Consider the following 144179-nt stretch of genomic DNA (forward strand, 5'->3'; position numbering starts at 1 on the left):
CTAGTCTTAAAAACTATTATATAAGAAAATGTATGTACTTAAAATGTACAATGTTAAGCAAAGCTACAGATCTAAGAAAGAAAACTTTCTTGAGAACTATAGGCTCAGGATCAGGCTAATCTCCTTATATGATAGATTTTATCTAAAAGTTCTTTAAAATATAAAGTTTTGACTTAAAAAGGAAAAAGTTTGAATGAAAAATAACATCATTGTAGAACACATATTCTAGCAAGAAACTTTTGTATAATTTGAACAGAAGACAATAAACTATAACTGAAAAAAATTCCAGCAAGTATTTATGATGCTTGCATCTGGTAAGCTGAGTTTCCAAATATCCTAGGCATACATAATGAGAGATTAAAATAAGAGGAGGAACAAAGTGATATAGAAAAGAGAGAAGGAGAAAAGGAACAAGAGATTGAGGTAGTGGAGACCCTACTTTATTTTTTCAATGTCATTTTATTTGTGAGGGGGTGGTCAAACTCAGGTTGACAATCTTGGTAAAAAGTGGCTTTATCTAGTGAACTACCAACTGCTGTCTCACATTATTTTTATGCAAAGAAAATAACAATCACATACCCATATAAATGCAAGGGCAAAATAATGACCAGAATTCACTATGAATATTTTTAAATATCATGCTATAAAATTAGTTTATTAGTCACATAAAGACACACATGCATATAACATTTGATATGAATAAATATATCAATGCTTATCTAGTACTCAGCAACAAATGAATGATTTTTTTCAAATTGTGACTTTTGTGAGTTAATTTAAACTTCCTTTCATAATAATTTAACAGGATCCAATTAGATAAACAGAGTTGTGAGTCACAATATTTTGATTATTAATTACAAGCATATTATTTATACATTTTAGTCTTCTAGTAACAGACCATAGGTAATTCTCTGAAAGTAAAATTGATGGTAAAATGTGCTAATTTTCATCATATATCTCTATCTTAATTAACTTTTTCAACATTATCGGGAATTTAAATTGTTTTAAAGTCTGTTCCCAATTATTTCTGTGAATCTGATAGGTGAAAATAGTGAAATTCATTCCTTAATATATCTTTTATTTCAGATCTTATTTTTGTATGTAATCTGATCTTTTAGTCATGAAGACGGAAATAGTTGAACATATTTTGACTGTAGCCATTTATAATACTGCATGTATGAGTCCTTCATGTATATACTTTTTCATTTACTCATATGATGCTTTTTTCCTCTTTGATGTTGGAAAACACACTAAGTATATTTTGAAAAATAATTGATGGCAAAATAAGAATTATTTACAAGAGAATTTTAAATTAACAAAGCTAAATTGTTCCTTTCTCTCTAGCATTAGGAACTGTTAGAGCCAGACAACTGAGGAATGAGAAAATTTGGAAAACAAAATATAAGAAGAAATAAATATGAACCATTGGTTGCATACATTATTGACGCTAATGTTAACTTTTTATAGTAATTTTGCTATCACCAAAGTGCTTTAGTCACTGTTCAAAGGACACAGATGAAAACAATGCTGCTAACAAAAAAGATTTATATATAAATGTAAGGAGTTGCAAAATATTAAAAAAGATAATGTCAAATAAATTAGCAACTTAAAAGAGGAAAAGTGCGATAGGTATTCTTCTGAAAGTTAATTTAAAAGCTATACGTATAGACAGACTTTTATCTTTGTGGATTCTTACATAGTGTTAATTTATGTGACACATGTCACAATGATATCAACTGAATCACTCTTAAAAGTGAGACTTGATAAACAAACTAAATGCTATCATAAGTATGTTTTAGTCAAGGTGTTTTCAATTAATTAAAACTATTTCTCTCATTAATGCTCTCATTTTTAGCCTTTTTTTCCTAATACTCATGCATTGATGATCTAATTTGTTTAATATTTTAATTAATAAGAAAATAAAACTACACATTTTAAAAACATGGAATGATATTTTTGTAATAAATTCTCAAAATATGACTGAACAAAACTAACTCCCTGTCAAAGAAGCTCATTTTACCACAACCATGAAGGAAATAAAAAACAGTGACAGAAACTAATTAATGGGTCTTCATTGTACATAATAACTCATTTAATTTTGCTAAAATCTCATATTTTGTTTTACCATCTAAATCTTCTCTTATAACTATCTGTTATTCCAAATACTGAAACAGAGAAATTATTACACTTTACCTTTGGTTTTCCACAAAAGGCATATAAGTTTAGACACATTCCCAAGAAGTCAAGGTTATCCTCAACTACACAGAAATTCACTACCGAAAGGATGAGAAGAAAATCATATGAAGGAATATAATAGGACTATGGAGTTTTTCAAGGCAAAGATGCTAGAAAAATCTTAAATTAGAAGAAAATGTTATGGTGAGGAACAATTATTCAAATAGTCTCAGAATTTAAATTAATATGAATAAAGTTAAAAAAAACAGATTACTTTTAAAGTGCTATGGAAATTACCCATATTCCTGCATTCACCTTTCAATAATGAATTAAAAGGGGAATATTAGAGATAAAAGAGAGAGATTTTCTAGTTCATGCTTTTCTCCCAATATTTGGAGACAGAGGTAGACAGCTCTATGAGTTTAATGTCAACTTTGTACACATGGAGAGTTCCAACCCATCTAGATGTACACAGTGAGTCATAGCCTTTCTCACAGACACAAGACTAAATATAAGTAAACATAATTATACATAAAAACCTAAGAAAAAAGCATGGTGGTACACATTTTCAATCCCAGAACTTGGGAGGGCAAAGCAGGACTTTAAAATTGACTATATAGTGGCAAGGAAAGTATGCATTATGTAAGAGAGAGGTAGAGTGTGTGACAGATAAAAAGGAAGAGTTATATCACCCAAAATACTGTAATATAATCAGTAGAAGTGGCAAGAATACCCTTTCACTTTCATTGTTTCATAATATCCCTAGAAACATTTCACTGAAAATTTCAATAAATATGAAGAAAAACCCAAAATGTCACCTGTTATCATAACCCACTCAAGTCCCTGCAAAAGTTTAGAAGGGTTGGAAAAGATGGAGGTGTAAGCAAATAGTGAATTATACAACAATTCACAAAACAACTTTATAAATAAGAATCCAGGAAAAAAATCATGGCATTTTATGTGTTGTTTGAAACCCTATTAAATGTTAGTAATTATTAAATGACTATAATTACACTATTTTTGCATAATTGCATTTCCATCAAAATGTAAGTCTATCTCTTTTACTGCATTACTCACAGATATTCATTCCTTCTTCCTCATATATATTTAATAAATTATAACCAAAGTATATCTCTCCTTTTAAAAATGTAGTATTATATATAATAGAAGGAAAATAATCCCTGTCAAGTAGGAGCCCATTATATTTATTTGGGGTAAAGGAGACAAAACACTAGACATAAAGGGAATCAAAACTGTATTGAAAAGTATGAAGACACATATTTAAAAGCTTGAAGGATTGAAAAAGAAAAAAAATGATTAAACACATACAGCTATTTTTGTTAAGGCATCTGGTTCTTACCTATATTTCATGACTCAGTGGTTTTCAACAGATCTCACCCAAATATACTAATCCAGTAAAATATCCCCAAACCAGAAATTCTATACTAGATGAGGAAAGAATGTGTGTGATCCCAGGCAATATTATCAATGAAGATAGTCATGAATGAACAAGAATTAGTTTTTTTTTAACTAGTACTATTCAAAATTGCCCTGAAACAATTAAATTTTACAAAGATAATAATGTCAAGAAAATGTTATATTTACTCATAATAGTTAATGAGAAACCAACAGATTCAATTCAAGAAAGTGCATATTACTGTATTAATTTGGTCATATACTACCTATGGAGTATCTTGTTATTTATGGCCCCTAAAATATCTCCCAATGAGGAACATTCCTTCTCATTTAAACAAACAACTTTTCCTGTTTTTCTTTGTCATATGGTGTGGTGGTTTGAATAGGTATTGGCCCATAGGCATATGTGTTTAAATACTTTTCCAATAGGGAGAGGACTATTAATAGATATGGCCTTGTTGGAGTAGGTGTCTCATTGTGGTAATGGGCTTTGGTGTCTCCTATGCTCAAGCTACATCTAGTGTGGCACACAGTCTCCTGGTTCTATCTGTGGGTCAAGCTGTAGAACTCTCAGCTCCTTCTACAGCACCATGTCTGCCTGGACACTGCTATTTTTCTCTGCCATGACATTAATGGATTAAAACTCTGAAAATGTTTTATTTTATAAGAGTTGCCATGGTCATGATATCTCTTCACAGAAATAAAACCCAAACCAAGGCATATGGTTTCTAATTTGCACACTGTGAGAAGAGAGGAGGCTATGATCAGGGTATAAAGTTAATTAATTAATTAAAAAGAAAAAATTTAAAAATTATGATCCATTATGTCAGAAATCTAAAATCTAAAACAATTGAGTGAATTTTTAAAAATTTCCAAACCACCACCAAAGTTAAAGTAAAAAGAGATCAACAACTCAACAAACCAGAAATAAACAAGGATATAGAAATGGTAGCAATAAGCCTTCTAATAAAAAAATCCCGGCCAGTTATATTGATTTATATCACTAAATCCAGCACTGAAGCAAGAGAGGAAGCTTTGTGTAATGCTATGAGTTCAAGACCAGCCTGGTCTGAAAATGAAGTACTAAGACAGCCAAGGTTATATAGTGAGGCCTTATCTCAAAACAGTCATAAAAAAAAAAAAGAAAATAAATGAATAAATTACCTCCCTAAACTACATTTGTTTTTGTGGCTTTTTGTTTCAGTTTGTTTTGTTCAGGCATTTTGTTTTCTTATTTTTGCTTCTTTTTATTTTTGGTTTTGGTTTTGTATACAATAACAAGATGGAAACTGAAGTTCAGTAGAAAGGAAGGACCTGTGAGGATTTAGGAGAGGGGAATATATTATCATAGTAATAAAACAACAAATATAATAAAAGTTCAGGCTCAGATTCATTCATATAAGAGTTCTCCCACACTTTTAGAGAAGAACTATTATAAAGTTTCCTTCAAAAATAAAAACACATAGAATATTTAAATTGATAGCGTTAAAGTTTGGTTATAAAGAGATTAACATAATTTCAACTAGTCTTTCTAGGTAATGTTTATTTAGAAAAAAATTAACTTTAGCATTCAAGAAAGTTGTCACTTCCAATTAAACTAAATGGGCATCAATATTGAGGTTGTAACATTTAAACTTGACATGATTTATGGAAGAAAACACATTTATTCTGAAGGGTTCCTAGGACAAATATGTCATCAATACTTTCATAGGGACAAAATGAATTAGAAAATAAGGATTCTCAAAACTTGAAAGGTGCTGTTTTTCAAGTACACCAATGCTACTAAGGACCAAGGTAGACAAAATGGTTGATTCTGATTAAATAGTATAAAAGAGACATTACTTCAAATACTGATTGATAGAGCAGAAAAGAAAAAGACTAAACCAAGTAGTGAAAAAGAATGCACAATGTATATGGCCTACTTTTAATCTTATGATGATATATCTGATACTCTTAAATTTTATTTTCATTTATGTATTTTTACATAACGTATTCAAATTATGGTTTCTACTACCTCTACTCCTCTCAGTTCGCCTCCACTTTCTTTCTCATATGAAACCAGCCTTTTCTGTATCTCATTAGAAAACAATCTTCTAGGGCATAATTATATAAGTAATATAAAATAATATGACACTATATCAGATTTGGACAAGACATACAGATATTCTTAAAATTTAGTCAGTTTTAAAGGAACATATGCACACTTTTATAAAGTATTTGCAGAAAATTATTGGGCAATTTGAACAGAATATCTTCAATAAATATGTTGTTCAGAAAACAAAGTGACATTCATAAATAGAAATAAAATGAGAAGAAAATGGATGGAAAGAACAAATGGAATGATAAGTGAGAGAATGCAGAAAGTAGTCAGCCTTGAAAAAGAACATATGGTTCTATAATAATATCAAAACAAGGGAGAAAGAAAAAAAACTTATTATGATCATGGATACTCAAAGAATTCATGAAGAAGTGTCAATTTTTGGAACATTTAGTGGTTTCTACATGTAAAAACTATTTAATTTTATAAAATCATGATAATTTAACATTTAAATTAGATTTCTTTTTAAATACTACTTCACCTATGAGATTGGCTATTATTTAAAAGTTCACTGAAATGTAGTACAAATCTATGAAAATTAGCACTGTCATTACCACTGTTTTGGCTTAGCCCAGAAAGCAAATATTCAATAACAATTTCACAATATTGACAGAAACCAAAGGCACATACAGATGAAGATCTAATATTACCATACCTAGGAAACTATTGTGTAAGTAGGAAATCAAATATACCATCATATTTGTAGAACTGTACACATAATCATCATCATCACATGTAGCAGCCAAGCACATATTTATAAACTTTATAAACCCCCATGATACATTAACTAGACAATTTCAAGTCATTAATGCAAATATCATACATCTAAAAACCTCCACATACATTTATATGAACATAAAGAGTTACTACTATATATACCATGAAATCTTATTATCTCTTATCACTGATGTGGAATGGGAATAGACCATGGCTTATGGTCTAGAAACACATAAGTAATATTTAAAATAATCAGTACTTCATATTGACTTCACTTAGTCTAAGCGTAAACAAGTGAAAAAACAACACATTGTTGAATAAAATAAAATCTCTTTGATACAGTGAGTTTTCTTCTAACCAATAAAATGATTATGCCACACATTCAACAAGATAGCATCTGCATGGCTCTACTTATCAATGCAAGGACAACATTTCTCTTACACTCACAACTGAAATAACACAGAAGCCTGAGTATTGGAGAAAAAACAAACCATAGATACTTATAGTCCTGCTCCAGAGAGAAGCCAGTAATGTCAGCATGAACAGCAACCAGAGAATCATCTCTAGAAAACACCAGTGTGCAAGACAATCTTCTTTGAGACCTGTCTAAAATCTTGAGTTTCTTGTTCAAAGGAAGAGCAAACTATCTCATAAATAATAACAACAAAACTCCTATATTGGGAGACTCATTTTGACAGAAATTTTTGATAAAATCTGAAGTATCATGAAAATGTTTATGTACATTAATTATACTACCTACACAGAAAAGCTTCTTCTATTTGCAAATTAAAATATGAATAAAAATATAATTAGCAGCATACAATATGGAAATATAAGATATACTAAAAACAGAAGTACTGAACATTCCAGGCAATTACTTGCCAAAGGCAGGTTACTTCTATTCCATGAAAATCTTCCATACAAGTTGTGAGATAATAAAAGTAAAATGATACCCCAGAAACAGTAAATATAATAACTGTATTTGGGAGATGTTCTAGATGAAAACTCTTCAGAAGTTACATTTTATATGTTTGTCAAGATGACCTCCACCTGGGAGAGAACAGAAAAGTAAATTGTAAGTGAAAAAAAAGCTACCTGCTTTCCTATAGGGAAAAATCATCGTCAGGATTTTATCAGAACTCCATAGTATCAACTTCTAATTCTGAAGGCAATGAAAAACACTCTATAAAATTATTATGTGATGATTTCTTAAAATTATTTATTATCAGAAAGAGTTTATATGCTATCTAATCACTTACTAATATGTGGGCCTAACTTTTCCTATAAAGCTTTTTAGCTAACAACAAAGATTAAAATATGCCCTATATTCAATAATATTTTATTGAAATAAACTCTAATATCAAAATCACATCAAGGAGGTTATAGCAGAAGGATTATATATTGCCCACAACTAAAGATGCACAGTGGAATCCATGTCTCTGAAAAATAAAAACAAAAACAAAACACAAATCTATTGTCTGTGAAATTCTAAAGGCTTCTTGCACAACTTCTGCTGATACTATATGCAGTGGTCTTAGTAAACATGTCTGCCTACCTCCTGCAAGCTTCCTGCCATGATAGTCATGGGCTTACTGTTTAAGACACTAAGACCTAACAATTCATTTTTTATATAGTTTTCTCACCCATGGTGTTTCATCATAGCAATTAAAAAGTCACTAAGACAGAAGTTGGTACCAAGAGTGAAAAGCGCTGTCATAGGCCTAACCACACTGGTTTGGGAAAACTGTAATAATTTGAGACCTTGGACTTGGGAAGCTCTTGAATGCTGTAAGAAGAACTTAGGGGGCCATTTTTGTACAATTTTAGAAGCTACTACTCCTGAAGGCAATATGAACTATGACATCCTATCAACAGTTTTCAAAGGGGAAGCAATATTAGAAACAGGGCTAGAGACCATTTTGTGTTATTTTGGCAAAGAATTTATTTGTTTTTCTCTTTATTCTAAGAATTTTCCTGAGGGTAAATTGAAAATATTAATTTTCTTGGCAGAGTAGATTCCAAGACAGCTTAATATTGGTTCTGTCACTTGGTCACTAGTAATTACTTCAGTGCAGATTTATAATGAGAAATAGAAAACAAGACAAAAAATTAAAATAAAAGTAAATATAAAGTTTGAAGAGAAAAAGAGAATCAGAAAATTTAGTGTTAGTGCTTAGATTTGGGCTAAAAAAGTAAGTAGAGGCCCGAAGGGAATGGAACAGGGCAAAATCATACTAAGGTAATCTTACAGCTTCTGAAATAAAAAGGCCTAAGAAATTTTTTGTTCCTAAGAAGTAAAAAGAAATGAAAATTTACAGAAATATAGTTCAAAGAAGGGGCCATGTTGTCCCTCACACAATCAGCTGAACTAGGGAGTATAAGTCATATAGTTCTTGCTTTAGAGTCATGAAGAATACAAGCTTAAATGAGCCATGTAATTTTTTTTGCCATGGTAAAGGAAAGTAGTTGAGGTCAGGGTCAAGACAGTACAGTGCCTTCATGGAGGTCCTGAGAGACCATTGTAGAAAGCTTTGAAAATGAGACCTTACAATGTTGAAGGTGCCAGAGCCATGGGCTATCTGCCAAGGAGGACTGCAGGCACAGAGTAAATGAACCCAATAGAGAGAACTAGTTTTTAAAGTTTTATTTATTTATTATTTATACAGTGTCCTGCTTGGATATACATCTGCACACCAGAGGAGTGCACTTGCTCTAATTACAGGTGGTTGTGAGACACCATGTGGTTTTTGGGAATTGAACTCCAGACTTTTGGATGAGCAGACAGTGCTCTTAACCTTTGAGTCAGCCCAAAAAGTGTTTCAGTCAATAAAATTGGAAGTAGAAAGCCAAGTAAGCCCATGACATCAGACATGGAGTTATAAGATTTAGAGTTTGTTTTCCTGGGTATTAGTCTTACTCTGATACAGTATTTCTTTGGTATGCCTTCATTCCTATATTCCTGGAAGGATAACATACATTTTGTGTAATTTTTCTGGAAGTGTATAATTTACTTTTTGATTTTTAACTTTGCAGGCTTTATAATTAAGAGTATGCCTTGGGGTCATATGAGACTTTGGGATTTTAAACTGTCAAGGACTATGGGGAGTTCTGAAAATGGACTAAATTTTGAAACATGATATGATCAGAAGCTTAAGTAGGCCAGGGACTGGAATTCAGTGGTTTGAGTGAGAATGGTCACCATGAGCTTGTATATTTGAATTCTTGGTCCCTGCTAAACCCATTGGCAAAAATAAGATATTACCGCAATTTTTAAGCCAAATCTGAAGCAAGCTTTATTAAATACTGGCCAGGTCAACGGACATTGCCCAGGTCCATATTCAGGATTTCAGAATATGATGCATTAGTATGGAGCTTTTAGAGGCAAAACTCAAAAGGCTTTCTCCTTCCTGCCTTTATCCAATTTGAGAAAAGCATACATCTTAATGTACTGTATGCCTCAGTGCCTCCTACCTACATGTGATCAAGCACACTGTGTACAGTTCAGCAAATAATCTTATTTACAGAAGCAAAAACAGGTGACTTGTTATCTTATACAAACAACAGCCCCAGCATTCCAAACAAACAACAACCCCATCATTCCAAACAAACAACAGCCCCAGCATTCAAAACAAACAACAGCCCCAGCATTCCAAACAAACAACAGCCCCAGCATTCCAAGATGTTTTCTGTCCTTGGGCAAGTGGGCCTGGAACAGGTTAGAAACATTTCAGAAATCACTTGAGCAAAGTAATTTAACCTTAAGACATAATTTTAGGCAATACAGCCTCAGTTGTTTAGAACTCTTTTTTTTTTCTTTTTTTTTTTAGAACTCTTTAGAAGCTATTGGGAGGTATGAGCTTGTTGGAGGAGGTATGTCACTAGTGTTGAGTTTCAGTGTCTCAAAAGCCCAGGTAATTCCCAGCTAGCTCTCTGTCTTTTGCTATTATATCAAGCTATCACATCTCAGCTACTACCCCAGTATCATGCCTGCCTGCATGGTTCATGTTCCCTCCCACAATGGTCATTAACAAACACTGAACTATAAATGTTTAGTGAATGATGGCCTTTATATGTTCCCTTGGTCATGGTGTTTGATTCAAAAAGTAACTAAATCCCTAAGAGTAAGCATTTGTATTTCATATACCAAATTCACAAAATTTTTGCCCCATAATAACATTATTTTTATAAAAATACAGTTGATAAATATATAAGCCATAATGTATGTTTCTTAAGAAAATTTAAACAATTAAGGTATTAATATGTTGTTCATTTGGTTAATTTTTAAGACAATTTTTTTAGAACTGGCTGTCCTGGAACACTATAGACTAGGCTATCCTTGAGCTCAGAGATCCTCTTGTCTCTGCCTCATGAGAGCTAGAATTAAAGATATGAGCTATCACTCCCAGCTAAGTAATTACTTATAAGCAATGTGGACAAATAATTATCACAGTATATACCTTTATGATCTTACCTATAGAAGATGTTTATTTGGTGATAGCTTTTAAAAGAGACATGTGAGAAGAGAGCAGATAGTACTTGAAAATATTTAAAAATCTTTATTCATTCACCCATCGAAAGTCTACTTGCACCTCAAGAACTGTGTACTACCCACTATGGTAAGCAACATCTGAAATCATGTAAATGGAATTAAGATTCAACCTTCATCTCCCTTGGGCTACATGTAGCAAATGTAACATCCTAATATCTTTTTGGCACATTTATACCTCTTAGGGAGCTTTCTTTACCTGCGTCCTAGTTTTTCTCTGTCCATCCACCACTGGTATATTCTTAAACATTTATTTATAACTAGAAAATGTAAACTTACTGAGTATGCAGATAAAAGATTATAGGCCCTATGCAGATAATATCACCTTTTTTTATTGTTCCAAGGTGAAATTCTCAGGGTTGTCAAGATGTCCTTAAACTTGTAGCCCTTCTGTATTAAGTCTACTGTGTAGATAGGCATAGAATTGGGCAACACTACTCCATGACTATTCCTATGGAAAAAATAGGCAAATATAATAAATCATCATTTATATAACTCTCATATAGAAACTGAATCAAAATTGAGAAGCAGTATTTTTCTTTCGAAGGCTGACAATCACTTCATAATCTCATATACTGTATGTTTAATGAAATTCAAGCATGATATATTTTATCTTCAAATATTATAAACATATTAGATTTAATATAATATTAGACAAAAATTTACACATAATACAACAGTGGGCCTGATGCCTGTCACCCCCATGAAAAATAAAGTCCATAAAAACTAAACATTCTGATTTAGATTGACATAGATATGACAGGCTATAACTATCTAAAAGTATAACTTACTTTTTAAGATAGGCTTTCTGGAATACCCTAGACTATTCCTGAATTCAAAATAGAACTTCATAATCCTCCCTGTATCTAAATTTATAGGCATGCATCAGTATACTCAACTGAAATTATTTTCTAAATATTTACTTATTTACCATTTATACTTTATTTTGCTTGCATGGGTACCTGGAGATCAGAAGAGGACACCAGGTCTCATTGTAGATGGTTATGAACCATGTGTTTGCTGGGAATTTAACTCAGGATCATTGGTAGAATAGCCAGTGCTCTTGACTTCTGAACAATCTCTCCAGCACAAAATCTTACTTATTACATTGAAAATTGTTTGGTAAAGCTGTTGAATATATGAAAGAAAAGTGGCACATACTATGACCAGAATGTAGCCAGAAAATTGTTTGACTGACATACACAGCATACATGGAAGTACCCAAATTGTCTTGGCTTATGTATTTATTATTTGTTTACTATTGCTATTTTTATACATAGGCTGGTTCTCTATCCTAGCCAGATAGCCTTGGAATTCTCAGTGCCCTTTGCAACTAAGCATATTGAATAAAGGGATTAAGGGTAAATGCCATTATACCATATATATTAAATAGTTTACAATGGCCTTGAACTCTTGTGATCCTCCTACATCAACTTCCTGGTTATGGGGTGTATAGGAATCATCTATGACACTAGGCTCTAAAGTATTAAAATATAACATTTTACCTTTGGCTAGATATATAGTAGTTCAACTGATACAGTAGTTGTACACCCTGCAGGAATATTAGTTTGAGCCTGAGAACCATAGAAACCTGATGTTATAATACATGACTGTAATCCCAGAATCCTCCTAAAGACTGAGCAGAGAAACAAAAAGTTGAATAGTTATCCTATGCTACCTAATACATTAAAGGTAAGATTAGGATATATAAGAATATCATTAGCCTCTGTAACATGCTGGGATGAAGGACATACACAAGCACTATCTGGCTAGCATTCTTTTTTTGAATCATAGGTAAGTAATATATATCTATCAAGGCACACAAAAGCTGACCGTGTAGCAGATTTGTTTATACACATATCCCTACATTTATTTTAAAAATTGAAATTGTGTATATATGTGTATATTTCTCTGTGTGTTTGTATACATGAGTGTAGGGGCCACAAATCCAGAAAAGAATGGATGCATGAACAAAACCCAACATTCTGCTACATTCAAGAAACAAACCTCATCCACAAAGATACACATTACTTCAGGGTAAAAGACTTGGAAAATGTCTTGCAAGAATATGGACACAAGAAGGTAGCTGTAGTCGCTATTCTGCTATCTAATAAAATAGATTTCCAACTAAAATTAATCAAAAGAGATAAAGAAGGACACTTCATGCTCATCAAGGGAAAACTAAACCAAAATGATCTCACAATTCTGAATATCTATTTCCCAAATACAAGGGCACCCACATTTTTAAAAGAAACAGTAATAAAGCTTAAATGACACATCGATTCTCACACAAAAGATAGGTCAATGAAACAGAGGCAAAACTGAGATGTAGTGACACTAACAGATGTCATGAATCCACTGGACATTACAAATATTTACAGAACATTATACCCAAAGACAAAATAATATATCTTCTCAGCAACTCAAGGAACCTTCTCCAAAATTGGCCATATATTAGGTAACGAAGCAAGCCTCCACAAATACAAGAAGATTGAAATAATACCTTTTATCCTATCAGACCAACATGGACTAAAGGTGGACCTCAACAACAACCCAAATAACAAAAAGCCTACATACATATGAAAACTGAACAACTCTCTACTCAATGACAACTGGTTAAGAGAAGAAATAAAGAAATTAGGGACTTCCTAAAATTCAATGAAAATGAAGGTACAACATACTCAAATTCATGGGAAACACAAAAATCAGCGATAAAAGGAAAGTTCACAGCACTAAATGCCTGCATAAGAGATTGGAAACATCTCATACAGGCTACGTAACAACACACCAGGAATTTAAAAAGAAGTAGAAAAATCCAAGAGGAGTAGATGGATGTAAATCATAAAACTCAGTGCTGAAATCAATAAAATAGAAACAAGGAGAATAATTCAAAGAACCAGCTAAACCAAGAGCTGGTTCTTTGAGAGAAATCTATAAGATAGAGAAACCCTCAGCCAAACTAAGAAATAATATCAAAAATCAACAAAATCAGAAATTAAAAAGGAGGCATTACAAAAGAAACTGAAGAGATCCAAAGAATCATTAAGTCTTCTTTCAAAGCCCATGTGGTACAAAATTTGAAAATCTAATTGGAATGGATGGTTTTCCTGATAGATTCCACTTGCCTATGTTGAATCAAGATTAAGAAAACAAATTAAATAGTCCTATTTCTCCTGATGAAATAGAAGCAGTCATACTGCCGCCCCCCCCCCCCCCCCCCCGCCCAAATAAAAGAACAGGGTCAAATAGTTTCGGGGCAGAATTCTACCAGCTTTACAAACAAGAGCTAATATAGATACTATTCAAATTACTCTACAAAATAGAAATGGAGGGAACATTACAAAACTCTTTCTATGCAGCTACAGTCACCTTAATACCTAAGCCTCACAAACACCCAAAAAAGAAATATAATTTCGGACCAATTTCTCTCATGATGATTTACACAAAAATACTCAATAAAATACTCACAGATGGAATCCACAATAACATGAAAAATATCATTCATCATGACCAAGTAGGCTTCATCTCACGCATGCAGGGATGGTTCAATATATAGAAATCCATCAATGTAATCTGCCATACAAACAAACTGAAAGAAAAAGACAGCATGCTCATCTCTTTAGATGCATAAAAAGCATTTGACCAAATCCAACATCTGCTCATGTTTAAAGTCTTGGAGAGATCAAGGATACAAGGCACACACCTAAAAGTAATAAAGGCTATGTACAGCAAGCCAACATAAAACTAAATGGAGATAAATTCAAAGAAATTCCACATAAGTCAGGGACTAGGAGAAGCTGCTGACTCTCTCCATATCTCTTCAATAGAGTACTTGAAGTTCTAGCTGGACCAATAAGACAACAAAATGATATCAAAGGGACCACAATGGAAAGGAAAAAGTCAAAGTATTGCTATATGCAGATGATATGATAATATGCATAACTGACCCCCAAAATTCCACCACATAAATCCTACAACTGATAAACACCTTCCACACAATGGCTGGATATAAGATGAATTTTTAAAAATCAGTAGCCCTCCAGCCTACAAATAACAAACAGGCTAACAAAGAAATTAGGGAAACTACACCCTTCATAATAGGCAGAAATAATATAAAGTATATTGGTATAACTTTAACCAAGCAAATGAAAGACTTGTATGAAAGAAACTTCAAGTGTGAAGCTGGGCATGGTGGCATGTGCATTTAATCCCAGCACTAGGGAGGCAGAGACAGGCATATATCTTTGAGTTTGAGGCCAAGCTGGTCTAAAAAAGCATGTCCAGGACATCCAAGGTTATGCATAGAAACAGTTTCAAAACACCAAAAAAAAAAAACAAAACAAAACAAAAAAACAAAAAACAAAAAACAACAAAACAAAAAAAAACTAACAAAAACAACCATCAAGTCTCTGATAAAAGAAAATAAAGAAGACATCAGAAGATGGAAAGATCTCTTATGCTCATGGATCAGGAGGATCAATATAGTAAAAATCGCTTATCTTATAAAACAAATCTATAGATTCAATGAAATCCTTATCAAAATTCCTATACATTTCTTTACAGACCTAGGAATAGAAAGAGTAATTCTCAACTTCATATGGAAAAAAAAAAAAAAAAAAAAAAACAGAAAAGCTAAAACAATCCTGTACATTAAAAGATCTTCCAGAGCAATGTCCATCCCTGATCTCAAGATGTACTATAGAGCAACAGTTATGAAAACAGCATGCTACTCACTTAGAAATAAATTGCTTAATCAATGTAATCAAACTTAAGCCCAAGAAATAAACCCACACACCTGTGGACACTTGATTTTTGACAAAGAAGCCAAAACTATAAATAGAAATCATCTTTAACAAATGGTGCTGGTCTAACTGGACGTCTACATGTAGAGAAATGCAAATAGATGCATATTTATCACCTGCATAAAACTAAAGTCCAAATGTATTAAAGATTTCAATATAAAACCAAACACACTAAATTTGTTAGAGCAGAAATTGGGGAACGCCTAGAACTCTTGGTACAGGAGACAACTTCCTGAACATGCCACCAATAGTTCCAATTCTAAGATCATCAACTAACAAATAGGATCTCATGAAACCGAAAAGATTTTGTAAGGCAAAGGACACTGTCAACAGAACAAAATAACAGCCTAAAGAATGGGAAAAGATCTTCACCAACTCTACATCTGAGAAAGGGCTAATATGCAAAATATATAAAGAACTCAAGAAAGTAAACACCACCAAACCAAATAATCCAAATTAAAAAATGGCATACTGAACTAAACAGATAATTCTCAACAGAAGAATATTAAATGGCTGAGAAACACCTAAGGAAATACTCTGCATTCCTAGTCATCAGGGAAATGCAAATCAAAATAACTCTGAGATTCCATCTCACATGTGTCAGAATGGCTAATATCAAAAACTCAAGTGACAGCACATGCTGACAAGGATGTGGAAAAAGGAGAATACTACATTGCTGGTGGGATTTCAAAATTTACAACAAATTTGGAAATCAATCAGCCACTTCCTCAGAAAATTGGGAATAGTGGTATGGTAAGACCCAGCTATAGCACTCTTGGGCATATATGTGAAAGATGCTCCACCATAATGGACATTTGGTCAACTGTGCTCATAGTAGTTTTATTCATAATAGCCAGAATCTGGCTATAAAGGAATTGTGGTACATTTACACAATGGAGTAATGATCAGTTATTAAAAACAAGGAAATCATGAAATTTGCAGGCAAATAGATGGAACTGGAAATGACCATCCTGAGTTAAGTAACCCAGACTCAGAAAAACACACATCATATATACTCACTTATAAGTGAATATTAGCCCAACATAAATGTTCTCTGAAAGACTCCACTGAGCAAGGGATTGGGACAGATGCTGGAACTTGCTGCTAGACTCCAGGTGGAGCACTGAGAATGGTATGGAAGAATGGGGGTATGGAAGAACCCAGAGAGTTCAGGAACCCCCTAAGGAAACCCATGGAGGCCTGTACAAACTTGCACCAACCAAGAAAAACATGCAGTAATCCTAGAGCCCCTGTTCAGATCTACCTATAGAAGAAAGCAAATAGAGTTCCCCATCCCTTGGAATCCCTGGAAGTCACCTGGGGAAGACAAGGGGGATCTCTAGGACCTGCTCCCTGCCTGCACTAGGCCACTGAAAAATTATAGAAGTGGTCATCTTTGACCAGCTCCCCAACACCTCCATCTACTGGACCTCTCACCTACATGCATTCTTGGAGGCCATTATGCCATAGGGACCACCAGGTGAGACACTGTGAACCACAATTCCTGGACTTCCTTTTCCTCCCAGCAAACCCAGCAACAGAAAGATATACCGTGTATGTTGCACACCTCATTTTGGGAACAGTGTACCCTCCCTGGCCTGGAGGACCTCAGCAGCCACCTGGGAAAGACAGGTGAGATTTGTATAAGCCCCATGCTTGCACAAAGTTACAGGGCAAACACAGATACTGTGAGCTATGCTAGGCTCCTTGCACCCTCCATCTATTGACCTCATCAGTACCTGCATTGATGGAGGCCAATGGGCCCAAAGGACCACTAGGTGAGACCCTGTGAACCACTATCCCCAGCCTGGAATATCCTCCCAGGAAATATAGTAGTGGAGAGACCTGCCCCATTCTGGCCCATGTGCACCCCATTTCAGGTCCAGGTGGATCAAGGACATTGAGATTAAATGGGAAACAGTAATTTCATTAGAAAAGAAAGTGAGGAACAGCCTTGAACTCATTGTCATAGGAGACAGCTTCCTGGAAAGGATGTGGATAATGAGGGACATTCCTCCTTTGATGTTGGGAGTGAAAACTTGTACAACAACTTTGAAAATCACTCTAGAAATTTCTCAGAAATCTGGGAATAGCTCTACCTCAGGACCATGCTACACCTTCTTGCTATACCCAAGAGATGTTCCATCATACAAAAAGGACACTTGGTCAATTGTATTCATAGCAGCTTTATTCATAATAGCCAGAATCTAGAAACAACCTAGATACCACTCAACTGAAGGATGGATAAAGAAATTGTCCTACATTTACAAAATGGAATACTACTCAGACATTAAAAACAGGGACATCATGAAATTTGCAGCAAATGAATGAAACCAGAAAGTATCATCCTGAGTGAGATAACCCAGACCCAGAAAGACACACATGGTATGTACTCACTTATAAGCGATGTTAGCCATTATAGTACAGGATAACCATACTAGAATTCACAGATCCAAAAAAGCTAAGTAACACAGATGGCCGAGGAGATCATGCATGATTCTCACTGAGAGGAGAAAACAAAATAGACAGGAAAGTGCTTGAAGAGAAGGAATAGGATAGGAGAGAGTTTGCTGAAGGAAATGAGGGTGGGGATCTAATGTGGGGAGAGCAGAGATAGAGGGGTGGGCAGGAGGACAGAGGGCATGCAGGGAGAAGAGAACCCATAGCTTGGGGCATCTCTGAGACTACCTGGAGACCTATGACAGGGTAGGCTTCTGGGAGGATATGGGAGTGACTGTGAGACTGTCAGTAGCACAAGTCATGGAGACTGAAGAAGCCATCCTTTATATAGAACTCCTAGAAGTGGTAGGGGAACATTAACCCACTCACTATAAAATTGACCTTTAATTTACCCTGCCTACAACAGAGAGATGAGAGATTAGGGGAATTTCCGACCAAGGCCTGGCACAAAACCAAGACCCATGCCATGGGCAAGAGCCAACTCCTGACACTATTACTGGCAATATGCATAAAGTCTGCTTATGTTTAACTCAGACCATATCTAATCATAGCTGATGGAAGTGAAGAGATATCACCATTTCCCCATTTAGTTGTTGTTGGGTGACAGGAAATATTTTTCGTTGGTGTGATGTATTGACCAGATTCCAAGGCAACAGGTGTCAAGTCTAGGAGAAGTCATCTAAAACAAAGTTTTTGATATTTTTCTTTTACTATTATTTATTGGGGGAAGAGGCAGGGAGAAGAGAGAGAAGAACAAACATGAATCCGGGTATGTAGGAAGGTTGGAAAGGGGATAAATAAAATATCACTTAAAATATAAGTAGGTCCCACAGTTACTTCCTTGAAACCTGCTGATCACACCAGCTGGGGACCCAAGTGATCTCCTCCTTTCTTCTAATTCCAATCACCAAGCTTTATCCTGAGCCCTATATCAGATCTCATACTGGAGCCTCTCCTCTTCTCTATTCCCATTTTCTTTGGAGATCCTGATGACAAAGCCTGCTTTTCACCCTCCTTTGGACCCTTCTCAATCCCACTGTTCTAGCTCAAGCTAAGCTCTCAAAATACTTAATAACCTCATAAATGTAGGGGACAGAGGTCTATCCCATGCAAGCATTTATGTTAGTGGTTCAGTTTCTATGATCCCCTGCAGGCCTAGGTTATTTGACTCTATTAGTCTTCTTGTGGAGATCTTGTTCCATTCTGGACCACAATTCTTCTTAGAGATTCACAGATCTCCACCTTATGGTTGGTTAAGTCTAACCATCTGTTTGAACTCATTGCTGGGTGGACTTAGCTTGATCAACAACTTCATGTTGGTCCCCTAGCAACTGGAGCAAAAACTGTCCTTGACTTTGACTCTATTGCCTGATGTTGGGTCACTCCTCCCTACCTGAGCATCTTCCTCTGGGCACAGTAGAAGAGGATGACCTTATTCCTGATGCAACATAAAATACAGGGATAGCAAGGGGCAGAGGGCAGCTATCTTCTCTGATAAGAGGAAGGAGGGAATGGAGGGAGGAGAAAAGGTGGGACTGGGAGGAGAGGAAGGAGTGGGCTGCAATGTGGATGTAATATAAATTAAAAAGAAAAATATAAATAATAAAAATACCTAGAAACACAATATTCCTAGAAAATACTGTGGCCACATTTGGCAAGATTTGAGAAATATTCCTATACCAGGCAAACATACTTTCTTAAGAAATAGAAAGAATAACATAAAGAAATGAACAGAACACCCATCCAATAAAGGCAAGGCTGATATTAGCATATAGAATTATGAGTAGCCCAAAAACAGATCCCAAGATTCCATTAAAAAGAACATATTAATAACAGCAAGGAAAATTTGTCTCCACTGTAACTGACAAACCCTCCTATATTAGGCCCTGAAAATATAAGTGAAGAATAAGAAAAGTACGACAAAAAATATATATATATATATATATATATATGATAGGAATAAATTTATTAATGCAATCTATGAAAATATAAGCAGGTAGATGAAATGAAAACAGTCCAAGATATCAATGTCAAAAAAGAATAAGGAAAGATAGCTCAAACAAAGTGAAAACAGGAAGTGAAAAACTTAGTAACTTGAATAAAAATCTCAGAAGAACCTCATCAATAGAGTACGGAGATAAAAGAATCTCAGGCACTGATGAATACAAAGAAGAAATTAATATTTCAAAAAAAATGATAAAACAAAACAAAACAAAATTTCAGGTAAACATCCAGGAAATCTGAGACTATGTCTAAAAACTTAATATGAATAATAGGAACAGAGAAAGGAAAAGAAACTCAGGGGAAAGACAACAATACTTAACAAAATCAGAGAAGAAAATATCCCTAACCTAAAAAAAGAGGTTCTGATCCAGGTACAATAAGCATACAGAATGCCAAATAATGTAGACTAGAAAAGAAATGCCCCATGACACATAATTTTCAAAACACTAAACATACAGGGAAAAATATTAAAGGCTGCAAAAGAAAACCACCAATTAACATATAAAGAAAGACCTATTAAAAGAATACACAACGTTTCAATGGAGACCCAAAAGTTAGAAGAGCCTGGACAGATATTCTACAAATTTTCAAAGATCAGACATGCCAGCACACACTATACTATACCCAGTAGCACTATCAATCACAATAGATGGAGATAGAAATTCCATAATGAAAGCAAATATAATCAGTAGCAATCTACAAATCAAGCACTGTAAAATGAACTGGAAGAAAATTTCAACCTGAAAAGGTTATGAACATCCAAGGAAACTTCAGGATAAGTAATCTTAGACCAAGAAATCAAAGGAGAGAAACAAAAAACCACAACAAAATAACAGTAATCAACAAACACAGCTCATTGGTAACTGTCAATATTGAGGTCTCAATTCCTTAATAAAAAGACAAAGACTAACAAAAATCGACCTGAGGGGGCTGGAGAGATGGCTCAGAGGTTAAAAGCACCATCTGCTTTTCTAGATGTCCTGAGTTCAATTCCCAGCAACGACATGGTGGCTCACGACCATCTGTAGTGAGATCCAGTGCCTTCTTCTGGCAGGATGGTGCACATGCGGGCAGAACACTGTATAAACAATAATAAATCTTTAAAAAACAAAACAAAACAAAAACAAAATCAACTTGAAAACAGGATCTATCTTGTTTCACCACAAACGTACCTTAGCATCAATGACAGACATCACTAAAGGGTAAAAGAATGGATAAAAAAAATAGTAGAATAATGGATCAAATAGTGGACAACCTAGTGAAGACATTTAAATATCTGACAAAATAGAGTTCAAGCCAAAACTAATCAGAAGAGATATGGAAAGATAGAACATTCTCAAAGAAAAAATCCACCAAGAGGTTATTGCAATTCTTTGCACATATACACCAAACACAAGGGGCACCCATGTTCATAAGAGAAGCACATTACAGCAAAAAATCACCTATTTACTCTTAAACAGTAATAGTAGATGACTTCAATACACAGCTCTTGCTGATAGACATGGTATTAATTCAAAAACAATAGAAATGTTGGAACTAACTAATGGCATCATCCAAATGGTTCTCACGGATATTTAGCACCCAAACAAAAAATAATTACCTTTTTCTTAAAGGTCATGGAACTCTCTCCAAAATTAACCACATACTTTGACACAAAGCAAAGTTCAAATTATTCAAGAAAACTCAAATAACACTATGAATCCTATCTGAACACAATGTTGGAAATCAATAACAGAAATCTTACACTCTGGGAACCATTCACTGAAAAAAAAAAAAGTGGATCCAAACCGAAATCAAAGGTAGTACTTAGAGGATAGTTTGGAGAAAGAACTAAGTGGCAATAGAAACATCTCATATTCGTAATTTAATGGCACTCCTGAAAGCTCTAGAACGGTTTGTTCTCAACCTTCTAGTACAGTTCTCTATGTTGCTGTGACCACCAACTATAAAATTATTTTGTTGCTACTTCCTAACAGTAGTACTCCTATGAATCATAGTTATGTAGTCATAACTGTAGTTATAATTCATAATGTAAACATCTGATATGGAGGACATATGAAAACTGACCCCTGTGAAAAGGGTGGTTTGACCATGACAGGTTGAGAAGCTCTTCTCTAGAAAAAAGACAGCATCTCAAAGAGTAAATGGCAATAAGCAACAGCAAAAATACAAAGAACCAATTAAACAAATAGTTGTTTATTTGAAAAAAATCAGTAAGATTTACAAACCCTTATCCAGCTAAAAGGTGTAGAAGGAATATCAAAACTAACAATATCAGAAAGTAATAGGGGGAAAAGGAAATCCAGAGAATAATGACATACTTTTAAAAATTGGACTCTAAAAAAAAAAAATTGGACTCTACCAAATTAAGAAAAAAACTAAAAGAAATGCACATTTTTCATAATATATACTAGCTACCAAAGTTAAATCAAAACCACATAAACAATTTAAATAGTGAATGAAATAGAAGCAAACATTAAAAGTCTCAATTAAAAACAAAACAAAAACAAACAAAACAAGATCAGATGGTTTTAGCATAGAATTCCAGACTTTCAAAACCAAGTTAAACATAAAATTTTTCAATAAAGTTGATGCATAATGAGCTCCTTAGTTCTTTTTATGAGGCTAGTTGCTTGGCAGTAGGAGAAAAAAATACATAAAAATCAGTAGCCTTCCTATTTACAAATTGTTAAGTGAACTGAGAAAGCAACCAGGGAAACAATTCCTTTCATAGTAGCCTCCATAAACATAACTTCTACAAACATCTCTAACCAAACAAGTGAAAAACTTGTAGAAGGATATCAGCAGATGAAAAGGTCTCCAATGTTTATTGATTAGTAGGATTAATTTAAATGACCATTTTACCAAAATCAGTGTAAAGATTCAGTGCAATCCCCATCAAAATTCTAGCACAATTTTTCACAAAACATCCATGAAGGCATTCTTTTTTTTTTTTTTTTTTTTTTTTTTTGGTTTTTCAAGACAGGGTTTCTCTGTGTAGCCTTGGCTGTCCTAGACTCACTTTGCAGACCAGGCTGGCCTCGAACTCACACCGATCCGCCTGCCTCTGCCTCCCAAGTGCTGGGATTAAAGGCGTGCGCCACCACCACTTGGCATATGAAAGCATTCTTAATGAAAACACCAAATTAACAAGAGATCAATAGCCACAACTGAACATCTCTCATCACCAAATGAAGCTCCCTACACTGGGATTGGAAAGGGAAACAGAGTAGGTAGTTATGGATATGTCAATGGATGGCATACAATTAAACTGAAATTGCAAAATAATAAAAACAGAGGCAAAACTAGCGATCTCTTGTCATCAAATAAATCTTGCAGTACTGGGGTCGAGTTACATCTAGTTGAGTTGTTGGACAAAGAGGCCCCATAGGAATCCCCAAGCAACCAAGGCTACTACCAAGACTATATGTTGTTCTTTCCAAAGTAGACAAGGTCCTATTGCTGAAGACATCTACAAAACTCAATGAATGTGGATAAGTGGAGCTGATAACTACCTACATAGAGACTTCACACCAACAATATAGTATCTTCGGTACATGAGGGTACTTTGCATGGTACCAAAAGAGAAAAGCCAACACCAAACCAGCAACACATCCTTACATTGACATTAGTGTTCTCCCTCAAGTTATGCTGGTGCAATAGTTGCAGTTTGTGGAAGTAACAAATCAATATATGATTTGATTTATTGCCTATTCTAAGAAATGGAACCCATATTCAACACTGCTTGGGTGACTAAGAACTGGAGAATGATATCACCTGGATGTAGAAGAAACATAATGCTGTTCATAAAAACAAATAGAATATTAATAAAATGACTCCTAATGACATACTGCTATACTTACATCCTGTGGCCAAGTGTTATGCAGAGTGAGAACGCTTGGAACAAACAGCCCTAAACATGATGTCCTCCATCAAATCCCTCTCCTCAGAGCTAAAGAAATCCTGATAGAGCATTTAAAGGACACAAAGGATCCAAGGCCTTTTAAACACAGCACAACCAATGCACATATCAAAATTCAGAGACTGTAGCATCATGCACAGGACATGCATTAGTCCACAAATCAGATGACATCCACAACAAAAGCTACCTCCAATTGATAATTGCTTGAAATGAAAACTCACTTTTCTCCATTGGAGTCTCACTGATAATAAACCACTCTTAGGAGGTCACATGCACATCAGAAGATGGCCACCACATAACAAACTTGCTGGCATCTTTGGAGGTACTTTGTCTCATGATTTGTCAGTTTTCTTCTGTGTTATCTTACAAGTTTTCAACATATATGACTTCCAGTTTTGTGTCTTTAAAGGAAAACGTCCACACATCAAAAGAACTTATTCATCAAGTTGATATGTAGCTTACAGAATTGGGGAATATTTTTACCATGTAGATTACTGTGTAGAACATAGAGGTAAAACAAAACTAAGTATTAAGGAAATGCCCATATCACAAGTTTGATATTAGGCTGTGGTAGTTCTTTAAAGGTGATTAATAGACACAAAATTCACAAAAATGAAAATGAAACTACTTTGAATTTCTAACTTAACACAATGAAAATAGTTATGAAGACAATTTATTGGAAGGCTATAGAAGTTGAACATTGTCTGGTTAAGACACTAAGGAAATCAGTATGGAACTTTTGAAAAAAGTATTATATTTTAAAAGCAGCATATTACCAGATGACCCAATATGTCAGTTACTGGGAATCTACACAAAAGACTATTTCAGGTATAATTGTACAATGCTTTTTGTCTACTAACAATAGCTAGGAAACAGACTCCTCCTAAGAGTACGTATGATGAATAGGATAATAAAAACAAGTACTAACTCTTAAATTATTGAATATACCTGGTTAATTGCAGAAAATGTCTAGTGAGGTAAAACCAAGGTCCAGGAAGACAAATTTCTCATTTTCTCTGTACTATTTATATCTAGACTTAAATTTTTAAATTTTGTTTCACTGAAAATCCTTAAAGTTAGAATGGGTCAATCACTGGAGGACAAAATATGTCATTGAAAAGGTGAATGGTAATTTTTCAGTTCGTAGGTATACTGCATGGTGATGGCAGAAGCCATATATTGAATTAAAGTACTTCTGAGTACAGTATTGTCAAGGAGACCCCAAAATAGCAAACAGGCTCTTGCCATTGCCACTTGTTGCCAGCCACAATGAGTTCATGCCATACTGCGCATTGTTCCGTATACCTTGGGCCTAGGACTTATATACACAGCAGTAGGAACCCAAGCTGAACTTTATTGACTAGCTCTCTTCATGTTGGAAAGTCTTAAGTCATAAAAATCCATCCATGGTTTTAGAAAGCTGCAAAAACTGCAAGCAACAAACCAGATTTCCAGGTACAATCAGCGAAATGGTATAACTATAGACTCTTAAGTTTAACTATTACTTCCTAGCTTTTCATATGGAAGAATCATCTCTTTGTAGCATCAACGCAGCAGTCAACCATAGATTATTTGATTACTACTTTATAGCTGTAATTTTGCTACACTAAGAACTGTAATATAAATATTTCACATGCAACCCCTGTGAAATGGTCATTTGACCCCAATGGGGTTGTGACCTACATGATTGGATAGATATATCTATCACTGACATAGACCACTGATCTAGATAGATATATCTGCATATCCATGTTTCATAGGACTTTAAAAGCATGTAGGAAATTAAGTCAGCACAGATGTCTCAACTGATAGTAAAAACATTATACATATCTGGAATTATGTACTCATTTAAAACAATAAATTATGCAATTGCTCTAAAATGTTATTTATTAAATATTTTCCATATTTCCTTTTGGATTTTAATATTAAAAAATGTAATTAAATGAATTCTTTTACTTTAATGTCTCTTCATATTAATTGGCATTTGTAAAATTATGTAACTATCCTGAAACACTAGCAGGATGACCTCCTTATCTACTTATTTTCTCCTCTCTTTCCTCTCTGGGGTGCAGTACTGATTATGCTCCTCAATATTTTGATGAACTCATATACTCCTTAAGTATATATGACATGTTATCATTTAATGAATAATTCCATTCATATATTATAGCAAATTTTTAAGTTAATATGGGCATAAACTGAAAATGAAATACAATATCAGGAACTACTCCAACTGTGAACAGTAAAATATAAAATGAAAGAGTGATACAAACCACAATGCACAGGTGGACATGACAGTGTATATATAGAATCCCAGCCATTAATTTACGAACACTGGATTATCCTGAGAGAGGCAGCATAAGCTACCAAGACAGTTTTAAACACAAACATGCAAACCCCAAAACAAGCATTGCCTAGCTACAGGCAAGAAATTCATATTTTACCCAGAGAACCCACAAAGAACAGAAACACAAGTGCACAAATGTACACACATAGAGTAAACAGTTATAACAGATCTTTGATAAACAGATATTAATGAACAATAATATTAGATGAATGATGCCTAAGATATTTTCTAAGTCCTCCCTATAAAACACTTTATAATAACACTGAGATGAATGTAAGAGGAACCAAAATAAATCAAACATGTCATTAATAGCAAAATGAAAACAAAATCTTTCAATAGTGCTAATCCCAATATAACTCATAATCTCAATCAGAAAGATTAGGCGAAATCAGGGGATTAATGGCCAAATATTCTGTAAAGCTTCAGTGTACAAACCACGCAAATCAAAGGCCACGGAACATCCTAAGTATAAACCATACTGAATCTATGTCACTTGGAAAGGGGACAAGAAAATGATATGGCAAAGAATACATAAGGCTTGTGAGTTATCCAACAGTGAAGCATCAATATTAATTCTAGATCTTAGGTAACCCTCATAAGACTATAGTGGAGACCAAAACAAAATGATATAGAAAATTACTTTAGTCTTTTCAGTTTAATACTCTATTTTGAGAGAGGGATTCAAATAGTCTAGACTGAAAATACTCATAGTCCTCCCTAATGATCAATAGTGATTATAAGTGTATATATACTATTATACACTGGTTTAACATGCTACACCTAACCAAACTATGTCATTTAAATGGTCTCACACAAATACTGTAAAATAAATAAAGAAAATACAGTGGCTTCATAATTCAGAGTCTCTTTGGGATTTTTTGTTTCTTTGTCTGATCCTTTTTTGTTGTTGTTGTTGTTTTTCTGAGGCAAGTTTTATCTGGCTATCCTGCAACAGGATTTGTGGGCCAGGATGGCCTGGACCTCATAGAGATCTCCTGCTTCTATCTCCCTAGTGCTGGGATTAAAGGTATGCACCATCACACTTGGGTTCAGACTTTCTTTTAAAAGGGTTACTTTGCGAAATTATTGGTGTGTTGGTACGTAAACATGAGTCCAAGTTCCCACAGAGATGAAAGGCAATTACAGAGGGTGCTGGGAATGGAACTCAATCTGCAAGAACAATATGCACTCTAAATCACTTAGACTTAGACCAGAAATAAAGGCTTAATAATATATATCTTTGATAAATGTTAAATTTTGAAGCAGATGCTAATCAGGAGGATTTCTGAAAGTTCAATTCCCACATGAACTACACCATAATGAGGCCCAGACTATACTTGGCCACATTTTATCATAAAAACAGATAGCATAAAATGCTAGCATGAAAAATAATAATTCAAATATTTTAAAACCAGTAAGTTTCTAGAAAAATCTTTACTGTGTACATTATCTATAAGAAAATCTATCAGTACTTCATAATCATATTTTCTAGAAGTACTTCTGATTTCATTTATTCATAATCAATACTAGGAATTTTACCGTATTAGAAATTCAATGGAGACTATTGGAAAAATATGAAAAACAAATTTCATATATAAAATATAGTGAATAGATGTTCCCACCCATTATATTAATGAAGTATATGGAATGCATATGAATGAAAACATTTAGTTACAAATAAAAAGACATACCTTGAGGTTAGATAGGAAGACTCAATTTAAAAGAAATCTATTATCTCCTATTTAATATATTAAATCTGGTGCAAATGAAAGTAAAGAGCATTTTGTCCAACTTTACAAAAAAATTGTAAGCATCAACTCTGAGGGAAAATTTGACTAAAGAGGGAATATTCTGAAAAAGAAGAGAATGGAGGCTGAGCTCAATAGAACAAGTAAGACTGTAGAAACCCTCAGTATTAACAAGTCAATAGAAGAAAAATCAAACAGGATTGCAACAAACTATGTTGTCTAACATGCTAGGTTTTAAGAAGTCACAGCATTACTCAAAGTACATAATATTATTAGCTACTATCTAGCACATTAATTATCAGGAACAAAGAAAAGATAAAAATATTTGATGAAAAATTAGGTGAGACAAAAGATATGTATGATATGAACAAAAGAATGTATGCAAAAGAAAAACAAAAAACTCTGAGACAAGAGAAAATTATTGTGTTTTAATGTATAATTCATGTAAAACACAGTAATAAAACAAAGTAAATATAAAACATAATATGACACACACATGATGACAGCTTACCGACTCATTTACAAGTAAATTTATGATTAAGTAACAGAAACACAACATGGAAACTCAAAACAATGAACAAATAAATATCATGATGGTTTAAAAATAACTAGTAGTTTATTTATAATGTTGACATATCAGTAACAAAATAAATGGATTTCAAAGCAATAAAATCATGCTATATAAAAATGAAGACATTATCTCAATCCATAAAAGATACATTTACAAGTATATATAAATTAAATGCAAAAAAATATCAGAAAACTCCATAAACTTTAGTATACACTGTGTTAAAATTAAGAATTTTTAAAGTAAGGATAAAGCATCACACAATACTATTCTAATGTAGCACATTGAAAATCTCTATAATTCACCCACTCAATTAAAAAGGTCTTTATAAATTTATAATCAGTGCTAACTTCAAATCAGCTTCAAAATTAAGCATGAAATGCACTTCATACTTTCACTGAGATGAAGACTTTGTCAATTCTACCATACAATTTTTATCCATGCAGCAATATCTCCAGTTCTTGAGTTAGTCCAACAGCAACAATCAAAGTCTTTATATATATGAAATAATTGTCTTCAAAGACACTTTCCAGTCTCTATTGAATTAGCTGAGGTCACTTTTAATTATTGGCAAGAATATTCATACAACACCTTCTGAGACCTCTAAGAACAATATCAAGGTTGTAGAAACTACTGCTATCCAAATTGGTAATCACCTAAGAGCATACAGAAAGAAAAAAAAAAAAAACAGAAGCATTAGTTCATTATCAAATTCCATTTATTTTATTATAAAAACACATTTTTATTCTACATCTACTGAAACTATTTCTTAATTATACAGGTATTAGTTCCATCGTGTCCTTCTGATTTGTCACTTTGATGCTTTCATTTTTTATTTATTTAACTTCATTGTGCATGCATTCATTGTCCTTGCTACTTTGTGAGATACTTTCAAAAAAGTACATCTTGTTTCTTTAACCTATTTACCTACATACTAATTATTCCCTGACTTGTGGCTAATAGAATGTGACAAGCAGCATCATGCTCTTGACTTCATGCTTTTAAATATATTTTTTTACCATTTTAATTATGGGTCTTTTCATGTATATGCATATGAAATTCATGAGTTACCATGCATTGGTGCTAAGAACTAAACTCGGGTCTTTTGTAAGAGAAGTACTCACTTCAACCGATGAATCATCTCTTAGACTTACATTGATACCTTTTTCCTAATAAAAATTCAAGCAAATAATATGAAATATATAAAATAATCAACTAAAGGATAATACCACCTATATATTTATTAAATCATTATTTTATTAAAATAATCTTCTAAAAAGCCTATTTACGGAGAACTTAGAAACGTTGTTAGCTGGTACTTTTCTGGAATGAACAAATGGTTCAGTTTCTGCAGCTGTATAATTCAGGCATGAAGATACACATTTCTAGTCCCAGTACATGAGATTCCTAGGCAATGTAATCAGAAACAAGTTCATGTCCATCCTCAACTACATAGGGAATTTGACGCCAGCCTAGAATCCTCAGACCCAATCTCAAAATTGTATTAAATAAACTGATAAGGCTACAGTTGTAGTTTCTTTATAGAATACTTAGCTTAGTATAAAGACTTCACAACCACCACTGAAATTTTAATTTATTTAATTCAGAAAAGTTGAATGTGTGAAATAGCATTTGAAATATTACTTTGCATGGTCTAAGAGAATAAAAATAAATCATTTCTTACCTATTATTTTTAGGAAAAACTTTAGGAAAGTAGATTCTTTCAATCTATCGGTGTTTCTCAGGTTATAGTTCATAAGTCTGCCAACATGAGCATCTAAAAGATTAAAATGCCAAATACAGATTAAGTTGTACATGAAAGAATCGTTATGAGAGTTAGGCTGTTATGAGAGAACATATTAACTCATAATTAATAGCAAATACTTCTATCTCATTTCCATTTATTACGTGTATGAACCTTCAGAGACCAGAGGCAACAGACCCTCCAAAGGTGGCGTAAGATGTGGTTCAGTACGTCAGACATAACTAATGTCCTCTGAAAATGTGCTACAGACTCACTAACACTCCTTGACTCCTCTTATTTTAATTCATAGGTATATGCCTGTATATGGATAAATGAAGTTATTCAGTTGCCAAAGGCTACTTGTGTTAGAGTACCATGGAGCTGGAGTTAGAGGCAGCAGTGAGCCACCACCTGTGGCAACTAGAAACAGGACTCAGCTCATTAAAGAGTAGGTATTTTAACAGTTAAACCATCACTCTAACACTCTCCATTTCTTGCTAAATGATGTCATTACTTATAGTTCTCCCTGGTAATTGTGTAACATATATAAATCACTAAGTATCTATGTGAGGTGCCCGAAAAAAATACATACAATTGAGGAGCAACCTACTCTTCATTTATAGAAAAATTAATTGTAATGATAGGAAAGTTAGTTTAGTGGATCAACATGTTTCAGATCCTGGGTTATATTATAAGACATAAATAATAGGAAACTTGTAACTTATCCCATATATGGCGCACCAAATCTTTATCTAATATAACATGCTGAACCTATGAAGATACATGCCATTTTGATAGTTTACTCTTAAAAATATTGTTTTAGCTATTATATGTAGTGGTTAAAATAGGATTGGCCACCACAGACTCGTGTATTTGAAGGATTGGACTATATAAAATGACACTATAAGGAGATTTGGCCTTGTTGGAGAAAGTATGTCACTGAAGGGGGAGGCTCTAAGGCATCCTATACTGAAGCTATGCTCAGTGTGGCACAGTCTCTCCTTGCTGCCTGTAGATCAAGAAGAACACTCAGCACCTTCAACACCATGTCTTCCTGCACACTGCCATGCTTCATGCTATGACAATAAAAGATGAATCCTCTGAGAGTATAAGGCAGCACCAATTAAATATTTTCCTCAATCTGCACTCCCTGTATAGTTAGGTAATTAATTCTATTTCTTCTCAAGTCTCTGATGAGGTTGAAGACTAGAGAACTTAGTTTTGCAATGAAGCTTTGTTGCTTAGGGGTTAAAATATTTTTTAGGTCTAAATAGATGTTTGAAGTGGAAAATGATGCGATATGATAATATTTAATAAATTTTAAATTCATATTCCCTTCCCCCTCTCTTCCTCTCACCTTTCTCACTCTTTCTTTCTCCCTCTTTCCCTCTCCTTCTTTATTCCTTGATAACTAATGCAATTTTATTTAGCAACTGTTTTATGATCATTTATTTATTCTTTGCAGATATTTAATTTGTTCTTAAAATGGTCTGTGGAAACTGATTGAAGCTGGTTCTAATTTCTGTGAATTTTCTTGCTTTGTTTGCTGGCACAAAGCACCATAGGTATTGCTTTTACATAACTGTCTCACACTTGGAACTGTCCACTTCATAAAGAAACCTGGCTCCTCTAAAATTCAATAGCCACAATCCAGCCATCAAGAAGTGCAATTGGAAGAATTTTTTTGTTGTATACTTTAAAAATTCATGTTTCTGGCTCTTTTCTGACAAGCCACATAGGAGATGCTCCTGAACTAGCATAAACTTTTTCTAGCTACTTCATAACGTAGCACTATGTAAACGTACAAAGGCTTCAGGCTTCTAAGAAAGAAATATATATATCACCAGATATTCAATGACGTATATATTTGCACAATTACTTTAAAATGAGTAAAAGTTACTAGGATGTCCAGAAACTACAGATACAACCCAGGTCGATATCAAGAATTACATCCTTGGGGTGGTAAATGGGATCACTGTTACTCAGATCAATTAGGTAACAAATTCTGCCCCCTCCTAATCCAGCAAACTGACATCAAGTTGGGATTTTTTCAAGCCAGATTTGTTGAGTTTATATCACGGACACATCTAGCTTTGTCCATTCAGTCCTTCCTCCTCTCTCTCTCTAAAAAAGCAAACACCATATATTAAGTACTGCAAAGATCATATTTACGGAAAGATAAGATTAAGAACCAAAGTTGATGTTTAAAAAAGAGTTGCTGTGGTCATGGGATCTTATCAAAGCAATACAAGTCCAGTCATATGTGTCACTCATATGTTCATCATTCAAAATACAATTAGTTTAATACTTACATGAAATTTCATCTTTTCTTCTTTTCTATTGGTTAAATACAATACTCTGCTGATGTATGAGACTCTGGAGTATCTAATATTCTTCACAAAAATGTTCAAAAATCATTCCTAAGGGTTGGTAGGAATACAAAGTTGGATATGGCAACCCAGCACTCCTATGATGTTGACAATCAAAGGTATTGGCAGAGATTGTCTTTTTCATATTTTCTTCTTTTTCAGATTTTTATTTGCAAATGCCTTGTATAAAATACAAAGGCAGTAAAAATAGTCTTAATCCTTTCTACTGATGAGAATTAAAATTTTAAAGTTCTTCCTGAACATGTTTTCTCTTTGCATTAATTGTTCATTCTAGATGGCCCATGTGACAATTTCCAAGCATGTATACATTGTTTAAATTCACTTGAACAAATTCTCAGTCATTACTATAAACTAGCACACATTGAAATACCAAGGTTTTAAATGCCAGAATGCTACTCCATATGTATCCTTAAGGTTTTTTTAACCATTCATTTTAGTTAAAAGAACTAAATTATATCTAAATGTAGGCAAATTGATTTTTCCTCAATTACAATACAACAAACTCCACTGTTGCATAAAAATGTTTCAGGGTTAAATTACATTCACCTTAAGCCACAAGCTGTATGTTCTTTTCAAAGAGCTGGTATTTGGCTATCTTAAATATTCTACAAATATTGTAATTAAATCTAAGAACCAGATAATAAAATCTTAGACAACGCTAAAACACTTACATATTCTTACAATTCCTGGTTTTGGCAGGGAGGTGTTCAGTGTCTTTATTTTCATGCTTTCTTTTGACACATGGACTTATGGGGCCAGTCTGGCTTCAAACTGGATACAGAGCTGGGTATAACCTTGGCAGTTGCTGAGATAAGTGTTAATCACTAATCCCAACTCTGATTTTTTATTTACATTGATTGTCTTTGATGTCATACAAGCTACTTTTTCTTACAGTACATTAGACAGAATACTAAATGTTTACCTTTAATAATCCTGGTTGAAAATTTTTACAATAATGAACTAAACTTAAAATTGTATACAATATAGATGTATCTATACATAAATCATGGTTTCTTTATGTACCACAATATGGGCTTATTAATAACACTGAGACTAAAGAATTATCTGAATTAGGATAAAATAATAATTTTATAATTTGTAAATCAGGAATACAAATGTAAACCAACAATACATACACAATTACTTAATGAAATAGAATACTAAGTGACCTATATGCTATTGTAACATAAGATGTATAAGGATGTATATGTGAGTGTAATAATTGCAGATATAGGTAAATAAATGTACCAAGTGTTATTAGTAAAATCAAGTAACAAGGATTTTAGCAGTTGTCTCATTTATAATTTATAAATTCATTTTCAATGCTCATACATATTTCTTCATGAAGAAAAAAAGTACCTTATTTTTCTGTAATTTTTCTTCACATAAACAATATAAAAAGACCTACGTTACTCCTCTTTACATGATAAACTATGATCATACAGTTGTATATTTAATACTCAACAGTACTTATAGATTGCATTGAAAATGAATTTACTGGTATAATTTCATTAATGTTAGGTTACAATGAAACATACACAGGCTTATATTGTTAACGATGTGGATCTAAAAAAATAGATTTTTCAAACTGACATAGATATATCAGTTATATATGCATCAGCTTTTAAAATCATGTCTTCAATGCTGTCATGCAAGTAAATACTCTATCAATTCATGAGGCAGAAGAAATTCTTTCAGTGGCCTTTTAATAGTACAACCAGATAATTATGATTTATACCCTTAATAATATTTGTGTGTACAATATAAGCCTAATCCTATAGCTAATGAATATTTTTCTGGTGATGAGAATCCAGAGTTATAATTAAATAACTTTTAAAAAAATCTGACTCCCCTAGCCACCCAGTTATCAAGTAACAAACAACAAATTGTGAATTTTCAAGTTAAAAAATTTCACCCAAAAAATTTTCAGGAAGCAATAAAAGCAGGAAAGTTTACAATGATATATTTACAAATTTACCCTGTGACACTCTATACATCTAGAAAAGACTAGACGTTACAATTTTATACTTGACTATTATTTACAAAGTTGTCTTGAATATTGTCATGCAACCATAGAACACATACAAAACTTTGTCGTGTTCTAAGAGGTAGTACATAGAATCTTCATGAAAGTTGACCAAAAAAGTAGGTTAGAGATGTATCAGTTGACTCATTAGTGCTCAAAAAGCCAACTGAATTCCCTGTCATTCCATTTTTTAGATGTGCAACTCATGTGACAAAATGGTCTATGAGAATAGAGCAAATGCATAGTTTTTATACCTTTCTCCTCTGGGATACAAACAGATATGAAAAATTGTGAGCTCTATGATCCCCCATTATAAACTATCAATTTTTCATCTTAATTAAAAAACACAGTAGTATGTACAGTATATTTATAAATTCAAAATCTCTATAAATATTAGATGTTTGATATAAAAGTCCATTACTTACAAAATTATGTTTTTGTTATATATCAGATAACTTCAGAACCATATAATTCTGAGGTTATTTAAATCATTTAGAAATAATTGTAACTCAAATCGTACTTACTAGAAAAATAAAGTAAATGTATATGCCTTTTACAAGACATACACATTTTTCATAATAGTGACACTTTCAAGCTTGTACTAATAAATAGGTTGGTAGCTAAAAAAACTACTGGCCTGATAGCATGCTTGAACACACACACACACACACACACACACACACACACACACACACACGCATGATAAAAAAAAAGGCCTTTGTTAACACAATGCTCAGGTAATGTCTTTTACTATCACATCTATATAATGAGCCCTACATGAAAGTCAAATAATATTTTAACAGGAAAAATAAACTTGTCTTTTTCTATAATACACAAACATCTAGATATCTGAATTATTAGAGGCCAACTCTTTTAAACATAGCTACCCATAAACACAAGAAATTATTTTTTCTATGTAAATGTCTCTATTACGGAACTGTTTAAAACAAATTCACTAGCTACAGTTGAAACATTATACAGAGGCTTAGTACATTATATTTACCTATTCAGAAAAATCAAATCAGAAATTCTGCACATAGGCAATTTTATCTGTATAAAAACAAAAGCAAAGGAAAAATAAACCTCATCATATAAATTAAAGATAAAACAGGGTTTGATACTTCTAAAAGACTGATTAAACATTAAGACTAATACCATATGTATATAGTAGATGAAGGTAGCTGGTGTTTCTACAAATGTAGGAATCTCAAAGTGTCTACATAAAGAAGTCAAATGTTGTTCAGATCATTTTAAAAAAAATGAATAATTACAGATGGAAAAATTAACCTCAGCAACTAATCCAAAAGTATGCATGGACTAGTCCTAGGCCCCTTGCATATATGTAGCAGATATGCAGCTTGTTCTGGTGCGGGGACCCTCTCTGACAGTGATGTCTCCTTTGGATCCTATTCTCCTAACTGAACTGCCTTGTTGGTCCCCAGTGGGGATAATGTGCCTAGTCCAGAAGCAAATTTTGTGCCAGGGCAGATTGGCTCCATGGAGGCGCTCCAGCTTCTATGAGAAGAGGAGCAGAGAATGAGGGATAAGAGTGTGTGTATGAACCACCTATACTGAGATCTGGTGCCCTCTTCTGGCATGTAGGTGTACATGCAGGCAAAAAACTGTATATATATATAATAAATAAATAAATCTTTTTTAAAAGAAAAAAAAAAGAGTGTGTGTATGGGGGAGGCTTAGACTGGAAGGAGAGTAGGGGGCTGTGATCAGGGTGAAATAAATAATTAATATAAATAAGTAAAAACACATAAGCAATTTTCTGTGCTGTTGTGTGTTTTAGATATGCAATGGCATATTATTTTTGTGTGCATATGTTTAGGGGGAATTCTATGCTACATAAACATAAAATCATTTTTTAAATGTTAAAAAATACATATAGTACATGTAAAGCAGTATTTTAGTGTTTAGAGACAACTTGCCTATCATAAAGGCAAAATTTTCTCTAACATTAGATTCACCCATAGAAAATTAACTTCTCAATGGGATAAAGCTATGTGAATGGTGTCACATAGGTCATCTCTCTCAAATGGTACCCCCTCATATCTCCTATCTTTCTAGGCCTAAAACAAATGTCTAGAAATTCTTGAAAAAGCATTATAATAATTTAGTAATTAATTGTTTAGTAATTTAAACATCTTCAGATGAAAAAAAAATCAATGATAGTTTTTCTACATAGAATTAAATTAACACGATGCATTATTTTATTACATGTAGATCAATGTAAAAGACTATTCAATTGTAGATATATTATAACAAGATGAGTTCCTTCTCAATTCTATCATGAAAAAAACTCTTCTGTTATGCAAATTAACATAAGGCTCCCCAATGTGTAACCAAGACTGCCATATATAAAACATTCTGAAAAAAATTCCATACTAACAACGATAAAAAAAATTTTCCTATATACTTTATCAAACAAACGACTTATGATATTCAGATAAAGCAAATGTCACAAGACTTGAGTGACTTCTCAACGCACATAAATTGACTTTTTCCTAATTATATTTAATGCACTTCCCATAGCCTCTTGTTTCATATTATCCTTAGCAACTCAACCATGAACATAAAATTAACTTGCCTTCCATAATCTTTATAAAATGATGACTTTACCAATTGGATTATAGAAATTTTCCTACTGATTATTTTATGATAGCAATGGTTTGAAAAAAAAAACCTTAACATATGACATTCTTGTTCAGAATCTAAGTGAATTTTTGCTAAAAATAAAGTACAATAAAATTTTTATAGCTTGACTCTGAATATTCTAAGATATAATATTTTGCCATTCAATAATCATCTTATATGTTAACTAAATTATACTAATAAGTTAGCATCTATTTAAAAATCAAGTTGTATCACACCCATACAAGTTACCATAACCTGAATATTTAGACGCTTTATAATTACAAAAGAAAATAAATTCACTTAATATATTTTTCATGCAAATATGCAAAGATTCATAGGTAAATCTTACAAAGGCAGGAGGATGTTCCATAGAAAGGAAACACTATAGCAGCAGCTGGTGTACAATAGGAAAAACTCAAGGGGACTCACACTTCTGAGGAACAAAAATCATAGCAGCATGCTGATAGTCATATTGACAATACCTAACCAAATGTTCCAAAATAGGAACAGTAAGCTATCTTACTACCAAAAAATTAAAACAAATATTTTTGTCAAGTAGTTTCCCAAACTACTATTCCAACATCTTATAAGGATAAAGATAGGCTACACTTCCTGAATTTAATCTCAGCATTCTAGTAAAAATAGAATTTGTACTATATGCTAAAAACAAAGAACATCTTGTTAACAATAAACAGCATCTCAATGAATGGAAAAGCAGCCAGAATGACTAGGAACATGTTTAAAGAACTACCACACAGGTTAAGAACTGATTAATTGTGAGATATACACTAGCTTCCAAGATCTTTCTTTCTATAATTTATCATATGGAAATGAAGGTGAAAGCTATTGTGTGATAGGAATAGTGGCATTTTAGAGAAAGAAAATGTAATAGGCTTAAAACCAATTTTGTTATACTGGAAAAATCTACAGCTCCAGTCTCCTTGAAAAAGCTTTGTGTTATCATATCCCAAGAACTTAAGTTTCAAAGACACATTGGCTAGACTTCAGAGTAATTATTTTGAGCATTATTTCATCATGCTCATTAAACACAGCTCATCATAAATCCAGCCAAGGTCTTCCACAGGATATTTAACAAAATTGTGAATATGGAATATGGTACACTTGTTCCTAGTACTGATGGGGCAGAGAAGAGATTGAATTTCAGGGCTCTGTGTTAGAAAGAGCCTAATGGAATAGTACACTGAAAAACAGAGCAATTACTTCACATAACCAAGGCTCAGAGCTAGATTAACAGCCTGAAAAAAAAATGTAGCCTGTGTAGACTGTGTGTGCTTAGTTACCCAGTGAGGTATACAGAAGTCCTGTATTCAAACCATAATTCTCATTTATTTTCTCTCACTCACTTTCCCTCTGTCTTTCCTGTCTCTCTATATATAATCTGTCTCCCCCGCCCCGACACACACAAATAGAGATACACACTGAAATAGTTTTTTAGATTACAGACAGTAGTATTACAAAGGGAAAAGTCATAGCCTGAGAAGAAGTGACAAGCTTTAATGTACTTACTGAATTAGAGACAGCTTGACAATTAAGTAAAAGAGAACTGACTCCTATAAGTTGACCTCAGAACACCATGGCACAAAAAACACAAGATCCCATGTGCATGCATGCATTCATGTATTCGTGTGTGCAGCCACACAAAAACAAATACAACAAATAACTGTAAATGGATAAATAAATAAATCTGTTAGATAAAAGATGTAATGCAAATCTGTAATCTGAGCACTTGGGAGGCTGAGTTTCATAATGAGACCTTGTCTCAAAAATCAAAAAAAAAAAAAAAAAAAAAAAAAATCAATCAAAACCACAAATAAATACCCTAAAGTAAAAAAAAAATCCACAGATAACCTGTCTTATCAGTACAACATTAAAGAAGAGTACTGAAGGTTCTAGGGTTCAGTTCACAGTATAAAAATATAATAAACATGTAAATAACATGTAAATAAATGCAGAGACACAGAACATCAAACCAGTAACAGAATAAGAGCACGATCCTAGGTTTCATAGAACAAAATCTTTTTTTAAGATTTATTTATTATTATGTATATAGTGCTCTGCCTTCATGTACACCTGCATGGCAGAAGAGGGCACCAGATCACATTATAGATGATTATGAGCCACCATGTGGTTGCTGGGACTTGAACTCAGGAAGGGCAGTAAGTGCTCTTAACCCCTGAGCCATCTCTCCAACCCCTACTATATTATTTTCTAAGATTCTTTTTTTTTCTGGTTTTTCAGGACAGGATTTCTGTGTAGCCTTGGTTGTCCTAGACTCCCTTTGTAGAACAGGCTGGCCTCTGCCTCCCAAGTGCTGAGATTAAAGGCATGTTTCACCACGCCAGGGGAATGAAATATTATAATCATTCCTTTCTACACGTAAATCATCCCCAGGGCTGATACCTTTCATCATAGACAGAATATTAAAAAAACTGTTGTTCATATCAAAGTTTTATGACTCAGTTTCCAGGGGTACAAATATGGAGCTCACTCATTGATGATTCTGTAATGACAAGTGACAATACTTTACAATACAGAGTGACAAGTCAAAACTTAATCTACCTTGTGCTATTATTCAGTATCTTAAATACTCAATGTCCCAATTGGTCTAGCATTTCATACTATCTCACACAGGTTTTCTATTAAGCATGGAACTTCTCAACGTTTAGAAACTGGACTACAAATGCTAATCATAGCTTGCTTAGCCAATTTCCCTAATTTTATTTGGGCCTCTACAAAAGCATTATTCATCCCAAATCAGCCAGAAGAAATATTAAGAGAACAATGCATCATTTCCCTTAAAGCATATTGGGTAGATTTTGTATTGCTTTCTTGGTTTATTTGCATTAGGAGTTGGTCATAAGTTATCATTGGTCTTATTTAGAGAGAAAATAGGTTGGACTCAGAGATGTTTCTCTTTTCCTTTTTCTTTAGTAGGTTTGGAGGTAGTGGTTGAAAAGAAAGGGGGAATATAGAAATATATAGGGATGATAGGATAAAAAGTAGATTACTGAGTCTACTCCTCGACTTAAGGCCTTAATTGCTAATCACATGGTCATTTTTAATTCAGTGGTATAGAATTTTGTATATTGATGCAAAATAAGTTTAATTTTGACACATTGGTATAGATTTCAAATTTAAGATTATTCTTCATATACATTGTTTTGTTTTATTTTCGAGACAGGGTTTCTCTGTGTAGCCTTGGCTGTCCTGGACTCGCTTTGTAGACCAGGCTGGCCTTGAACTCACAGCAATCCGCCTGCTTCTGCCTCCTGAGTCCTGGGATTAAAGGCATGCATCACCACTGCCCAGTGCTGCCGCTTCTTCTTCTTCTTCTTCTTCTTCTTCTTCTTCTTCTTCTTCTTCTTCTTCTTCTTCTTCTTCTTCTTCTTCTTCTTCTTCTTTCTTCTTCTTTTTGAGGGGGCATATACCTTATATATATATATATATTTCTACTATAATATGAGGTATTGTTCTCATACATCAATTATAATACACGGTTTACTTCCAATACTTTGAAAGTGCTAATGTAGGCTGTTTAGGATAGTTAAATAATACAAGTTAATTGTTAGTTTGATCAATTCATGGTCATTTCAGTTATTAGTCCATATTTAACACAAGAATATACATCATAGGTTTAACAGATAGCTATGATATAAAAGGTAAAAAAGTTAGGTCTTCAAAAACCTCAGACACCTTCAGAATGCAACATTAAAAGATGTTTTTATTATTTTAAAGATTCTTTGATAATAAGACAGGTTAACTCCTTGCCACACCTAGCCTACCTCAAAGAAGATAATGGACTCATTTTGTAGACCAGATGGCTTCTAACTCACAGACATTTGCCTGTTTCTGCTTTCCTTCATCCTGGGATTACAGGTGTGTGCTGGAATCTAAAATGCATTCTATGTAATTAAACATACATTTAATAATAAGTGAATGTATATGTAAATGTGTAAATTTTAACATATCATATTAGTTGATTGGTGCCTATTTCCCTCACATACTAACGTTAATGATTTTAACATTTTAATTTATATAGATGTGGTCTCATATAACTAAACTGGATTCTCACTTGCTATATAATAGAAAATAAATGTGAGCTTCAGAGCCTCCATCTTACACATTCAGAATGGTAACTGTGCGCTGATATTCCCAGTAATGCTGGCTGTGGATTTAAGGGCTTTTTTTTTCACATGCTACTTATATACCTCCAACTCAATTATATTCTGAGGCAAGTAGTTACTTTCTTTTTTGGTTGTTGTTAGTCAATTCAGGATAACGTGTAACACAATTGACATAGCCATGGATGGTTATTAACTAGTGATCTTATTTTCTCTGAATTTCCAGTGCTGGGCCTACTTTTGCTTTTTTGTTATACTATGTTCTTAATTACTAAACTTTAAGTACTTAATATTATGTTATTTCTTCAGAGTTATGTCAGATACAAGGTCATGAAAAGAAATCACACCCTCATAGTAATTTCTGGTAAAGGAATTTTTAAGTGTACCAATTATTCCTCTGTCTTAAAGCCTTCTTGCCTACAAGCCCTTATTTGTATGAGATCATACCAATAATCCTTACTAACATCTGTGGGATATAAAACTAACCTGGCTTCTATACTCAAAAAAGCTAATTTTTGGCTAACAGGGTAAAATGATCACCTATGTTTCTCTACAGGTTAACATAAGCATATAATAAATGACCTCATATCTTATTTGATTCAATAAAAAGATTTTCTACAAGGCCTAATGACTGAAATTTATAGTTATAGATAGCTAAAATATTATAAAAGACAAACATTAGATGGAGGCAAGGCTCAACAGTATAGTTTTGCTTAACCCACTATTTAATTTATTCTATTCCATTTTGTATTTAACACACAGTATCTATTCTCCTTATAGTGTATTTATTTTATTCTTGGGTAAAATAAATGAACAAATAAATGGGTGAATGGACAAAAAAAAAATGAGCCATTCTTGGCCATTTTATATGTGACCTAACACCCTTGTATTCAATTTAGCCTTGCATTCACCATTTTCTGGAAATGTTGAGACACTTTCACGGTGTAGCCCTGGATGAATGAAACTCACTATGTAGAGAATGTTGTCCTTAATCTCAGAATTTGCTTGCCTCTAACTTCTGTGAGCAATCATTAAAGATGTTTATCTACTGACCTATGATCCAGTTCCTTCTCCAAGGCCTCCTCATTCCTTGAAATTCAACAATATTCAAACAATATTCTCCCTAAATAGTCAAACCAAATAGACAGGACATCTGTCTATCTATAATTAAAGGTTAAAAATGACCAACCTTAGCAATTAATGCACATCATCAAGTCATGGTAAATTAAAGTATAGACCTTTTGCAATAGTTAAACAAGATATGTCAAACTCAAAATTTTCTAAAGAGAAATTTGTAATACTATCTCAGTTTGAAGAATGGTTAAGTTTATGTAGATTCTTCTACCACTTTAAACAAAATAAGCACAATATTCACTTAGTACACATACTAATTAATCATCTAAATCAAGGCCTAATGTTCCTTATAAATATTGATAAAATATAATTTAAATGATTTCATTTAGCAAATGTTGGTTTCTATGTCTCAGGAGAAGTCACTGTGTATAGAGACTATCTTGTATATTGTGTGCCTGTCAATTAAAAGACCAATGGCCTTTAGGAAAAGGCAGGATAGAAGGTGGGACATCTGGTAGTAGATAGGATTCTGGGAGAGTCAGTTGGGGGATTCTCTGCCAACATGTGAGGAAGACATACACATGGTACCTGAGTTCATGGATCCAAGCCACGTAGTAGAATATAGACTAGTAAAATAGGTTTATTCAAGTTAAGAGCTAGTCAGAAGTGTTGAGCTGTATGTGCAAGGATTTTTAAAATAATTTAGTCTCATGAGTCATTATAGTAGAAGCAAAGGGTAGGAGGGAAAAAAAACTCTTTCTACACTATTGTCTTAACAAAAAAGTTTAACATTGATGCAGATGTTTGAACAAGTTTTCAAATAGATCCAAAGGAGACAACTAGTAAAAATGGCTACACCAAAAACTGGTTTTCAACAACATATTGCAATGTTATAATAAGAGAAAGATGTCATATGCGTGTAAGACCTCCACAACTACTAGTCATTTCTTTGATTCTAATAAAATAAAGAGACTAGCAAGGATTTTGATTTTTAAGTTTAAAACATAGCTCATTTGTATTGCAAATTACTAGTGATCTTTTTTTAATTCTTCTGACACTGGCCTAACAGTATAAATACAATGTATAAATGAGATTATGTTTGACAAGTATTTTAAGTGCACTTTTGACATTTGCTGCTGATAAAAATGTCTACAAAATATTACTATTAAAAGCCAATTTAAATTGTCACCTAAGAGCTCTAATGTAATTGAGGTTTTCTGCTTATTAGTTGAATAATTTTGCTGTCAATTGATCCTTATACTGATTTACTAGCCCATCAGACAGAGGGCTAATATCCAAAATATGTAAAGAAATTAAGAAATTAAACACCACACACCAAATAATCCAATTAAAAAATAGATTATAGAGCTAAACAGAATTCTCAACAGAGGAACGCATGGGAAGCTCATCACTGTGTAAGAGGAGAACCTCCTCTCCAATACACTTAATGACATTTGTGTTTCACTGTTTAACCAAAGATAACTAAAACATGTCTACAAATACATTGTGAATATCAATCATGACATGGTTAAAAAAAAATCACAGAACAAATACAGGCAAATACTTAAGCACTGCATATGTATTTATATATAATAGCCATAATAGCCAGCTAAAATATCAGAATATGGGTGGAGCTACCATGTAGCCATGAGCTCTTAATATTCTATACCAAGAAAATGCATAAATACCTAAAATACCTAATACTTATTTTTTAACACACTCAACATTTATTAGGTTACTATGATGGGATCTGATTATGTTAGTCAAATCATAGACATCAGAAGAACAGGCTCTTGCCGTACTCACCACATCCCACGATACGCTCTATAAACATCAGCCTTTCCTCCTGATATACCTTACAAATGTGGAATGTTGCTTTCCGATTTTTCATGACTTGGGAGCTCCATTTTTACAAATTCTTATATCCATATCACCAGGTGCCAATGCCTTTTGTGAACCAAGGACATTTCATTTTTGCTTTCAACAAATACAAAATGCAGAAAATGAGTTACTTTAATATAATTGTAAAATAATATTACAGAATATAGAAAAGTGCATATTTCAGTTCTGAGTATGCAAATTTCTCACATTAAACACAATTACTTGCTTTTATATGCTATGACAGGGTCTAATTATATAGTTTAGGATGGCCTGGAACCTGTAATTCTATCACCACACTATCCAAAAAGCCAGGATCTTAAGTACCACTAAGCCCATCTAAACAAATATTTTCTATGGAGAATAAGAAATATAATATATAGTGAGTCTCAATGACTTGATTCCAGAGGTATTCTAAGATCAAATTTTGAAATCATTATGGTCAGACAAGGTCCTATTGTCATCTTAAACTTAGTCAAATCCTCTTTAAATGCTCTATTTTCATCAAGAATTACATTACTTTGTATGGTTTTAATGTCTGTCTTAAGCGAAGCTATTATGATTTATAGCCTTCTTATAATACTACAGGGTAGTATTAAACCTCATAAAACTTCATAACATTCATTGAAAAAAATTCTTTCTTCAGCCATTAAAATGACAGGGCATCACATGAGACTGAAATAACATGAACTGAAATAATATGCTATTTTAGAATTAGATACTATTCTACAAAAATAGTATACTTTAATATATTTCATAAAATTAATATACTGAGATGACACACATAGAGACAGAGAAGACACAATGAATATATTCTTGGAAATATTATGAAAGAAATTTAAGAAGCAATTTCAAATTTTTAACCATTTAAATCTCTTAAAAATCACTTGATGATAGACAAGAGAGTAAGTCTGTGAAAATCACTAGACATTTACTTGTAGTATTTTATAACTTTTATAATTCTACATCCAGTGTCCTTTATTATAAATAAGAACAACTGGTTTCTTTAAGAAATTATATTACTATATATCAATATTAACATATTGATAAGAGATGTCAGGTAAAAATTCGATCTTAAATAAGGACTAAATTATTGATAAATAAATATTTCCTGTTTTTTTTTGATAAAATGTTTCCTTTATCAAATGCTATCCTAAAACTAACTACATACTCTTGAAATGACTACTGATCTCACTGCTTCCATTTCCAGCACATACCAGTGAAAATGGTTTATATTTCCAGGAAATCAAACTCATAGTTTCATGCATGCTAGCAGGAACTATCCTACATGCCCAACTTCAATATTCTTTTTAATCTGTGTTTATTTGTTCTCCCTGTTGATTCTATAATAAGGTTCTATATGTTCTGCTATAGAAAAGAAAAATAAATGATGCCAATCAAGTTATTTACAGATTCGGAGCTAATAACAGCATATATTCAAAGATTCTAAATTGTTTTCGGAAACATGGGCTCATATTTATACAAGACTTAGGCTTCCGTCGGGCACAGCAGAAATATCTGTAACACTAGCACTTAAGGAAGTAGAAGCAGAAGGATGAGCATTCTTCATTAACGTTGCCTATGGAGAATTTGAGGTCAGCCTACTTTGTATAAAACCTGCATCAAAATGAGAATGTAGGAGGCTTTCTCAGCAACTAGAGGAAGTTAATCAAATGTACTTACATGGAAATTTATAGACTGGCATGTTGGTGCATATTTCTAACCTGTAGAAATTCTTAAGAAAAATAGTTTATAATACATACTCCACTGGTAAATACCATTTATAAAATTCCATGAATATAGGCAGAAAGAGTGGTATTTATACTAGCAAATCATCTTTTAAAGATGAATCTTTTACAATCTCAGTATCTTGTAATTATTTGAAAAAGGGGGTGTCCACTTTAGATTAAGAATAAGACAATGGACTTTCTTCAAATGTGCTTTTATCAGTCATGCCCAAATCTCGTTTCCTGTTTATCAGCCTCCAGAATATGGCAGGGAGTGTTAATTAACATGTACTTCTAAACATGATAGAAAAGGTACATCCATGAAATCCCCACAATATTATTCATAAAGCAAGACATATACAATACCATCCATAGAAATTGTAACATACAGGATATTTTAGAAGGCCACACCCAGATGAAGAACTATCATTGACTGCTGAGAGAAAAAAAAGTTTTCAGAGAAAAACCCAATAATTTTTCTGTACATACAAGAAACAAAATGAACCGTGTGTGTGTGTGTGTGTGTGTGTGTGCCATGTGTATAATTTCAATTAATAAAGCATGTTTGGAGGATGTAGAATGTACAAAAAGAATAAGAGGAATAAAAAATTATGTAAATACAGTAATCATGTATTAGATTATTATTTTTATTTAAAAGTAGATAATTCACTCATTACCTCTAGAAATCTCTTCACTCTGTAAAACAGCTTTTTTGTTTGATGACTAATTCAAACTAAAATTATCTACCAAGGAATCCCTTAGCTATAACTCAAAGCCATCACTGGCTCCTCAATGTTTGTAGTAAGTACCACACTAATGGTCATAATAGATAGAAGCTTACTATAAATTTTATTGTGCCATATGCTTGTATCAATCATGCACAAACTTATTTTCCAATAAACTGTCAGTTAGCTAGTATTTTTAGATTAATACTTGGTGAGAATACATTCCCAGATCAGGACTTCTATACTCACAAACAACTGTAAAAACCAAAGCAACCCCTTTCTCAGAAGCATTAACTTGAATTATGTTTCAGTTAATGAGAAAAATGACATGTCAGTGCCATAATTTCTTTAAAGTGAACTTATATGTCTGATTAACTATTACAACATACCTTTAAGTATGACATGTTAAAGTAACCAGAATGCCATGTGAATCTTAGCAAATAAATCTTCACTTTCCTTATCTATAAGGTTTTGAACAACGCTTGAAGTGAATTTCAGGAATTAGGAAAATACATCATACCCATTTCATCCTAAGAAACTATCTTGAGTAAACTGTATGTCTGGGTTTACTTAATATAAACGTAATATAATAATATTTCCCAATGATTCCACCATGAAAAGTTATTCTGTTTCACTGACTTTAACAAAATCAACAGACAAAGAAAAAACCTCAATTCAATTGCTCTATGTGTTTATTATCTATAATTAATGCAGTAAGAGGGGTCAGAAAGCTTGCAGGCTACACAATTTCACAAGATGCATTGCAGGGGGAAAAGAAGGGCTGATATTTATCAACCATCTTAGGGTCTTGGTGGACGCATTCCTGGGGGAGGTGGGCCTAGAAAGGAAAATATAACAAAATTCCATTAAAGGTAACAGAATACCAATACTGAAGGACCTGAATATCTTCCTAGGTCCTAACATAACCCACACTAACCTCTAATGCCTGGTGGAGGGGGTCTCATTCCTGGAGGGGGCATGCCTATAGGTGTCCCTCGAGCAGGGGGAAGGCCAATTGGAGGGCCCATGGGTGGTCTCATACCCGGTGGAGGAGCCATAATTCCTGAAAAATTCACAAGTAAGTAAAGGCTTCATATGTAGCTCAGCAGAGGCATTACAACTTAATACAAAACAGATGTTAAAGAAATGAGCCAACAGCATGAGTGAGAAATGAAGTTTTTATACTATAATACCAGAGTGGCACCCCAATTCCAAAGAATCTATAACCTTTCATTTACAAGTATTGATGCTACCTAGCTTAAAACCTTAATGACCTATGAAAGTGACCTGTCAGAAAGATATACTGGTGCAAAGTGGCCCAAAACTTGTGGAAGCAAGCATTATCTAATTGGATTTAAGGTCCATTCCTTGAAATGGAGTCTATCATAGACACACAGCTTCCTGGAACTGAACCCAAGAAACTGAGACTAGACTGGCCACAAACCTAGGTTAAAAACAAACTATTATTTTTCTCCTAAAGGAACAGCAATGACAATATTTTGCTGTGCTGATAGATCGGTGACTTGCACTGAGGAGTTTCCTCCTCCAATAGATGGAAACAAATACAGAGACCCACAGACAGACAATGTAGAAAGAGTGAGAGACCTTGGAATACTAGCTCTTAAACCGGACGTCCCCATCTAATCCTTCCCCTCAGGGAAACTCTACTGAGGAGGAGAAATGTTAAGAGTCAGTGAGAATAGAAACAATGACTCCTAGACACAGGAAGAAAGTGACAAGCATGACCTCAGCGATGGTAGCAGCATACAGAGCCTACACATATCAAAAATCACATCTGGTCCCACCACTGAGAGTAGAAATGGGACTGACAGGTTATCTCAACAGATGAAATGATAAAATCCAAGCCAGATTAAAAGTATAAAAGGGTGCAGGTTTATTCGGCAACCAGGGATGCTAGATGAGCTCAGCCCCTCAGGGGAGGAAGCCAGAGGAAGTCACGCCCAGATTATGGTGGGAGGGGTTTTTAAGGATTGTAGGGGAAGATTTGAAACTGATGTGTTTGGAAGTTTGAAACTTGCTGGACTTGGGAAGGTGGCAACTCCAAGTAAAGGGGTTGGGACAGTCCTCAGGAATGCCAGGGATGTAGAGACTTTCCTGAACGGGACAGGTTTAGAGAAGGGAGTAGGATTTACTGGATAATTGCAGAGGGGGGCGGGCAATTGGAGATGCCACCTGAACAAAGAGAAGCTCCAATCCACCCCATAAGCTATGTCCTATTGATAACCACTTGCAAAGAAAAAATGGATACACAATACAAACCACATTTAAAGATAGCCCCTTCGTCAGCAGTAGATGGCTAACACAAACTAACTCAATAGTAGTTTTGGAGGCTTTGTTTCACAATCCTTTGAACATTTACTAATTTTTAGTTTTACTTAAATATTATGATTTTGGGGGTTTGTTTTTATGGGTATTTTTGTGCATGTGCTTCAGTGTATGGGTCTTTTGTTTGTTTACCATTATAGCTCTTTTTTGATGTTTTTTGTTTTGTCCTAAAATGTTTTTTGGGGGGGCTTCATTTCATCTTATTTGAGTTTATTATTACTTAGATGCCTGCTCACAATATAACTAGAGAAAAAAGGGTTTCATTTGGGTGAATGGGGAAGTGGGGATGAGTTAAGGGAGGAAAAAAACATATTCAGGATATATTGTATAAAATAAAATGTTTACACCAGCGTAGAGCACAAAGCAGGGTGTGGTGGAGCACACTTTTAATCCCAACACTCAGAAGGCATAGGTAGGCATATTTTCATGAGTTCAGGGCCAGCCTGGTCTACAAAGAAAATTTTAGGACAGCCAGGCTACACAGATAAACAAAACAAAAACCAAAAAAAAAAAAAAATCTATTTTCAATAGTAAATAACAATAAAACTAGTCACATGGTTCCTAAATTCTAAGCAAGGCAAAGACATGATGTTTTATTTCATTATATCATTTATAGTGCCTTAAGGATGTTATCTCCTCAAGATGATATAATCTCTTAAAAATCCAAATTATTGGCTAGATCTGGGAAGGGGTTTAAAGTTTACCTCCTGTATTGTCCTTGGCTGGTGCCTTAGTTTGAGCGGGACCCCTGGGCCCAAATCTGCCTATCATAATGTTCTACTTGTAGATTTCTAGGACCCTCTGTAGATCTAGCCAATGGTCAGAATATTCTCCACAGTTGAGTGGAAAGTGTGATATGACTTTCTCACGTACTCTGGTGCCTCATATTTGACCATGTCCCCTGGAGGGGGAGACCTGGTGCCATTCAGAGGAAGGACAGCAGGTAGCCAAGAAGAGACTTGATAACCTATGAGCATATACAGGGGGAGGTAATCCCCCTCAGGAACAGTCATAGGGGAGGGGAATACTGGGAAAATGGGCGGGGGGAGGGAGGAATAGGAGGATACAAGGGATGGAATAAACATTGAGATGTAACAAGAATAAATTAATAAAAAAAAAGTCTTGAGAAGAAAAAAAAAAAGAAAGCAAAACAATAAAATGTTATTCAAAGAAATAAAAATCCAAATCATTATTCATCATTAAGCCCTTACCTGGAGGTGGGGTTGCTCTGCCCACAGGTGGCGGTGGCGTGCCCCGCCCTGGTGGGTACTGTGTTGGGGCTCCAGCAATGCTGGCGGTAGCAGCAACAGCAGCAGCTGCTACAGTGCCTCTTCCTTGTGGAGTCATGACCTGAGAAATTATTCAAAGAAGAAGAAAGATGAGGATACTTTCACTTTTCCAAAACAGGCAAATGAATAGTGAATAAGCTCTATATAAATGGAACTGCTGTGGCATACGCTTATATTGCTCTATGTTTTTTTCAAGTTGGTGAAGAATAAATCCAGGGATTTATGCATGCTAAGCAAATGCTCTCGCTTTGCTGCAGTTCTAGGTACTTGTCCTCTTGTTTGTTTTGTTTGTCCTTTGTTGTTGCTGTTGTTGTTTTTGAGACAATAGTATCTGTATGTAGTAGTCCTGTCCTAGAAGTCACAGAGACATGGCTGCCTCAGCCTTTAGAATGCTGAGATCAAAGACATGCACTACTGCACTCAGCTCCAGACTCATGTTTTTAAATCTTGGCATATTATCATTTTCTAAGCTTTTGATTTTTTTTCAATCTGGCATATACTTAGTAAGTATTAATCTCTTCCTCCCGACTTGAATATCTATCATATCTTTTTAGAACAGATATGAAGTTAAATAATATAGATATAGCCCTAAAAGTTTCCATGTTACCTTAGTCCCAGGCGCTAGTCATATTTTCTTATTAATACAAAACCATGTTCTAGTTCCTACCTGCTGGGACGGACCTCCAACTCCTCGGACAGGGCCTGCTAATCCAGCAGGAGCTTGCGGAATAGGTACACCAGCTGGTACTCCTCTGCCAGCTGCCCTCCCAACCCCAGGGCCACCTGCAGCGCCAGCAAGTGGCACACGAGCAATTCCAGTCTGAAATAAAAAATGTATAGCTTACAAAACATGGCCGATCCGTTCAAATGTGAGTAATTTTTTTGAAAGGCAAATTCCATCAGTCATGTTCACAGCCCACCTATCTTCTATTCTGTGTATACAAATGATTAAATGTGATGGTATAGCACAAGGAATTCTTTAGCACCCTTCAGATTTTAAATATATAATTTTCACTTGTGAACCTATAAAGAGGCAAACTCTAAAACAATTTTCTTCTCTATAAAAAAAATTGACTAAACTCCTACGTTCATAACTCTGTGGTATTCACTTTAAACATGTAATAGAATTAGCATGTTGGCTGGGTGGTAGAGACACATGCCTTTAATCCCAGCACTGAGGAGGCAGAGGCAGGTGGATCACTGTGAGTTTGAAGCCAGCCTGGTCTACAAAGCAAGTCCAGGAAAGCCAAGGCTACACAGAAAAACCATCTCTCAAAAAAACCAGAGTACAAGCGGCACTTTTGGAAAATTGAAATGAATGTGCTTTCTTACTGCACTAGAAAGGAAAAATAAAGCACACAAGTCTAAGTCTAAAGTATAGTACTTTCCATGCAAATCTATGTACATTTAAATGGTGCCCAGTTTCTCCAGTGATTGCTCTTTAGAGAGCTGTACCACTACAATGTGTGTTTGGTAATTATTGACTGTATTCACAAAATAGACTGGTGGAAAATGTTATGTCCTATGTAGCAACAGAGTAACATAAAATAAAACTGGATTTTATTAAATAATAAAGTCAACTCCGTACCATAAATTAGGTGGAATCACAAATAAATCCTTCATTCCCAAAGATGTATCTGAAGCAAGTACTGATGTTAAGCACTAAGAACACTATTTGGTCAAGTATATTATAGTGCGCCTTTACAGTATAGTGATGAGACTTTCAAATAACAACATACCTTCCACATTATGGATCTACCCTTTATATATAAATTAAAAATGAAAGTCAAAAACATAAAAATCTTGGCCTACATATTCCTTACATCTTTAGGAGGTGGACCCTCCACAGTCATGGAAACCAAGTTCTCCCCTCGAAGCAAGACCAGACCCAAAACCCGCTTCTCTTCACGCTCTGGCTGTTTTGCATTCTTTGGCCTAAAAATCAGAAGAAAATAAACATCAGTGAATTACATTTTTTCAATCCTTAGTTATCAAAGACATCAATTAAGACAAAACTTGACCCAAAGTTTCTCATGTAAACAGTAATTTAATTGCCTGCTTACTCTGATGAATTAGTTATGTATAAACAGTAAAATTATTTTCCTATGAATACCCCATAGATATTATACAAATGCACAAAATGATGGTCTCTTTGCAAAATTTCAATGCAAATGAAGTGTCAAAGCCTATTAATATAGAAATAATTGAAGCCTCAATTATTTTAAAATGATAAATATATTAAAAGTAATTATAATCAATTAATATTGGCATCATATTTTTATTTTTGCCAACAACATTTACCTACAATAGCACCAATGCAATGTAAGGATCTTACTCAAATTTGAATATGGGATAACAGGTAAGATAACTAACTGAATGACCACATTACAGTTTCTGTATTTACTTAAGTCACCCTATGTAATCTTTAGCTCCTATCTTTCCTCCAGCTCCTGCTTCTCACATCATCACTCAAAACAGACTTACTTGATCTTCCTGAACTCATCACAATCACAGAGGATCAAATTCATGTGCTTGTCAAAAGCCTTAAAGGTGCCGATGAAGATCCTTCCGTCTTGCAGGATACATCTCATTCTATAATCAATGTGCTGCAGCATCTTGCTGCTTTTACCCACAGTCTGCAGGTTATGAAGGAGCATCAATGGTAAGTTCCTCTGCAGCCCAGTTTTCTAACATCTTCTTGTTTATTACCGACATTTATAACCAACTTTTTTTTTTTTTTAGCAAAGTCTCCCTTTATTTTTCTATATTTTCTAAATACTAAAATATCAAACAAATTGACTGAGGTTGACTTTAAATATCTCTTTACTCCTCAGAACCTTAAGCAATGATCTATTTTATCTAATAACGTTGATAAATTTATCTCTAAGATGGAAGCCCCTAAACCAAGTTCCCCTTTAGAGTTTCTATTACAGTTCTCATGCTTTCCTTCCACAAGATTTCACAAACTTCTAACAAAGCACCTGACACTCTGAATTATTTTTAATGACCAAACAACACTACCTCAATAAAAAACTACAAATACCAAAATGATGTGGGTCTGATGAATCTGGGAACCCTTGAGGAACTAAAGGTTTTCATTGTCATTTCATCAGACCCACATCATTATAAAATAAAGTACCCTTGATAGTTTGACAGGAATCAGGGTAACAAGATTGGCATTGATATTGCTATGTACCCTTATTCTTGCTGCCTCTACCACCCAAATGTGGGGGCTTTAGCCATGAGTCACATTACTTGAATTTAAGAGTGGCATGTTTTCCTTTACAAATTTGTGCTCTTGACTTTCAGAATGACAGTACTCTATTTAGGGCAATCTCTCTTTATCCAACTTTACTTCTCCATGCTAATTAAAAAGCATTAAAATCTGTAAATAGATGTAAGAGTCATCTATTTAAAAGTTGGTCCCTTAAAAGTTATAATCATCAACTAAAAGTGAAAGCATAGGCCACCCCCTGGTATTCTTTCCAAAGCTTTTGACCAACATAACAGGACAAATATAGGTCATCTCTTAATTATTAAGTTATGGAATGAGCATCCATCTCTTAGATGAATCCTTATTTCTAAATTTTGGAACTGAAAAATCCCACACATTGAGAATCTATTACTTGGGGTCATTACAGCATCTATCGTTGTTTTAATGTGCAACTTACCATGATTGCTGTTCCACAATAGACGTTGTCAATAGTAAATTTTCAAGATCTTTAATTATTGGGGGAGGGCTATAAATAAAGGTCTGATTCAGGTTCTTAGATACAATGTTAAGTTTGACCAAAGTTTCACAAACAGTGTATGGGTCCTGCAGAGAAAAGCATATTTTAACTGACTTCACTTTAATCTACTGTTTAAAAAAACAGAAACTTTGAAACAATATAACTTCATAAATATCCATGCTCTCATATCCAACAATGAACAAATTTCAGTCCTCTACCTTAACACTCATTTTACCCACTTGATCTATGAAACCCATTGGCTACCAGTTTTGTGAAGAATTCCTTCATTGTATGTTTCTGGATGTACTTAGAGGCCAGATAGTAATGCTGCCTTCCTTTTTGGCTGTAATGTAATTTTTTCACAGAGAATACAGACATAATCTATATTGGAGGAAAGACAGGTTTTCAACATATTGGAAAAACTAAAAAAATTCACAATTAAGGACAATGAATGACAGCTCTTCCAGAGGACTCAGCTTCAATTTCCAGCACCTATGCCAGCTCACAACCATCTATAACTCAAGTTCCAGGAAATCTGATGCTTTCTTCTGGCCACACATGATAAATAGACATACATGCATGCAAAATATCTTACACATAAATAAAGAAATTAATGAATAAAATAAATAAATAAGACAAAACTGACAGGTGTTATGGCCCACACTTTTAGTTCCAGCACTGTGGAGACAGAGTCAGGCACTTCTGTTATTTCAACCCCACTCCATTCTCCATAGTGAATTCCAGGCCAGCCAAGAGCACATAATGAGATCCAGCCTGAATGAATAAATAAAAATAGAAAGATAACTCTAGTATGGCAGCACATGCCTATAATTTCAACATTCAATTCATAGAGGCAGGAAGATAAGGAGTCCAAGGCATCCTTGGCCACAAAAAAAAAAAAAAAAAAAAAAAAAAATCTGCGATTTTGAATGGTTTGCAACTCAAACTCAAATTGCCATGCTGCTGTTGAGAATGTTGTGGGTACAAGTAAAACCTATACCAAAAGTACAATATTAGAAAATGACAAAAAGAAACTTCTCTATGTAGATAAAAGAATGAAAATATAGGTACTTGCCAGAAGCGGAGGCACATGCCTGTAATCCTAGCACTTGGGGAGGCAGAGGCAGGTTGATCTCTGTTGAGTTCAAGGCCAGCTTGATCAACAAAGTGAGTCCAGGATAGCCAAGTCTACACAGAGAAACATTGTCTCGAAAAACCAAAAAGTAAAGAAATAAAGAAAAAGACAGTATAGGCATTTTTATTCTAAAAAGAGCCTCTGATTTTAAAGAAAAAATGCCACCAAGGAAAGGCTAACATACTTTAGAATACTGACATTAGATACTGAAGGTAACATTACACACTGAGTTGAATGGTGTATAAAACCAAACAGGGTATCTGCCCACAAGAGTAGATAAACAACTACTAGATATTTATTCAATATGGGAATGTATCCTAGGAAGTAAAAACCCAAAGAATCCTTACATGGAAACCATCAATACCACATGTACACATTTTCCAATTCCACTATGTGAAAACAGTAATTTTAGTGATGGTCAATGACTTTGCTTCAAAGATTTACAAAGTATTAATGAGGTCATTCTTATTTATCCTCCCAGTGCTCTTCCTAAAGATCTATTAAGTATCTATAGCAAAAAAAAGGGCAAATAAAGCATATGAGAGAAAACATGCTAAGTATACAATATACAGTTATGTGAAAATGTTCAAATTAATTGGTTTGGGACACAGCGGAGTCTCACAGTTAAGAACACTAGCTCATCGCTCCAGAGGGCCTATGCTTAGTTCCAGCCAATATGATTGTTCATAATCATCTTTAACTTCAGTTCTAGGAGATAAAATGCCCTCTTCTGAACTCTATAAGCACTATATGCATGTACATGGTGCACAAACATACAGGCAAAACACCATATTCATATAATATTTTTAAATTAAAAAATTAATTGGCTTGAAAGAAAATGATTTGGAAAAGAAAACCAAAGCACCACATTTTAAATAGCTTTTTCTGTAAGAGCAGAGAATCTAAATAAATCTCTACTGGGGTTGGTGCTATTGGGTATTAAAATGCTAAATACCAGCCCCCAAGATCTTGTTGCTTTCCAGAAGAGTACATTCTCGTGTACACAGAATGATGTTATTATTGCTGGTTGGCTAATAAAGAAAGGCTCCAGTCTATAGCTGGGCAGAATCAGAGGTAAACAGAGCTTTGGGTTCCCAGGGTGCAGGGTCAGGTGAAGAGAAGCCGAAGAAAAGGAGGATGAAGAAGATGGGGAAAGAGGAAGTGGCCTGATGGAGCAGAACCAGTCCAGACAGGACAAGTAACATGGGGAATGCAGCTGGGAAATAGCCAGACTAGTGTAGAAAATTAGTTTAAATTGTACTTGCACAGCTATTGTGCTAAAGCTGTTTAAATATATAGGTCTGTCAATTATTTAAGGTGCTAGCCATTTCATAGAATAGCCCTTTAGAGTTTAATAAATATTCAACAACAAATCTGTGTCACAATAAAACATTATGGATATTTTTATTAACATTATGTGCTGATTGAAAAGCAATTACATTGATGAAAATATAAAAGAATAAATGAAGAGCCAATGAACAAATAATTGTTACAGTGAAATACACTCTATAGGATTATGAGCCTACTGATTTATAGTTAAAAATAACCAATTCAATATATTCATAAACAGGATACTATTTCTTGATGGTAATAAAAGCTAGTACAACACTTTGTGAAATATTAAAAGGAGTTGGGCATTGGTGGTGCAAGACTTTAATCCCAGCACTTGGGAGGCAGCGGCAAGCAGATCTCTGTGAGTTGGAGGACAGCTTGGTCTACACAGGGAGTTTCAGGACAGCCAAGGCTACACAGAAAATCCTTGGCTAGAAACCTCCCCCAAAAAAAAGAAATAAAAAAATTAAAAGGAAATAGGGAACTATGACATTCACTAATCAGTGTTTCTTGCAAAGTTGAAAATTCAATGAAAAACAAAATTAAATTTTCTTAATGCATTCCAAAATATAATATAGAAACATGACACATGTCAGAACAGATATATTTAAATCATAATTATACTGGTTTCAATGTTATTCAATATATTCCCTGTATGAAATTTCTGTACATGTCATGCTGGGATATACAAATCTTTGAAGAAAAAGTAATTTTCTATTCTTTCTTTTTACTTCTGTTAATTTTGGAATGAACTCTAACCTGTTTTCCTTGACTTCCACCACCGTAAAGTTCCAATGCTGCTTTAACCACCTCTTGGTGTCTCAGCTAAGAAGGCCTGTCTCAGTTCTGCCTGGAAATCCACCACAGGAACTTGCTGCTGCTGCTGCTGAGAACGCCGTGGATACAAATGACACCTACACCAAAAGCACAATATTTTTAAATGACCAAAATAAATCTCTCTATGTAGATAGTTATAATGAAAATATAGGCACTCTTATTCTAAAAAGAGCCTCCTCTTAAAGGGCAGGGGGGGATCCCCAGAATACTTCCTAAGCACTTATCCTCAATACAAAGAGAGGCAAATGGGGAAATTATGCCATTTCCCCATCTCATTTTTCTTTCCCCAACCTAACATATAGTATTTTCACAAATTAAATATCTGAGTAAAATACATTTTTTCTTCAAAACCAAAACGTTAAGCTTGTTCACATATACCTGATGCAATAAGGTTTATCATGTACTAAAGGCATATCTGTATTCCAATCTGATCATCCTGTAATCCAAGTGTCTGCATTCCAGCTGAATCACATAGACTTACAAGGTTTTTGGATGTGATGAACCCTTGCCAGAGTAGCCATATTGCTGGATTAAAATTCCCCTATATCATTTAAATATACAATTTAGGAATAACAAAAATGAAAACACAAACTGTTGCACATTATCTACAATTTTTAGAGATACTGTAGTATAAAGGATGTAAAACAAATACCAAAAATCTTATCTGCAGTGACTGAACCTGAATGCAAAAGCAAATATTAAGTAGTTACCTGTAACAGCATGCCCAGGGACCCAGGAGTGGTGACCATGACCCTGCATGGATAGGAGTTGAATCGCCTGACAAAGATCCAATACCTCCTGACCCCTGAGCTCATCAGCTGTCGCAATGCCACCTGTTACTTTCATAATGGCGGCTTCCACTCTGCTCTCCTCTCTCTTTATCTTTTCTTTTCTTTTTCTTTTTCTTTTTCTTTTTTTGGTTTTGAGACAGGGTTTCTCTCTGTAGCTTTGGCTGTCCTAGACTCGTTTTATAGACCAGGCTTGCCTTGAACTCATAGCGAACCGCCTGCCTCTGCCTCCCAAGAGCTGGCGAGCAACACCGTGCCAGACCTCTCTCTTTATCTTGATGTGTTCCCTCCCCCTGTTCTTGGTTCTCCAAAAGTCCCTGAGCATAGAAAGCTACATGTTCTGCCAAATTCAAGTAATAAGACCTGGCGTGCAATTCATGCTTAAGGATGAGTATGTCTCTGATGAGGAAGCAATGTCAATTTGGCGAAAATGCAAAAAATTGTTCCCTACTAAATGTTTTCAATGGTTTCTGATTTACAAATGGCATATGAAAAGCATGAGAAATTGAGGAAAGAAATTTCTAGGGTTCAATCTTTGGTTAGGCAAAAGAAAAAAGTCTATGAATTGCAACTTTTAAGAAAAGACTTGGGTGGATTCTGAGGAAGGCATAAACTGAGTGTAATGGTTAACAAAGCAGCTTGGGCTAATGATTTGACTTTTATGGAAAGATCACCTGCGACAGACAGCTGACCTTGGAACTGTCATACTAAGAAGAAAAAAAAATCAGGATTCTTAAAGAATATAAGATCTGAGGCATTTAGGGATGCAGCTACATTTTCCTATACTCAAGGATTCCAAAAAAGATGCCTAGCTAGGCATCAAGCTGCGCTTGAAAAATTAACAGTAAGTTGTGTCTAGTACTTCCATACAAAAATAGCCTAAGAGTACTAATGTCTAGTTGAAAGGAAACCACAAAGGCTGTGCCCTTTGACCAAAAACAAAACTGGCTAAAGAGTGCAAACATTGACGTTAATAGGACATAAAAGGAAGTGCTTGCTTTTGGGGTTAGTGGGCATAGACATGGGGCTTGCTTCCCTTTCCAGAAATTTAGATAAGGTTGAAATTCTATACTTTTATGGAACTATCATGTGAAATAACTGATTTTACCTCCTTATAAAGTTTTTTACTATACTTCCCTAAAAAACTAAAGAACTGAGATCTGTGTTCTATGATCTGTTTGTTGCTCACTTGCTTGCTTGCCTGTATGTCTGCCTCCTAGCATCTACCGAGAACACTGCCTCTCAGCTTGCATCAAACATCTGACTCAAGAGTTGATTATTTGCACAGCTCCTGCTCATCACTGCTTCACAGAACCTCACAGCACGTGGAGTGCTAGGGCCTATCCCCCGCAAGTAGTCGAATAAAAAAAAAAAAAATCACTGTTTTACCACTCATACTCTGCTTTCTATAAAATAAAATCAATATACAGATGCACCAATGTGAAAAGGTAATGTATTGTTGAGAACCAAAATATTTTCTCCTCTTACACACCCACAACACACATGTGAATGCCAAGGAAAAGGCCTGAAATGAGACCAACTATAGATTATGTCTACAGATTAAAAAGTAGAATGAATTGGTAATAGCTTTGAGACTCAATTTGAGAGCTTTTATACCAATAATCAATGTATATTAAAGATGTTCACTTAAACAATCTAAAGACTTATAATTATAAGATCCATTCATATGATTTGTGTGTCCATGTATATCCAAAGAATCAGTAAAAATATTTTTAAAATTTTAGCTAGATAAGATATACTTCTTAAAGAATCTAAGTATAGCCAGGCAGGGTGGCACACGCCTTTAATCCCAGCACTCAGATGGCAGAAGCAGGCGGATCTGTTAGTTCCAGGTCAGCCTGATCTGCAAAGAGTCTGGACAGCCAGGGCTACACAAAGAAACACTGCCTCAAAAAACAAAAGCAAAAACGAATCTAAATATAGCCAGGTATTTTATGTAGTACAAATATAATACCAGCACTTAGATCATCTGTGAGTTGGAAAACAGCCTGGTCTATAGAGTGAGTTTCAGGACAGCCAAGCTAAAAACGGAAATCCTGTCTTGACAGCCCCAACAACAAAAAAAAAAAAAAAAAAAAAAAAACCTGCTTTGTAATGAAATCTAGGAAAGCACAGGCTATCCATCTCAAAACAAAAACAATAAAGCTTAAATATTATAGGAAAGAATACAAAATGAGTAACATAAAAATAACTTATTCATACAGTGAAGAATGTAGAACTGGCCCAGGCAGCGGGGGCACACGCCTGTAATCCTAGTACTTGGGAGGAAGAGGTAGGTGGATCTCTGTGAGTTCACAGCCAGCCTGAGATGTTACATAGAAAAAGCCTGTCTCAGGGAGGAAAAAATTATACATAAAACTCTAAAGGAAAAAATCCCTTATACATGCAAAAATAAATGGAGCACTTTTATAGACTGTACAAAGTTAAAACTGAACTTAAGCTCTACGTCTAATTCCAGTACCATACATACAAACTGAGCAAATGAAGGTAGCAACACTCCTATAATGGACATGACAGGAAGAGAAACATGTTATACAAAATAGCATTTAAGGAGGCAGGTGTGGTGGTGCGTGCCTTTAATTCCAGCATTCCCGAGGTAAAGAAAGGTGTTATCTCTTTGAATTCAAGCAAGGCATGGCTAAAATAATAATAGTTGACTTATGTTAAGACAATACTTTGAAAAAAAACAGACAATACTTTGAATGAAGGATTTCACTATTTTGTTAGATTTTCCATATTAGGTATACAATTAATGGCATTGTAATTATCTTCTTTATATGATACTTTTCTGTGATTTGGTTCTTAACTTAGACTTCACATACTCTTGGTTGCTCAATGAGGCTGTCCTTCGACGTTTGACCTGGACTTCTACCTCTGGCACGTGCTGTTCAGTAGTTCTTCTCAGGTGTAAGCGATCCCTAAAATAAAAAAAAAAGAAATTTAAAAATGTATTGGCTTATCAAACAAATTTTTATTTAAATGCATATTATGAATGTTGACATTGGTACTCAGAGCTCTTGCTTAGGAAACAGAAAGCCTTGGGCTTCATTCCTGGCACTGTGTACATCAGATATCGTGGTATATACCTATAATTTCACCACTACGGAGGCGAGGTGGCATGGTATGAGGAAGTACCATAACTTAAAAGTTCAAGGACATCCTCAGCTATCTAGCAAATTTGGGATAAACCTAGGCTAAATAAGTCCTTACATTAAAAAATAATATAGGATGCAAAGGTGATTGGCAGCCATTGATACAAATCAGACAATCCAAAGCTGATTCCCTAGACCCATAAAAAGGTGGAAGGAAAGAACCTACTCCACAGAATTATGCTGACTTCCACATTTAGGCCATAGCAGGCATGCTGTTCCTCCCTACCACAATAAATATACATAAATAAATAACAAAATAAAAGTTTGTATGAAAAAAATTAGGATCTTTGATTTAAATATAATCTAGTTAAAAAAAAAATCAGAAAACCTGAATTTTAAGATCAGGAAATGAAGGTATATTATATCCAACTATATTCTCAAACATATACATGCAGATATAACTCACACACACACATACACATGCATGCACACACAAATACCACATATACATACACATACATACAAAAATATACACTAGTCCTCTTCACCTAGAGTAGCTTATCTGATTGCAAAATAGTTGGGTAAAATATTTTTAGATAATAATCCATTTATATAACAGACTAGTAAAACATAAAAAAAATAAATCAGATTTATTGATTTAAAATATCCATATAAAAATTTAGCTGTCTTCAAAATTAGAAAGAAATAGAATTTTAAATAAAATGTTAACAACATGCTTGGGAAAAAAAAATTACCATGTTAAGATCTGGAAACACCTCACAAAATGGCCACATGGTGGCCATGTTAGGAACCATTAGTAAGACTGATATTAGAAGTTATCAATCCAGAAAGAACAATGAAAGGACATGAAAGCACAATCACATGCCAATTCTCTGAATTCTACCTACTTTTACATTTATTTTTAAAGATTTAGATTAAGCATCTTACCAGTAACTAACAGTTATATTATTTATACCCTTAACTGACAAAATAATCCACAGAAAATAAATTAAAAGTTAAGATTGCTATCATTAATGATACTGGATTAAGCAACAGTCCCTAAAATGACATCTGGATTATAAACAACCTAAGAAATAAACTGAATTTTAACCAAGACTGTATAGTATTGCGGCGCGCGCGCGCGCGCACACACACACACACACACACACACACACACACACACACGGAGGCAGGATTGTCACAGGTTTGAAAACACAAGCTAGAATACAGAGAGGGACAGCACCAAAACAAAGAGAGAAAAGATTAGTGAATTATATAATTGATTGAAGTCTAGTTTTTCGAACAAAACAAAAACAAAATCAGAGAAAAACTGAGATGGAGCTTTTGGAAATGATGGATAAATATATAGTACTGACTGCTTCAGAAACATTATTTTTAAAAAGTACTGACTTATAAAGAAATATCTATATATCCATACATATATATCCATACATATGTGAACATATATGTATGGCATTTCATATAGTAGGCATAATTCAAAGTTATTTTTACGTCTTGTATATCTGCTTTTAAAATGGCTAAGTTTTCCTAATTAGCCAATCAGTATATGAAATAAGTGTTATATTATTAATCGGAGAAAAAATTTTTAATACTGTAAGGTATCATTTGATATTATCAGAGTTAGAGAGTATAGGATGCAATGAAAGATGATGGACAGATAAAGCCTAGAGTAACTCATAAAATTAATACCAATGACTTAAGAATAGTCACCCAGTAATTCTACTAGAGTGATGAAATAATAGTAAAACATCAATCTGGTATTAAACATATATTTTCCAGTACTATCATTAACTGCCAAAATTTCATTTTAAATGTCCATTAGCTGAAGAACAAATAAAACAAGATGTGACATTTATTACATAGTAGAATTCATTTATTTACAAACAGAAATAAAGAACTGATCCATGTAGTAACAGTATACTCAAATATATTTGATGATTTAATATTTTGAGAAAGGATCTCTGAGGTACCCTATGAGGTCTTCAAATTTTCTATGAAATCTGAGATTTCACTGAGCTCCTGACTCTGCTGTACAAAAAGCCTCTTTGGTGGTAGGAGTACAACGGGGGGGATTATTGCTGGCATTATAGGTGAATGTCAGCATGTCCATTTATAATTTGATATTCTACTAGTTGAATAGATTCAATAACCTACCAACCAAATTAAAACCCCAAATTCTGCAAATGCAAAGTATATTGACAAAAAAAAAAAAAAAAAACCAACTATAGTTTCTTACCATTTCCTATGAATTCCTCACTATGAGAAAAGCTTAGTTAAATCAATATAAAAATATTCCATTAATTCAATTTTCTAAATCTAGCTTTTACATATAAATATAAAATCATCTAAGAAAATACCAGTTAAGTGCAAATGCAGGCACTCATATAGAAAATGGTACATTTTATAAACTGCCTAATTGCTCCAACATGCAAACAGGGAATATGAGGAATTTTAAATGTTAAGTGAAGAAATTAGTTTGTTCATTGCATTAACCTTTGATGACAAAAAGTTTAGGAAAAAAAATCTCAGGGAGAAAAAAAATGATACCATGCCAGTATGTACTTCACTGACATAGGAAAAAAAAATCAGTGCCTCAAAACAAAAACTGAGGAAAATAAGTGTGAAGACAATTCTGCAACAGCTAGTACGCAGAATGTTGAGATTCCATGTTATATTTTAACGTAATAGGTTTAGGAATTTTAAAGCAACAATTAAATCCTCATGACTGTAAGAGAAAAAGGGGGGGCACGGGGGAAGACAGGTCCACAGGCATTCCCTAATCCATACACAGGAAACAAAAATAAAAACCTAAAAGTGTTCTGATGATTTGTGGAGGAATTGAAACACTTACAACACCGTTTCAGCAAAAATCCCCTGTAAAATCTGAAGGCTGAATTAAGAGCATCCCCATCTTGTCCTATACAGTAAGCTCAAGGTCAAAATGGGCTCCACGGCAAAGCCTTTCTCAAAACTCCAAGTTACAAGCTTGCTAACCTGTAAACCTAGCATTTGGTAAATTGAAACAAAAAGATTCTTATTTCAAGATTAGCTTGGACTATTATCAAAATCTTGACTGAAAACAAGAAATCACTTGGAATTTTTAAAAAATTATTTACACAAGAAGCATGAGTGTATTGAAGAATATAGGAGATTAACCTTGAAGATTCAATGTCAAATGTGAATTATTTTTAATGAACATACATTTGGGTAAGAGAAAGGGATAAATAATAAATATGTAAATAGGAGGATTTAGTAAAATAACAGTAATTAAGCCTAGTTACTTTAACATACAGTTAAATTCTATGAACAACCAAATCAAATTACACCTTTAGTAACACTAAAGTTCCCTTGATTAAAACATATTCATTGAATTTTAATGTGTAAATGTAACGCATAGCTGGAAGGACAGACCATTTTCAAAATCAGTACCTAATACAGCCATAATCACAACACTCTGAAGTCTTGTAAGATTGGATTGACACTAGCTTGAGTTGTAGTTAAACCCTGCCTTAAAACAATAACAAAACCAATCTAGAACCAAATCAACACCTAAGAAAGAGACCTGTAAAATTCAGAAGCCTTGAAAAAGGAGAAATCCCTCTTACCTTTCTTCCTCTCTGTCTCTGTGTCTGTCTCTCTGTCTGTCTGTATGTCTGTCTCCCTCTCTCTCTCTCTCTCTCTCTGGGGTACCCTCTCCCTATTCCTTCCCCCCATGCTTATTTAATAAACGTATCTAATATTTAAAAAAGAGAAAGGAGAAAGTTTAACCAAAGGGATCTTATTCAACTATTACAAGGTGGAGCACAATAAGCAATTTCTTAAGAGTCACAAAAAGACACCTGTTGTCACAAACAAACATGTTGTATACACCTCTAACCTCTATATATTATTACACCTCCCCCGACTCCATCTTCCATTACCAAAGGACTTAACCTGTGTGAAGGAGCCTGCGCAAACCAGTTTCCTTTCCATCCCCCTTCCCCACAGCGACACTGCAGGAAAGGAGGGGGTAAAGAGGTGAAGCTACAGCTCTGGGTTAAACATGGCTGCCATACCTTCCACGCCAATACTGCGCAGTTCCTCAGCTAATTCCCCTAAGCCTTCAATGCAGTCATAGGTGGGTGTCACTGTCACTGCATCTGGTTTTCCTGTAGGAGATCTAACCAGTCATCCTAGGTAGGCTCTGTTCTCACAGTCCTTAGAAGAGGGTGTGGCTGAAATTCCAACATCGCAGGACTGACAAATGCCGTCATCTCCTAAGACTTGCAGCGCAGTGGGGAGGGGGTCTACTCCCTCCACCCACATACACACACCATGCTGCGCCTGCGCACATCAGCACCTCTGCAGCAGCGGCCATCTTTAGGGAACCTTACAATGGCGTTTGACATAAGACACGACCCCCTGCTAATACCAAGACGACTAGCAAAGATTATATCCCAAACACCAGAGAGGGAAAAAAAAAAACAAAAAACAAAAAAGACAAATTATCTTGTTACGTCTACAATTTATGAGTGCGTAAAAGCCAGTTTTGCATGCACTTCATACATTAACAACTGCAGTGACGGAGGGATGACAGTGACAAAATAAGCAAAGAAACTGAGCACTGCAGCTTCCAGCACTATCTTGTAAGCGAGGACCAATTCTACACAAGGAAATGACACAAACACAATCTGCAACCTAATTACAAGAGAAAACTGCAATTTTAAAAAAGTCCTTAAATTGAGTTCAGGGCAACCCACAAAGGTCTCTTCTCACCCCACCCCCTGTAATGTTGGTACATTCCGTAGATCCACAGCTGCCGACCCTCTGGAGGCCCCACCCTGACAGCGCCGATAACAGGGCTAATTAACATACCCTACAGTCTCAGTTCTACCGGTGTCATATGGTAACCGCCTCCGCCCACTCCCATCCAATTTCCTAGACCCCAAACCACTGTTATTCAAAAGCACTCTGGCCACCTTGAACCCTACTACAACCTAACTTCTGAATTGCAACTATCTTCTTGCCGCAAAGCCACATGTATTTTGAAGAGGTCGCCGAGGTCTCTGAGCGAACCAACCACTGGCCGCAAACTGTGCTCACCTTCCCCCCAGTGCCGTGCCGCTCTCTGCCGCAGGCACCGCAACAGGGCTCAACACAACTCCGTCATCCTGGAGCCCACAGGCTGCGGCAGCGCAGCGCCATCATCCTGACGCCCACACACAGGCGACAACACAGCTCTTACATGCCGGAGCCCACAGGCCGCGGCAACACAGCTCCCACATCCCGGAGCCCACAGGACTGTGCGCTCGGACATCGCGGTAGCCCACAGGCCGCGGCAACTCAGTTCCTAAATCCCTATCCCAGAGCCCTCAGGCCGCGGCAATAAAGCTCGGACATCACATCCCAGCAGCCTGCTCGGACATGACATCTCGGTTGCCCACAGGCCGCGGCAACGCAGCTCGGACATCCCTAGCACAGAGCCCACAGGCCGCGGCAATACCGATCAGACATCCCGGTAGCCCACAGGCTGCGGCAATACACGTCCCACATCTCGGAGTCCAGAGTCATCACCTCAATCCACCACCAAAGGACAGGCAGTGGGTTATGGCGCAGATGCCGCACTAGACCCACTTAAGAAGTCTGTCAGATGTCTTCCCAGGATTGCTCCCGGATTTAGGAAATAAAGGTATCTGGGTCATCCAATACCGTAAACTCCCCAAATCTAGAATGTTTTTGGTCAAAAAGCGAACACGCTCACAACTAGCAGCCACTGGCCCAACCTGACCTTGCTCGCTCCATCGCGTTGCAAATCACTCCTCAGAACCAAGCGTCAGACATCTCCAGCTTCCTCTCCTCTCTGCGCTAGATGTGCCGCAGTGGCTCAGGTTTATCGCACGGCTCCCTACGCATGCGCGCCAGCTAAAGACCGCACATGCGCACATTTTTTGCCGCAATGCAGGGGTCCCAGAGTCTCCTGACCGCAATGACTGGCAAAGAGATGGCTCTGTGGCCCTGAGCAGTCCTACTGTAGCAATTTGAGCAAGTATTTTAAGAAAAAAGTTGTCAATCTGGGCTAATGGACACAATCATCTGTTTTTAAACACTTTTAAAATAAAAAAAAATAGCAATTTTTAGTTTCCTAGTGGTTGCAAGCGTCACTGATCAAAAGACCGTAATTTTAAAACACCCCAGATTTTTACTATATGATATGAAAAAGAAAAAAAAAAAAAAGGTTTGATCTCCAATATCAAAAGATTGTGATTTCTAGGCTATAATGTGCTACATAGCTGGTCACAATTTTTAAATGATTTAGAAAATAAATAATTACCCAACCTGAGACCCAATCAAATTGTCAGATGCTTAAAATTTTGTACAGATGAAAATTATCCTGACTCTTAAATCTACACTTTTAAAATGTAGTAATATTTGTATTTTCATTCTCTACTTTGAATATGACTGGAATGAAAATATTTCTTCCAAATCATAGTGCAATTAAATTTTAACAAAAGGTCATTCAGTCATGAAACCTCTCCGGCTTGTTCTGTTGACGTCGTTGTTGTTTTGGGAGACGGAATTTCAGGAACTCATAGACTTGCCTACCTGTGCCTCCTGAGTGCTGGAATTAAAGGTACACCACCACCCAGCTCTATCAGCTTCTAAGAGAAAACTCCAAGTAAAAATAAAAAATGAGAAATTACCCTGCCAATTAAATTTTGATACATTTAAAATATTACCAATAATAAATAGTGACTGGGTACAACAGTACTTACTGACAAACATTTATATGACCTCAGCCTGGACATGGTGATGCAGTCCTATAATCCAAGCTCTAGGGAGGTTTCTGAAAAAGGAATTTTTTTTTCACAGTCAAGGACAGCTTGGGGTCAATGTGTCACACTATCTCAAAAAAGTTATGTAGATTGTGGATACATATATACAAATGGATATATTTCTGTAACTTTTGACCTATTAATTTCCTGTCTGCACATGTAAAGGCATTGTTTGCTGTTAACTGCAATATGCACGTATTTGCAGTTTAAGGAAAGAAAATGCCAAGTACAGAAAAGGAAGGAATGTGCATTTACATAATGTTTAACATACTTTCACACTTTCTTGTTGACTGCCACCAAGAATTCTTGGTGAGGTATTGTAATGGGTATTATGGAGCTTATGTTCTCCCTACTTTAGTTACAGTTCAATTCCCAATCATCCTATATTCAACTTAAAGGAAGACGCAGTCAATTCTAAGTTTAACGAATAACATTAACGTTTGAAAACAAGTGAGGAAATGTATTTACATAAAAACAAGAAAATTAGATATTCCTGATACAAATAATAAGGTACTAGGTTGAGTGATACAAAATTGTCAATACTCAAAGGTGCATATGAAACTTATTTGTCTACCAAGAGTGAGACTTCAGGTTTATCAAAGCACTTCTAAACAATATTCAATAATTTTTAATCTAAAAATTATAGCTTGTATTAATTTTTGCATGTTTGTATATTAAGTATTAGGGATAAACTTAAAAATAAAATATAAAAATAACTATTAATATGTACCATCTACTCACTTAAAATTAAGTATATATATATATATATATATATATATATATATATATATATATATATATATATATATATATATATATATATATATACACACATACATACAGACAGACACAGTGTTGAAATTCAATCCATTGATTAAAGTTGCTCTTGATTTAAAATATCTCTGATAGTTGACCTATCTGTTAGTTTGGGCAAAGTTCTTAAAATTTGCAAAGTGCTTTGCTTTATTGATTTTGCTTAAATGAGAAGAGAACTATATTTATACAACATTCTTAATATTACATGTCCTAATATAAAACTTTTTTTTTTAAACATAAGAAAAAAAGCAAAACAAACAAATGAACAAAACCAGGCATGGTGATTTGCACCTCTAATGTCAGTACTTCAGAAATTCAGGGTAGGTGGCACACACTGAGTTTTAAGCCAGTAAGTGCTTCAGAGGATATTTCTCGCACACCTGGGGTAGATTAAGAATCTGTCTAAGAAAAGCCGCAACAATATTCACTTACCCCCAACAGAGCTGAGCTACATTCCTGGCCCTACTCTATTGTCCTATCCTAACCTATCCCAACACAGACTATTAACACCATAAAGGGATTCAATTGAAACTCACCTGGGAGCAATGCTGTATACATATCTGTTGTTATCTTTGTTCTTGTTAATCATGTGTCTTACTAAGGCTATATACAACATATTGCATACTACGTTGAATAATCATTAATCATGTATCTTGGATTTCCCTTGAGTTTATTAATTTGAATATTGTATTGGTTTTTTTTTAAGTTTTTACAATACTCATTATCACTTTTCATTAATCAGAAAATGTTTTTGTAATCACAATATAAAGATTAAGGTATATTTAATTTCAACTCTAATGTTGATTGTGTAGCTTTTGTTCCTTTCTTTTACCCTTCTTGATCTGGACTTTTCAAATTGTAATTGCACTTCTTATAATCTATTTGTTTTACCATATTAAAAGATGAACTTTTCAGGCTGCTGTGATAGATATGGAAGCAGAAGGATCAGAATGGAGTTCAAGGTGGGCCTTTATTAAATAAAGAAAATAGAAAACAGGATTTTTAGATCCCAGAAAAGGTCTTAAAACAAAATTTTAAAAAATCATGCTGTTTGGCTCAATCATATCCTTCACTATAATAACATATTAATTACAAATCTGAGTTAGGAGATTTATTTTCCTTATAACAGTAAGAAAAATACAGCAAGATTTTATCAGTAAAGTTTATTTAAATAGATTACAAGATTCTAATGTATCATTTGATCATTGCCGAAATAAACACTTAATCCTCAAGCCAAAATGGTGTATGGATGAGCTTTTAAGACACCAAATCTGACACAAAATGTATTTTTAGTAGTATTGACAATAGAGAACTTGCAAAACTGATCAAGACTCATACACCACAATAAATACAAAAATCAAAATTGATTTTGAGAGATTTAAAATATGAATAATTTAGAAGAAAATCAGAATATATTTCTGCTAACTTAAGACTATTATATATGTACAGTAAAACAAAAGCAACAAAAGTAATAGGTAAGTTATATTCCACAAATTATATATGTGGTTTTGTTTCAAAAGAAGAAATCATGTGTAAAACACAAAACTCATTAAAGTAGAATATTCAGAATATTTAATGAATTCAAAACATACCTGTTTTTCTAAGTGGGAAAGGATTTAAATGGATAGTTCTCATAAGATTTAAAAATTTGCAATCAAGTAAACACATGAATAGGTACTGTTGTCAGTCATTATGGAAATGTAAATGAGAGACTACATAAAGAAAAAAATGAAAAAGACAAAAGAATGTAGCCAGGAATGTAGCTCAACTTGGTTGGGGGTGGGTGAAATCTGTGACTGCTTTTTTGAGGCAGGTTCTTAATCTACCCCAGGTGTACATGGAAAATCATCCATAGCTCTAGCTGGCTTAAAACTCAGTACGTGCCACCTATCCTGAATCTCCCAAGTACTGACATTACAGGTGTGAATCACCATGTCTGGTTCTGTTCATTTGTTTATTTGCATTTTGGGGGTGGGTGAGGTGGGGAAGGGGGTTGTTTTCTTTTTCCCAAGTGGGGCAGATTTTGAGACAGCTGGGACCTGTCCCAGCTGGGTTGGAATTTACCATGTAGATTAAACTATGTTGGATTAGGAATAATGTGGTGCTGGAGATCTGACAGAGAGAGCACTTTCCAAGCCTGGGCTTCATAATAAAAATCTTACCTGGTTTTTTTTGTTTGTTTGTTTTTGTGTTTTTTTTTTTTTGTTTGTTTTTTGTTTTTTGTTTTTTTTTTTTGGTTTTGTTGTTTTTTTAGACTTAGTCTCAGTATGTGGCTCTCACTGACCCGGAGCTTGCTATGTAAACCCTGTCAGCCTCAAACTCCTACTATGCTTTCTCTTCTTAGCAGTATAGATTTGCTATCACACAAGGCTTGGGAGGCTGATACATGCAGATTTCTATGATTACCAGCCAAGCCAGGTCTATGCACTGAGACATTGAAGAAAAAAAGAACTAAAGTTCAGCAAAAGGAAAGGGATGGTACATCCTGCACCAAGAAAGATGATTGGAGAGGACTGCAAGTGCAAGACTATATAGGCCTATAGGAATCTGAAGACTGATATGTGCTATAAATCTATTTTTAGAAAAATGAACCAAAAAAACTTTGCATTTGTCCCTATATTTCTGATATGGTTTCAAAAACCAGGAGCCAATAAAACTTTTATTTTTACAGCCAATTCCCAAAAGAGATAAAGAACCATTCACAAAATTACTCCTAAGTGGTTGAATGGATGCAAGACAAGTTTTTTGTTTGCTTTGGAAACAGGGTTCTCTTTCTAGGCTTGGTGAGACTGGAACTCACTATATAGACCATGCAGGCCTTGAACTCACAAATACCTGCCTGATCTGCCTACCAACTCCTAGGATTAAAGTTGTACATCACAATGCCATGCAAGCTAAGCGGTTTTCTTTCTTTCTTTCTTTCTTTCTTTCTTTCTTCCTTCCTTCCTCTTCTTCACTCCTCTTTTTTTCTTCTTTTTTTCTTTCTTTCTTTTTTTTTTTCTTTCTTTTCTTTCTTTTTCTTCTTTTTCTTTTTCTTTCTTTCTTTCTTTTCTTTCTTTTCTTCTTTCTTCTTTCTTTCTTTTCTTTTTCTTTTCTTTCCTTTTTTTTTTTTCGTTTTTTTTCTTTTCTTTTTCACTTTCTTTCTTTTTTCTTTCTTTCTTTTCTTTTTCTTTCTTTTCTTTTTCTTTCGTTTTCTTCCTTTCTTTTTTTTTTTTTCTTTTTCTTGTTCTTTCTTTTCTTGTTCTTTCTTTTCTTTCGTTTTTTTTCTTCTTTCTTTCTTTTTCTTTTTTCTTTTCTTTTCTTTCTTTTCTTCTTTCCTTTCTTTGCTTTCTTTCTTTCTTTCTTCTTTCTTTTTTTTTCTTCTTTCTTCTTCTTTTTTTCTTTTTTTTCTTTCTTTCTTCTTCTTTTTCTTTCTTTTTTTCTTTCTTTCTTTCTTTTTTTCTTTCTTTCTTTCTTTCTTTCTTTCTTTCTTTCTTTTCTTTCTCTTTCTTCTTCTGGGTTTTGGAAACAGGGTTTCTTATGCAATCCTGATTGTCCTAAAACTAGTTCTAGAGTCCAGGCTAGCCCCAAACTCAGAGAACTGTTTCCGCTGTCTCTTAAGTGCTGGGATGAAAGACATGTATAGCCACACCTGGTTTTGTATTTCAGTTTGGAATAGCACCTTGCAAAACAGTAGTCTAAAGCATGTGGTCTGGCTCACTGATCATCTTAAATAAATGGAAAATAAAGAGAAGCAGATGTGCTGTAAGTGATATAATATGCTATGCCCCTGACAATTTAAAATATAAGAACAGTTACTTTGTTTCTAGCCCGAATTTTTATAGCAATTTTCATTTATGCCTATTCATATCTTCCCCAATGAAATAATTTTACATAATTTATGCCATAGTAAAGGTGCTTTTTATTGTTTAACCAAAAATTATATAATATTTTTAATTTATTTATTTTTTCATTTTACATTCTGATTGTAGCTTCCCTCCCTCCTCTTTTCCTAGTCCCATCCTCACTCTCTCTTGCCCCAAACCTCTCACCCCAACGTCTCAGAAAAAGGGAGCCCCATACCTATTCACTTCACATCAAGTCCCTTCAGGACTGAGCACATCTTCTTCCTCTGTGGCCTGGTGAGACAGCCCACAGGGGAGAAGTGATCAAAACACATCTAGCCTAAATGTGTATCTTCTACAAAGGAAAGAGCAAAATATAGGAACATATATGGATAGCATTTAGGTACATGTACAACTAGAGTTACTCTAAAGAGTTCAGCTTCACTGAACAGATACAAGAGTTGAGTCACTCACTAGAATTTCAGTAACATTGTCATCAAAGAGGAAAAGTAGAAGTCACCCAATATTCATAGACAGATGGGTAAGCAAGTAGTATATACATATGCTGGAACATTATTCAGCCATACACAGAAAAGAAAATCTGAAAAATTCTACAACACTGACAAATCATAAATATAATACCCACTGAAAATCTTCAAACATAAAAGAACAAACACTATGTGATCATACTACATATATTTTTTGAGATAGGAAACTGCTAACCTACACTTTCAGTTCTCTCAGGTAATTAAGTTTTATTCCTTCTCAAGTTTCTGATGGGGTTGAAGACCACATAATTAGTTTCAATTAAGCTTATTTGTTTAGGGGTTAATATGTTTTTAGGTCTAGATAGATATTTTAAGTTGAGAAAGATGAGATAAAATAGATATTGATTTTCATTCAGAATTTTAGACTCACCAAGATAGGAAATATGTTTTCTACAAGGTTGCCAAATACAATTAGTCAAAACACCTTGAATGTAACATTTGTATATTTCCTAATTTTTTATTTATGTGTAGTAATATAAATGTATATGCAAAAAGATAAAATGAAATCTAGAAAAAAGCAGCGAAGAGAAGGAAGGAAGAGAGAAGGAAAGAAACAAAGAAACAAAGGAAAGGTGAAGAGTTTTGGAGAGGCCTAAGACGAATTTATACAGACAGACCCATTTGAGATGTAATATGAATAAATTAATAAAATATATTTTTAAAAAAGAAATTGATTGTGAGGGGACCTCTTAGCGTTATAGCTGCCCATCAGTTATTTGGAGGAATTACCAGCTGTAGAGCTGTATCTGTGAATCACCTATGCTCCTCAAGTAACCCTAATAAACCGGATTGATGTTAAAAAAAAAAAAAAAAGAAAAAGAAAGAAAGCTATGTAAAATATCTCACTTGACTAATTGCAAAAAAAAAAAAAAAAGCTTTTGGAATGAAAAAAAATTTTTCTATTTTATTAAGTAAGTCAGCATTTACTGGACATATTGGTGTTATGTAAGTATTTCTATGTAAAGCAAAGACACAGTATGATATTGTAAATAAACAAAAGCATTGTAGCTCACCTCTGTAATGTAGTGCTCAGAGTTGACGCTGAGGTGTTGAGTTCTAGGCCAGGTTCATGGACCCAACGAGACCCAATATTGTTTCAGAGAAAACAAACAATCAATCAATTCTCTGAGAAGAAAAAGAGACACCTGAGTTTAATACTCTTTAAAGTTGGTTTAATATGGAGTTGGAAAGTTGCAAATTTAAACCAAATTTACCTTCAGTTATCAGTATTTTTCTTGACTAGGTCAAGACTGGCCCTGGACTAACATATAGCATAGCGTCTGGAGGACCACGAGGAGGGAGGGAAATGCATCTAAGACTATCAGGCTATCAAATATTTTTTTTTTTAAAAAAAAAAGGTCCATTAATGCTTTAGCTTAAAAGATTAATTCATTCAAGTCACAAGATATAATACTATGGAAGAAAAGCATTACATATTCAGAGAACACAAACTGCAACAATTGATTAATGGTAAATACCTCAACTCAAGTCAATTAAATTAGTTTGTCGTCAAACATGAACTGTGTATTTGTTCATATGCTTCTATATCCATGCATGAATATGAAATAATTCAGCTTAATAAAATTCACATAGTTCTTCAACACCTTCAGTAAATGTAGCCTTGAAGGAAAAGTAGACTTGGGACATTCCCCCCATCCCCCACTTTGTATTTTGTTTGTTTGCTTGCTTGCTTTGTTGTACCTTTTTGTTAGTTTGTTTTTCTTGTTGGTTTTCGTTTGTTTTGTTTTGTTTTTTTGTTTTTTGTTTTTTGTTTTTTGTTTTGTTTTGTTTTGTTTTGTTTGAGTCATTCAAGACAAGGTTTCCCTAGGTAATGGTGTCCTGGAACTTGATTTGTAGATCAAGCTGGCCTTGAAATCAGAGATCTATCTCTGCCTCCCAAGTGCTGGGGTTAAAGGCCTGCAACACAGCAGCCTGGTTGTTCTTGTTTCCTTACAGAGACTCCTGAATGGAATGTTCCTTCCATCAATTTTACATTATGTTTTACCTTTGAAATAAATATTTTTAAGAAATCTTGCTGTACTCCTCCCCTTTTTCAAAACATTTTTAAAGCTTGCTTTTGATTTTACCAGCACTCTCATGCAATTTCTGCAACAGTTTTGTTGGATGCTAGGTGTCGCTGTGGTTACAATGGCCAAAGATTCCCAGAAGTATAATGGGGTATTTTTTTTTCTTTTTCTTTTTCTTTTTTGAAATGATAATAGAACAGCACCATTAAGCCATTTATTTCTTCCATTTCCTCCTTCCCCCTGCTCTCTTTCAAATTCATGACTTTTCCCCCCTTTTCTTTTCTTAACTGTTGTTTGGAAATTTAAGGATTCTGAGCTTGGAACTCAATTGTCTTCTTCCTATAAGACAGTTTGAGGACCTGACTCAGCATCTTCACATTAGGTCAAAAAGGGTTTATACCGAGATAACATGTTTTGAGGTTTCTTTGTTGTTTCTTTGCCCCTCTGTTCTGTATATCTGTCTGTCTCTCTTTCACTCTCAGTCTCTGTCTCTCACCCTGTCTCTCTCTCTCTCTCTCTCTCTGTCTCTGTCTCTCTGTGTCTCACTCACTAAAGCTTATTTTATTACTTGGTAAATGTTTGCCTGTGTACCAGGGCCATGCCTGGTACCTTCAGAGTCTAGAACATGTCAGATGTCCTAGAACTGGGGTTATAAATAGTTATGAGCTACCATGTGGGTGCTGCAAAGCAAATCTAGGTCCTCTGGAAACCATTGTGCCACTGCCCCAGCTTTCTTCCTTCCTTCCTTCTTTCCTTCCTTCCTTCCTTCCTTCCTTCCTTCCTTCCTTCTTTTCTTTCTTCTTTTTTCTTTCTTTCTTCCTTTTGTTTGTTGAAAGAGTTTTCTTACAATATATTCTGATCATCCTTTCTCCTCTCATAACTCCTCCCAGATTCTACCCAACTTCCTATCTCTGGCTTCTCTTATTCCATGCCATTCATTTCTCTCTCTCTTTCAAGGAGACAAACAAACTAATAAAAATATATTTAAAAAATCACAGGAAACATACACACACCATAAAAAAACAAAATCAACCAAAATATCCAAGCAAAGACCTTATAATAAGACAAATAAATCCTGAGCAAAACAATATGAGCCAAAAAGTCTACAAAAAACCAACAACTATGTTTTATGTTGGCCATATACTCCTGGACATGGTCTATCCTGAACTGTTGTTTAATATATCCTTAAGCATGCATACATACATACATACATACATACCAGACATCCATTTTCAAGGGAAAATTAATTTTATTCATTGTAGTGTCTATGGTTATTCGACTTCAGATTTTTTTCATATCCTATGTTTTCTTTTCTTGTACACAATGTAAAATATCAATGAAGAGGGTATTCTATGATTTATTATATAGCTATGGGTATTAATAATGTTCTAGTACAGGAATTGAAAATAATTAGTGAAAATTGTGCACCAGAATTGCCTTTGTTGAGAGAGATTTCTTGTTGTTGTTGTTGCTTCGGCTGCTGATTTTATTGCTTTTATTTTGAGACAGAGAGTTATTACTTAGCTATGGCTTGTGTGGAATTTGCTATTTAGACCAAGATGCTTCTGCCTCCCAAGTGATGGGATTAAAGGAGAGGACTTGCTACTAAGGAGAGGACTTCTAGAAATTTAGACATAGAATGAAAGAACTCCTTAAAGCTTGGCAGGTGATGCTATGAGGATGTGGTCATTCTGAGTATTGTGGAAATGAGGAAACTCAGTGACATACTACTCACTCCTCTTTGAGACCATGTCAGAACATGGTAAAAAATGATACAGAGTGGACAATGCCTTGGGAAACTATAAGAGAGGCTGCTGGAAAAGAGGCAGAGACCTTTTACCTCAACTGTATTTTGGTCCCTAGATTGTTCTTGGATGTGGTTTTGTGCCTCCTGCAACAAGCATTTACATTTAATTTAAAAGACATTTTTATTCTTATTGGATGTCAGAATATAGCTCTAAAACTCAATCTGGTTAAAGGACACGCAGAGTGCTGTTCTTAATATGCCCTGAATCTGAATATTGTCTTCTGCCTTGCTTTTGTGCATTTCCAAATATAATCTATAGTATGTGCCAAGTAATCATGTTTGTTTTGGTCTGACCTGAGAAAATTCTGGGACATGGCTGCTCTGTTAATATTAATAGGTGCTTACTGACATTTATTTACATGTTATTCTGAACTCAAATCGCCCTTCCCTGGATCATTTGTTTCTTTCTCACTCATGTATAAAAGTATCCTGAAACCAAAGTACATTTGTCTGCTCTATTAGACAGTGATCCACTCCATTCTTTAAGGTCCACAAATCCCAGGTACTCTGGAATGATCTGCACAGGTTGCCTGGTTATTGCACTAAGGGAAATACCGTAAGTATCAAGTAGTGGAGAATAGCAGAACAAGTCAGTTATTGTACTAAGAGCATATGGAAGGTTGTATTAGATATCCCTATGAATATCAGAGACTGGAAGACAATGGAAGAACAAAAATCCTTGAGTGGACTGCTGATACATGAGATCATGTTTGAAGGGTTTACACTAACATGGGAATTGGGTTCATAAAATGACTAATAAGGCATCAGTGACTGGCCCAAGCAGAAAAAATACCTGTCTGGGTTCATGCATAGCAAATGTAGTGAGGATTGTACTGAGCACTGAATGCCTAGATAAAATTCTACTAAAAAGCCAAATGCTGTATTATTGAGCTTCTGAAAGTTTTTAAAGCCCAGGCCATAGCTTACAAAAAACATAAATGATAAATAATGCAGGTGATAAAGATAAGTTTGGCCTGGGTTTGGTAGCACATGCCTTTCAATCCAGGTACTGAGCACAAAGGAGGATCTGTGTGACTTAAAGCACATCCTTGTCTATATAGCCGAGTTTCAGGTCAGCAAGGACTGTTTATTGAGACCCTTGAAAAAGTTTTACAGGTGATGGTGGCACAAACCTTTAATCTCAGCTCTCAGGAGGCAGAGGCAGGTGGATCTCTGTTAGTTTAAGGCCAGCCTATTCTACAGAGCAAATTCCAGGTCACTCAGGACTGTTACACAGAGAAATCCTGTCTCAAAAATTAAAATAATAAAATAAAATAAAAATAAACACTAAAACAACAACAAAACTCTCTTTTTTCTTTTCATTTTTCTTTTTCTTTTTCTTTTTTTTTATTTTTCTTTTGCCTAGGCAAGGGGTTGCGCATACCTGTCTCAGGATTCAGAGAAGCAGAGACAGATGGAGCTCTGTGATTTTGAGGCCATCCTGTTTAACAAAGCAAGTCCAGGACAGCCAAAGCTACATAGAGAAACTCTGACTTGAAAAACCTAAAAATGGGCAAGCATGGATGTGGTCAAACTCTGACAAGACAGGGTAAGCAAGTTCTCAATAGTTCCTGCCTCACAGATATGTCTATCATATATACTGGGCAAGCAGGTTGATGATGATGCTCCAACTTTTTAGAGAGTTTTGGGTGACTGCTTAGACAGCAAACTATCTCTGTCTTGTTCACATTTTGGAAACTGCTAACCTGTACCTCCTGTCTACTCAGGTAATTAATTTTATTCCTTTTCGAGTTTCTGATATGGTTAAAGACCAGATAGTTTAGTTTTACAAGTGAGCTTAGTTGTTTAGGGGTTAAGATGTTTTTAGGTCTAGATAGATGTTTTAAGTTTATAAAGATGAGATATGATAGATACTGCTTTACATTAGGAATTTTAGACTCACCAAGATAGGCTACCAAATACAAATAGCCAAACACTATGAATGTAACATATGTATATATATAATTCCTGCTTGTTTCATGGTTCTTCTTGCTGTATGTAGTTTATTGTATATGTGTAAAAAGATAAATGTATATGTAAAGAAAGAAAAAGAAAAGGAGAAATAAATTTTAAAAGCTTAAGTTTATCTTATGGGTAGGCAATTACCTCCCCCAGAGTATGACAACTTAGGGGCAGATGTTATTGGTCCAGCCCTGTGACTTTCAGCAGTCAGTTTGGTCAATGGCAAGGGCCATGGTACCGTCCTGGAACCTATGGAAACTGTGGAACTTGCTTGGCACGTATGGCTGGGTAGAGAGCATTTGTGATGGTTCAAATGAGAAATATTCCCCCATTTATTTTGGTATTTGAATGCTTGTTTCCTAGGTGGTGGCTATGTTTAGTGAAGTTTAAGTGGTGTTACCTTGCTGGAAATGTTTAACACATAAGATGATTGCTGAGATTTCTAGAAGCCTTGCATAGCTTCTTGTTTTCTCTCCTTGCTTACTCTGCTTACATTTGAAGATAGAAGTTTTCAGCTTCCTACACCAACCACCATCACTGGGGAGAAAATTGAGGTTTATCAACACAAAGAGATAATGACTGCTTCAAAAGATAGAATTCTAAAAACCCCACTAAGATGACAAAATGTGGTTCCGTAACAAACTCTCATGTCTTTGACATGCAGGTTGTACTTTTCTCTCAACAAATTATAATTTGAGTACTAAGAATAAATATAGAATCATTTCTAGTGAATCCAGTCATCAAAACACATATGAAAGAGGATGAGAAAAATGATTTTTACAAAATTGCCTGCTGTCTTTAATCACAGAACTCAGGGATGGGGAGGCAGGTAGATCCCAGTGGGTTCATGTCTGTCCTGGTCTATAAAGCAAGTCGTGGACAGCCAAAGCTACACAGAGAAACCTTGTCTCAAAAAACAAAACAAAAAAAAACCAAAAAGGCTGAAGATAAACAGAAAAAAGGAAGTGGTGACCTCAGGGCAAGACCCCACCCAGCTAAGCTTCCAACTTTTGAAAAGAAATTTAAAAACACTTTGGGCATAGGTGTGGCAGTACACACCTTTATTTCCGGTACTTAAAAAGCAGAGGATGGCAGATCTCTAAATTTACTGCCAGCCTCCACTATAAAACAGGGTGCAGGACAGCCATGCTCAGGTAGTGAAGGAAAACATCCAATACAGAAAGCTGGTGAAGATGTAATTAAGGTAGGGAGCCAGAAAGCAGAAGAAATTGGCAGCTTTGGTCATATAACAGAGCCTCAGACTTTAGTAGGCTCCCAGACCTTAACACAACTGACTCTTATGAAGGAATTAACATCCTCTGTGGGGAGAAGTCAGGCCTCTCATCCAGGTTTCTCTTGTCCTCTAAGAAAAATGTATACAGGGAGTGGTGGAAATAGTTTCCTCAGGTGAGCATTCCTTCTTCCCCATTTGTGATGCTCCTTTAAGCAGTCCCAGAGAAGGGGGGAAATTCTACATTAAGTATGAAGGAAAAGAGAAAAGTTATACTCCTTACTCTTTTACAACTTTTGTCACCTTTGTATTCAATGATTCATAAAACACACCATTCTCTGAAAAAAAAAAAAAACCACCAAAATACCCCTGGGCTGGGCAGGGGTATCACTGTCAGACCATCCAGCCTGGACAAAATGCATTTCTCCATCTCCACCACTGACCAAGGAAGTTTTAATGCAATTCTCACTAAATACTTTTCAGAAAGACAGTTGCTAGAAAGATTTTTTAAAATCACCCAGTTGGCCCCAGATAATATGAAGACAGTTCCCAGTTGTTGAAGGTAGCATAGCTCAAAGAGTATGTAGTGACAGAGAACTGATTGGCAGAAGACTTTTTGCATAAAACAAAAACTACTGTCATCTTCTCTGATGATGAGACAGATTCCCAGCAAATTTTGGTTTCTCACCCCCTGTCAGGAGAAACAAATGCCCCAGAACTGGCGCAACCACCTCCTATAATTGTTCAATAACCGGTTCAGCTACCTCTCCAGATTAAACAATACCCAACGACCCTAGAAACAAAAGGGGAGATGCAGTCCACCTTGCCTAGATTGAAGAGATAGGCATCCTGGTATTCTGCCATCCACCATGGAATACAGCACTTCTGTCTGTAAAGAAAACTGAGGCATCTAATTTTCAAGGGTCTGATTCTTCTAAAGAAACAGGTGTACACTGTGTTAGACTTGAAAAATGTGTTCATCTGCCTCCCCTTGGCAGAGATGAGTCAACCTATCAATGGGAGGTTACAGTGGGCAACATACCTAGACCTGGTTGCCCCAGGATTTAAAAGCACACAATGTAGACTTCCTGTACTTCCATCAGAGGGTTCCTGGGAAATAGATTATAAAAGGGCCATTAAAGGATTCCTGCAAGAGTTACATATCTTAGGCTACAAAATGTTGGCTAAGAAAACTGAACTTTATAAAAGACTAGCTCTCTTGGCTACCAGCTGAAGAGAGGCAAAAGGAGCCTGATTCAGAGTAGGATTGCTGCCATCCTTCAGATCCCAGCACCAAAGACTAAGAGTTCGAGAGTTTGAGGTTTGAAAGACAAGGACAGCAGGATATTGCTGCCTCTGAATACTGGAGTTTGTAGAAATAACAAGGCCTCTATACACTAGCACAAAGGGGGACGGGACAATAGCCTCTAATTTGGACTGAAACTAAATAAAAAGACAAAAGAGGCTTTAACACAAACTTTGGTGTCATGAAAAGGCCCTGTGATATACCTGTTGAAATAACTGGACCTTGTAGCCAAAGGATGGCTGCACCTGTCTAAGAGCTCTGGTAGCTATTGCTGGTTTAAAAAAACAAAGAAGTTTACTCTGGGTCAAAATCTTATACACACAGCACCCTCCTCTGAAAAGTACCAGAACAGAATGCTGGCTGTCTAATGATTGTGTGACCTAGTACCAGGCCAGACTCCTGGCCCACCTTTGAATCTGGTTTGAGAAACCCACCATCACGAATCCTGCTATTCACTTGTCTAATTTCCAACCCACGTATGTTCATCTATGATTGTCACAAAATAAAAAGTGAAACTAGGTACATGAGAACTGTACTATTTACTTTAATTGAAATTATTTGAGCCTTAGCTAGGTACTTCAGCCCAGAAAGCAAAACTGAATGATATGACCCATGCTCTCAGATGGGAAAAGGGAAAATCCATCACCATATACAACACAGACCATCAGTAGATAAGTTTTACTTCTGGCATTTTCATGGTATGATCTATAAAGACAGAAGTCTCTTCAACACTGGGAAAAATTATATTCTACAAATTTTGTCTTCTACTGCTGGATTTCTTCTTCTTCTTCTTCTTCTTCTTCTTCTTCTTCTTCTTCTTCTTCTTCTTCTTCTTCTTGTTCTTCTTCTTCTTTTTGCTCATTTGAGATAGGGTTTCTCTGTGTAGCCTTGGCTGTCCTAGACTTCCTTTGTAGACCAGGCTGTCCTCAAACTCACAGCGATTCGCTTGCCTCTGCCTCCCGAGTGGTGGGATTAAAGGCGAGCATCACCACGCCCAGCTTTCTTCTGACCTGGTTGTCCAACAAACATCCCTAAGCCTGGAGCCTGTGGATATGCTGATGACATACCATGACTTGATATTGCCTGAATGGACAGCTCAAACCCACAGGCTAATAATGGAGGATGCCAGATGTAAAGATCATTCTCCTAGAAACAACTGGCAGGACTGTTGCTAACTGATCTTCACCATCCTACTCTTCTGGTGTCTACAAAACTTCCTGAGTTGCTCAGATCAAGGTTTGTTATACCGGGACTGAACAGTTTAGCATGGCCTGTCTCAGCCAGATGCCAGGTTTGTGCTCAAGTGAATTCAAAACAGAAAGCCCTTACCTCAGAAAGGGGTCCAAGTGAGAGGCCAATACCCCTACAAACTCTGGGGAAAAAAACTGACTTCACCAAGATACAGCCTACTGGAGGCAGATAAATGTGCTTGTTACACTTTGTAGACACCTTTTTACTGGTGGATAGACATGTTCCTCATTCAAACTGAAACTTCTCAAAGAGTAGCTAAAAACTCCTCCAGTTACTGGAACTTATTTTTCTCTGTATAGCCTTGGCTGTCCTGGAACTCACAAGACCTTGCTGGCCTTGAACTCTGAGATCCACCTGCTTCTGCCTCCTAAATGCTGGGATTAAAGAGGTGGGATTAAAGGTCTTAGCCTAGGCACTTCTCCTATTCTGATGCTTGCTATTCTGCTTTATGGGTTAATCCCTATGGATAACAAAAATATTACTGGGCCTCTGAGACTACTTTGTGGACATGTTATAACAGTTTGACTAGATGGGCCTCTTTTGATACTTTGCAAAGTTAGTAGTAAATTGATCAGGACTGAGAGGTAAGTTTCCATTTCTGAATTAAAACAACAGTTAAATTACCTTGCAGAACTAATCTTACAAAAGTGGAGAGACTTAGATTTTTCAAGAGATAAAAAAATGGCTTTGGGAAAACCTGTCACCCTGGCTAGGGAAATAACAGGCACTACTTACTTTATTCTCCATATTCCCCAAGATAACTACTCTGCTGTCATTGCTGGATGCCTTTAAATCTCATTCTGATTGGATTAACAGTGACTTTTTATGCTCATATCTCAGGTCATGCAATACCGTGAGGGATAACTACCCTGAAACCTGCTGTGCTCTTCTAAATCAGTCCTTCTGCAGCTTATGCCAGCTTTGGAGAATTATAAAACATTCTGACAAGACATTCTTGCCCTCTTACATCTCAAGATACCTTTCAAGTCTTGATCTTAACAGCAGGAATACCAGTGAAACAGCAATGCAGTTGGGCTTTCTTCGGCACAACTTTTGTCAGAGTTCTCCATAAGATGTAACTCTTTTTTAAAGGCACAATTACCCCTCCCCCCTTTTTTGTTGTTTGTTTGTTTTTTTATGAGAGAGGGTTTCTCTGTATAGCCTTGGCTGTCCTGGATTGGCTTTGTAGACCAGGCTGGCCTCCAACTCATGGCAGTTGTCGGCCTGCTCCTGCAACTCTGAATGCTGGCATTAAAGGCATGTGCCACCTCCATGCCCAGCACAATTACCCTTAATAGCTGTGCCTGGCCTAGAACTTGCTCCATAGAATAGGCTGGCCTCACAGAGATCCCTCTGCTTCTGCCTCCTAGCACTGATCTTATTTTATTATGGCTATCCTGACTTCCAGAATTTATACATTAGTCCAAAAGTCAAGGATTGTATGGGTGATAACTAAACAAGTTAAGAGAGACAAGTTTTTTTTCAGCTATCAATTTATAGGGCAGGGTAGCATTAGGAAATATAAGAAATAAAACACACTCAAGAAACACACTCAAGAAATGTTAGGCTATAGAGTATAGTAATAAAAACAGCATAGCACTGAAATAAAAAACTACATATCCTTGGTCTTTTATGTTTCCACTGGAATTCTGACATTTTAATTTTCAATTTATGAGAAAAATTGCATTGTAATTTAATAAAGATTGCACTGATTTAGTAAGTTGCTTTTAGTAAGTTCACCATTTACACACTATTGGTTCTACCAATCTATTAACTAACATGGAAGCTGTTTTAGTTTCCTGTATGTTTTTTTTTCCAATTGTGTTTTCAGGTTTTAGTTGTACAAATATTTACTTTCTTTCATTAAATATATACCATGGCATCTTTTGTAACTACAAAAAAAAAAAAAAAAAGAAAAGAAAAAAAAAAAAAAAAAAAGAAAAAGAAAAAGAAAGAAAGAAATATAAACCCAATTACTGATTTAGTTCACAGAAAAAGAATTGTTGCCATAAAATAAAAGCTACATTTCACTCTTCATCACCAAGTCACTGTATCTGGTTATCGGTGGCCCTGGCACCTGAGTGTGGGGCCATCCACATGAGCATGAGCAACATAAAAATGCCCAGATTCCCAAAGAAATGTGACTTCCTAACTTCTTAGGAAAGTCCAAATTTGAACACAGAAATCTAATGGAAACAGAGCAAAGCTATATTTGTATGGTATCTCATATACTTTTGTTCTTTTAAACAGTCCTAACCCTAATCTCACTTTAAATGATATTTAAATTATTTTTTTTGCTTGTTTTTTTCTCTAACGATTTTTTTTGCATATACATTTGTATTATTACACATAAATAAAAAATTACATACAGCAAGAAGAACCACAAAACAATCAGGGATTTATGAATGTTACATTCATGGTGTTTTGGCTAATTGTATTTGGCAACCTTGTAAAAAATCATCTTTTCTATCTGAGAATCAATATCTATCTTATCTCATCTCTGGTAACTTAAAACATCTATCTAGACCCAAAAACATCTTTTTTTCTACTTTTTTTTATTAATTTATTCTTGTTACATCTCAATGGTTATCCCATCCCTTGTATCCTCCCATTCTTCCCTCCCCTCCCATTTCCCCTTATTCCCCTCCCCTATGGCTGTTCCTGAGGGGGATTACCTCCCCCTGTATATGCTCATAGGGTATCAAGTCTCTTCTTGGTAACCTGCTGTCCTTCCTGTGAGTGCCACCAGGTCTCCCCGTCCAGGGAACATGTAGACCTAAAAACATCTTAATCTTTAAACAACTAAAGTTAATTGTAAGATAGGGATGATAGGATAAAAAGTAGATTACTGAATCTACTCCTCAACCTAAGGTCTTAGTTGTTACTAACAAATAAGGTTATTTTTAATTCATTGGTATAGAAATTTGATTATTGATACAAAATAAGTTTAATTTTTATATGTTGGTATAGAATTCAAACTTAAAATTATTCTTCACACACATTATATGTATTTCTACTCTAATATGAGGTATTGAACCCATGCAACCCAAATATTATACAAAGTTTACTTCCAATACCTTGAAAGTGCTATTGCAGGCTATTTAGGATAATTAAGTATTACATGCTATTTCTTAGTTGATCAAATCATGGTCATATCAATTACTAGTCCAATTTTATTACAAGAATATACCTCTTAGGTTTACCAGATAGATATAATTCTAAGATAGATAAGGTAAAATAGCTAGATAAGGTCTTCAAAAGCTTCAGAGACCTACAGAATATGGCACTTAAAGATGCTTTTTATATTTGAAATATTCTTTGACAGGTTAACTCCTGGCAACACCCAGCCTACCTCAAGAAGATGATGAGCATCAAAAAACCCTCCTTATGGATATGGCTTCAAATTTGGCAAACTAGCTGCAGGGAAAATGTCCTCGATTCTGCCACAGATAGAAATCTGTCTAAAAACGAGCAAGACTGCATGCAAGCAGAATTGATGGCCAAACTTTGCCAAGACAGGGTAAGCAAGCCCTCAATAGTTCCTGTCTCACAAATATGTCTGTCAGATATATTAGGTCAGAAGGCTGAAGATGATGCTTCAATGTTATAGAGAGTTTTTGGTGACTGTTCAGGCAGCAAATTGTCTCTGTCATTTTTTTTCCCCTCATTTTGGAAGCTGCTAACCTGAACTTCAGGTAATTAAGTTTTATTCCTTTTCAACTATCTGATGATGTTGAAGACCAGATATTTAAATCCTTAAATTGGAATCTAAACAGCTCTGGAGAATTAGGTCATATATTCTTGTTTTGGAGTTTGATGCATTGAAAACTCCCAAAATGAATGTTTCCTTTAAGTAGATTTATTTGTCTGTTTTATTTATTTTTTCTAGTGGAAAGTTCATTCTGGCAACTATTCATTTTATAAATACACTGTGAGTTATGAAAATTTCCTCAGATTTTATTTATTTCTTAAAGCATGTGATTAAGCTGTAAATAGAGTAGAACATTTAAAAAAAAAAACCTTCAAGTAATCTGAACTTCAGAAAAGTAGTTGGTTCTTGGGGAGTTTCATGTGTCTCAAAGGCTTCATAGAAAACTAGGGCTAGTATGAGGTCTGAATTTTTAAAAATATTTTATTAATTTATTAATATTACATCTTAATTGTTATCCCATCATGTATCCTCCCATTCCTCCTTCCCTCCCGCTTTCTCCCTACTCCCATTCCCTATGTCTGTGACTGAGGAGGAACTCCTCCCCCTTGTTCTGCTCATAGGGTATCAAATCTCTTCTTGGTAGCCTGCTATCCTTCCTCTGAGTGCCACCAGGCCTCCTCATCAAGGGGACATGGTCAAAAATGGGGCACCAGAGTTTGTGTGAAAGTCAGATCCCACTCTCCACCCAATGGTGGAGAATGGAGGAGTGAATTTTATTCTAAGGCTAGAAAGCAATACCTTCTACTCTTTCCTGAGTTTGCAGCAGGAATTGTCCCTTTTGTGCTTCCCAGTCTGTACAATCAAGAAATTTCAAGTTTCACTTTTAATTAATTAATTCTACTTCAAATAAGTATTTATGTGTCAATTTTTAAAAAATCAAGAGAGATTAAGATTGGCATGAGTGATTTATATCAGGGACATAGAGGGACATATTTACATAAATAATCTAAATTTCATATAGTAGTGTGGCCATTAACAGTACAGGCAGTCTTTGTTTTGATCATGATTATAAATAGTAATACCTTGATTGCATACTACACTGCATAAAGTATAGCATGTGTGTGTGTGTGTGTGTGTGTGTGTGTGTGTGTGCGCATGTGTTAGATGGAGGGAGATAGGTTATATATTGGACAAGAAAGTGTTAAAGAGACTTCACTGAATGCAGAGAACTGCTAGAGAAGTAAGCAAAATCCCCGCAGGCTACCAGCTAAGAGGCTATATAAGCTGCTTCAAGGTGGGAAGGTACCAAATACACAAATGGGCTGCAGGTAGTTCAACAGTCAGGCAGTTCTAAGTGAGATGATTCACACAGAGTACAAACTAGGAGATTTGGAGTAAAGAAAATATGTGTGCCTTTTTTTTTTTTTCAATTTAACACAAACTAGGGTCATCAGTGTAGAGGGAACTTCAGTTAAGAAGATGACTCCTGGACACAGATCTGCCTGTCATAAAGTTCTTCTTGTAGGTTTCCAGGACCCTGTGGGTTCTACTATTTCTCTGTTCTTCCATGCTACTCTAACCTAAAGTCTCAATAGGATGGCCTCTCCTCTGACCCATTTTCTTGGTAAGTAAAGTTTTTCACGGTACGTATCCCTTGGACTAGTGTTTTGATATAAGTGAGTATATACCATTTGTCTCTTTTTGCTTCTGGGTGAACTCACTCATTATGATAATTTCTAGATCAATCCATTTGTCCACAAATTTCAGGAATACCTTGTTTTTAATAGCTGAGTAGTATTCCATAGTGTAAATGTACCACAGTTTCTTAGTCCATTTTTCTACTGATGGACACTTAGGCTGTTTCCATGTTCTGGCTATTATCAGATCTGTGTCCTGGGGTCCTCCTCAAACTAAGGGACCAGCCAAGGAGAATATAGGCATTAAACTTCGAACACCTACCAAGACCTAGCCGACGAACGTGATATTCTTCACCATTGAGTGGAGAGTGAGATCTGACTCACACACGAACTCTGGTGCCCCTTTTCTGACCATGTCCCCTGGATGGGGAGGCCTGGCGGCACTCAGAGGAAGGATAGCAAGTTACCAAGAAGAGACTCGATATTCTAAGAGCATATATAGGGGGAGGAGGTCTCCCTCAATCACAGACATAGGGGAGGGAAGAGGGGGGAAGTGGGAGGGAGGGAAGAATGGGAGGAAACAGGGGAAAGGCTAACAATTGAGATGTAATATGAATAAATTAATAAAAATGTAAAAAAAAGAAATATGAAAAAAAGAGAAATATGAAAAAAAAGATGACTCCTTCATATTGCCCTTCAGGCAAGTCTGTGGGAGTAATGTTTTTGATTAATAATTCATGTGGGAGGACACAGGCCATTGTGCACTGTGCCATCCATAGGCAATTCCTTTTGGCTATATAAGAAAAAAAAAACTGAAACCAGACACAGTGGCGCACTCCTGTAATCCCAGAACTCAGGGAGGCAGAGGCAGGGGTATCTCTGTGAGTTTGAGGCCTGCCTGGTCTAAAAATCAAGTCCAGGAATGTCAAGGCTACACAGAGAAACCCTGTCTTGAAAAACAATAAACATTGGCTAGATCTGGGCAGGGGTTTGAAGTTTACCGCCTGTATTGTCCTTGGCTGGTGCCATAGTTTGAGCGGGACCCCTGGGCCCAAATCTGCCTATCATAATGTTCTTCTTGTAGGTTTCTAGGAACTTTTGGATCCTTCAACCCTCTGGATCCTTCTACTTTGCTATTCTCCCATGCTTCTCTCATCTAGAGTCCCACTAGGATGTCCTCCCCTCTGTCCCAGTTTCCTGGTAAGTGGAGACTCTCATGGGACATGCCCCTTGGGCTAGTATGATAAGCTATGAGCATATAAAGGGGAGGAAGTCCCCCTCAGTCACAGTCATAGGGGAGGGGAGTAATGGGAAAAAGGGAGGGAGGGAGGAATGGGAGGATACAAGGGATGGGATAATCATTGAGATGTAATAAGAATAAATTAATAAAATAAAATTTAAAAAAGAAAAATAATAAACAAAACAAAACAAGACAAGAAAGGTAACTAAGTGAGCTGTGATGAACATGACCAACTGTAAGCAGAGTTTCCCTATATTAGATCCTGCTTCCAAGGCACTGTCTTGAATTTCTCAAAGATGAACTATAATTAGAACATACAAATCAAATAAACATTTTTCTCCCAAAGTTGGTTTTGATCGGTGTGTTATCACAGCAACCTTAGTAATGCAACTTGCAATTTCTTAGTTGCAGAGTTGGTTTGTGACTGGTCAGTGTGCCTGCCATATCACAATCATGGGCGCCTGCATCTGGTACAGTCCCAGTTGGAGGGGAGTGCTCACAGGGCTGAGTTTTGAGATGGTTGTGATACATCTTCCATGTGTTCTTGATTTACCTTGAGAAGTCTATTGTTGGTCTCTCTCTCTGTGTGTGTGTGTGTGTGTGTGTGTGTGTGTGTGTGTGTGTAAGGTATTTGTCACCTGTGCCTTATAGTTTAGGATGCACAGCTAGTAGATATTAAATGTAAAAACATGATGTAGCTAAATTCTGCCTCAGGATTTATAGCAAACAGAACATAGTACTATTTTGTAAAATGTACACATTTTAGGGTAAGGAACAGTTTGAAAAACATGATTTTATACAATATGGAATAACTTTTTAAAAATGTGTGCACCACCACACCTGGCTTTTTGTAAAAAAAAAAAAAAAAAAAAAAGATTTATTTATTTAGTATACAGTATTCTGCCTGCATGTAACACCTGCAGGCCAGAAGAGAGCACCAGGTTTCATCTTAGATGGTTGTGAGCCATCATGTGGTTGCTGGGAATTGAACTCAGGACCTTTGGAAGAACAGGCAGTACTCTTAACTTCTGAGCCATCTCTCCTGCCCCAATATGGAATAACTTATGGGCAGGCATAACCTTGATCTCCACAGGAAGACTCTCATCACATTTGCATTTGCTAGTTCTGCTTTTATTTTATTTTTTTTTTCTGGAGAAAGCAGATCAATATAGCACATAGTATTTTAACAACCATTAATAATAAGAAGAAGAATAAAAGAGCCATGAATTAGAATGAAATCAAGGAGAGGCTTATGGGAGGGCTTGGGGGAAGAAATAATGTAATTACATTTTAATTTTAAAAATAAAATTTAAAAGAAGAGTATTGAGGAAATAGGGCAAAAAGATGCCTTAGTGGCGAAGAAGACACACTATGTGGGCTCGACACACTTAGTTCACTCCCCCAAAATGCATATGAATGTAGAAAGAATAATGAATTTCACAAAGCTACTCTCTGATCTCCACATGTGTGCAAGGCGTACTCATATCCACACACACAGGAACTCTAAACACGTATACAATAATAACAATAGCAATAGCAATTTTACAATAATGATAGTAAAGTTCAAAATGAGTGTTTCTAGTTAATCCAATCATCAAAACGCTCATGAAAATGAAAGAGAAGAATGAATTTTACAAAGTCACCTGCTGTCTTTAATCTCAGAACTCAAGGAATCAGCAGCAGTTGGGCCACTGTGAGTTTGAGGCCAGCCTGATCTATAAAACAAGTCCAGGACAGCCAAGGCTACACATAGAAACCCTGTCACAAAACAAAACAAAAAGAACAAAACAAAACAAGTAAAAAGACAAAACAAAACAAATTAAAAAACAAAACTAAAGAAAAGGCCCCCCAAACCAAAGTTACCTTCTGGCCTCTCAGGTTTGCTAAGGCATAGTCATACACACATATGTAATGATAATTATAATTATTATAATAATGACGATTAAAATGATAATAGTGAAATATAAGAAAAGCATTTCTAGAGGAATAAATACTGTTAAATTTTCGGAATGAATATTGGGCTTTCTGAATTTGGTTGTTTTTTATCAGTTGTTTTCAAAGCATTAATGATATTTTCATTCATCAAGTCAGTACAGGGTCTTGGGAGATAGGACATCCAATAAAGTGCTTTCCTGACAAATAGGCAGACCTGATTACAATTAAATTAGACCTATGAGAAATAGTCAGAGACAGTATGCACCTGTAATTCCAGCCATAGAAAAGGAGAGGCAGCAGGAGCTTGGGATTTACTGGCTAGTTTAGTCAAATCAGCAAGTTCTGGGTTATGTGAAAGAATCTGTCTCAAAAATGAGATGGTATGAGTAGGGCTGGGGAGAGAGAGAGAGAGAGAGAGAGAGAGAGAGAGAGAGAGAGAGAGAGAGAGAGAGAGATTAGAGGTTAAGAGCTCTTATGCTTTATCAAACAACCAGAGTTCAGGTCCCAGCATCTACAACCCATATCGAGAGGTTTACGAACACCTATCACTTTTACTATAGGGGACCTAACACTAACTGATGGCCACTCTGTCCAGCCCATACATGAGTGCATGGACACAAGTATCAATAAAATGTGTAGATTAAATGCTTAACTTTAGGCCACTAAGTTTCTTTGTGACACGAACAGTTAATTTTGAACATTTCGATAAATTGAAACGACAAACACTTGACCTTCAGTTCATAAATAAAGGAACACACACTAGTTCTATGCAATTGAATAGACATGTTACATGTCAGAGATCATGCTGGGATAGGCAGGCCCTGAAGACACAAACAGGTAACAAAAAGAAGTTGCAAAAGAGGTAACTACTTTCACTTGTCCTTTGACTTAGCCACACCTAGGTCTTCCTAAGTAGTTACTCTGAATCAGATGGCTGAGGAAGACTCAGACCTATTTTATAGCAAGTCATAGTCAGTATGCAGGATCACCTGGAAGTAAACAACTGAAACACTAGTTTCTTTCTCTAGTGGTCATTGAGGGAAGGCAGTAAGGATAAATTGTAAGTCTCCATTTATTGATTTATTGCTTCAGTATGTGTCTGGTGTTTACATGTGCTAAAGGTCATGTGTGTGGGTCTGAGGACAACTTGTGGGACTAGACTATTGGTAGGTTCTGCTAATTGGATCCAGTCAGCTGAGCCAACACACCTGTCTCAGAATTAAATTATAAAGTGCAAGTGCATGAACACTGAAGATGTATCTGATTAAAAAAATTAATACCCCCCCCCAATTATGATAGAGAACATAGTAGATTAAATAGTGGTCCTGCAATTGGAGACTATGAAAGAGAACTGATTGTCTTGGTCAGGGTTTCTATTGCTGTGATAAACATTATGACCAAAATTAAGTCAGGAAAAAAAGGTCTTGTTTTGCTTACCCTTCCACATTAGCTCATCATCAAAGGAAGTTAGGGCAGGAATTCAAGCAGGGCAGGAATCTGGAGGCACAAGCTGATGAAGAGAGCATATAGTAGTTTCTCTTACTTGTTTGTTCCTCGGGGCTTTCTCAGCCTGCTTTCATATAAAATCCAGGACCATCATCAAAGGGAAAACACCACCCTAGGTGGGCTGGACCTTCCCCCATCAATCACTAATTAGGAAAAATGCTCTACAGGCTTGCCTACAGCCTACAGCCAGATCATATTAGGAATTTTCCCAACTTGGATTTCTTTCACTCAGATGATCTTAACCTGTGCTAAATTTACTCAAATCAGCCTGCACAGTGCAAAAATGTGTGCTGTTTCCCTTCACACCAGGGAAATACATGTCAACCTGTAGTCTGGAACTCATGAAGATCTTCCTGTCTTTTTCTCTTCAGTGCTGGGATTAAAGGTATGTGCCACTATGCCCACCTTAGACTATCTCTTTGAAATCAGCAGTTTATATATAATGCACAGACCCAAAGAAAATAAGTAAAAAGAAGAATCCAAGGGAGGATTCTGAAATATCACTCAGAAGGGGAAGTAGATAAGTCAGAGGTAGTGGTAGAAGAGAGGGAACAAGGTACGACATGGAGTGTAGAGGGATATAAGGGTGGAGGTCTGACCTGGGGAATAGGGAGGGGGAGGTTACAGAGGAAAGAGAAACTGTCTTATGGGCAGAGGCCTCTCTGTGACAGCTGGAGATCTAAACTGAGAGAATATAATGGGGACTCTAGCCGAGACTACTAGTAGTAGAGGTCATTGTGTCTGAAGAGGACACCCTCTAACGAGACAAGACTCCAAGTAGAGGGAGGGGAAACACCAACCCACTCACAAAAACTTTGACCCAGAATTTACCCTCTCCTCTCCTTTCCTTTCCTTTCCTCTCCTTTCCTTTCTTTTCCTCTCCTCTCCTTTCCTTTCCTTTCCTTCATTCCTTTCTTCCACTTAAGGTCTCTCTTTATATATTTCATTCATTACATTTCTATTACTGTGATAAAACACAATGACAAAAGCAACTTATAAAATAAACAGTGTATTAAGGACTTGTGGTTTGAGACAGCATCTGTGGAGGAAAGGAGGCAGCAGGCAGCAGGTAGATTGTGTAGCTGCTATAGCTCCCAACTCAAAATACAATCGGAAAGCAGAGAGAGGTAACTTAAAATAACATGAGTCTTGTGAAAGCTCAGAGCCTATTCCCTGGGATCTACCTTGTCCATCAGTGACACATTTCTTGTCCCTCATTAGCTACAAACTCAGGGCCAAATATTCAAATACCAGGAACCAAATGGGGCATCTTATTCAAATCACCATATTCTGCTCCTTGACTCTCATAGTTTAGAACCATATCGTAATGTAAAATCTGTTTAATTCTACTTCAGAGGCAGGCTCATCTCTGAGTTTGAGGCTAGCCTGGTCTATAGAACCAGTTCCAGGACAGCCAGAACTACAAACAAAACTCTGTCTTGAAAAACCAAACAGATTTAGTCTCACAGCCAATCTTTGGGAAGAAGGCAGGGAGTCTTATGGAAGAGTTGGGGGATAGAAGGACCCCAAGGGGACAGGAGCGCCATAAAAAGACTAACAGAGTATAAAAATCTAGGCCCAGGGGGTCCTATCTGAAACTGATGCACCAAACAAGGACCAATGCATTGAGAGGAACTATGCCTCCTGTTCAGATGTAGCCAATAGGCAGTTCTGTCTCCACAGGAGCCCCCTAGTAAGGTGAATTGGGGTTATCCCTGCCATGGACTCTATTGCATGCTCTTTTATCACTTGCTCCTCATGGTGTGCCTTACCAGGCTACAGAGGAAAAGGTTGCAGGCAGTCCAGATAAGACTTGTTAAGCTGGTGTCAGCAGAAAAAGGAGAAGGACTCTCCCTCTCTGGGGACTAGGGGAAGGTCATAGAGTTGAAGAGGGAGGGGAGGGGTGGGACTGGGAGGAGACAAGGAAGGGGCCTACAACTGGGATAAAAAATAAATAAATTGAAAAAAATTAAAAAGAAAAAAACAAAAAGAAAAACAAAACAGCAACAACAAAGAAAGTCCTAATATTTCAAAGAACGAATACTGTTTAAAAATCCAAAGTCTAGCCAGCCACTCTGGTCCACACCTTGAATCCCGGAATTCTGGGAGACAGACACAGATCTTTGTGAATTTGAAGCTACCTGGTCTAAAACGGGAGTCCAGGACAGCCAAGGATACACAGAGAAACCCTGTTTTGAAAACAAAACCCAAAAACCAAAAGAAAAATCTCTTTTAAAACTCAAGTTAATATTTTAGATGTACCATCACCCCCATAAAATCAAAAGCAAGTTACATATTTCCTATATTACAATGAATGGCATTGAGCACATATCACCTCTCCTTTGAAATAGTCTCAGGCTGTCTCGAAAAGTGACAGTGATGTCTGTAACTAAACAAATGATAAAAATACTTTCATATATAAAATATAGTTTCTTAAGAAAGCACTGTAAAGATACATCCAATGTAGTCGGAGAAAAGATCAATAAATATGAGTTCTCAAAAGCCAGATGAAGGAGAGATAAACCTGCCTTTTAGGATCCCAAGTGTGGGATTGGAACAGTCTCATGAGAGAACAGGTGAGGTTAATCCACTAAAAGAGCAATCACCTCATGCAGGAGCTTAGTTGTTGCCAGCTAAAAAGATCCCGTGAACAGACTCTGGGAGGAGATATATAAATGAGCCCAGAACTGGAGGCGGGGCTTTTTGGAGACCTGGGATAGCTTTGGCTGTTCATTGCTATACTTTGAGATGCTCCTAGAGAGAACCGCTTGAGGGAAGGCTTCTGGGCTCCAGCTCCTGCTGAGGTTCTGGGTTCTGGATACTCTAGTTCCAACAGAAAAAAAAATCTTACAGATTGTGCCAGGAAAATCATGCCTTAGAACTGATATCCTTAAGGTTTTGTTATTGTGTCCATTAATCCTCATTTTCTATTGTTTTGGTTAGTCGGGTTATAAGGGACGTATGCTCAGTCACTAAGTTGTTAATAAAATATATTGGTTAAAAAAATTGAGCCTACAGCCAGAAATATATAAAGATAGATCTTCAGCAATCAAATATGGAGAACATTCAATGGAGGGAAGAAAAGACACAATGATAACAAGTGTGAAAGGAATCATGGATCAGAAAAAATTTTATGCCATGGAAGGTGGGAGAATAGGCTAAGAAGGGAATATTGGAAGGGAAATTAACACGAAAGAACTTTAGGGAAAACCATGAGAAACTACTCTTTCAGAGCTTCTTAGAATATGCAGATATATAGAGTTTAAATGGAGTGACCATGTAATGGGACAACAATGCCCCTATTAGATACCACAGAACTGAAAATAAGGAAGTCCGGTACCAGGAGTAGTTTAACGTTTTTGTCATTGTTGGTTAGTAAAGTTCCACATACCTATAATTTACTTTTCTATTGCCAAAGGGTGAAATAGTGGAATGGACTTCATGAGAGTAGCAAGCTATTTTCTAAATTGTGATCCCCTTCACAAGGTGAAAACTAGAAATGACACCACTGTCAGCACCAACAATCACTACTATTCTGTGATGAAGAGACATAGTATTTGTCTTAGTTTGATGGGCTATTGCTCTGATGAAACAGGGCAGAGACCTGGAGGGAGGATCTTATTGGGTGGCCCTGAAGAGTATTACTTACTGGCTTACTCCTAATAGCTTGCACAGTCTGCTTTCTTATAGAATCCATGACCACCTGCCCAAAGTATCTGTACAAAATTGAGCTTAGCCACCCCACACTTCTACTACTTAAGGACATGTTCTGTAGCCTTTTCTACACATCACTCTTTTTATGAAGGCATTTTCTCAATCAACTATTTCTCTTCTCTGGTGACTCTGTCTTTTGTCAAATTGACATACAACTAGCCCATCTAGTATTAAACCAAATTCTAATGTTTTATTGGTATATACAAAGATTAGTGTGCCTTTCAAACTTCATCAGAGAAGCTTCTTTTTTTCCAGTATATGGCAAGTAACACAGAGACTCATAACTGGAAAAAGTACAGAAAATACGAGATATAGTTATACAGAAAGTATGATGGAGGGTAAGGTACTATTCAAAATGGATTTCTGCACAGAATATGCTATCCATTCTAAGCCTAGGAGTTGGAAATTAGGTAGATGGGCAGAATCATGCAGATCCACATATTTGGATGGTGTAGAGAATGTGCTTTTGGGAACAAGGCCAGATATACTTCTTAGATATGGTAAAATTTTAAAGTGAAAATATATGTGGGGGTTAGTTAATTTTTATTGCTTTGAAGCAAATATGCAGGTAAATTACTAAGATAGGCCATAGATATTACTGGTGATGAGTTGGGAGTTATCTGCTGTGATTTTCCCATCTGGATTGATGCTAAACATCTCTCTCTCTCTCTCTCTCTCTCTCTCTCTCTCTCTCTCTCTCTCTCTCTCTCTCTCTCTCTCTCTCCAGAATTTCTTTTGTAGTCCTGGCTGTGATGGGATTTGTTCTCTAGATATTGCTTGACTTGAACTCAGATCTGCCTCTCTTTCAAGTTCTGGGATTAAAGGCTTGTTCCACAACTGTTTGACAGATGGATATTCAATTCTTAATCTCTATCTGAATTAATGAGAGAGGAATTCACACTATGTTACTTACATATTATTGATGAATCAAAAATACTTAAAAATATTACTGTAAGCAGAACTGATCTCCTAGTAGTGTAAGATGTGACTAACCAATGGAACATTAAATTTGTATGGGACAGCCTAGAAGCCCCCAACATTTCTTGATGAGAAAATGTGATCTTGAGGATATTTTCTGGGACATAGACGACCAGACATGTTGTGAAAAAAATTATATACTTGGTCAATATTTTTCCCTCTTCTTGAAAAAGAATGGCCCCAGAGTCAGATGTCTTGGGTGCTTGCTATAGGTTAAGAAGTAATGTAGTGACTTTGTGGATACCCGAAGTAGTGAAATGTTCAGTCTGAACATGGATGATAATACTATTCCTGAAGGAATGCCAACTAAAAATCACATTGGGAAAGATACAACTTCCACTGAATGTGGGACATGAAAAAAGGATAAAGGATGAACACATGTAGAGTGGTTCTCTAAGATGTTATTCTTTGCTAATTGATGGAATAATTTCTTTGTAACCTAATTCAATAAAAACCTATCTGTCGATCTATCTACAAAGCATTCTCCTCATTAATATAATAAAATATGAATAAATATTAAATAAAGAAAATACTAAAAATATATGAGCAAATATATATATATATATATATATATATATATATATATATATATATATATACAATCCCTCATTTTATTTATTTTTAAATTTCATGGTGTCTTTTGATTATATTCACTCCTTCCTCCCATTCATCCCAGATCGACCCTACCTTACCCATCTAATTTTTTTCTCTTCTTTTAAAAAATTTCAATTAAAGTTTACCTAGCTGTGAATCTGGCAAACTATAACATTAATAGGCCTGGCAAAAGATGCCCACTTATGCAATAGGGTATGAATGTCAAGGGGAATAATCAAGCTACACTCTGGTTGGATTTTGAGGTCTACATCCCATGTTGAAACTTATAAATGGTGCTGTTATTGGGAACAAAATCTTGTAGCCAAACAGATTATAGGACATAAGGAAAAGTCTAATACTATTACTCTGCAAAATGAACACAGTACTAAACCAACTCCTAATGACTTATTTTTATACACAATGCTCATTGTATTTGTTAAACCTTATCAGGAAAGATTCTTTTGCTAGAACATGGTACTTAACATAAAGGCCCATAACTGTTCAAGATGCGAAGAATAATATATTGCTGAGTTCTAGGCACAAAATGGAATGCCTATATTATATTCTTCCTCCTAATGATCAGGGTTCATGGTAGACGACACACTGGGAGGATTATATTACTTTTAGACAATGAATGATTAAAGTCCCATTTCTTCAATGACGTGGCTACTGGTGTTTTGGCCATACTACAGGAGAGGACACACACAGAAGTTTATTTGTAATGTGTGTGTGTGTGTGTGTGTGTGTGTGTGTGTGTGTATACAATGTCCATATGTAAAGGTCAGAGGAAAGTTTTGTGGAGTCATTTCACAATATCTACCTTTATATGTATTCTAGATATCAAATTCAAATTGCCACGCTTGAACAGCAACCACCTTTATCTACTGAGCCATTAGCTTTTATTTTTTATTCTTAGACAGATCCATACATGGATAGAAGGAGTTTTGGTCATCTATATCCTGTATCTTTGTAATGGCTATACATCTGCCACTGAATTTCTTATTTCCAATAAGTTCTTATCTTACTTTTATGAAATATATGTACTTTCATGAATTTTTGAATACTAAATGTGGTCTTAAGTTGGCATTTGAGTTTCTAAATTTAATTTTACAAAGTTATAATATAATAATATCATTTATTCCTTCATCCAAATCCTCCTTTAAATAGGTATTGACTTTTACTCATATAGGTCGGTGGCTTCTTTTTTACAGTTAATCTCTATTTTTAGAATTTATAACTATCTACTTATATTTTGTCATTTTGTGTGTTTGTGTGATGGTACATGCCAATGCCACAGTATGTGTGCCTTCAGCAGATGAAATTCTTTCCAACATGTAGGCTCTGGGGATCCATTTCATGTTGTCAACTGCAGCTTCATGTACCTTATCTTCCTGAGAAATCTAAAAACTTTCTTAAAATTGACCTTGAAGTGCAAAGAACCAGAGTATTAAGTTAGTTCATTACAGTATTTTAACAAAATATGCTCCACAGTGCCTGGAGTGATAGCACAGTAGTTAAAAGCACTTGCTGCTTTTGCAGTAGACCCGATTTATGTACCCAGAACCCACATGATGACGTACAACTATCCATAACTGGCTTTAGGGATACAATTCCCCTCTTCTAACTTCTGATGGCACTAGGCACACATATGACCCACATATATAAATGGAGCCAAAACACTCGTGCACATAGAAAGGAAATTAATACATTTCATAAAGAACATATTACATATAGCAGGATACAACATTAATATTTTGCTGCATTTTGTTATCTGAGCTCTCTATCATGTTTACACAATCATTGTAAATCTCAGAATAATTGGCATTAAATGTCAATTTATAATGTTGTAAATATCTTTTGAATCGAATAGTGTATTTTCAAATTAGAATAATATAACCTTCATGGAAATATAAAATGTGGCATGCGTTCCAGAGGAAAACTGTCTACCTATCATAAAAATAGTAGGTTGACTACATGGATAATTATGAAAACACTGGTATAGAAGATGTTTATTAAAATATGTACAGTATTTCCTATAAATGGAGACATTCTTGGTGAAGTAAAAATTCCATAGCCAATATCATTATAATGTGTAAATTTTCAAACGTGTACTCAAAATGCAAATAGGCAAAATAACCTAAATTACAAATGTTAAATAATCAATGTGGGTTAAAATGATTTTAATAGTGAAATTATGAATTTATGGGTATTTGTAAGTTAAATAATTTTGTGCTCAATAATATTAAAGAAAAAGTGCAAGATGCACTTGAACCTTATTTTTTGGAAAAATAGACTGGTCAGTTTTTACTATAAAATTGACACAACCAAAAATACTTGAGAAGTTAGAACATCACTTAAGAATCCCCTCCATCATATTGTTCTGTGGGGATTTTCTTTACAGATGATTAATGTGGTCAGGTCCAGCCAACTGTGTTGGGGCCATCCCTAGGCAGGTAGGTATTGTTTGCCATCAGAATGCAAGCTGAGAAAACTAGAAGGAGAACATTAGTAAACAGTTTCCTCTTATGTTTCCTGCTTCTTCTCCTGCTTCTGTTCTTCTTTTTTTTTGTTTGTTTGTTTTAATTTTTAAATTTAATTTATTCTTGTTACATATCAGTAGTTATCTCATCCTTTGTATCCTCCCATTCTTCCCTCCCTCCCATTTTCCCCTTATTCCCCTCCCCTATGACTGTGCCTGAGGGGGAGACCTGCTTCTGTTCTTGCTCTTAATTTGCTCAGAAATGTATTGTTACCTAAATGTGTAGGAAGAAGTAAACCCATTCCTATTATGTTATATTGGTTTAGTTTTATCTGAGCAGTACATTTGCAATTCCTATCAGCGATTATAATTAAATTATTTGTAAAATATTATGGACCAACTCTATGTATAAATTTAAGGTAAGTACACACAGACCAGTAAAGGACAATTGATAAATACTCCTGAGTTTGTGATAAACACCTAGGAAAACCCATAAATGAATAATGTAATAATGATGAAGATCTTCATAAATCCTCTGTTTGCAGTGTATATATTAAAAAGTGAACTCTGAAATTGCAGAACAATTCGGATTCTTCCCTTTCTTTCCTCCCATCCCTCCTCCAGCTCAAAAACTCTTGCCTTCCAGTAACCATAGAGACAATGACAGCTATATTAACTCTCAGAACAGAGTGACAATTCTAATTGTAGATAAAAGGCAGTGGGACCAAGTTTCTGAATTTTTTAATTGTGCAAGCATTCATGTATGCCTACATGCTTACTACATATGTGCTAAAGACTGAATCTGGTGCTTCTCTGTTAATGGAAAGCATGCACATAATTTAGAAGCTTTACCTCCAAACATTCATAGATATTTTCAAATTTTCCCTTTGTTCTCTACCCACCCTTCTCTTTAATTAGTAAAAAAACAAAAACAAAAACAAAAACAAAAACAGAAAACAGTGATTAGAGAACAGTAAAGGAATAAATGTAAAATTGCCAATACTGGGAACATATGGAAGTTTTTTTAAAACTTATTTTTTAAATTTTATTAATTTATTCATATTATATCTCAATGGTTATCCCATCCCTTGTATCCTCCCATTCTTCCCTCCCTCCCATTTTCCCCTTACTCCCCTCTCCCCTCACCTATGACTGTGACTGAGGGGGCCTTCCTCCCCCTGTATATGCTCATAGGGTATCAAGTCTCTTCTTGGTAGCCTGCTATCCTTCCTCTGAGTGCCACCAGGTCTTCCCATTCAGGGGATGTGGTCAAATATGAGGCACCAGAGTATGTGTGAAAGTCAGACCCCACTCTCCACTCAACTGTGGAGAATGTCCTATCCATTGGCTAGATCTAGGTAGGGGTTTGAAGTTTACTGCCTGTATTGTCCTTGGCTGGTGCCCTAGTTTGAGCCAGACCCCTGGGCCCAAATCTGCCTTTCATAATGTTCTTCTTGTAGGTTTCTAGGACCCTCTGGATCCTTCTACTTTGCCATTCTCCCATGCTTCTCTCATATAGAGTCCCAAAAGGATGTCCTCCCCTCTGTCCCAGTTTCCTGGTAAGTGAAGACTTTCCTGTGACATGCCCCTTGTGCTAGTGTGCAGATATAAGTGAGTGTATACCATTTGACTCTTTATGCTTCTGGGTTAACTCACTCATTATGATCATTTCTAGTTCAACCCATTTGCCCACAAATTTCGGGAATTCCTTGTTTTTAATAGCTGAGTAGTATTCCACACCACCAAACCAAATAACCCAATTGAGAAATGGGGCTTCGAACTAAACAGAGAATTCTCAACAGAAGAATATCAAAAGGCTGAGAAACACTTAAAGAAATGCTCAACCTCCTTAGTCATCAGGGAAATGCAAATCAAAACAACTCTGAGATTCCATCTTACATCCATCAGAATGGCTAAGATCAAAAATTCAAGCGACATCATATGCTGGCAAGGATGTGGGGAGAGAGGAACACTCCTTCATTGCTGGTGGGAATGCAAACTAGTACAGCCACTTTGGAAATCTATCTGGTGCTATCTCTGAAAACTGGGATTAGGGCTTCCTCAAGACCCAGCTATTCCACTCCTTGGAATATACCCAGAAGATGCTCCAGCACACAACAAGAAAATTTGCTCAACCATGTTCATAGCAGCCTTATTCATAATAGCCAGAACATGGAAACAGCCTAAGTGTCCCTCAGTAGAAGAATGGATAAAGAAACTGTGGTACATTTACACTATTAAAACTTATTTTCAAAGAGACTCTCTGAAGTATTTATACATTCAGATGTTCAAGTAGATTCAATTGCTGAGTGTGGATCTGTCCACCATTAGAACTTGAAAACCCAATTTCCAGATTCAATCTGAGTGGTAGAGAGAACAAAGAGAAAAATGTTATTGGTCATTCTGCTATTTGCAATTTCCTGGGTTTGCCATTGTAGGAAGGAGGCTGACACAGAAAAAATATTAGGGAATAGATGAGGCTGTGTCTCACTAAATATTTACTTTTTAAAAAAGATAAACCAGAGATGGACAAAATATGGCTCTTTCTTCCTTAGAGAAAAGAAACAGTAAGTGATGTTTTTCATTTCATTGTAAAGTGAGGAATACGGGGTCTTCTGAGGCAAGAGAGATGTTTGTATTCAAACTCCAACAATAAAAGAAAATTTAAAATTCTAAAGACAATCCTACATGTCTTTCTTTATCTAAAAAACAACTGCATTCATGAAAACCTAGCAGATATTTTCTCTTTCAAAATTTATTTACACATAAATATTTTATTTTTCTGATTTCCTATAAATATACTCTGTTAACATTATTTCCATACCCCTCTCTCCAATTTCTTACTCCTTCAATGACTCCTGCTTCTCCATTATACCTCCAATTCATGATCACTTCTATAATTGTTACATACACATGCACACACACACACACACACACACACACACACACACACACACACACAGTAGCACAATAAGTGATATAAAAACACTCAAATAGGGCTAACAATGTGGCTCAGATGCTAGCTTCTAAAATGACTTGTGTCTATGACCTGAGTTTAATACCCAGAACTCATATTGTGGAAGATAACTGAGTCCCTCCAACTTTTTATAAGGTGCAATCATTTTCTATGTCATGCATGCTATCTACAATACACATAGATGACAAAATGAAATAAATGTGAGAAAATTTTAACATGTACCTCACATGGATAAACATGGTAATCATTGGTACTCAAAGAATAAATTGTTCTATCTTGCTATTTATTAAATGTCTAAATCCTTTGAACCACAGTAAGTAATACATAAGATTTTCTGAGTAAATCATTGTGAAATACAATAATACACAGAAAATACTTGATTATCAGGGTCCTGATATATTTGGTGATGGTAATGTAACTGACTATTTCTCAGTATCAATACATAATTTTAAAATATAACACAAAAGTCTTTTTGTGAGTCTGTCATGTTTGTATATTCTACAGAATGGCCATCAGTTACATCCTCACATTAAACTGCATGTATCCATATCATGGAAAACTAGATGGACATGGACATTTGGATATGATAACTTAAAACAAACTTTTTTTGAGACAGGGTGTCTTAGTTAGAGTATTATTTCTGTGAAGAAACAACATGACTACTGCAACTCTTATAAGGAGACACATGTACTTGGGGGCTGGGTTATATTTTAGAGGTTTAGTGCATTATCATAATAGTGAGAAACATGGCAGCATGTAGGAAAACATGTTTTCTGGAAACAGAGTTGGGAGTTCTACATCTGGATCTTCAGGCAGCAGAGGGAGACTGTGTGTCACAGTGGTCATAGCTTGAGCCATAGGAGACCCCAAAACCCATCCTGACAGTGGCACACTTCTAACAAGGCCATAACTCAGTGCTTCCCCTTATGGGCCAAGCATTCAAACACATAAGTGTACGGGTGTCATATCTATTTAAGCTACCACACAGGGTTTCTCTGTACAGCCCTTGCTGTCCTGATACCTATTCTGAAAGTGAACTCATGGAGATCCTTCAGCCTTTGCCTCCTGAGCGCTGGTATTAAAAGCATACCCTACCATAACTAGGCATTTCTTATTACATTAAAGGACAGAAAAGACTATCACTTTAAAATGATAATGGTGAAAATAAGTACCATTTAAGAATTACCAGTTTCAGGGCCATGGCAAATGATGAACTATATATTGTTGAGGCAGAGTGTGGTGATTTGCATAGGAGTGGCCCACAAAGACTCCTGTTTTTGAATGCTTGGTCTAGACGAAGTGGCAGTACTTGGTATTTTGTTGAGTAGGCCTTGTTGAGTAGGTGTGGTCCAGTTGGAGGACATGGGTAACTGTGGGAGCAGGCTTTGATGTCTCAAGTAGTTCATTTCCTGCTGTTTGTGATCAAGTTGTAGAAATTTCAGCTACTCTAGTACCACATATACCTGCACACTGCCATATTCCAGCTATGACAATAATGGACTAAATCTTTGAAATGTAAGCTAGCCCCAAATAAATGTTTTCTTATATAAGAGTTGCCAGGCTCATGATTTCTATTCACAGCAATAGAAACCTTAACTAAGACAGAAGTTGGTACCAAAATTATGGGGTATTGCTGTAATAGACCTGACCATGTTCGGGGACAATTGTGGAAGGTCTTGGGAATGTTGGGCAAGAAAAGCTGTTGAGTACTGTGAGTTCATTGGGATGTTCTTGAGGAGCTTGAGAGATAAGAACAATGAGATCAGTTCAGAAGGTGGAAGCCTAGCTTGTGAACTTTCAGAGGGAAATGAAAAAACTCTATCAGTGCTGTTTACTGTTTTGAAACAGATTCTGTCATTCTTGTCAGCTGGAGGTAAAGAGTCAGCCACAATTAACAAGAGAGGAGCACAGTTGAAGTGAAACATTAGTATTATAGATACAATTGAAGCTGGATAGCTGGAGCTAAGAAATTAGCAGTGATTAAGAGGAGACAGGCTCATAGGGTATCAAATCTCTCCTTGGTAACCAGCTGTCCTTCCTCTGAGTGCCACCAGGTCTCCCCCTCCAGGGGACATGGTCAAATGTGAGGAGAGATTTGATACCCTATGAGCATATACAGGAGGAGGTAATCCCCCTCAGGAACAGTCATAGGGGAGGGAAATAATGGGAAAATGGGAGGGAGGGAAGAATGGGAGGATACAAGGACTGGGATAACCATTGAGATGTAACAAGAATAAATTAATTAAAAAAAAAGATCAAAAAAAAAAAAAAAAAAAAGAGGAGACAAGCACCATTGTGGTGAAATCATCTGAGAAGTGTGTCATAAGAGCACAGAGAAGCTGTGTTACAGAGGTGACCAAAATCATACCTTTTGTTATCAGTAAGACACAGAGATAATGAATTATGAAGGCAGTAAAATTATATTAACGCTTGCAAATAGCAAACTGTACATTCAGGTTCTTTGAGGACATTGACATTACATTACCTGCAATCTTAAGGTTCAATTCTTGTTCAGGTAGTGTGCATATTAGTGGACAATATCTAGTAGCTGTGAAAAAATATAGAATAAATAAGATATGTTTAATATTTTTTCTGTCCTGGACTCATTTTGTAAACCAAGCTGGTGTTGAACTCACAGAGATATGCCTGCTTCTGCCTCCCCAAGTACTGGGATTAAAGTTGTTTTCTACCATGTCTGGCTATGTTTAATACCCTTTTAAAAATATTTTATTAATTTGTTCATATTATATCTCAATTGTTAGCCCATCCCTTGTATCCTCCCATTCCTCCCCCCTCCCACTTTCCCCCTACTCCCCTCCCTTATGTCTGTGACTGAGGGAGACTTCCTCCCCCTCTATATGCTCATAGGGTATCAGGTCTCTTCCTGGTAGCCTGCTATCCTTTCTCTGAGTGACACCAGGCCTCCCCATCAAGGGGATGTGGTCAAAAATGGAGCACCAGAGTTTGTGTGAAAGTCAGATCCCACTCTCCACTCAACGGTGGAAAATGTCCTGTCCATCGGCTAGATCTGGGTAGGGGTTCAAAGTTTACTGCACGTATTGTCCTTGTCTGGTGCCATAGTTTGAGCAGGACCCCTGGGCCCAGATCTGCCTGTCATAATGTTTTTCTTGTAGGTTTCTATGACCCTCTGGATCCTTCTATTTCCCCATTCTCCCATGCTTCTCTCACCCCAAGTCCCAAAAGGATGTCCTTCCCTCTGACTCACTTTCCTGGTAAGTGAAGACTTTCATGGAACACGCCCTTTGCGCTAGTGTCTAGATATAAGTGAGTATGTACCATTTGACTCTTTCTGCTTCTAGGTAAATTCTAGTGTTTCTAGGTGAACCATTTCTAGTTCAATCCATTTGTCCAAAAATTTCGGGGATTCTTTGTTTTTAATACCTGAGTTGTATTCCATAATGTAAATGTGCCACCGTTTCTTTATTCATTCTTCTACTGAGGGATCCAAAATGTTTAATACTCTTAAGTGTATTTGGAAAGTAATATTTTCCCACAAGTGGTAGGAATGCCCAACAAAATATGTAAAACTGATGGTGATGATGATTTTGATGAAAAATATGAAGTAAAGACATTGAAGAAGTCAATATGAGACTCACACGTTTCAAATCAGAAAGGATTCAAACCAATAACAGTATGATTTTGAAGGTCAAGAATCTTTCAAAAACACAGAACAAAATACACTCATAAATGTGCTAAGTCTATTGACATCAAAGGAAAAACAAAAGTGTGTATAGACAAAAGTTGTTTTCTTCATATGGTAGATATCATGACCACAGTTACATGATGATTTGCTAATGGATGACTGACAAAGAGTCTATATAATATCTTGGCTTAGTGATTCAAAGCATTTCTTCTTGCAAAGAGTGTCAGTTTGGTTCCCAGGATACATATCATGATTTAGAACAGTTTCTACAGGGATCAAATACCCTCTGGAGATGTGTACTAGGCCCACATGTGGTGCACAAGCATATGTGTAGCCAAGACAATTCTATATATAAAATAAATAATTTATAAAGTGATTTGGAAAAGAATTACTTGGTCAAGTTGAAATAAGATATCTTTCTTCATTTCTTCAACAGTAGATATCTGATTGTCATTTCTGTAATACAAATGAACAGTATTTCCCTGCTGTGTTTTATAAATATGTCCAAGAACCATTGCCAATAATGTGCTTTTTAATATCCCTGTTTTGTTTTTTTTAGGGCAGAGATTGACCCATTGCTTTATTTAAAAACAGATATTTGAAATGTTACATAGCACATGTTAATTGTGGTCAGGAGTTATCCTGTCTCATTGTAAATGTATCTTTGAAATTAATTTTATTCCTTCTCAAGTCTCTGATAGGGTTGAGGAACAGATGGCTTAGTTTTACAATTAAGCTTAATTGTTTAGGGATTAAGATGTTTTTAGGTCTAGATAGATGTTTTAAGTTGATGATGATGAGATCATGATAGATATTGATTTACATTAAGAATTTTAGACCCACCAAGATAGGAAAGAAATGTTCTTCAAGGATGCTAAATAAAAATAGCCAAAACACTATGAATGTAACACACACACACACACACACACACACACATACACACACACATACACACACACATATATATACGCATATATATACATATATACACACACACATATATATGCATATATATAATTACTGATTGTTTTGTGGTTCTTCTTGCTATAGGTTTTTTATTGTATATATTATAATAATAAAATATATGTAAAATATTTAATAAAAAAGAAAAAACAACTGTGGTCACATATAAATATATTGACAAAAATATGGATGTGGAATGAACTCAGCATTTTAATAAAGTAACAAACTCATATAAATACACAATTGTACACTGCAATAAAAGCATGACTATGAGAGGAAAGGAGCAGAGATCTCATGTGGGAAATGCACTTTCCTTCCAATGTCGAGTGTCCTAGGTACCAGAGATAGTTTCTATTACAAGTCTTTTCCCTTTTCCTTCTGTCCTGTCACCATTAGCTTATGTTTCACTTAAACAGATACGACAGTTAAAATGGCTGAAAGTATAAAAATTTTGTTGCACCATAGTCTGTTTCTTTGTATGTAATTGTTTGCCTCCCGGAGTTACTCTTCTGGGAGCAAATGTGTATGTAACCTTGACTCTAAATTATCCTTGATTGGTTAATAAATCCCTAGACCTGATCAGAGCAGAAGACAGGTAGGAAGAACAAAGTTTTGGAGGCTTGGCGGTCAGGAGGATTATGGGAACAAGATGAGGAAGAGTGACAGGAGAGGCAGAAGTAGAAATCAGAGTCACCATGGATTAGTATAAAAATGATAGATCAAATAATGAGGCAGTACAGTTTAGAGATATGTATGTGAGTTTCTGTCCTTTTTCCTATATTCTCAAAGATTGTTCTATAATTTCCATCCTATAACATCAAATTAAAATAAAATAAAAATACTTAACAAGTACATGTGAAGAGTCCTTACTTTGCATTACATATTATTAAATCAGTTTACCATGTGGATAGGTTTTTCTTATTTTAGATTAACTTGCATCTTCAAAGCCTGCAATGGTAAATAACTCTTTAAAAAGATGCATTCAGCCAATCTCAGACTACTTCATCTACATATGATCTATCATTTGTTTTCCTAGTCTAATTACTGAAGACTAATGGCCTTAGTAACTTAAAAAATGTTGAATTCATAATTATAATTTTTGTTTTTATATTAAAAGAAAAATTACAAAACTTTGAGTGCAGTAGAGATGGGAAAGTACATAGAGCCATTGTGGTGCAAGTTTCAGAGAAATTATAAAGTGAAAGACTACATAAGACACATATAGAGCTGCAATCTCAGTACTTATTTGAAAATAAAATGAAGAAAGTTCTTTGAAACATGAATAGTTTCTGAATGATATTTTATACGAGGTCTTAATTCTGCATTTAATGATGAACACTCAAGCAATAAGTCTCACATTACTATTATTTTGTTGGAATACTACAAATTAAAAAAGCACCAGTAGAAAAACTATAGAGCATTAAAAGAGCAATACAGTACATCACCTTCTATGAAAAGGTAGAGTAACATTATTTCTAACAGTTAATTTTCAGATTAATACAATATAAACAAATAAAGAACATCCACTGATTAGGATTGTGGCAGCAGCATGACCTATATAGCCTTTGTTTGGTTTGCTCTGATCCTGTGCTATCATGTGGTGAAAGACAAGGTGATGATCAGAGGATAAGATTAACATTCTCATTAAAGCAATAGATGTCACTGTGGAATCTTTCTGACTTTGTTTACAATAGTTCTGCCCAATGTTAACACTGGGAGTCCCATTTGCAATGTCGGATGTACTAATCTTGCTCCAGCATGAAGAACACATCATCAATGACTTAATCACCTCTAGCACAACTCCTCCATGTTAAGAGAAGGTAGTAAAAGTAAAGAAGAAAGCATCTGTCAAGTCTGATGATGACATGTGTTATGATGATAACAACATGTTTTTTTCAATGTGTCTATCATCTATCTATCTATCTATCTATCTATCTATCTATCTATCTATCATCTATCTCTGCATTGTTGATTTACCTGCATGTGTATCTGTGTCAAATTTTGCAATAGAGATCTTTGTGAGCTGACATTTGGGTGCTAGAAATTAAACATGCATCCTCTGGAAAAGTAATCAGAACTCCTAACCACTGAGCCATCTCTTCAGCCCCAGTCTTTGGTCTCTTTATATTAACCCTTTTTGTTCACATGTTAAATAAAATACAGAAATTGTTAAAAAATATTTTGAAATTTTCAACTAACCAGACCAAGTACATGAAATACTTGGACAGAAGAGTAAATCCTTGGAGTTGTCACACTGTATAGAGGACACTGCCCATATGCCTGGGGGCAGGCTGGTTTTGAACTCACATAACACTCTATCTCATTCCCAATAGGCCATCTTACAAACTTTTTCTTAGCAAACTGATAATATACATTGTTTTTGAGATATAATTACATTTCTCCCTTTTCTATTTTACCTCTGAACTTTCCCATACCACTCCTTGCTTTCTTTATTATTTTGTAATTTTATTAATGTATTCAGATTACAACTCAGTTGTTATCCCATCACTGGTATCCTCCTGTTTCTCCCTCCATCCCACTTTCTCCCTATTCCCCTCCTCTAGTTCTGTGACCGAGGGGGATCTCCTCCACCACTACATGGTCATAGGCAATCAGGTCTCATGTTGGTAGCCTACTTATTCTATCTTTGAATGCCATCAGTCCTCCCCACCCAGAGGAGGTGGTCAAATGTGGGGTACCAGATTTCATGTCAGAGTCAGTCCCCACTCTCCACATAACTGTGGAGAATGTCCTGTCCATTTGGTAGATTAGAGTAGGGGTTCGATCTTTACTACTTGTATTGTCTTTGGTTAGTGCAATAGTTTGAGCAGACCCCCCCTGGGTCCTGACCCACCCATCACGATGTTCTTCTTGTAGGTTTCTAGGACCCTGTGGATCCTTCTATTTCCCATCCCCTATATTTGTCTTACCGAGAAACCCAGTAGGATGTCCTCATATCTATCCCAATCTCCTGGTAAGTGAAGACTTTCATGGAGACATGCCTTTTGGACTAGTGCCCAATTATAAGTGAGTATATATCATGTGAGTCTTTCTGCTTCTGGGTTAACTCACTCAGTATGATCACTTCTAGTTCCATCCATTTGTCGACAAATTTCAGGATTTCCTTGTGTTTAATAGCTGAATAGTATTCCATAGTGTAAATATACCACAGTTTCTTCATCCATTCTTCAACTGAGGGACATTTAGGCTGTTTCCAGGTTCTGGCTATTACAAATAAGGCTGCTATGTACATGGCTGGGCATATGTCCTTGGTGTGTGGTGGAGCATTTTCTGGGTATATTACAAGGAGTGGAATAGCTGGGTGTTGAGGAATCCCTATTCCCAGTTTTCTGAGAAAGCACCAGATAGATTTCCAAAGTAGCAAACCAATAATTTAAATGATTATCTCTCTTTTAGAGAATGTGTAGTCTGCAACACTAAATTGAGAATCACCTTTGAGAAAACTTACATTAATAAATTTAGGAGGTTCTAGTTTACTATCCTTTCTACTACCATTTTATTCCATTAAATTCAACCTCATACCTATACCTCTTCTTACATGAATTAGAAAACTCTAGACCTTCATTCATAGTATAACACAAGTCCTTACAAGTCACACTTGTCTACATCATGTATATGAGCTTACAGGAAATTGAGTCTTTTTCTAATCTAGGAATAAAGATGGGTATTTAGTGGAATATCCCTAACAAGTATCCCATTAGCACTGCATTACTTAGAAACTTCCTCAAGAACCTTCATTGCTGTCTTTAATGTTAGAACAGGATAAATTTCATTAGGTAAAATTGGAGAGACTCATACAGTAGGAGGTGGGGCATATATAATCAGGAATTGGTTTTTTTTTTAATGTCAGAATCATATGAAACTAAAAACAGAAATTGACATATTTGTGACTTTCCACAATGTTAGAATTTATTGAATGGCAATGAATTTCAAAATCTTCATCAATTTTGTTAAAGAGAATTTTTCAAGTAGCCCCACCTTCCAATAATAAAATGCCGGAGAGTGTGATACGACTTTCTCACGTACTCTGGTGCCTCACATTTGACCATGTCCCCTGGAGGGGGAGACCTGGTGGCACTCAGAGGAAGGACAGCAAGTAGCCAAGAAGAGACTTGATACCCTATGAGAATATATAGGGGGACGTAATCCCCCTCAGGAACAGTCATAGGGGAGGGGAATAATGGGAAAATGGGGGGGGGGAGGAATGGGAGGATACAAGGGATGGGATAAACATTGAGATGTAACAAGAATAAATTAATAAAAAAAAATAAAAAAAATAAAATGCCAATTACATAAACAATTTATTTTAGAATTTACTTATTATTTAAATTTATGTGTTTCGTATTATTTTTTGTTCTGAATATATGTCTGTGAAGTACATACCTGCAGAGGCTGAGGATGTCAGAAGTATTCCTCAGATTCCTTGGGAGTTGAGTCACAGATTGTTGTAAATTGTCATGTGGACACTGGAAATTGGACACAGATATTGAGGATGTGAATTCAGTACTCTTAAATACTGAGCCATTGTTCAGTGAACAAATAGGGATTTATAAATGTCAATATTAATTACTAGTCTAAACCTTTCAACTCAATGTAGTCTGTTTTTTAGCAAGATAAACACTTTGAAGGCTGCTATAACCTTCAGAAGATGGTGTAAACTAAATACCTATATCCACAAATGGAGGGCAGAGTCCAGAGGCCAAAAATATGTAATATTTCTACTTAGATCAGAGAAGTACTTTTATCATCAGCTGACACAAAAGCATAAAGAAAGAGTTACATCAACCATGTCTTAGCTCTAGGTAGAAATTACTGAGAGGATAAAGAAAAACATGCTGTACACTCTGAAATGTCAAAATTAATCAGTGACAATTTTCACTCATCCTCCACTTGCTTGTTGACTATAATAAATCCTCAAGAACTTATGATGTACTCTGATATAACCTCAACTCCCCTCATTTAGAAGACTTTGTTGAAGTTGCCTTTTCATTCATAATAGATAAGTGTACTATGGACAGTTCCAATAAGAATATTGAATTTTTTTATGAAACACACACACACACACAAATATGTGTGTATAATAAATGGCATAATATTTTAAGATAAATTATCTGGAACTGAATAACATCTTTAAAATATTGTCTTTCACTTCTCTGTTTAGCGATGTAATGGTAGAAAAATTACAAAAATGATAGATTTAAAAAGTGTGTTACACATCCATATTGTACTTAAAATAACATCTAAATTGATTTTTAAAGCAGTCTTTAAACCTGATAAAAAGTATAAGACAAAAACTTTATTTTTACAATTAAAGTGCAGACTGACACATGAGATGGCTTTTACAATCACAGAATTAATGCTGAACTCTTCATTTCATTATTTCTAAAAGCAAAATTCTCTGTAGGAATGCTTGTAAACCAATATTTAAAGAAAGCAAACAATATAAAATGGTAGCTCTAATGAAATCCATATAATTGTAAATTCATTATTTAAGCACTCTAATTCTAAACCTGGAAATGATAGAACAAACTCAATGACACTCTCTAGTGACCACAAAAATGTCAGGCTGGAGTTGTTAATGTTGTTCAGATTGGAGAAATTGTAAACCCCAAGGAAATGTGGCCCATGTGGTTTCCTCACACTGCCCCTGTATCAAAATATGTTCATGATGTGAGATTGTGATGTGCGTTCTGTTGTCAGCCTTGCCACCAGCAGCACAACACTGCAATAGGCTTTGAGGGAAGTTGGAGCGTGCTGAAAGGGAAAGGAAGTACTCGGCTTTAACCTTGGTGTTCAACAATCTTTGTTGGAGCAAATATCTTTTCCAGTTTGCTATGTTTTAAATAAATTCCAGAAGATATTCTAGTAATACAATTCTAAATAATTATAACAAAGAAGGATAATATCTACCACGAAGGACTCTTTTAAAAAGTAGACATTAATGGGGGAATAATGTGAAATATAACTATGACACCATAATTTTCAATGAAGATTACTTATTTTGTTATTTTAATGTAAGTTTAGGACTTTAATAATTTCTTAATAAACATCCATATTGTCAAAAATTTCATTCCTTCATAAATACTGCTGAATGATTTAATATTATTACAATTGTACTTTCTACATAGTACATGTGCAAAACAAAATGAATCCTATGAAGAAAAAAATGAATCACTCTCATGTAGGGATAGAAACATGATTGGCTCAATGCTAGGCAACTGGTCTATTTCTGAGCTGTATTTCCATATACATGTAAAATTTTAAGTTCTAATTTAGGGACAAATTCCTGGGTTTGTATGTTGTTAAGTAGTAACTGCATGAATCAGAAGTTTTGGCAATTCTTTGTCATGAGTTAATTATTTTTTCAGAAAAACTAGCCTGTGATTTCCAAGTATGTTCAAATGTGTGTGTGTGTGTGTGTGTGTGTGTGTGTGTGTGTGTGTGTGTGTATGTGTGTGTGTGTGTGTGTGTGTGTGTGTGTGTGTAAAACAGAAGGATTGGTATTTGTAAACCATTCCTAACATTCAGGATATTTCTTTTCTTCTTCCAAGGAATTAACAGAGGGCATCACACACATATGCCCCAGCAATCAGAAGAATTTTATGAATATTTTTCCTACAGTGAAAGTTTCTTAACATCTAAATATGCACCACTTCATGATGATTTCATAAGATTTTGAAAGTTAAATTTCCAGTATTGCCAGGAAATTTAAGAATGCATTGTTTGATATTTGGGAGGGTGAAATAATTAGATTACTATTTATAGACTTGTCTGAACCACAGAACAACTTCAAAGTTAATCCTTACAAGTTGGTGAAACACTATGTCAAAGAAGAAGAAGATTCAAAGGAAAAACTGACAAATGTTTTTCAGATATATATGTTCTAGTTGGAATAAGTATAGAGTTCTGGAAAGTAGAAACATATCATGGTGGTGTATTTAATGGGAGTGAAGAGGTTAGAAAACAATAGTATAAAGTACTAAGAAAAATTAATGATAAACTCCAAATTAAGTGGTAAGAATAATGGAAGCTCATAATAGAAGAATGAATATAAGGATGAGTAAATAACACAGAATTAATATTGAAAAAGTTATATGGAAACATGCTACTGTAAAAGAGTCTTTACTGTATAAATATACACATAAACATTTTTCAAATAGTGTTACCTAGTAAGCAGACAATGACTTCTCTATATTCTATGAAAACTATAGGCTAACAAATATATAGACCAGTAACAAGAGTGGGTTCTCTGCTTCGGATTTACTTTCCATAGAGTTCCAATACATTACAGCCTATTGCCAACATTCATAGATACTATACAGAATTCCAAAGTAAGACCCTATTGCTGAAGTCAGCACATGGTTAAGTCAAAGAAGAGAGAGATCTATTTAGCTTTCGCCAATAATATTGATTCTACTGGATATACTGGATAGTTTTCCTAGTTCTAGAAGATACCAAGCACGCTACAACAGAAGAATAAGAGTTATACTCATCTTTCAAAGCTCTGAATTCCAGTGATTAAAATAACCAGTCTGAGCCAGGCGGTGATGACGCATGCCTTTAATCCCAGCACTTGGGAGGCAGAGACAGGTGGATTGCTGTGAGTTCAAGGCCAGCCTGGTCTACAAAGTGAGTCCAGGATAGCCAGGGATACACAGAGAAACCCCGTCTCAAAAAAAAAAAAAAACCAGCTTGTTAAAAAATGCCAGCTGATACAATAATAATATTCATATCTTGTGGATAACCAACAATTTTATTGGATTTTAAGGCTCCAAATCAAACTGGCTTTGTTTTTCAGGAACAGGAACCTGTTGGAAGACAGGTTCTTCCTCTTCGTGGCACACAAAGTCCTCATTTAAATCAACTCCAAGTAACTAATTGTCATACCTGAAAATGATTATTGCATCCACCAACCCACTTCAGAGACTAGAACATTAGGTAAACATATGTATCAAGTGGCTAGGCATAGTTTATATTTTAAAAGGGGGAGCAGGAATTTATAGTCTATGTTATATGAATTAATAGATGTAATTTTTGGACATATTATATACATTTTTCTTATGTAAAACTATGTGGCGTAATAGCAATATAATAAATAATTGATAGGTCTCATACACCTGTTGGCATGGTTTTTTTCATGCCTTTATTTTCACTAAATAATTGATAGGATATAATAATAATAATAATAATAATAATAATAATAATAATAATGTCTTTCATGAACTTACATTGTGGTAGGAACAAAGTAAAGGCAATGTCATTAATCCATTATGATTCCAAATTCTTAGCATCAATAGACAATGTAAATTTTATGGTTCTTCCTTTCTTAATTTATTTGACCATCTGTGTGTATTCCTAGAAAAAAAGATAGCCAGAATTGATGAAATGTATAAAATGATATAGAAAACAATTGCTATTGGAATTAGTCATTTTATTATACTGTAGTTTTTTTAGGTGACAATAAACATTCCCTTAATTCCTCTGATATTGCTCTGTCATAGTAACTGTAGATAAAATAAAAAATCGTTTGTGTGTGTTTGTTTTCTTTTAAAGGAGTTTTATTTAATATTTGTTTTTCTGCATAAATTGTTTGTGAGACTCAGGTCCTTTAAAGTTTGCATCATTACATCATCTTAAGCAGAAATAGAAATTCTTAACAACAATGAAATAGGACATGCATGACAATAGGTGTTATGCACACTCCAGTTTCATCTCTGATAGACTCTTAGTAGGCTAAAGTCTTGGAAACTAGCAGCTCCACATTTGCATTTTATAAACAATGCTCTAATGATCTCTACATCTAATTTATGACTGCTTCTGAATGCACTATTACAGTATGTGGAATGATTTTTTCTAAGAAAAATAAATCTGTGAGAACACCAGGGTTGAAAAAGTAAGAGGACCAATTAAAAAAACAATCCTGGAGGACCAGTCAATGTTTTTAACCGCTGAGCCATTTCTGCATCTTATAAGTGGATTTTACCATATAGTACAGGATAAGCACTCTACAATGCAAAGACCCAAAGGAGATAAGTAACATGGAGGAGCCAAGGGATGATGCATAAACTTCACTCAGAAGGGGAGATAGACAAGATAGTGGTTGAAGAGAGGGAACAAAGTAGTAGAGGAAGCATTGAGAGATATGATGGAGGAGAACAGAACTGGGGAGAGTGGGGCAGGAAGACAAAAGGCCTATAGAAAAAGAGAAACTATGAACAGGGACATCTATGTGACAAGCTGGAGACCTAAGTCAGGGTAGGCTCCCAGGGGATATAATCAGGACTCTAGCAGATATTCCTAGTAACAGGGACCATAGAGACTGAAGAGGACACCCTCTAATTAGGTAAGTCTCCTAGTAAAGGGAGGGGAACATAAACAAACTAGCAGAAACTTGTACCCAAAATTCACTCTGCCTACAAGATATGCAGGGATAAATGTAAAACAAACATAGCTGAGAGGGTGGGGGGTCCAGCCAATTCCTGGCCCAACTGATGGGAGACAAACAACCCCTGACATTATTAATGATACTCTGCTATGCTTCCAGACAGGAGTCAAGCAGAGATTTTCTCTGAAAGGCTCCATCCAGCAGCACCTCAAAACCGATGCCGCAACTCACACTCAAACATTGGGTGATGTGTAGGTTACCTTGCAAAAAAGTAGGTGGAAGGAGAAAAGCACGTGGAGGTGACAGAAGCTCCACAAGAAGACCAACAAAGCCACTAATTAGGGCCGGGATGGGCATGCTGAGTTTGAAGCACCAGCCAAGATCCTTGTAATGACTGGACTTAGGTCCCCAACAAAAATGTAGCTAAGCGTCAGCTCAAGATTCATGTGGGTCTCCTAGTAAGCAGAACGAACCTTTCTCTGACATGGACTATCTTGCCAGCTTTTCAATCACTTCCCCCCGGGCAGCACTGTCTTCCCAGGCTACAGGGCAAGAGGACACACCCAGTCTTGATATGATTGATGAGCCAGGTGGATAGGAATAGGAGAGGAAGATGTGGTAGAGGAAGGGAGAATGGGATTGGGTGGTGAGGAGGGATAGGGTATGACCACCTTCGGGTTATCCCACTCCTGAGAGCATGAATGGACTGGACCTAGGTCTCCTTCACATATATAATAAATGGACATTTTGATCTTCATGTGGTCCCACTAGTAAGTTGACAAATGCTGTTTAGGACATAGACTCTATTTACTGCTTTTGATAACTTCACCCTAACTGGTCTGCCTTGCCTAGCCTCAGTGGAGGAGGAAGAGCTCTGTCCTGATGAGACTTGATGTTCTGCAATGGGTGGTGGTGGTGGGCTTCCATTTTCTGAGGACACAGGAAGAGGAGATAGGGGGATAAGGGCTTGAGGGAGGGACTGGGAGAATAAGAGGGAGAGGACTATGATTGGGATGTAAAGTAAATTTATTTCTTTATTTAGTTGTTTATTTATGTTTTTATTTTTGAGACAGGGCTTCTCTGTGAAGCCTTAGTTGTCCTGGACTCATTTTGTAGACCAGGCTAGCCTTCAGCTCACAGAGATATGCTGGCGTCTGCTTCCTTGAGTGCTGAGATAATGGGTATGTGTCACCATGCCTGGCTAAAAGAAATTTTTTAAAGAATTAAATAAAATAATAAAAGTGAAAATTACTAATATTGAAGTGAAATAATTTAAAATTATGGTTTAAGGCTATACTATATGTAAATTTGAAAGACAGGAAAAAAGATGCTTTATAAACAGGAGTATCCATATTCTAGGAAAAGCATAACCTACTAGAGTTCATTGGAAAATTATGCAGCAGAAATCTTTATCATTGAAAGGCAAGTGAAACAACAATGTTAGTAGTGGTTACCTGTTGAAGCCTGTGGAACACAATCAGCCTATGAGAAGTGTTCAGTGGCGATGTTTAGGAGCAATCAACATGTCCTGTGTACAGAACACAAGAAATGTAAGGGAAAAGAAATTGTTCTAATACTGACTTCTAAGCCATACCTACATTCAAAGGAAAGCAGGATCCACTTTCTGGGTCAACTGTCCTCCCACCAATAGGACTTCCTTATAGCACAAAACCAGTTTTCCAGCCCTACTGACAACTAGTACATTTCTTGTGGTGATCTAGAAGTGCAAGTGGACAACAGTATGGGAGGAATGTGCATATAGAGCTGCCAAGATCATGACCCCATCCTCAGATTCTGAGGCAAATACCATGTCCAATCTTACACCGAAGGGATGTTTTAAAGAGCTACCAGCTTCAATACTTCAGATATTAAAAATACTAGTTGTTAAAGGAATCATATCACTGAAGTAAAAAATATGTCAAAGAAAATGTACTCCAACAGAATGAAGGACAAATATACATGATATAGGATATTCTCTACCGTTGAGCGGAGAGTGAGATCTGACTCTCACACGAACTCTGGTGCCCCTTTTCTGACCACGTCCCCTGGATAGCGAGGCCTGGTGGCACTCAGAGGAAGGATAGCAAGTTACCAAGAAGAGACTTGATACCCTAAGAGCATATATAGGGGGAAGAGGTCTCCCTCAGTCACAGACATAGGGGAGGGGAGACGGGGTAAGCAGGAGGGAGGGAGGAATAGGAGGATACAGAGGAAGGGCTAACAATTGAGATGTAATATGAATAAATTAATAAAAAAGTTCACAGGTCCTTTAAATTTATTAATGAAGGTATATTCTTAAATAGCCTGACCTAATTTTTCATGATGAAACCACAAAATAGTGTAAAATTTGTATACTGACAAAAATTAAATTGCTTAGTTTCTCTTCTGATGTATGTCTCAAAGGTTTGGACTGCTCTGCCTGCTTTGGTTCTCTGTGAATACTAATCCTTCTATTGTCTTGCATATTTTAAATTACTGTGGGTTACACCACATATTCTAATATATTCAATTATAATCAGTGAGGGAGTTTATTGAGAACTTGGAAATATATCTACCACAAGATCCCACTGTACCACTCTTGGACATTTACCCACAGGACTGTATATACTATTACAATGACACTTGATCATCCATGTTCACTACTCCTCTACTTATATTAGCCAGAAATGGAAATTGGCGTACATGTCCCTTACCAAGTGAATGGATAATGAAAATGTGGTACACTTACACAATCAAATATAATTCAGCTGTTGAAATAATGAAATCATGGAATGTTTAATTAAGTGCATGTAACTAAACAAAAGTCTTCCTGAGTGAATTACCCAGAACTCCAAAGACATATATAGAATTTAATCACTTAAATTTGGATGTTATATTCAATCCCTACAAACACATGTAACAATCTTTAAATCTTCAGTTGTAAGGTGTAGAATAACAAACTAAAAGAGAGGAAAAGTTTTCCCAAGGAATGGGAAATAGAATAAGCAATTTTGGAGACCTTTGGGAGAAGTGTGATACTGGAATGGTAATATTCAATGGAGAGAGTGAGGAAAATGGGGTAAGGGACAGGGAAAACTATGGACCATCTGAAGAATGTTATAGAAAATGACTAGAGTAGAAGATCTGAATGTATCATATATATTCTAATATATTCAATTATAAATTCCTTCATCTTATGACCCATAAAGGACTTTAAATTCTTCTTTCAAGTAAAGAAATGTTCAACATCTTTAACCATCTTGGATATGCACTCAAAACCATTTTAAGATTTCATCTTAGTGTTGTGTTGAATAGGTTTTGCCACCATAGATGCATATGTTTGAATGTTGGGCTAAAAAAGTGGCACTATGGGAATTTTGACATTGAAGGAAGTGTGTCATTGTGTAGGTAGGCTTTGTGGTCTCCAATGTTCAGACTCTGACCAATGAGGAAATAGTACTCCTGGCTGCCTTTGGATGAAGATATAGAATTCTTACCTCCTCTATCACCAAGTTAATAAACCTCTGGAACAGCAAGCCAGCCCCTATTAAATGTTTGGCTTTATTAGAGTTGCCTTGGTTATGGTGTCTTATTCACAGCAATAAATTGCTAACTAAGACAGCCTTCCTCTAAGCACAATGACCAAGACCAATATTACAAATGGCAACACATACTGGTAAGGATGTCGGGCAAGAGGAATTCTTATGGAAGAAAGTTAATTGCCAAATTAAAAATTACAATAATAAATAACTAAATAATGGGAAGAGAACAACCTAACATTTATGTCACCAAAAGAAACCTCCAGTGCCAGGTATGGGTTTTATCTTATTGAGCGTTTGGCCACAGACAACTCATGGAAATCCCCATGCCTCACCAAGTATTATTGCTTAATTTACAAATGCTCCTAAAGGAAAAAGTAGTTTGCTATAGTGGAGTGTCACTGGGTACAGAAACCATACTCTTCTAGGACATACTCAGAGGATGTGGAGCAATTGGAATACTTCTTCATTGCTGTTGGGAGTGCAAACTTATACAATTACTATGGAAATCAATCTGGCACTTTCTCAGAAAATTTGGAATACCTCTAGATTGAGACCCAGGTATAGCACTCCTGTGTATATACCCAAAAGATGCTCCAACTTACCACAAGGATACTTGCTCAACTTTTTTTTCATGGCAGCTCTACTAATAATAGCCAGAAACTAGATGCACCTCAACTGAAAAATGTATATTAAAAAAAAAAAACCTGTTATACATTTACACAATAGAATAGTATTCAACTATCAAAAAGAGTGATATGCAGTTTTCAGGCAAATGGATGGAACTAGAAATTATGCTGAGTGAGGTAACCCAGATAAAGAAACATATGCATGGTATATACTCATTTAGAACTTTATATTATCTATAAAGTAGAGGAAAACCATACTATAATCTACAGACCCAAAGAAGCCAAAGGAGAGCCCAATGGAGGATGCTTGAATCTCACTCAGAAGAAGAAATAATAGGTATATGAAGTAGATGGAGGGAGGGATATGGCTGGGAGAGGGTGTGGAGAGTGTCACTGGGCTGGGAACAAGGTGTGGGAAGAGTAGAAGCAGGGGGAGAGCCCAAAGACACCAAGAATTGAAAGCATTAGTGTGTGTCTCTGGGACAAGGGAGGCTCCTGGGGTGTTTAGGGATGATCCTACCTGAAATTCCCAGCACTGGGGTATATGGAGCCTGAAGTTGCCACCCCCTGTATCCTTGCGGTATATCTAGTTGGGGGTGGCACCAGCCTACTCATAAAACATTTGACCAAAAAATTGTCTTTGTTATAAAAAAATGTACAGATTAAGATGGAGCAGAGATTGAGGGAATGACAAATCAATTACTGGCCCAACTTGGCACACACCCTATTGGAGAGAGCCAACCCTTGACACTGTTAATGATAATCTGTTATGCTCACAGACAGGAGCCTAGCATAACTGTCTTCTATTAGGCTTCATCCCGCAGCTGATGAATATGCAGAGATCCCAGCTGTTTGGGGGGTGTTTTGTGGAAGAATGAAAGGAAGGATAGAGGGAGCCAGAGGGGTCAAGGACACTACAAGAAGACCTACAGAGTAAACTAACCTGGGCCCATGGCTGCACACAGAGACTGAACCTCCAAGCAAAGATCACACATGGGTTTGGCTTGGACCTCCTACATATATGTAGTAAATGTGCAGTTTGGTCAATATATGGGTGCCCCAACATTGCTAATAAGGTCTGTCTTAGACTCTGGTGCCTGTGTCTGGATCACTTTCTCCTAGCTGGGCTGTCTTGATGGGCCCCAGTGGGAGAGGGAACACTTAGTTCTGCTGTGACTTGAGGTACCAGGATGGGTTGGTACCTATTGGGGGCCTCTACTTCTCTGAAAAGGAGAGAGGGTAATGGGGGATGGAAGAAATTATGGGACTGGGAGCAGAGGAGGGAGAGGGATGAGATCAGTCTGTAAAGTGATTAAATTTGAAAAAACATGTAGTAGAAACCAAAAAAACCTAGAGGATGGGGAGAAATCCTGTTAAATATTGTTTCTTAAAAATGGCATGACTGTTGCAAATATGACCTTCAATAGTTTTGGTTACATATGTACCACTCAGAAGATCAAGCACAAATCCAAACAAGAAAGATGGGAAGGCATTCAATACTTCAACTCAACCTGTGGACCGACCTATTGGCATAGATGGCTACTACAGGAACAAGTGTCCTGTACTGTTTCCTTAGATATAAGGCCACTAGTAAGATAAAGAAATTATATTTCAGCATGATAAAACAATACACAAGCCTAGAGACAGCATCTTGCTAAATGAAGAGAAACTCAAAGCATTTTCATTAAAATCAGGAACAAGACAATGATGTGTACTATTAACCCTTCTTCTTCAGTACAGTACAGTATTAGCAGTCTTAGAGAGAGAGAGAGAAAAAAAGAGAAAGATATAAAAGTTATACAAATAGGGAAGGCAGAAGTCAATTTATCTTCATTTAAATGAATATGCAACAAGAAAAACTCATAATGCTGATTACTACATTCAATAATGTCACAAATTAAAAAATTAAAGCTTCTGAAATAACAAACATTTTGAGAAAGATCACAGAAACAATATCATTTACAGTAAATGTGTGTATGATGAATAACTATATAATATATACAACAATGTTATATACAGTACAATAGGATCAGTATGTTATATAAATATGTGTATGTATACCTAAGTGCACAAAATACTTGTCAAAAATTTGAAAGGCTATAATGAAATTTATAGATTGGGAAAACTATTATAAAAATGGCCAGTCACCAAAACAATTGACATACTCAATGTAATCACCCACAAAATCTTTCACATTAATTTAATAACATATTTGCAATTTATATGGAAATAAAAATACTCAGTTTAGAGAATATCAACCTTATTAATAAAGGAATAGCATGATGGCGACTTTCAAACTACGCTACATAGAAAAACGGTACGGTAATACTATGCTATGTCTGTGTTAGTTATGTCCTCTTGAGAAGCTACAGCTTTTGCAAACCCTCAGAGTGCTGCTGGCATTTGAAATCATGTCCTTGCACTTTGTAAATACCTTAAAAATCCATACAATGCTTTGAAATGAAAAACAAAATACAATGATAAAAAAAAATCCACACCTTTATGGACCTTAGTCCCAGGACCTACATGATTCTGCATTGGGTCCTCTGCTTATATATGATAGCATTCAGCATAGTGTTTTTATGGGATTCCTGAGTGTGCTAACAAGTGGTCTCTGATTCTTGCGTCTGCTCTTGTGGTACTTCTCCTTCTGTTGGGTTGCCTTGTCCAGCTGCAGTATTATTTTTTTTGTCTTATTATATTTCATTTCTAGTGAGGAACAAAATGGAGTGGATCTAGATGGGAGTAGAGGTGGCAAGGAAATGAATAGACTAGAAGGTAGGGAAACTGTAATCATGATACATTAAAAAGAATCAAATTTCAACTTATAACCAAAGAAATTTTGTGGATTTTTGGCAAGGTTGTGTCCCTGTTTGAGGCGCAATGCCTATGCATCATACATGAAAGTATTTTCCTGGGATGTGCAAGGCGCTGTTTGGTTTCCCAAGGATGATAAGAATTACGTGTGGTACTTACTTGCTCATGTTCATATTCCCTGTAAGATCACACCATAGGCTCAAGGCCAGACTGGGTTATAGAATTTATTTGCATTCTATAAATATTTTTTTATGTACCCGACATATTTGTTAACAGCTGCACGAATTAAAGTAAAACCTTTGATGGAAGAAAATGAATAATTCTTTCATTTAAAAACTAAATACAATACCATTTTGAAATGAAAAGCAAACTGCAATTTTGAAAAATAAAAAAAAAATAACAAATAAAAACTCAAACAAAGCAAAACAAAATCCAAGACACATCCCTGTGGATTTATCTGTTAGAGGATAGCTAAAAAATTCTGCCTGTCCTTTTGCATACCTTATGAACTTCATTTGAAATCAGGGAATTAAAACATGGGTAATATAGATTACACATCCAAACAAAGTATTTTCAAAACCATCAGTTTACTGTTGAATCTGGGCAATATTTCCAAAAATAGACTATCTGAAGACACTGAAGCATTTTCAAAATATCCAAACTAGATCACCTTACAAGATGACAGAAAAAATTATTATTCTATACTACACAGTAGGCTGTAGCTCTGTATGTGAAACACACCACAGATTTCCACACATTGGCAATTCACAAGCCTCAATTCATTCTGTATATCATTCTTTTTTTTTTTTTTTATTTCTTAAAGACACTTTGAAAACCACTTTCCTTTATTCTACCTAGCATAGTGTCAGAACTCATACCTACCTGATTTTCCTAACTCTTCAGAAACCGGCAGGTGCAAACCACCATGGTATGCTGTGTCATCACTCTGCGGATATTTTGTAAGTTAACTCTCAAGTGCCTCCAACCCCTTACATCCTTTAATGCATGGCAGACACCTAACTTAACTTTCCCTTGTAACGTTATTTTTATGAAACAATCCTATAACAGAACAAATGATCATTTTTTTTGGTCATTGTCTTTAATTCCATACATCTATAATCCACAATATTGCCTGTGCTTTGAAAGTTAATGTTCACCCTGGAAGAGAACTGAGCTAAAGTGGCAGGACATATTGAGGGAGCGACACTATGCAGGCAACAAAACACAGGGCATGACAAAGGAACTGAGGCCCTGATCTGATAGCTTTCTGATCTGATCTTTCAAGAATAATGTTTTTAATTTAAAGAATAATGTTTTAATCCCAAGAGATTTGCAATACTTAATGTGCAAAAATCATGTTCTCATATGAAAGATAGAAGAGGGCCAAGAGGGAACTAACCTTCGTTGCTGCATTGCCTTGCTGACCATTCTTAAGGTGGATGCCACAGGCATCTTTGTCTGCCTCTTCTCTGAGCAGGATCTGCTGCACTGAGTTGACTCATCACACTCCCAACCCCCAGCCTCTGTTAGTGAGCCCGCACCACCGTCCATTCACGCATGCGTGCATGGTTGCCAGGCTGCAGGGACCCTAACGTCTTTTCTAAACTAATGAGATAAGACAGGCAGCCATTAGTTTTAAGCCTTATTGCTGGTATAGAAAAGGAGGGTCTTCATAAATCCCCATATAAATTAGTCAGAAACAAATTCAAGGTATTTTGTGGACAATACGCACTACATAATCTTTACTTGTATTTAGTGTTACATCTCATATAAAGGTTGCTTTAAAAAATCCTAAATACTTGAGACACTGACAGGAGAAATCACTAATGAATAAAAAAGTGCTACATTAAAATATTTTACATTATTCAGGTTTCACTTACTTATTTTATTTTTAAAGTCTCAAATGTGTTCAGGTAAATTAAAACCCTTACAATGAACAAAATGATTGTTGTTTTAATAAAAGTGTTGGCTTATCATCCTATGATGATTTTCTTCTTTTTTTATAATACTTGCTATGATGTAGTTTGTTTGTTTGTTTGTTTATTATTTATTTATTTATTATTTATTGAGACATGGTCCTTCTGAGATTGCTGGACTGAGAAATCACTTTGTAGACAAAGATGGAGACCTGATCTCACAGAAATCCACTAGCTCCTACATCTTAATTGGTGGTACATGCTACCAAAGTTAGCAAGATTTTCTTAATTAATTAATCATATACTTTAGATTCTTGTTGCAGCCCCATCCGTCTTCTCCTCCCAGCCACACCTGCCTTCCTCTCCCTTATCCCCTTTCCCATATTCTTCAGAAAAGGAGAGCCCTCCTTCCTATCCACCTCAGCTCATTAAGTCACATCAGGACTGAGTGTCCTCATCCCCTGTGGCCTGGCAAGGCAGTTATGGCAGAGGGAAATATTCAAAACTCTGGTGACAGAGGCAATGTCACAGACAATCCCCAATACCCTTACTAGATGACCCACATGGAGCCTGAACTATCCATTATCTACATCTATGTAGGTGGCCTAGGTCCAATTCTCTTAAGTGCTGGAAGTAAAGGCATATACCACTACAGTTAGATAGGTTTTCTTACATTTAATCATTGTGTATATTTCTACATTTCTCTCATCCTCCCTAGGGAGGATGCTTAATTCTTGTTCAGAAGGGCAAATAGAATAGACACCAGAATGGAAGGAACAGGATGGGAGCGTACTATAGGGGACCTCTGAAAGACTCCACTCAACAAGGGATCGAGGCAGATCCTGAGACTCACAGCCAAACTTTGGAGTGGAGTATAGGGAGTCTTATGGAAGAGTTGGGGGATAGAAGGCCTGGAGGGTACAGAAACTGCATGAGGAGAACAATGGAGCCAACAAATCTGTGGCCCAGTGGAGAGGTGTGGTTGGGTAGCAGAGACTGATGCACCAACCAAGAACCATGCTTGGTGATGACCTAGTCCCGCTGCTCAGATGTAGTCAGTATGCAGCACAGTCTAATTGTGGATGCCATAATATCAGGAGAAGGGGCTACCTCTGACATGGACTCTGGTACCTACTCATTAATCACTTCCCCTTGGTGGGTTAGTATTGCCAGGCTAGAGAGGAAGAGGATGCAGGCAGTCCAGATGAGACTGGATAGGCTGGGGTCAGATGATAGGGAGGAGGGCTCTCCCTTTCTGAGGACTAGAGGAGTGGGTAGGGGAGTTAAAGGAGGGAGGGTGGGACAGGGAGGAGGGTAAAAGTGGGACATAAAAAGAATAAACATTTAGCAATGTTTCTTTTACGCATGTGTGTGCTCTTGCAGGATATAGATTTTCTGGACTGAGACAAGATGTTAGAGTATTTTTCTTTTGATGACTATAAAATGTCCCTCTCCATATCTTTTGATTAGTTTTGTTGAAAGTCTATATTATTGGGTACTATAATGGCTATTCCAGCTTGTACCATTTGCTTACAATACCTTTCTTCAGTCCTTTGCTTTGAGGTAATATCTATCTTTTTGGTTGAAGTGTGTTTCTTGTTTTCAGGAGAATGATGGGGCCTGTCTTTTGCATCCATTCTTTTATCCTGTGCCCTTTTATTGGGGAGTTGAGGCCACTAATGTTGAGAGATATTAATTTCCAGTGGTTGTTAGTTCCTGCTATTTTGATGTTGGTGGTAGTAGTGTGTGTGTGTGTGTGTGTGTGTGTGTGTGTGTGTGTGTGTGTGTGCGTGCCTGTGTTTACTTTCTTTTGGTTTGGTGGACATGAGATTATTTAGTTCATGTGTTTCCCTGAGTATAGTTAGCCATTTTGGATTGGAATTTTCCTTCTATTATCTTCTGTAAGGCTGAATTTTTAGCTATTTACTGCTTAAACTTTGTTTTATCATGGAATATCTTGTTTTTTCCATCTTTGATGATTGACGGTTTTGCTGGGTATAGTAGTCTTGGTTGGCATCTTTGGTCTCTTACTGTCTGCATGACATCAGACCAGGTTCTTCTAGCTTTCATATTCTCTGTTGGGAAGTCATATGTAATTCTATAGGTTTGCCTTTATATATGACTTGGCCTTTCCCCTCACAGCATTTAATATTCTTTAGTTTTTCTGTGCATTTAATGTTTTGAATATTATATGGCAGGAGGATTTTTCTTTCTGGTCCAATCTATTTGCAGTTCTTGTATTTTTATGGGCAGCTCTTTCTTTAGGTTGTGGAAGTTTTCTTCTATGATTTTGCTGAAAATCTGTTTTGGGATGTGTAGCCTAGAGTCTTGTCCTCTTTCTATTTCTATTATTCTTAGGTTTGGTCTTCTCAGTGTGCCAGATTTCTTGGATTTTTTTTTCATCAGAAACTTTTTAGTTTCAACATTTTCTTCGACTGATGCATCAATTTCTTCAACCATATCATCTACACTTCCATCTCTTCCATCTCTTAAATTATGTTGGTGTTGCTTGTGTCTGTGATTTCATTTCTCTTCCCTAGGTTTTCTAATGCCAGGATTGCCTTAGATTGTGGTTTTTTTTTTTTTTTTTCAGTTACTACTAATTCCACTTTTAGGTCTTGAATAGTTTTATTCATTTCTTTCTCATGTTTTATTGTATTTTCCTTTAATTCCTTAAAGGATTTACTCATTTCCTTCATCTGTTTGAATATACTTTCCCGTATTTCTTGTAGAGATTTATTTTCCTCTTTCAAGGCCTCTATCACTTTTATAACCTCAGATTTAAAATATTTTTCTTGCACTTTAGGAGAGTTAGTATCTCCAGGGCTTGCTGTGGGAGGACCTCTGGTTTCTGGTGGTGTCATATGGCTGTGACTTTTGTTGCTTGTGTTCTTACACTAGCCTGGTGGTTTCTCTGATGGGGTGGCTGTTTGTATCCCAGTTTGTCCAGGCAGGAAAAAAGAGCTTTAAGCCAAAGGCTACCTTCTAGGGCCTACTCTGCATGGCAGGCAATGGAATTTGGAGTCCACAACCAGCTCTGCTCTGCTGGATGTGCTGTGTGTGTCCTAGTTGGTCCAGGCAGATGAGTAAAAATTTCTTTTTATATCAGTAATATTGGGCATCCCATACAGATATAAGGTATTATTCTGGATGTACACTCCGAAGAAAGCATACCACTCCACTTTTATATGGAAGAGAAAAGAAGTACAAAGGATAGTATTCTAGATTACAAATGATAGTCATTTTACTCAGTCTTCACATGGGTCTATTAGCAACTGAAGTGGAGGCTGTCACTAACAAGGACACAGTTGCCTGATATTGTATCATTTTCTAGTTGGGCAGTCTTTGTGGAAGAGGACACACTTAGTCCTGATGAGACATTAAGTGGTGGGGTAGGATGACGTGTATGTGGGGGCTCTCTACTCTCAGAAGAAGGTGAGGGGAAAATAGGGAAAGAGGATGGGACGGGCCTGAGACCAGTATGTAAAGCGAATAAATTGTGTACTTAGTTATTTGTTATTCTTCTTGACAGAGGTTAGTTTGTATATCCTCAGTTTTTCCAAAATTCCTTCTTTTCATTGCACAGAATTCTAGTTTATATGTAATAGTCATTTTATTCATGTATCTTGGGCTTTTCTTTGGCAGTCAATATTGAGGTCCTCCCCTTTTACTTCTTTTTAACATATTTTCCATTCATTCCTTCTTCATTTTTGTAATTTTGAGGAGTCTCATTCAGTATCCTAGGCTGATCTCAAACTTGTAATTGTTTTGCATCTATCTCTTGAATGATAGCATTACAGTGTGAGTCAGTATGCCTAGAATGCTTTTCTCCCATGTTTGAATGTGCCTTTTTCTTTAATCATTAATTGTTTGCCTGAAGATGCTGAGGATAACCTAGAGCTTCACATTCTTTTGACTCTCTCTTTTGAATGTTGTAGGCACATGTATAGACAATTTGACCTGCATTTATGGTGACTGTCAAAACTAAATCTATTCATGCTATGCAAGCGTTTGACCAAAGGTTTAATGTCAAATATATATATATATAATTTTTTGGAGACAGGGTTTCTCTTTGTGAGAGCCCTGAGTATCCTGGACTTACTTTGTCGACAAGGTTGGCCTAAAACTCACAGTGATTCACCTATATCTGCCTCATGAATTGTGGGATTAAAGGCATGCACCGCCATGTCTGGATTTAAAATATATTTTTTTATAAAACTTAATTTTAGTAAGTATGCTGGGAACTTGAGCTATCAAAACTCTCCTCTACTGGATATAAGATTAGCTTATTTATCATGCACAATTTCACAGGTACTATCTTATCATTGTGAACTATTTTTAGTCTGACTCTCTAATTTATTAATAAATTTTCATTCAGTGAAGCCCCTAATCTTGTTCTTCATATAAATTTCATTTTGTTTATCTAAAACTAAACTCTCTGTACATAATAATGGCTCTGCTGTTGTGATGTCTATGTATCTGCTCTTTCTATTATCTATGAAAAGCCTAGGAAGGATGTACTTGGTTCTAGGTAGCTATGTCCTGATAGGAGCCTTGATAAGGTCTAATGACCAACAGATAACATTTCCATTGTTTATGATTAACCTTTACTCTTGATCAAAGAGACTCTAGTGCTGACCATCACACATATATGAGTCAATGAACAGAGAGAAAAAAATCTGGTACCTAACTGGAATCTTTGTGTTTACTGGTGGACATTCTTAGTGCGAGAAGATGTTATGCATGCTACAAAATGAGAAAAATAACCATCAGTTGAACACACCTGTAAACCTTGCAAGCTTGATAACACATGATCAGTGGTGTAAAAGTGACATGAACTTAATATTAGTATAATAGTGACTTATTATATCTAGAAATTAGTGTACTTACCAAACTGCATCAGTGAAGCTTCTTTTTGCAGTGGATGGAAATTAGCAAAAAGAACCACAACTGGTTAAGGTGGGGAGAATATGAGATTACAGTGTGCTCAGTCCTAGATGGAAACTCTGATTTACAATCTCCTTCCTAGGCTTAGGGATTATTGAAGAACAGAAGGGGAAGAAAAACAAAAAATAACAAAACAATGAGTTCTGGACACAACAAGTCACTTTCAGATATGAGATTATAGCCATTATGATTGTGTGCATGGACCCTATGTAATTTAACTAGAAAAATTTCATCACCTATGGAGAGATGATAACAATGCACCACCCTTAGCTGTGAGTCTATGGGTAATTGATAATTGGTAATAGGCCCAGAGATGGTTCTTTAATAGTATGTTACCCTATAGGTAGGTTAAACCCCACTGGATGTCTACAAATCCAAGAGTAAAGAACCAGCACTTACTGAAGGAAAACATTATCAGCAGCAAAAGCAGCAGCAACAACAGCAGCATCAACGGCAATAACAACAAAACAACAACAACAATATAAAAACAACCAGAAAATGTCCAAATTAACCAAATGTGGTGATGCATATCTTTAATTTGAGCAAAGAGAGGCAGGGATGGGTAGATCTCTGTGAATTTGAGGCTAATGTGTTCCTCATATTGATATCCAAGTTAACCATGGCTAAATATAACAGGTTTCAGCAATATAAAGAAATGATCAAATAAATAAATAAATATTAAAAAATGAATACACAAAGTTAGGTGAGCATCTAATAAATGTGAATCTGGGAGGAATTTAAAAAGAGGAGTGAATATAATCAAAATATATTCTATGTATCTTAGGGTTTCTCTTGTAATAAAACAGTATGACCAAAGCAACTTGGGGAGGGAATGGTTTGTATAATTCATAGTTCCTTAGCACTGCTCATAATCGAGGGCAGTTACTCCTGGAATTAAGTTGGGGCATGAATCTGGAGACAGAGGCCACAAAAAATGTGGTTTCCTGGTTTTTCCCCTCTGGCTTGATCAGCCTGCTTTTTTATAGAACCAAGGATCTCCAGTCCTGTGATGATAATAACCACAATGGGCTGAGCCCTCCTTCAGCAATCAGTAAGTGGGAAAATGCCTCAAAGTCTTGCCTACAGCCTGATTTTATGAAGGCTTTTTTTTTTCCAAATCTAGTTTCCTCCTCTCAGATGATTTTAGTTTCTATCATATAGTGATTTAGTTTCTGTCATGAAACTGTCCAGACAATTCCATTTACACCTTGTGAACTTGACACACAAAAAAAATAACTGGAAAGCTATGATCTTTAATTTTTTGTTCATTCTTAAGAACCCATATTAATGTATACATCGCAAAATAAAACACTTTTAATTTCCATAGCCTTGCAAATTTAAGCATTTTAAAATTCCAGCATCTTAAAAATATATCTTTTAAAATCTACATTCTCTATAAAAATTTTAAAAATCTCATCTTTTAAAAAGTTTAAATTCTCTCAACAATGGTTTCCTGTAAAATAAAAAATTTTAAAGTACACTCTCAGTACAAGAGGAAAGAATCAAGGAACAATCTGAACAAAGCAAAATCAAACCCTAACAGTATAAATAATTCAGTAGCCTCTCCTATCTAGGGCAACTTTAGAACCTATATCCCTGTTACACAGTGACAAGCCTCAGCTGCTCTCCATGACTTCTCCATGCCAGAAAATCCTGTACCCTAGGAGTGACTCTTAAAATCGTCAACTCAGTATCCAAAAGAGATACAATCTTGGACATTTTTGGAACACAGCTTCTGTGTGCTGACCCTTAGGAAATACTTCCAGAAGCCTTTACCTCAATGATTCTAGTCTCTTCTATATCACAGCTAATTGATTGTTCAGCCCCAGATGGCCAGTATCCATTAACCAGCAAAGGAAGGGCTTCATTTAGTGGTTCTAGTATTGAAGTTTCTGGGTTGAAATTTCCTACAGTACATTCAGAAAACATGACTTAGCATGAGGAAAAGAAATAGCAGAGGATCCTGGCTACAAGACTGAATGAAAAATATACAACATGTTTCTGCCAATCTCTGCATTAATGTTTTGTGCCATAAAAAGAGAAATAAGCAGGGAGATGCTATACAAAGCACATCTGAAGAATCAGTAAGTTCCGAAGACTCTAGCCAAAAGAGAAAAAGATTAACTGAGAAGACAGTACTCACAAAAGATTAAAAAAGAAACACTGGGGAATCAAACTCTAGGGCTCCATCATTCATTTTCAAGTGCCCAATCACCTCACTCATAAGAAGCAAAGGAGTATTCTGAGGAAGTAGGAATGATGACCCAAGAATTTGAAAATAAAAACTAGTGAACAAAGACCTTGTGGGTCCCAAGGAAGGGAGATAGCAGAGTTCAGCAAACCTTACTGTTTCAAAGTTGATGGAAAGGATAGAGTGAGAAAAGTACTACAGGGACAAAAGAAACACCAAGAATAATTTTTAATCAGCATATCTTGAAGGAAAATTAGGTTCAGAGTGAAAATCCCAAAGCAAGAAGTATTACTTGCATCATGGCAGGGAAGGTGAAAGCAGTGTAAGTGAATGAGACAGTGCCATGTCTGAGAAGTGTTTTCATGGCTTTAGGTAGGTTTAATATTCAAGATATCAAGTGCCACTTCCTACCATAACCACAACAATTTCAGTAAGAAGGAAGGAGAGATGGATGAGTATGAGATTGGAACAGAGAAAAATGATGAAAAGAATATTGTGCAGCTTAGACGTAAGTAGGAAGCTACTTTGGATAGAGCCTTTTCCCAGAGGAGAAAGATATGGGAAAATATTACAGAGGTACTACATAGAGAACCGCACGTCTGCAGGGCCTAAAAAGGTCAAAAGACTGCCTTTGCTCCCCTGTGCTAAGCAGAAATGTAGTTGTTAGAAATTCAACACAAGTTCTCTGGAAGAATAGTCAGTGATCTCAAGGGATGAACAATACTTCAGGGGAAAGGTAGGTTCCCTGACTGCAGTGATTACCAGATTGTGACATAACACTTGCTAAAGATGTGATTTTTAATGTCAACATTAATTACTAGTATTAACATACTGCCTCCTTAAAATGTAAAATAAATATTTTGAAGGACTTTACCCACTCCAGAGGATGCTGAAGACTAAAAAACCATGTCTGCAATGGGAAGGTTGACTGCAAGAGCCAGAGATATATAGTGTTTCTATTTAAATAAGAGAAGTGCTTTCACCACTTGGTAACATTGGGACACACTATGGAAATGTTACTTTTAACTGCATCCTAAAATTATTGGTTCTAGGGAAATTACTTCAAATATAAATAATATATATTTATATGAATATATATATGAATTACTGACAATTTTCATACAGTTTGTTTCTTTGCATGTTATTAAGGATTGAGACGTAGTTATATTCCATGGCTCTTAAATCTGTATACTTATCTGATATCAGAATAAGTCCCCATCTGTTTCAGAAGTTTCACTGAAAGAGAATGTTCAAGGAGTTTGGCTTTTGGTTTTCACTCTGCTATAATGATTTTGAGAACCAGAGTAAAACATAACAATGTAGACAGAACTCACACTTGATGGTAGAAGTCATGAAAATTATTCTTGTTGTTTATTGAAAAAGGAAGATATATTTGAAATGGGAATATTTTATTAAAAAATCGTGAATTATGGGAATGCTACTGTTAAAGACCAGTAGAGCATTTGGTAAGTATGTCCAAAGTTCTAGAGAATGATCCCTGAACATATAGGGAAAACAACCACATTATAAACTACAGGAACAAGAATGATAGAAAAAACTACTTAAAACTCCTAAAAATGACATGCATTCTTTTCTTATTCATATGTGGTTTGTGATGTAGAAACTATTCTTAGGATATCTGTCCAGGTAGACATAAAACTCTACCTTCATATTAATCATTTTTCATTAGTCAAGACTTTGTCAGCCTGCACATCTGAGTATGTTTCTTATTCTTCCCCGTTCCCAGATGCTGTCTTATCATGCTGATCCTTCTTGAGCCATGGCATTTCTTGGTACTTGATAATTCCCCATTGACCAGTACTGATTCACTTGCTCTTTGGCTATAAAACTTTCATAAGTACCTGTGATATTTTCTGATATATATCCACGATCCACCAACAAGAAGACAATTCTGAAGGTTCTTCTGCTCTCATAATGAATAGCCTTATGGACAGTTTAAAGCACAATGGATATTTAAAAACACAAAAAATGTCTCTATCACACACACACACACAAATAGACACACCACACACACACCTGGTAGGTGGCATACCTAAAGATGAATTATATAGCACTGAAGCATATATCTCCTATAAAATGTTGTCTCTCACTTTTCTGTTTAGAAATATTCTGGTCAAAATATTATAGAATGGTAGAATAAAAAATAAATTGTGTGTTAGACATTCAAATTTTATTTAGGGACTCACAGTCAAAGAAATATTAAAAAGTCTACAATCCTGCTGAAAATTCAATGCAAAATTTTATTTTAAAACTAAAGGGCCAACCAGTTCATGATTTCTGTAACCCTTGAATTAACTGTGAACTCTTCACTTCAATATATATAAAAGGAAAACTTTCAAAAGATGGATTTTTAAATATTTATCTAAAGAAAACAAACTTAATAGAAAAGGGCAGGACTTGGATTATCCATATAATTGCAAATCCATGATTCAAATAGTGAAATCCTAAACCTAAAAACAAAAAGAAAGAAGATCCATTATTCTACCAGGACCACAGTAAATTAGCAAAGGCAGCTGTTGTTTGTATGTTTGGCACCAGGTGGAAGTTGAAAACTGAAAGAAACTTTGATCCCTATAGTTTTATCATATTTTCTTTCATGAGAGATGGGTCCATGGGAGATGTTTGTGACCTATTTCCTGTTGCTGGTCTAAGGAATGGAGCAGGATGCTGAAATGGGCTGTTAGTTACCAGTCAGGAAACTGAAAGAAAAAAATATACTCAGCTTTAATGTGGGTTTTAACAGTTGGTATTGCTTAGGCACCATCTTTTATGAATGTTCAAGCATGTGCAGGAAGGGGAAGAAGATATGGAGGCATGCTGGTAGAGGGATATCTCACCCTAGGGAGAAGGTGCTAGATGATGGGTTTGGATGTAGGCTGATGACGATGGCAGGAAGCATTTGCACCAACTATAAGGGCAGACTTAGCAATCAGCTGGTGTTGCGGTGCAAGAACATAGTGATCAGGTAGTGATGGGAGTCCCAACAGCAGGGAAAAGGGGATGAATCCTACTCTGTGAGATAGGCGATAGGTGGGATATTCAGTCTGTTGATTGACAGTACTTATCTAGATTCCATTTGACCTCAGAGGTGGATTCCCTGTAGCTTAAAAAAGAACCCTTTTAAGTTTACAAAAGGAGATACATTTTATACAATTTAGTATTGCCATTGTTTGTAATCTGAAGTGAAATAGCATCATACAAAAGGCAGTGGACACACAACACTACTTTTTAAATTTTTTTTTTATTAATTTATTCTTGTTACATCTCAATGTTTATCCTATTCCTTGTATCCTCCCATTCTTCCCTCCCTCCCATTTTCCCATTATTCCCCTCCCCTATGACTGTTCCTGAGGGGGATTTCCTCCCCCTGTATATGCTCATAGGGTATCAAGTCTCTTCTTGGTAACCTGCTGTCCTTCCTCTGAGTGCCACCAGGTCTCCCCCTCCAGGGAACATGGTCAAATATGAGGCGCCAGAGTATGTGTGAAAGTCTTACACCACTCTCCACTCAACTGTGGAGAATGCCCTGTCCATTGGGTAGATCTGGGTAGGGGTTTGAAGTTTACCACCTGTATTGTCCTTGGCTGGTGCCTTAGTTTGAGCGGGACCCCTGGGCCCAAATCTGCCTACCATAATGTTCTACTTGTAGGTTTCTAGGACCCTCTGGATCCTTGTACTTTGCTATTCTCCCATGCTTCTCTTATCTAGAATCCCAAAAGGATGTTCTCCCTTCTGTCCCAGTTTCCTGGTAAGTGAAGACTTTCATGGGACATGCCCCTTGGACTAGTATGCAGGTATAAGTGAGTATATACCATTTGACTCTTTCTGCTTCTGGGTTAACTCACTCATTATGATCATTTCTAGCTCAATCTATTTGTCCACAAATTTCAGGAATTCCTTGTTTTAATAGCTGAGTAGTATTCCATAGTGTATATGTACCACAGTTTCTTTATCCATTCTTCTACTGAGGGACACTTAGGCTGTTTCTATGTTCTGGCTATTATGATTAAGGCTGCTATGAACATGGTTGAGCAAACTTTCTTGTTGTGTGCTGGAGCATCTTCTGGGTATATTCCAAGGAGTGGAATAGCTGGGTCTTGAGGAAGCCCTATTCCCATTTTTCTGAGATAGCACCAGATAGATTTCCAAAGTGGCTGTACTAGTTTGCATTCCCAGCAGCAATGAAGGAGTGTTCCTCTCTCCCCACATCCTCACCAGCATGTGGTGTCGCTTGAATTTTTGATCTTAGCCATTCTGATGGATTTAAGATAGAATTTCAGAGTTGTTTTGATTTGCATTTCCCTGATGACTAAGGAGGTTGAGCATTTCTTTAAGTGTTTCTCAGCCATTTGATATTCCTCTGTTGAGAATTCTCTGTTTAGTTCCAAGCCCCATTTCTCAAATTGGGTTATTTGGTTTGGTGGTGTTTAAGTTCTTGAGTTCTTTATATATTTTGAATATTAGACCTTTGTCAGATGTAGGGTTGGTGAAGATCTTTTCCCCATCTGTAGGCTGTCGCTTTGTTCTCTTGACAGTGTCTCCTGCCTTACAGAAGCTTCTCAGCCTCATGAGGTCCCCTTTATTAATTGTTGTCATTAAGGCCTGGGCTGTTGGTGTACTGTTCAGGAAGTTATTTCCTGTGCCAATATGTTCCAGGCTCTTTCCCACTTTTTCTTCTAAGTGACTTAGTGTCTCTGGTTTTATGTACACAACACTTCTTAAGAGCATGTATACTCTTTATGATGAGTTCAGGGAAAGCAGAAACTTTATGTGAAGTAGAAAGGGCAAAACTTCGTTTGATATTAATTTTAGTATGATTAAATAACATAAAAGAGTCCCTCTTTCATCAGACTGAATGTACATAAGTTTTGGAAAAAAAAAACCATTTTAAGTATATATTTTAAAGACGAACCAAAGGAAATTTAAAACCTTGAACTTGGAATTATGATAGTGGATCACATAGTGGAATGTTTTTGTTTTTGTTTTTGTTTTTTTTTTTTTACCATAGATAGATTAGTAAATCAGAGATTCAAAGATAAATGTAAAAGCTCTGAACCGCCTCAGTGCAGCAGTAACATAGCAACAGGAAGGAAAAGAACATCCTATTCAACCTTCATAACTTGCATTTATCAACCTTAAATTGCCTTCTTAGACCTTCAAGTACTTTCTTGGATGCTCTAGATTTTAACTTACACTTTTGTTTTCTTATCTAGTTATTTGTCATGAGACACAGGTGAAATTGCTGTGAGCAGTCCTTTAGCTAGAAGGGTGGTAAAGGGTTGCAACTGAGACTTTCAAAAAAATTGTGGTAACAAGATAGAGTGTATCTAGACCTGACAGTAGTAGCTCTAGAAGTCAAGCTTATGGCCTGGTCCATTGCATATAAAGAGGACTAGGAAGGTTTATGAGGGCTGTGTATATTTTATATCTTTAACAAGGGGTTGGTAAACAAGGCAACTCTGTTTGGCTGTTTAAATAAGAGATCAAGTATCTTGTAGTTTTAACTAGCTAACAAATTGATTAATGTAACATGATGGATTACTTTGGGCAACAGAGCTAATTGATGAAAATCTTACCTATCATGCTAACATTAACTTAGCTGTCAATGTGATCAGAAACCTGAGAAGGATAAATTGTAACCTATATGAATAAATGAATCAATAAAATGACAGAGATAACTGACTAGTCAGTTATAGCTCAAGGCCTACAGAGTTGCCCCAGGCTCCTGTGGTTTTCATGGCATTGTAGGCAGTGACAGTCTGCAATCTAGCACAGAGATAGATTGGCTGTTTCTGTACAAGAACATGGGAGAGTCTGACCTAACCTCATTTTCAGCAATATTCTCTAAAATCTTGACATGTGTCCAGTATGTCTATAGTTCATGCTTGGTCATAGCAGAGGTGTTGGCAGTATTTCCTAGTGGTTACCATAATAGGATCCAGAGTTGAAGTCACCTGCCATGAAGAAATCTTCTCAGAGATCTTGCAGAACTTCTGCTAGGATTTGAAAAATCTGTTTTTCATAATAAACTCACATATATTACATGACATGTTCAGCAGATCTCTGACATGTTTGAGGGTTAGCATATATGAATTAAGCAATCTTTGTCTGTGATCTGTGCTTATGCCATATTCTGTAGGTGAGTGTTGGAGGACCACATGTATTTAAATAGATGTCAATATTAAGTAAAGCTTAATCCAGTAATCAAAAAAGATCTATAGCTTATCTTAATTATTAATGGCTGAGCCTTTAGGCTTCATCCATGTGAAACTGAAAGCTTAAAAAACATGAACACAATCCATACAGAGAAAGAAGAACAGTTTGCTATATGATTTAGTTTATAAAAAGTCCATATTTTATAGTACACTAAAGCCATATTATAGATTAATAAAAATATCATATTGAAAAAATAAGGGTAAACATTTTTAAGGCAGTGACTTTTAAGCTTTTGAGAATGAAGGTAGGGCATAATAAGTAAGTGCTAACATCATAAACAAATTGATGTTGTATAATTAATATATCACTGTTTATATGACTGGAAATGAAGTAGATCATTTTTTAAATTACATTTGAATTTATTATACCAAGTCCATTGGCTAGAAAGCCTTCAGGTTAACACAGAGCAACTTGAGGTGGAAGAAACAGATTTGATCATTCATGAATCTAAGGACTAGTAAAGACATAAGTAATTAGACATACATTTTGAATCAGATTGTTTATCTGAATAAATCTTTATAACCTCAAAATTTCACCATTATATAAGACATTTTGGACCAGAGTTGAAATATATATATATATTAATATATAATGTTAATTTAAATAAAACATTGCTTTTTAGTTACCCATCCTAAAGCATAACATTGAAAATATAAAACCAGAGACTAGGTAAAGCATAATTGTATAATTAACTGCATCATTATAGACTGAACAGCAGAAACTGAAAAGTGGAAAGTTGCATTTGGAGTTAGGCAAGGATTTGAAGGACATTGGAAGCCCTAAGTAAAGATGGCCAGGACTCTCCCACAACAAAGATGGTGGCTAGTCACGTGACTCCTTAGTCAAGATGACAGATTATGAGGATGCCTTATCTCTAAGCCTTTATCACAAAATCAACATGGCTTCAGCCATGTGTTGTGAGCAGCTGGTAGCAGGGCATATTGAAAGTGTCACCAGGCTGCCAGGGTTCCCATACACTGCCACCACTGCTGCTGCTCCTGCCACTGAGGCTGCCCAGATGCCAGGGCAGGGTCATGGTCAGAACTGCTGCAGTGGCTGCTATCATCACCACCCTCCAAGACCATGCATGGGTGTGTGGTGGAGGGATCTGGACGCAAGGGCACAGAGGACAGTTGCAGCTGCGGGAAGTGGAAGAGCAAGCCAGGTCTGGAGAATCTCTAAGTAGAAGTTAGGATAAAATTTAACAAATGATTTGGTTATACCTCAGCAGTGGTGAAAATCATGGTCTGACAGTGGGGGCAGTTGTAGGGGGTAGTATCTATTTCTACCAGGCTCTGATCTCTGCATGATGCAGCAGCATACCCTCATCCTCTCAACAGCCCTGGAGAAGTTACTGGGCTATGTCTGCATGCCAGTGATATGGGGAGTATCACAGTGCATTGGCATTCATAGGGGTAGCCAAGCACTTGCAAGTCCTGTCCTAAAAGTTGAGTCTTTCAACGGGTGGCACCAGGTCAGAGCTTGCTATTTGAAACCATCCATGCGCAGAGGCAATGCCTCGTAGGGTGATCATGCCAGCTGGGATTGCACCATGTTGTTTGTGGTGATCAAGGGTCAGCAGGATATGTGAGACTATGGACAGCAGTAGTAGCTTACCCTACCTTGGACTGATTGGAGCCCATGAGTCTTAGCAAGTGGCTGCTGCAGTGGGAGAGCCAAGAAAGTGGCATCAGAGGCAGAGCATATGGGGTGACTAGATGTTATGGGAATCTGGAGTGAAGACAACAGAGTAGTTCATTGGGTTTCAGCTGAAGGAACCAGGCCCCTTAAGGACAACTACTAATGCCAAAGTCTGGGAAAAATGTATAAGTCAGCCTATCCAGTCCTCCCTTAAGGACCCTCATCAAGGCCAAAGCATGTAAATTTCTAGAGGGTCCAGTTTGAACCAAGGACAGACAGATATCAGATCACTGTGTGTGTGTGGCAGGGAAAGGAAAAACCTTGAAGAGTCCAACTTGACTCAAAGTCTCAGTCTGTGCTCAGGGTACAGCTAGACTCAAGGACAACCAGCTGTGTTTAAAATTTCTACTACCCCTCCCCAAATAAAAAAGTTTCTAAATGCCCCCTGTGACCGCTTCAACCAATCCTTTTCATAGGTTAACTTGCCCCTCCACCCATTATCCAAGCACAAAACACCAAGACTTGTAACACCCTGCTTGCAGCTTTTCTGCCCAAATGTCAACTAATCACATACTGCAAAACTCATTTCTTTGTCTAAAACCTATTAAAGGCCCATGCCTCTGCTTCTCAGGGTCTGCAGCTTGAAAGATTTGGACAGACCCCATTGCTATGGTTCAATAAATTCTTATGCATTTGCATCGACAACAGACTCGGTCTCTTAGTGGGGACTCCAGGAATAGACTAGAGATTTCTCTAAAGGTCTCAGTCTTACACAGCACCAAATGTTATGATTAAAATAAATAGAGTGAGATTAACACAACAGATCTAATATGGAGAGATTTATTGTAGAAGTTGGGGGAGAAAGAAGACAGGGATGGTAGTCCCAGGGGAAAACACACCAGGGGAACACACACACACACACACACACACACACACACACAGAGAGAGAGAGAGAGAGAGAGAGAGAGAGAGAGAGAGAGAGAGAGAGAGAGAGATGGCATGTTAGGACCTTCATAGTCTAGCACATACCTGGCAGCAGCAGCTAACATCATAAGTTGCTAAGCAACCTAGAGGAAACTGCCTATATGCAAACACTTATTGTAATATGTTATGCCATGTTTGTTTGATATATTTCTGGAAAGCTTGGTCTTTTTGTTATTGTTGTTGGGAAATGGAGGAGGAGTGGATCCAGGGGAGGGAAAAAAGTTGGGGGAGGACTGTTTGAAGTGAAGGGAGTAGAGGGGATGAATTGTATGAGTGAAGGATAAACATCAATGAAAAATAAAAAAGATATTAAATGCTAAACAAGAGAATTTTAAGACACTATTATGAAAGAAGAGTAATTTGAAATTTTGATTTAAGGCAATATTTTATACAAGTATCTAAGGGAGGAAATATACTTTAGGAACTGAATTATGTTTATTCTAGGAATAATTTCTAGCATAACTTATCAGCTGTTAGTAGAAAGTTACAAAGCAAAGTTCAACTTCACCAAGTAAGCTAAATAGACTATTTTTAATGGCAGATTACAGGTTGAAGACTTTGATAAACAATTGCCCCTTGAGGAGTGATTGAAGAGTTGTTGTTTATTGTTTTTTTAATTTGAGTAGGAACAGGATTTCAAAAGGAACAAGATTTGAGGAGGAACAGGATTGTAGTAAGTGCAAAACAAACAGAAAACCTACGGATGGGTGGGTTTTCTTCATGCTGACTTCTTAATACTACTTCATTTCAGAAGCAAAGACAATTGACCTGCAGGGACAACTGTCATCCTATCACTGAAGGGACGTAGGTAGTTGGCCAGACCAAATGAAAACTAGCACACTTCCTGGAAGCAATCTGTAAGTGCTAATGGCCATCATTGAGGGAGGTATCTGCAAGTAGACTTGCCAGAAGCATTGGCTTCTCCTTGGAGGCAGTGGTAAGTAAATGTGTCCAATCTAACTATGAATGGATACTTTAAAAATCAACATGTTTCAAAACTTTAGTTGATAAATCACTGTTTGTTTTATAAATTGCAGTATAACTGAAGTGAAATGTGTGTGGAAGAAAATGCAGCCATTCAGAATAAAAAATATGACATACACAATGTTCAACCAAATTAGTTTCACAATCAAATCTACATTATGTATCTGACTTTGGCAAAATTTTTCTTTCCATCCATTTTTTTTAAGCCAAGCATCCTCAAAGGGTTCTCATTGCTCTTTATC

The 144179-nt window shown here is 35.8% G+C and overlaps 2 protein-coding genes, 2 long non-coding RNA genes and 2 other non-coding genes across 7 annotated transcripts; all 6 read right to left on the reverse strand.

The window, feature by feature from the left end:
- Window positions 1-11945: 11945 nt before the first annotated feature.
- LOC127191530 (uncharacterized) lies at window positions 11946-28286 on the reverse strand. Of its 2 annotated transcripts, none has more exons than XR_007830919.1 (3): window positions 28179-28286; window positions 12458-12588; window positions 11946-12080 (listed from the first exon to the last, which is right to left on the reverse strand). It is a non-coding gene; the product is annotated as an uncharacterized LOC127191530 (long non-coding RNA). The 2 variants fall into 2 exon arrangements; XR_007830918.1 differs by lacking the exon at window positions 28179-28286 and adding an exon at window positions 14421-14473.
- Window positions 28287-38605: 10319 nt separating this feature from the next.
- On the reverse strand, window positions 38606-38672 carry LOC127192526 (small nucleolar RNA SNORD64). The gene has a single exon (XR_007830997.1). It is a non-coding gene; the product is annotated as a small nucleolar RNA SNORD64 (small nucleolar RNA).
- Window positions 38673-45099: 6427 nt separating this feature from the next.
- On the reverse strand, window positions 45100-45172 carry LOC127192534 (small nucleolar RNA SNORD107). The gene has a single exon (XR_007831003.1). It is a non-coding gene; the product is annotated as a small nucleolar RNA SNORD107 (small nucleolar RNA).
- A 2654-nt stretch (window positions 45173-47826) lies between these two features.
- On the reverse strand, window positions 47827-54604 carry Snrpn (small nuclear ribonucleoprotein polypeptide N). The gene is made up of 7 exons (XM_051148661.1): window positions 54459-54604; window positions 53272-53423; window positions 52611-52722; window positions 51455-51607; window positions 50710-50848; window positions 48090-48215; window positions 47827-47990 (listed from the first exon to the last, which is right to left on the reverse strand). Exons 1-7 carry the CDS (start codon window positions 54459-54461, stop codon window positions 47953-47955), a joined length of 723 nt encoding a protein of 240 aa, XP_051004618.1. The 5' UTR covers window positions 54462-54604; the 3' UTR covers window positions 47827-47952.
- Snurf (SNRPN upstream open reading frame) lies at window positions 54459-67676 on the reverse strand. Its single transcript, XM_051148662.1, has 4 exons — window positions 67512-67676; window positions 61454-61549; window positions 57745-57899; window positions 54459-54604 (listed from the first exon to the last, which is right to left on the reverse strand). Exons 1-3 carry the CDS (start codon window positions 67523-67525, stop codon window positions 57788-57790), a joined length of 222 nt encoding a protein of 73 aa, XP_051004619.1. The 5' UTR covers window positions 67526-67676; the 3' UTR covers window positions 54459-54604; window positions 57745-57787.
- Window positions 67677-90108: 22432 nt separating this feature from the next.
- Window positions 90109-117064, reverse strand: LOC127191529 (uncharacterized). The gene is made up of 5 exons (XR_007830917.1): window positions 116917-117064; window positions 113072-113154; window positions 106526-106588; window positions 93230-93302; window positions 90109-90158 (listed from the first exon to the last, which is right to left on the reverse strand). It is a non-coding gene; the product is annotated as an uncharacterized LOC127191529 (long non-coding RNA).
- Window positions 117065-144179: the final 27115 nt, after the last annotated feature.

The sequence above is a fragment of the Acomys russatus genome, chromosome 7 (genome assembly GCF_903995435.1).
Source record: "Acomys russatus chromosome 7, mAcoRus1.1, whole genome shotgun sequence".
In the NCBI taxonomy this organism is placed as follows: domain Eukaryota; kingdom Metazoa; phylum Chordata; class Mammalia; order Rodentia; family Muridae; genus Acomys; species Acomys russatus.

Excerpts from the sequence above, each read along its gene's own strand:
- Snrpn (XM_051148661.1), bottom strand. Across the intron at positions 52,723-53,271 it reads GATGAGTTCAGGAAGATCAA|GCCAAAGAATGCAAAACAGC; the intron begins GTAAGTCTGTTT and ends TCTGATTTTTAG. Across the intron at positions 50,849-51,454 it reads TTGGAGGTCCGTCCCAGCAG|GTCATGACTCCACAAGGAAG; the intron begins GTAGGAACTAGA and ends ATAATTTCTCAG.
- Snurf (XM_051148662.1), bottom strand. Across the intron at positions 57,900-61,453 it reads GCCTCATTGAGCAACCAAGA|GTGTCATTTGTATCCACGGC; the intron begins GTATGTGAAGTC and ends CTTTTGGTGTAG.